This window comes from Podarcis liolepis, assembly GCF_965112155.1.
Source record: "Podarcis liolepis genome assembly, chromosome: 5".
NCBI lineage: Eukaryota > Metazoa > Chordata > Lepidosauria > Squamata > Lacertidae > Podarcis > Podarcis liolepis.
Window position 1 is genome coordinate 17,439,064 of NC_139556.1, and position 104,259 is coordinate 17,543,322.

At 42.5% G+C, this 104,259-nt stretch overlaps 1 protein-coding gene and 1 long non-coding RNA gene across 7 annotated transcripts; one reads left to right on the forward strand and one right to left on the reverse strand.

Moving 5' to 3' along the window:
- Positions 1–900: 900 nt before the first annotated feature.
- On the reverse strand, positions 901–103,873 carry NDST2 (N-deacetylase and N-sulfotransferase 2). 6 transcript variants are annotated; one of them, XM_083502504.1, is made up of 17 exons: positions 103,559–103,869; positions 91,789–91,847; positions 84,654–84,733; positions 55,841–56,032; positions 25,869–27,285; positions 17,058–17,145; positions 16,329–16,483; positions 15,819–16,004; positions 14,587–14,715; positions 9,504–9,686; positions 8,777–8,873; positions 7,359–7,482; positions 6,390–6,564; positions 6,041–6,211; positions 4,383–4,492; positions 2,515–2,617; positions 901–2,415 (listed from the first exon to the last, which is right to left on the reverse strand). In XM_083502504.1, exons 5-17 carry the CDS (start codon positions 26,859–26,861, stop codon positions 2,290–2,292), a joined length of 2,640 nt encoding a protein of 879 aa, XP_083358630.1. In that variant the 5' UTR covers positions 26,862–27,285; positions 55,841–56,032; positions 84,654–84,733; positions 91,789–91,847; positions 103,559–103,869; the 3' UTR covers positions 901–2,289. The 6 variants fall into 6 exon arrangements, with proteins under 6 accessions (XP_083358630.1, XP_083358629.1, XP_083358631.1 ...); XM_083502503.1 differs by lacking the exon at positions 91,789–91,847 and having other exon boundaries at positions 103,559–103,838; XM_083502505.1 differs by lacking the exons at positions 91,789–91,847; positions 103,559–103,869 and adding an exon at positions 102,580–102,825.
- LOC310706741 lies at positions 97,144–99,642 on the forward strand. The gene is made up of 2 exons (XR_014526135.1): positions 97,144–97,443; positions 97,807–99,642. It is a non-coding gene; the product is annotated as an uncharacterized lncRNA (long non-coding RNA).
- Positions 103,874–104,259: the final 386 nt, after the last annotated feature.

Genomic DNA, 104,259 nt, shown 5'->3' on the forward strand with positions numbered 1-104,259 from the left:
CAAGGGCATGCATAAAAGATTTCAGCTTTTCCTCTTTTGTTTGAGCACATTATTCATGATGGGTTATTAATATGTCATAGTCTCAACTGTTTTTTGGTGGCCCCTACTGTCTATTAGATTAAGTCCCTTATTTTGCTTCCTTCTATGAAATGCTGTGTTTCTTTGTGATTATAGACTGGACCCTTTTTGGAATTGTGCAGCCTTTCTCAGTAGTACTGCTCTAAGTACAAGTGCAGCGACACTTCTCGGTTTGTGCAGTTTAACTTTTTTCCAGTTACAAATGAGCATATGTGTATGTTATCGGCGGCTAGCATATGCTCTCAATTAATAGATATAAACTTTGGAGATATAACTTGATGTCGGTATCAACATCTTGCCATTGTAACGACTGTTTTCTGAGGAAACTCGTTATCTGAACTTGGTGTGTTCAAACCCTCACAATCCTAATTAGCTGTCTTGAGAGAAGTGATATCTAACTGCCACAGAAGGTGGCTTTAATCAGGGCTTTTTTTTCAGCCAGAACCTCTCACGTGGGCGCCATTGCCATTCTAAGAGGAGGAGGGAAATGATGTTGGTGAGTTCCGCTTTTATTCATTTGCAGAAGCTCAGTTTGAAGTGTCAGAATAGCCCCTTCCATTTAGGGAAAGAGAAAATTGAGCTAGTTGAAGTAGCAGGGGGTGCAGAGCAGGTTATGTGGCCACCTATTGTGTGAAAAGCCTAGTATGTTTTTTTGGCACATGCACAGAAGAGGTAAAATAGCCATGGGCCCCTTTTAGCCATTGTGGGGGTCCAGGGCGATCTCTGCCATGTAGTGTTGAAGCAGCTGCTTTGTTTCCTTGTACGTTCATAGCTGGCTGTTGGGGAGGTGTGTGGTACAACCGGACACTAGTCACAGAGAAATAAAGTAAGTACATTTATTGACTCCAAATGCTACGTCTAACCTTTATTTAGACATTGTGCTCAGCTGCAAGAGCCAAGAATTTATCCTTATCATTCAATGTGAATGACATACATGAATCCAGTGCAGGAAGCACAGCACTTGCTTCTCTCTTCAGCCACAGGGTTTTAGGTTTGTTGGTTCCATTTTTGATAGCACAACATTTCCCTCTGCATGGTGACACATTGGATGAAATATTATATAATCCATATTATATATTTACAAACAATGGTAAACTGACAAGTAAAAATACACAATAACTAAGGCTCCATGTATAAGCTTGGCTGAAATCACGTTCCCCCTCTTGGAGTGGGCACGCTGAGTTACCCGAGGGCTCTTCCTGCCCCAGTCAGCTGCTATATATATATCCCTCAGTGAGCCTGGCACTTGTTGCGAGCAGCTGCTGGACCACTCTACATAAGGCATGTTAGGAGGGATGGGCAGGACTGCTGTAGCTCTCCACTCACATAGTGGTTGTAATGAGGAAATGCTGAGATTAAAGAGTTGGCTGGAGACCCACGACCTGCAGAATTTGAGGCAAAATGAGTGATTTGAACTGACAACACAGATTTGTAGTCCATCTCATTCAGCCTTGTTAAGATGAAAACGGATAGCCTATTTGAGATTGCTGAATCCCCTTTTCCACCCCAGCTGAAAGTTAAGACTGTTCTGATTAGTTACAAGTGAACACTGTTTCTTTATAGTTTATGAATGAATGTGGCACCATCTTACCCCCCCCCCCTTTTTACCTGACACGAGGGGGGAAATAGTAATCTCTCTCCCATGAGAACTTAATGCAAGTTTCTGCTGCCTTGTTGACCATTTCCCTGCCCTCCTTCCCTTTCCACTAGAATAGGGTTAATGAAATAACTAAGGCTGCAGTCAGATAAATGAAACTTGCTGTCCATTATTAGCAACATCACCCTAACAACCACATAAGGTACAATATTAAGACATTCACTTGCTAGCATCCTGAGTGTTTTGGACATAAATAGGGAATGTCCCAGTAGCCTACACAGTCTGCATGCTTTTGTTTTTCTGTGGAGTCTACTCTGGGCTTTCTGGCACAGGGGAATTATAGCACAGAAGCATTCCTGTGTCAGCCACCCTAAATTTTTTAGATAGAGGGCCATGACCGCACAGTGTGGCTTGTGCCATTTTGTTCTCTGGGTATCTCTCCAATGTAACAAACCATCAATAGGTGAAAGTGCATGGTCTATAATCAGGCTAGCACACTTCCTGCTCCTGCCTCCAGTTTCCTTTCATAGAGAAGAGATGGCAGCAGTGTGTGTTTTCCCCCAGTGGCTCCCACATCCAGATGTTGGGCAGCACTGACGCCAGCACCCTGGACTTCAGCTCCAGCTAGAATTTTGCAGCTCCTCTCGGAGCCACGTAGGAAGAGGCTGTCCAAACTTGTTCATCAACTTGGATAGTTCAATGTTGTGCTCGCGATAGAAGTCTGCCAGGAACATGCGGGACTGCAACAGTTCCAAAGGGAGAGCAGAGTTAATGAAGGACCGCTCACAACCATCCCTCCCAATTTACATTACTGAGATGAATCCCACTTGGCTACTCACTGAGGAATCCATGTCTGGATATTTTCTTCCTTTACTTTTCCCCAGGCACTTGGTCTTCCCTCCTTCCAGAACTTGACACCAAAATCCTTTTGCTTCATCAAACCTGGAAAAGGATGCCTGCTTTATATACCTGCACACACGGGTTCTGAGCTGGAGCAATCTGAAGGGCTAGGCTAATGGCTTTCCAATATTTTACTTGCTTTCTAGAGGAAAGGGGCTGAAAGCAGTTTCCACAAAAAAGTAAAACAAAGATTAATTTTTATTTGTTGTAATGCCTTTTTCACAAGTGCATGAGCACTCATGTTTCAAAATTTGTCAGAATAGTTTGGTGATCTGGTGCAGACCTAATGCTGGCTCCTTCCAAAAGCATAGGTTCCAAATTGGTAGCCACACTTGATGTGTACCACACTGGTACAACGTTCCTCTTCCCTGGTATTTACCATGGTTTTGTTACAAATGCACCAATGCAAACCAGATTCCCTCAGAACTAGTTTGCAAATGCATTTCTATCCATGGCTTAACAGTTACTGGGTTACAAAAAGTAGCATGATTTGCATTAGTATATGGTGCAGGTTTATAATTGCAGAATCCTAATAATATTCATATGTGAACTGTGGCAAGAGGCCAAGTTAAAGTGTTGTCTTGAACTTTATAGGGGGTCTGATTTATCACCGACATACAGCCAAATCCAACTCTGGTGGCAGGGAGAGGTCAATATCTATGGCTCGGAGCTTTAGGGCTTTGGTGGGTATTTACAGTGCAATCTAAGGCTGTGTGTATGGTGGCAGAGAATACAAATGCCTTATCCAGAGCCCTACTAGACTTGAGCCAGCAGCAGGCAGGCAAGCAAGGGCAAAGGAACATTTTTATTCTGCGTCCTTTCTTTCAGCTTTAAAAATTTTTAGCATGGAAAACATTGGGAGGGAAAAATTTACTCATGCTCAGGAACATGACTAAATACCTCTCTGGTTTGGGAGCCTATTGTGGGACAGGAGGACTTTCAAATCCAAGATGCTTCCTGGGGCAAACCCTTTTTGGCCCTACTGATATCGGAGGAGTTGGCGAGGGAAACCCTGGCATTAGGTCTCTGTCTCTGGTGTCAGAAGGGTAGATTCCCAGGGACTACACTAAGGCTGGGCAATGCCAGGTTTTCAACACTGCAGTGTATCACCAGCCAAACATTGCGATCTGTCGATACGCCACAATGTTGAAATGGAGGAAGGAACACGCTGCATTAGGCCCAGCCAGAGTAAAACTGCCACCACTCTCACTGAGGCGGTTTCACCCTGGTACCTCGGATGACGCAATTTGTTCCCACCTCCCACCTCACAGCCCAAAGCCTCTCTGGCTTGTGAGCAACACATCGGGGCTTGCTCAAGCCAGAGGCTTTCTTTAAACTATTCTGCTGAAGACAGCACGGCCGCCCATGCCTCAGCGGAGCAGTTTAAAGAAGCTGAGGGAGGAACAAGCTGTATTGGCTTGTTGATGCAGCTTGCTCCTCCCTCTGCGGCATGAGGGGCAGAGCGCGATAGCAGCAAATCATGGGTGGGTGAAAACTGCCGCTACTCTTGAGCCCCGCTGGCAGCAGAGAGAGGCTCAGGAGCAGCGTTGGTTTTACCTGCGATATACCGCTTGGTGAAGCTGCCATCGTGCTCTGCCCCTCATACCAGTCCTGGGTGATGCACAGTGGTCTTCAAGGTGGCATACAAGAACGTACAACTCGTAAAGCAAAAATACAGCAGCAGTAAATGGAAATGGAAACACTGCCAGCAGTCCAGATCATAGAGAAGGAAGCTGCTGAAGAAGTATGGGGCCTCAAAACATTTACAATGTATTTACACAAGCAAAAGCAGGCATGCAATCCTTACTTGAGTGCTTGGGTATAGTTGAACAGTGGTGTAACCCCCAGAAACCTTTGGATGTTCTCCATGACAGATGCGGGGCTTTGTCTGAGTTCCTGCCCATCCACAACCAGAACCTGAATTGAAGGAGAAACAATGAAGGTTTCAGAATAAATCTAATCATGTTAAGGCTCCCCACCCCTATCTCAGTTACCTAAGTCACATCCAATTACCAGACAATTCTCCTGCTCTTTTTCTATTCCTGGAAGGGGTGGCATAAGTGAGTGGAATTTCTTTAACATACATTTACTACGATTGCAGCAATCAACATATACCGTATTTTTCGCTCTATAGGACGCACGTTTCCCCCTCCAAAAATGAAGGGGAAATGTGTGTGCGTCCTATGGAGCGAATGCAGGATCCTCGGCTTCGCCGCAAGGCGCCTGACCTGGAAGCCGGAGTCCCTTCTGTTCCTTCTCCCGCTTCGCAGCGACGCGCCTTTCCAGCGAAGCCGGAGGAGGAACAGAAGGGTCTGTGAAGGGTCTGCGAAGGAGAGGCGCTGCGCAGAGGGAGAAGGCGCAGCGCCCCTTGAGCGGCGCGCCTGTCCAGCGAAGCACGAGGAGGAACAGAAGGGTCTCCTCCTGTTCCTTCTCCAGCTTAGCTTGAAGGGGCGCTGCGCAGTTCTCCCTCTCTGCGCAGCGCCCCTTCAGCGACGCGCCTGTCCTGGCTTCTGCTTTAGCCCTGCGCAGCCTCTTCGGGCGGGGGGGCCATCATCCCGCTGCCCTGAAGAGGCTTGGCGCGGTTATCCCAGACGCCAGAACAGCCACACGGTATCCCAGAAGCCAAATCCCTCTTGCTGTTCTGGCTTCTGGGGTTCAGAATAAGTTTTTCTTGTTTTCCGCCTCCCAAAACTAGGTGCGCCCTATGGTCCGGTGCGCCCTATGGAGTGAAAAATACGGTAGATCTTGCATTTTCAGGAATTTGCCTGAAGTCATGAGGGTTAAAAGTGTGTAGCTGATAGAGGTGAATGTGCAAGCCCTGCCCGGCCTTCATGCATTGAATGCAAAGGTCAAAATGAGGCCTTTACACACTTTCCACTGAAATTGCTTTACAAGCCTCCATGGGCTCAGAAATGCTAAAGGCAGGGTCCCCAGTGCTGTGGAGTCTTCCAAGCATGTTCAGTGGAACTTACTTAACACCCACCTTTTAAACCTTCACAAGTGATACACAAATACCTGAGGGGAGCCAGTGTACTGGGGAATACTGCATGCAGAGTTTGTGTATGTGCTCCCGCTTCACTACAGACTTTTAGCCCATATAAATTCAGGCAAGTACCTGGAGCATCCTTGGTGGCTAACATAGAAAGCCAAAAGGCACAGTAGATTGTTTTAGTTTCCTTCCACTATGAATTCTAATGCCTGAAGTTCTACCTTGTAAGTTTTAAACAACTGAGTTGACTCAAATATGCTTTTTATTAAAATCCTGTAATCTCATTTTTGTGAGACCAACACAGCTACAAGATCCAGGTTTACCTGTTGTGCAGGTGAATGCTAAGAAGATACTCATTAAGAGTGAACAAAAGCAAACATATAAAGGTTTATCAAAAGCATATAAAAGTTCCCCTTCAAAATACCACCTGCATTGCACAACAATGGGATTATAAACACACCCAAAGGCTGCTGTACCTGTCCAGAAGGATAATACATCAACCACCTCTCCAGATGAGTGGAATACAATCCAGGATTCAGACAGCGGTTCTGCAGGTTGTGCAACTCCTGAGGGGCTTGGGGCCCAGCAGAAATGATCTGGTAGAAAGTGTAGTTGAGTGCCACAGGGTCGTTGTGAGCACGCTGGTGCTACAAGCAGGTAACCGGTGGGGGGGGGGGAGAGAAGAGACGAGTGAATTAGCAGTGCACTGCTCTTTTTAGTGTACAAGGCAGCATACTACATGCACCATCACATCCCGATGGCCCCACCAGCTGGGTCCTGCACATACTCCTGCTGTGATGCCAGGAGGAGTTCTTAAGGAATTACCTGATACCAGGAGTATGCTCTGTCAGCTGGGTTGATCAGGATGGCAATGATTTTGGCTCGCGGAAGGAGAGCGGCACTCCGCCTGGGTACTACTTCGGTGTCAAAGTAATTGGCACTTTTCTCAAACATGAAATCTGTGCTGGCATTGGAGGGGATGGGAAAGAACTCCATGTACCTGTCATGTGAAGAAAACCGGGAGAGCATGAGAACAAGGCATGCGTAATAATGGTGATGGGCGTGACACAATGGGAACATAGGGGAGAGGCTAGTAGCTCCTAGCATTTTGCCCTGCCACAGGGGAACATGAAGGAAATGATAGTTTCAGACACGAATGAAAGAGAATGAAGACAAGGACAGTATTCTGCTAACACAACTCGCACTCTCAACCCCAGTCCCAGTGATTGGTAGTGTTGCATGGGCATCAGTCTCAATATGACACACGTACGGCATATATCACAGTCGCAGGAGCAAGTTAAGAGGATGAATTCCCTCTGCCCTCCTGCATGCAGTAATCTTATGTAGTTGTTATGTCAATCAGAATAATCAAGTCCTGAACCATCATGGTAGACTCAAACTGAGGCTGAAGCCAGGGTCCGCCTCATGACCAGACAAGCACTGCCCATTATGTTGAAGGCCGTGGCAACTACAGTTTGATTTAACAAAGGCAGCTGTAAGACCAGCCAAATAGGCCACTGTTCACCAATGTTACCATACCATTTACTTCAAATCTGTATTTAAAGGTTGTCTGAACTCAAAAATTAATGCAGGTTAACATACACAACATTAGGAGGCAAAGCAAACCATGCCAACGGCAACTAAGTTGACTGAAACCTGCACAAATCATGATTTTTAATCCCACTGAAAGGTTTCTGATGGTCAGAATGCCTAATCCGACTGAATCAAAATCCCACTGAAGTATGTGGGACAGAGTAAAGGCAAATCAGTGAGCACACGAGTCAGCACACTTACCAGTCAATTCCTTTGTGATAGTTGAGTCCATTAAAGAACTGGATCTCTTCATAGGTGGAGGGGCTTGGAAAGTTGCTGGTAACAGCTGGGTGCATGGATAGGAAGAAATGCACAGCTGTCGTACCTGAAACAAGACAGTGGAAACAAAACTTGTGAGGGATTTGTCTGGGAGCAAAAAGGTCTGAAACATAAGCTGGTACTAGCACGACTGCTACCAACAGCTCTTCATGATACACAGAATTGTTTGCCCTGGGCTAAAGCTGTTGCTCATATTGCTCAACCTGGTAAGGAAAGCCCCAAATATAACCACTACCCTCAGCCACTCTGGCAATTCCCATTTGAGTAGGCAGGGAGCGAGCTTTGCTTCTTTCTGAAGCCAATTGCAATATAATTGATTAAAGTGGAAAGATCTGAAGCGTATGAAGCCACAAACTAGGCCCCAAATGCAAGACCTGTGCTCCTTCATGCTCCCTCCCTTATAGTAGCTTTTAACTGTCTGTCCTTGTTTCTATCTTTTTAAGTAAAGTATGATATAAAAGGTAAAGGGATCCCTGACCATTAGGTCCAGTCGTGACCGACTCTGGGGTTGTGGCGCTCATCTCGCTTTATTAGCCGAGGGAGCCGGCGTACAGCTTCCGGGTCATGTGGCCAGCATGACTAAGCCACTTCTGGCGAACCAGAGCAGCACATGGAAACGCCGTTCACATTCCCGCCGGAGCAGTACCTATTTATCTACTTGCACTTTGACGTGCTTTCGAACTGCTAGGTTGGCAGGAAAAGTATGATATAATCATCTTTTAATTACTAGTTTTTATCCCTTACCAGTTTTAAGTCTTATGTGTTCACTTCGTCCATATGTTTTATCTTATGCTGGTCTGTGACCAAAATAAAGTTTGATACTGAAACATTATCATGCAGCTCAGTTGCATAGGTCAGTAAGAACATCCTTTAAAACCGGACACAATCAAGCCTGTAGAGGGCACCACTATGCCTTTCCTACACTCAAAGGCGTACTCATTTTTGTTCTACATCTTATCTCAGGTCGCCAGTTCTGGAATTTAATATTAATTGGGTGGAACAGGCAACCCTGAGAAATTCAAGATGACAATTTGGGCAATTGACAACTTGGAATTGCTTCCCCACCACCACCTGACATTTCCCAGAAGATCTAAATCAGCTCCCCGCTAAGTTTTAAGGCAGTGACAGAGAACCTGCGTCTCTCGAACTGCTGTTGAACTACAACTCCCATCATGCCTGACTACTGGCTATGCTGCCCAGGACTCATGGGAATTAGAGTCTAAGAACACCTGGAAGACCACAGGTTCCCCCATCATGTTCCAACACAAAAAGAAAAAGACCACGTCACACATATATTAACAGGGCAAAAAAAGACCACGGCGGCCAGTGGATTGTATTACCAGTTTTCTGAGGACCGACGATGAGAAACTTGGGAAGCCGGTCACATGTCTTCTCTTTGGACCAGATGTCTTTATGCCGCTTGTCATCACAAGGGTTCTACATCAATTAAAAAATCATGCATGAGATAATGTGGGGAATAATTACATCAGGCCTGATAAAAGTGCATTCGTGTTTACCCCAGGCACAATCACTCTGGTCTACAGCACATTAAGAGCTTGGCTGGCATATGTCGTAGAGCATATGCTGGCATCAGTGCTCTATTCTGGATGAAATGATGGTCATTTGTTGGCCAAAGGTATTGTGGCAGTCTCCTGAAGGAGTTAATTGGGCAGGAGCATCAGCAAGCCAACAAAGACATGGCCGAGGAAAGAGGGAAAATAAAATCACAACTGCAAGGAGGATTCTAGTCAATCTGTTGAACTATTTAACAGTGCATTTTCACCATAACTGGGGAGGCCTGGAAGTTTAAAAAACTAAAATTCTGACAAAGGTATCCGATTCTGTTCAAAAAACCATACAGCATTTTAGATCCCAGAACCACCACTAGTTCATGCTTTGTGTATTCCCCACTTAAGGTCTTAAGACCCAATAGGAGAAATACAGACTTCTCTCTTCTGTAGCAACCACTCTGCTCAGAAGCCCTTTATTTATATTAAACTTGTATTAAAGCTCTGAGAAAAACTTCAGCTGCAGGCTGGTTGAAGGGAAATTGTCCTGGAATCGCACCTGCCACAGAGGGTTCTTTTCCTGCGAAAATATTTCAAAATACTTTTTCGCCAGCTGGATGGGCGGCAGAGTCTGAAGACGGAGATTGGTCCAGCACTGCACAAATTTGACGAGGCTTTCGAAAGTGTAGAGCCCAAGACGATCGTTTCCATAATTGGACAAGTGGGTCATGAAGATGCTGATCTACAAACAAAGGAGGAAATGGGGGCATTTGTTAGTGTCGAAATATTGATCTCACTTGGAAAATTCTACCTGCTTTCCACTCTTGTTCTGCAGGGGCAGCATTGGCCAATGAGCATCTTACATACTCTCAGCAGTTGCTCTCGGGTGCAAAATGAAAACAACCCATTGCTCCAAATCCATAGTTCCAATGTTGACACTATTCAGGTCCCTTGGGCAGGTTTTCTGGATACTCACCTGTAGCTTGGTTCTTCAATTATTATTATTCATTTGATTCACTTATAACCTGCCTCTCTATAAAAATAAATAAATGAATGCCCAGGTGGCCAACTACAATAAAATCCACAATACAATAATGATGCAATCTATCCAGATGGATTAAAAAGTTTCATTTGAAATCGCTGTCTCCAAAGAGTTGCATTCAGTTGGGCAGCGCTACAAAGCGTCCGCATTTAAAGATTGCATGCAATCTGGGTTCTTGCTTTCCTCAGGAATCCTGCAAATGTCCTTTTACATGCAACACAGTATCACTTCCCAGGGACAATTAATGGTTCAGCAAGCTCCCACAATGGACAAACCAGGTGGGTCTAAACTCAAAGAAGCCTGTCTGAGGACATGACTATTCTTACATTGCTATAAAGGCAGGGACTTTGCTGCAGCCGACATTGGCTCCCACAAAGTCCCTGGGTGCCACCAAACTTAGGGGGTGGGTTGCTCTTTTGAGGCTTGAGACATCTGTTTTGTCATCATTCTTTTTTATTTTTAGCCAGATTGGATTCCAAAAATGACTTTAGTGATACCAGGTGCTCATGATCAGACTCAGTCTCTGCAAACTAATGTGGCTCCTAAGCAGATATGCGGTCGAATGAAGACAAAAGAACCTTCCTTTTAAACACACAACCTCTCACCTGGCCAAAGAAACCAGGTGTCTGCAACAATCTGTGCCTAAGTGACAGTCACCAGATAACAACACCTGTTAACTCTTTAATTAAGAAGTCTGGTGCGGGAAGAACAGATACCTCATCTGTAACGCTTCCCAGAGAAGCTGGCCCCTAGTTAAAAGAACATTTAACAAGTGAGGAAATTGGATAGGGGAGAGGAAGGAGAATTAACAAGGTCATGTATTCAGTTTGATTACAGAGTGACTGATTTTCTGGCAGGCAGGCCTTGTCTGGCATTAACCAGATCAAGTACATCATCATTAGAAGGAGAACCCCAATACGTCCTTCCCCCTGGTCTCCAGTTTTCCCGTCAAATGTGACCATCTTAATACAGAATTCCAAACAAGTTTTGGGAACTAGCAGCAGTAGCCTTCCTGCACTTGGAGGAGGCTGGTGTGACTGTGGGGCATGGTCTGCTGCCAGATGCTTCCTTTCCAGCTCTGACCTTTCAGGGCTGGGGTGATTTTGACACCCAAGAGCACACAGCGCATCAAGAGGCTGACCTGGAGGCTCCATGCAAACCATCAAAAGAAGAGCACCCAACTCGCAATGGCAGTATTTCCATCCAAGTGCTAAATTGCTGACAATTAGCTTCCAGGAGAGAAAGGATTACTAAAACATTATGAGGCTGGAGGGGGAATGCACCAGCTTCTCACGGAGGGGCCTCAGGGATTCTAGTAGCTCTGGCTAAATGCCTTACACCTAGAGGGAGAGATCTCCCAAGTTTGTTGCTTTATCACGTTCACCAACACGTTTGGGAGAGGAGTTGATTTTCTAAATCTCTGGGCTCGGGACAGAAGATTGGTCTTCACATTAACACCGCTGCCTCTCAGAAGTGAGCCTGAGTGATTTCAAGATCTGGATTACTCTAGGCCAGGGAATGGGGAAACTTGGTGGCCTTTGAATTGACTACAACTCACATGAGCCCCAGGCAGCATGTTCAATGGTCAAGGATGACGGAACCTATAATCCAACACCTGAAACGGTTTTAAAGGACTCCCTAGGGTGACCAATCCACAACCACTGGTCTTGGGGCCTCTTGGCAATGCTGTATTTTTATTCACGCACAAACTGCTGAGCTCATTAGCACCTAGTGCCATATGGGGGAAAAAATATGGGCCCAGATTCAATGATCTCTGATCGCCAGCAAGAGCTGTTGCATTAGCGTAAGGGCAAGAATAATGGTTGCACAACATGAAATCTCAACACTATAGTTGTGCTAGCAGAAGTTTGTTGGGCGACCAGTTGTGCAACATGGAGTATTGTATCTGTTGTGCCACCAGCTACAAGAACTATGCTGGCTCTGTGCCCTTCTCTTGTGCATGTCATCGCTAAGGGACTTTAAATTCAGTGTAAGTTAAATTCCCCTCTTCTTGTCTCTAACCCTAGCTACATAATCATGCACCATTCCACAGAGACAGGAATTTTGGATGAAGAAGCTTTGGCAAACAACTTAGGCTCCTTGGAATCGGAGCCATTCAGCTGAATTGCAGCCGCTATCCAGACTAGCCTTGTTAACTACTTTTGAATGGTGTTTGGCATATAAGCAGTATATTAATTAATTAAATAATAACGACAAATCATTCTTTCTCTCTTAATATATAGAGTTTGAACCAAGCTTGTTTCGACTGTCTAAAAGCCACGATGTAACTACTGTGGTCCCACCAGTGCTCCCGTTCCATACCTTCCCAAACTAGTGACTTAGAGTGGCAACTGTTGTCTACCTATCATCTGACAACGACACCCGACAACCATTCAGACTAATTACCAACAGGCAAGTCTGATCTTATTCCCCAAGATTCTGCCCCCACCTCATCTAAGCAGCCACGACTATTCCTTATAACTGAACTCAATTATTTCCCCTGGAGATGTTAAAAAACCCAAGTGTGAAAGGGTAGCAATCAGAAATTAAAACAGCGAGCTGAAAATACAATACGCTTGGTGCAGAAGGAACTGGAGGGGTCAAGTGGGAGGTGTGCAACTCTATAGCTTCAGGGAAATGCAAGCAAAGATATGCAGTGACTGCCTTTTCTGGGAGCAGAAAGCTGCATTCATTTGCTGACATCATGGTTTGCTGGCTAGTCAGGCGATCAAACATCCTGTGTTTATACTGCAGAGTTAAACATACATACGCACACACACTCCAACTCTTGCACTTCTGCATATACTCACAGGGATTCAAACATCTGTTATGGATCAGTGAGGAGAGGCTGTTTGGCGCTCTTTATTTTAGGTGGGACATCTTTATCAGTTAAAGAGGAAGGAGTGAGAGTTTAAAGTCAACTGGCAAGCAAAGCAATTGGTTCACGGACCAGATTGATGATGAAAGGAGAGAGCAAACCAAGGCCGACAACTAGGGAGTAGGATGACTTGAGGAGACACAGGACATGCTTTTCGGTATTTGGTGAAAAGTAAATTGCTCACTGACTTGTTTTTACAGAAACATCAGGCTGGGAGGAGGTATTGGAGACTAATACATTCTGTCCTCTTGCCGAGTGTAGTTAGCTGGGAACATCAGCAATCCTCTTTCAGCGATGACATTATAGAATCATAAAATTGTGTGGTTGGATGGGACCGTGAGAGTCATCTAGTCTAACCTACTGCAACGCAGGAATCTCATCTAAAACATCCTGCCAAGCCACAGAGTGCTCAGCACTCTGGAAAAATTGAATCAGAAAGTTTTCTTTAAAATGTTCTGGGAAGTTTTCTACATTGATCGGGATCTGATACAGCAAGTTTATTTCACCCCCCCCCCAAATGTACCCTGTGTTAATTTTACATGCTGTAAAGTATTTGAGATGAAACATTCATCTAGAAAAGAATCAATATGAAAACCACAATGTGGTTTGAGTGTTATATTTAAACAAATACAAAGCTTAACTTAGAAATAATCGTTATTGGAATATTTGCCACTATTCTAAGACATGTCAATTTGATACCCAATTTGAACTTCCCTGACATTTGAGTGGGAGATAAAAGCACTGAAAACTGCTAGTATGCTAATTTCAGCATACCCAAAGAGCCGTGCATTAGAATAAAGATCTTTCCCATATATGTATGCAGTGCCCACATCTGAAATACGAAAGGAGGGAAAGTGTGGGATAACCAACATGCTTAAGTCTAATTAATGCATAATGAATGGATACAATTGCAGTTGACATGGGGAAGTATCCAGTTCATGCACCAGAGGTGGTTTTAGGGTAGCATGACTGGCACTGAGCTGCAGGGGGCACCACAACCACGATGGAGAACAGAGCGCGACAGGCAGAGGGTGCCAAATTTTAGCGCTGCACAGGGCGCTGCTGAAATTTGAGACACCCAAGTCTGCCACTCAGTCACTGCATGGGGGGCATGGAGGAATCATGCCTGCTGGCCTCATCTCTAATCTCTAGGCACCTGCTGCGCCCTCCCTGCCTTCACCATTAACCCCTGTGCACATAGAGCAGAAGGTTCAGACCAGTTTCTCGCAGACAGATCTAAAGACTGAACACTTGGAGGGCAGGGACAAAACAAGCGACTGCAACCCTGTTTCCCCTCCAGGCTTTGAGTCTATGAATGTAGGCTGCCCCTGAGAAGAAGGTTTATCCCTAGGAAGAACCTCTGTCCTCCCTGAAGCATTTTCAGGAGGTTCCTGGGTGGCAAAACTGTTCGGCCATTTTTTCTCACAAATGCTTCCCTTCACTTTTTTGCCCAACTTTTGCCAAATAAACAGGCCTCATCAGTTTTCTTTTTCTGTGCTCTTAAGAAAAAAATAAAAACCTGACCACCACTGACGTAGGGTAGAAAAAAACAAAATTCATTGTTGGCGAGACAGCCTGGTGAGAATTAGGCCTCAGGACTGCTGCCTGTGTTTAGCATCTGTGCAGACTGTATTTCCAACTACTTTCCCCCATCCTTCACCACATAAAGCACACAGGTAATCACAAACACTGTCCCCCCCCCCCCAATGCTGCAGTACTTACAGGGTTCAGGAGCACTGTCAGAAAGAGTTCACCACCGCGAATGCTTTTGTCCAGTTCCTTGGAGCCACCAGGATACTCATTATAAAATATGGTGTGAGTGAAAAGACCACAAGTCTGTCGAGGCAACACCTGGGAGAGCCAGAGGGAGAGGGAAAATTAGCGATGGCCATGGATTATCCCTGTGAATTTTAACATGCAGCCAACAGTGGGAACGTGCAGCCAAAGGTGAAGGCAATTCTACTGGGGTTAGATGGTGTCAACATCATATTTGCTTTTCTGCTACTATTCCTAACTGCCATTTTCAGTCCCACTCCAAAAAGAAAGAAAGAAAAAACATACCACTTGGTGTTCTGCGGCTACTCAGCATATTTAGTCCTCGTGAGGCTGTTCTGAGGTTTCCTTCCCCACAAGAAATTTTCCTAAACCTTTTCTTGCATTTCCGCAAACCTCGTGGTTCTCCTAAGCATGCTGAAAGCACCATCCATGCACAAGAGGCAACTCTTTTGGCTACGTGAGGACTGGCGCTCAAGGGAACTGAGTTCTTTATTAATATATAATGTAAAGTTAAAGGGGGGAATCAATCCAGCCTCTTCTGCTCAGCTGCCCAATAGTGACACAACTGTTGGAGCAGTTACATGGCTCCACTTGGAAGTTCTTCTGTCTCGAATCCTACATACTGGGAATTCTACACTGGTCTGAGTGATTGCTACAAAGAAGTGACTGATTTTTGAAGGGCAAGTCTATCAGTGGCTACTAACCACAGTGGCTATGTTCTGTCTCCATTGTTGGAGGCAGTGGCGTAGCGTGGGTTGTCAGCACCCGGGGCAAGGCAAGTAATTTGCGCCCCCTAACCCATGGATTTGCGCCCCCTAACCCTAACCCCCAGATGTTGCGCCTGGTGCGGCCGGCCCCCCCTGCACCCCCCACGCTATGCCACTGGTTGGAGGCAATATGCCTCAGGATTCCAGCTGATGAGGATCACAAGTGGAGAGTACTGTTGTATTGATGCCCTGCTTGCAAGCCTCCTAGAGGCATCGTTGGTCACTGTGAGAACAGGACTCTGGAGTGCATGGACCTTGGCAAAATCCAGCGGGACTCTTTCTTGTGCTCCCTTTGCTTTTGTGTTTGAGAGTTTCAGGGAAGATGAGCATTCAAAATGCAGGGGTGAGTACCCAATAAACTAGTGGCCATGTTTCTCCTCCAGATAATCAATAGGGGCTTCATTGTCTCACCATGATTCCATTATGGATGAAGCCCCGCCGGTACCGGGCAGGCCGAAGGTGCGGATATTCCTCTGTGCTGGTCACCTGGATGCCCCAGACAGCTTTCCATGCCTCATAGAGCTGTGCATGGACAGGGTAAACTCCTGAGTGGTGGGGGGCTACTGCATAGCCCAGGTCTGTGGGGATCCCATGCTCCTGGAAGAAGAACACAAATGGTAAGAACCCTCTATTCCCTGTACTGCTAGCAGTTTGCTGAATGGAAGGAAGGCAGAAATCTCAAAACGAAAAGTAAGTGAGTTAGTAAATCGGAACTTGGGTCCGGAGTATATGGCATAACACATTTATACTAGGTTTGTAAACAGTCAATTGCCTGTGAAGAGTAAAACATTGCCTCTAGGCAACAAGGCATGGATAAAATGAAAGGAAACTTGGCAGAATATTGTTGAGATGGCAATTTTTGGATCAGCGGGGTCAAACTTCTCACGGACTGGAACATCCCCAGTTGAATTTGCTCCTTACCAAAGCAAACTGCTTGTTGAGTTTCATTTGCTCGGCTAGCACAGTGACGTTGTGAAAGAGATGTGGCTGCATGTGACTCCACATGTGCGGGAACCACCAGAACTCCTTCCTATGCTTTAGCAGCATGTCGTCCCCTTCATCTTCCTCATCAGTACCTAGAAAGAAGGGGGAAGGAAGGAAACAAGGAAGGGGTGCTCAACTGTCAGTCATCACAGACACTAAACGGCCAAACCAGAGAGGACAACATTTCATTTGCATGAATGGCTTTTAAAAGGAAACAGCAGGCGCCATGTTCCCATCCACACCAGGGACCTGCTGTGGCATAGCTGGGGGGCATTAACCCTTTGCCCCACACTGTGGTGCTGATCCAAATGAGCCCCCTGCTTCTTAACCTGCTATCTTCCCTGGCATAAAAAGCTCCCCCATTCTCTCCATTGTACTGATAGCACCCAAGAGCTGTCACAACACCACTTGGATCCAGTAGTTCCCCAAATCAAAGAATTCAAATAGGCCCCTACCTTTGTAGAGGTTACATGTCCCTGTAAGCCAAAACCCTGCCAGATATTTATCTATCCTGGACAAAAAAACTGCAGTGAGGCCCAGACGGTTAACAAACCTTCTTTTATCTGATACCAGGATCCTGATCAGACTTTACACAACTGCTGAGTGTGTGGATGGCATCTCACTAATAAATGTACAATACAGGTGAAAAGCACAAAGGCAGCTTACCAGTGTGGTAGAATTTCCCAGAAAATCCCAGGTTGAAAGTAAAATGGGGAACCAAAGTCCTCAACTTGTTCTGAGTGTTCAGTAGAGCCTGAAAAATAAGAAAAGGGGGGGGGGGGAGAGAGAGAAGGAGACAGAAACTTCAAAACAGATTCTTAATCAGATTTTTCAACAAGAAGGGCACTTCCATACAAAGCCTACATGTTGGCAGCAATGCACAAGCAGCCCCAAACATTGGTTTCTTAAAGGCTGAGCCTTGTCTTTGGCAAGCGTGTCCAGGAGAGCACAGCACCCACCACACACCAGCCCTGTCCCTGGCCTTGCTCTCGGGTTCTCTGTTTTTGAGGAGAAGCTAGTGCATAGCTTTCTTCAGATATGGCAAACCCTAAGCTAGATCAACTCATCCACAAAATGTTTAGGTTGGCCAGCTGGACCATAGGCTTCCGCCTCAGTTTTTCAAATGTTGTCTAGGGAACCAGAGTTGAATGTGATGATTAACCTGCTATTGTTATTTACATAGTAACTCATGATTGTCTACCTTTAATCTTCTGCAAAGTCAAAAATAAAGCAGTGGCCAATTTAACTACCAAAGCATATCATCTATGCCTTCTTTATGGCTTTATCATGCAAGTAAAAGTCCCATCTTTCAATAGAGATATGCACCTGTTGCCCATTAATCACTATTTTAATTGTGATTGTCAATTGTCAAAAAATTCCATACAATTCAGAAGTGGTTAACATTGTAAAATTTGGATTGTGGTCATATATGCATCAAATATATTTTCTGTAGCTAAGAAACAGTGCCACAGTTTGCTTTTTATCACGTTCTTCCCCAACACTTTTCCTTACGTAATGTGTTTTTTACTTGGTTATTACTGAGATTCATAAGTCACTCTGGGAGCCTTTTTTGGTAGAAAAGTGGGATTAAAATGAAATGAAACAAATAAGCTGATGGAGCAATTGCCTTCTTCCAGTTGGTTGCTATGCACATTTTGGCAGCTTTAAGTACCCTCACAATAATTTTACACACAGAGTTATTAACCAAGTATTATTTCAGGAGTTAGTCATATTCGACAGCCAGTCATATTCATTTATCATGTTCAGAAGATTAGCCTAAAGAAGGCTGTATTACTGGACAGTCCCTGCCTCCCTGGATATTATTATTATTATTTCATAAAAGTTATACATTGCTTGATTGCAAACAACAACAGCCCTCAAAGTGGTTTACAAACAATAAAGCAGTAAAATCAAGAAGAATTGCAGCCCTACTTTAAAACATGCACAAGTTAAAATACTAAAACATATCAAAATTACTTCTAATAAAATTATTTTTAAGGAACTGGGTAGGCTTGTCTAAACAGGAATGTTTTTAGCAGGCTCTAAAAAGAATACAGTGAATCTGCTATATTCCCTGCATAAGGCACTGCAATATATCTTGAAATACTGGCACCTGAGAGCAGGAGCATTGCACTGTCCATCACACAAATTGGCACATGCTAAATTACATTTATAGTTGCCTCTGGGTAAAATACCAACAACATAGTGAGTAGCTGAGATTTAGATTCATTTATTTGTATAAACAGACCACACTATAAGACAAAGGTTTAACAGTATGAAAGCAACACAAGAACTGTACTTTTCAAAATTAAATAGTTTCTTGAAAACGCCGGGGCGGGGGGAAAAATCTGGGGCCTCTTCCTTTGAAGAGGAAGAACAAGATACCCCTGAATGTATATGAGGAATTTTATGAATAAGACCAAAGCCAAGCGGATTCAGACTGAGCTCTAACAGAAACGACTGCTCCCTGAAATAGTGTTCGTCACATTCTGCTACTTGGAGGAGGGTCATGCTGGAGATATGGGTTCGCCCAGATAATGCCTATGCTTGGGAGATTTACCTTCCTCCATAACACGCACAGACATTTCCCCTTACTTTCTAGGAGGAAAAAAGTGAGTGCTATTGTGCAAAAAATATGGTAAACTTCCCCACAGCCCTCACCACCACTTGAATAAATAACAACAACAACAACAACAACAACAACAACAACAACAACAACAATTGTATACCGCCCTTCATATAAAGAGCTGAGGGCAGTTCACAACAGAAAAATAACAAAATTAGAATGCTTGGACCATTTACAAGGTTTTCTAGTATGTCTAAGCTATAATCCCCTCATAATGATATCTGATAATTGTTTTATTTTATATTTACAAAATTTACAAGTTGATAATGCAGAACATTGCCAACAAAGGTCCATATAGTAAAAGCTATGATTTTCCCAGTAGTGATGTATGGAAGTGAAAGCTGGACCATAAAGAAGGCTGATCGCTGAAGAATAGATGCTTTTGAATTATGGTGCTGGAGGAGACTCTTGAGAGTCCCATGGACTGCAAGAAGATCAAACCTATCCATTCTTAAGGAAATCAGCCCTGAGTGCTCACTGGAAGGACAGATCCTGAAGGCTGAGGCTCCAATACTTTGGCCACCTCATGAGAAGAGAAGACAAGACTCCCTGGAAAAGACCCTGATGTTGGGAAAGATGGAGGGCACAAGGAGAAGGGGACGATAGAGGACAAGATGGTGGGACAGTGTTCTTGAAGCTACGAACATAGGTTTGACTAAACTGCGGGAGGCAGTGAAAGCCAGAAGTGCCTGGCGTGCTCCGGTCCAGGGGTCACGAAGAGTCGGACATGACTAAATGACTAAACAACAACAACAACAATGCAGAACATGGACATGGCTTAAGAGAAACTTACTTTTATTGACTTAAATAATTTTGTACTGCTCTTCAGCCAAAATGAAAAAGAAGTACAGCAACCTTTTGTCATTTCTTGGAAGACTGTTAAGCCATCTAGTCTAATCAAGAGTTCTGGAGAACTTGAGAGCTTGTGCAGTATTGTGCAATATGTTGGTTGGCCTACTAAATGTATTGCCATAACAACAGATTGCCGAACAACACATTTTTATATTACGTAATCTTGAAAATTTAAACTTGTTCCTTTTAAAGGGTACTTTACATTTACCTGATATCCTTTTTACTGAGTGAATGCTAGTCTAGCTTCCCTCTTGGATCCTAGTTGCCCTGCTCTCGACAAGCTCCACTTCATCAAAAGTCCTCCTCTTTGGATATGTAGCCTGAACATGCAAGGGCAAAAAGTGTGTTGGGGGCCTGGGTTGAATGTGCCACTACCTTAATGTCCACCCCACCCCACAACACACTGGTCCTGCCCCCTCCACTCCTAGACTTCACACACTTAGTACAAAGTTCAGATGTTTGGCGGAATGCCCTCTTGCAATTTTAAGTTGTGAGTTATCAGGTTTCCCAGTTGTGTGGAGGCTTCTAAGAATGTTTAGCTGAACATGCTGAGAAGCTTCTTTCAGACTTTCATGCTCAAGTGGGAAGACTGGGAGAAGAGGGGTTGAGGCTGGCATACTCAGGGATGTTGTAGAGTGAGACTGCCCCCCCTTTTGTCCTTGTCTACAATCATTCCATGAACCAGCTGAATGAAGCCTGCAGACCACAGTTTGAGGACCATTGTCTTATCCTGCACAATGTGCTTTCTTCTTAATTTCATGTGATTCTGAGGAGATAGAGACCACACATTTCTCCCCTATATAATGCCACATACATTCACACATTCCTCATGCAAGTAAAGAATCTATTATAGTTATTTAATACAGGGCAAGTTTATAGTCTCCAGTATTTTGATAGAAGAAAAACTGCCCTTACCAAAATCTGGATGAAAATGCCAGGTGTGCCACTTGTAGGGCTAAGCAAAGATGGCAAGTGTGTAGACAAATAAAGGTGCAAGCGCAGGCCTTGCTGGAAGTGACACCATCTCATTTCTAAGGGTGTTTCTTGGTGATCTGCAACTATAGTAGTTGCAAACCTGCCTGTTTCCACACCAGGACAAATAGAACAAAATTTTGAAGCCTATCTTCTGCCCTAAAAGAAATGTTCCTGTTCAGGGTTTCAGTCAGCCATTCCCTCCAAGCAAGATATTTCACTCGCCTCCCACCCACCAGTATTCCTTTTACTTTTCTAATTTGTTGTTTTCAAGTCTGTTGCTACAGAGCATGCTCCGTCCTGTTTGGGCTGTTTTTTGGGGTGGGTGGGTGTGGATTACCCCAACATGGTTTTATTCTTTCTTTTTTTGTACTAAGCAATTGATTCTCAGCGGCCCCATTTTGGCTACAGTCCTGTCAGCACCGGCCACCTGAGTTCACCATTATTGAGCAGTCTCCAATCGCTAGGAAAGTTTGGTGTGAAGATGAGTGAGAAAGAGATGATGCTAAGAGGCTTACCCTTTTGTGCACTGAGGGAGATTTAAAGCCTTGCTTTGGGTTACTATGACAACATATCTGCCAGCTGATAAATCCTAAACAACCCTGTTCCTTGTGGCAGCTGCAACTGTATTGTTGGCAGCTAGTACCAACTAGCCCCCATTCTGATGTTTTCATCCTGGTGTTTTTAATGATTCCCCAAACCATAAGCACCCTCTGTAGGCTCAGTGTTGACCTAAAAAAAAATCAGTTGTAATCTTAAAGTACCAAGAAGATTCACAATGCATAATCATTAACAAAGACAGAAAAGGAAGTGGGAAATATTCATATGTATACAATCTTCTATCTGTAGGCCATTCCACCTCTTCTCCAACATTCTACAATACTGAACACAAGTTTGCACCTATTAACATTTTATTTTTCCCATTATACCTTTCCCAAAACTGAAGTTTTCCTGGTCCTTTTAACCACTCCAGTGTTGTAACTCCCTCACAAAATATCTGAATTGTACAAGATATATCAACAGTAGCATAAACATAGTGCCATGTGCTTTCTGCAGCCAGATTACTTAAATATCGTTGCTTACTACATTCTCTTACAAAACAACTTTGCCTATGAAAAGATTAAAAATGCAAGCCACTTTGTTTCTCATATATATATAAATATTTTGAATGAGTATTATGTTCCTTCCAGTTCAAGTGTGTTTGGAGGGGGGGAACCCTTATGCCCTCTTAATAGTCACATCTTCTCAGCTCATCATTAGGTCTGGTTGAATTGTTTCTTTTAACTACCTATAAAAATAGGAATAAATTTGACCAGGACATAATATCCAGTGCTTCCTGTTATGTACTGAAGTTCTCACCCTGGGCCAGCAGGGGGATACTGTATATAGTTATGCAAATGAAGGATCGAAAGTGACGTTCAGTGATTGGATAGTTTTAGAAAGTTGCAACAGTTACACTGTTCTGGAGCTCTATATAAGCAGGCTGACTGAGCTTTTCAGTTCAGTTCTGTTCTGGCCTCTGAAATAAACAAGAGCTGTTTGAAGAATCGCTGTGTCGTCTGATATGTTCGCCCACAACTTAACACTTCCTGCTCTTACAGTAAAGGAGGAAGGATTACTGAGCAGACAGGTTCCTACTGCTATTCAACTTTGATGTGAACACGAGAAGGGGAAAATACTAGTCCTCACACCACTTTCGGCACTGCTTGCATAGTCAGCTACAAAGCCAAAGGTCCTGTCGTTACATGGCTGCTCATCAAATATTGGCCTGCCTTGTGCCTGAGAAATTGCATGTTACTGCATTATTCTGTGCACTCACAGGACAGAACACTTTGTCATTATTTGTGGGCATTATTTTATAAAAGTGCAGGATAATTATCCAAGCCACTGCTTGTTATACCATTCTCAATCAGCCATGCAAACACATACATGTGCAATGTCACATGCTAGAAAAATCTAGACTGGATGATTTATGTATTAGCACACACATAGTACAAAGATCTACAAACCACTTGGTGAAAAAGCTCTGCAAACAGTGCACAATGACAACTGTAGATAAAAACATAGTTAAAATCCAGAAACCAATTAAAAGACAAATAAGTTTGTGGCTTTTAAGGAAAAAGTGCATGATTCGTTGGCTATGCAGCTGCATTGACACATGCATTATTCCACATGATGTGTAAAACATGCATTTTCTAGAAACAGAATTTGGTAGCGACAGCAAATCTTGGAAACGTATTATTTCCCTTAAAAGACAGGCAACTTTCAATTTGGGAGGCAGGGTTCTTTGTGGCAGAGATGACCATTTGCTACTTGAAAGTTCCCCAGGCGCTGCTCAGGAAGAGCTCCAGTGGCAGGATCTCACTCAGAACAAGCCCAGTTCCTCCCATGTTCCATACATCTGTCATCTTGCAGCTTCCTAAGCCACAATAATCCTTCCCCAATTACTGACTAAGAGAGCCTTAAAAAGAGATTGCAAAATTCTGCAAAACTAATTCATAGAAGCAAATTAAGCATGCATGCTAAGTCTTTTTACATGGTTTGCACTGCTGATTTAAGCTGCTGTCCAATATGCAACACTACAGAAAGATGCTTTTCCCAAAACAATTTTCATCACCAAGACACAATCTGAATCCTTTTAGGAGACAAGGCAGCAGGATCTATCATATTTAAACTTGATTAGGCACTTGGTTAGACTAACCTGAATCCCTTTTATATAACTTGTCAGGAAAACACACCAGCTATTTTTTCACTGGGAAATTCCCCTCCACTTCCTTCTCCCTCTGAGAACTCAATAACAAACCCATGAAATTATTTCTTGCTTTTTTTAAAAAAATGAAAACTCATTAACCTTTCCAGCTCTGCACCCACAGAGCCTCTTTTAAATGGATAAATCTGAGCTTTATCTGCTTTGCCTGAAATTCTGTTTCACTGATCTCAGATTATTGCTCCATTTCACTCTACTAAACCTCCCAACAAAATATATTTTAGAATGATCTGGTCTGAGGTTGTGTTTGTTTGTTTTTTGCAGTCACTTGAGAAACCTTATATCTTCCTTCTGGGGCAAATAGAGGGCTGAAGATGTCTGATATAATTGCATCTGTGAAGCTCTGGGTCTGGTCCCTGGCTGGGAATCCAATCCAATCTCAGCTAGTTTGCAGAATGGAAGCCATATAAATACAGCACAAAATAAATAAAATGAGTAATGCAAGGAGGGTGAGCAATTTCCAGAAATAAACAGAGGTGCTGCTCTCTCGGCTTTGGGAAGGATTGCCCTGGTGATTTGGGTTTAAGTTCTACTGATAAACACAGGATTATAGATAGGATTTTCAGAGTCTGAAGTATGGTTCTAGAGTCATGCACTGACCACTCTCACAAAGGGACAAGTTATTATGAATTTCTGCCTTTCTTACAGTGTTCCTCTTAGGCCTGCTTCACACAATCATTTTTCCCTACACAGAGATTTAGATTAGGTTAGGTTATCTGTAGTCTCCACCAATCCCTTTGGCAGGAGCTATGTTAAGTCTTTCTCACTGCTTCCACCTTCCCTAGCACCTGGGGTGAACAGAAACTGACCCCTGCCCTCACCCAAATCCTCAGGGGAGTGCATGTATATATCTGAGATCTGGCAATCAAATATGTGTTGCCCTTGTATATGGGGTTGGCCTAGTTGCACATCAAGTTAAACCATAGTTAATCACAAGCAATGATTTACTGTATTTTTTGCACCATAACACTCACTTTTTTCCTCCTAGAAAGTAAGGGGAAATGTCTGTGCGTGTTATGGAGGAAATGCCTATGGGTGGCATGCCTACGGATTTTCCTCCTCTAAAAACTATGTGCGTGTTATGGTCGGGTGCGTGTTATAGAGCGAAAAATACGGTAATATGAACACAGTCTGCTACTGAACGCTGCTCAAAATTCTCACTCTACTACTCACCTACTCTGCTGCTGGGAAGCAAGCCAGAGTTTGGTGTGTCATGTGAATCTGGCTTGGCTGTTTGTTACCCCTGAGCAAATCATGAGTGGTAAGCAAAGCACAAACCCTTGTTACTGCTTGTTGAAGATCACAATATGCCAGACTTTAGCTTGTCCTCCCCCAAGGGCATGGCAGCAGGAGTGGGAGAGGAGCACAGCAAGAACTTCTCTGCAGAATGCTTCACACTTACATAAAACCATAGTTTGTTTTTAACTACAGCTTAATGTGATGTGCAAACCAGGCCACAGTCTCTGTTTTGGAAAAATTATATCCACGAAGAAGAGGTCCTAGTGTAAGGTCATCAGGGCCAATTGAGACAAAGGGGAACACAAAAGCTGCAGACCAGGATTCCTAATACTTTATAAATGCTTTTTCAAGGAAAGGTGTCAGTACAACTACACTCACACCTGCAAACTGGACACTTCCATACCATTCCACCAACTATACTGAAGAGAGCTGGCAGTAACTGTTTTACAGGACCCTCAAGTTGAGAGTTGTTGTGCAAGCAGATATAAAGCAGAAGCCATGTGGTCCAGCATCTCTGGCATCAGCCCTCATATTATGCTGGAAGAGGCTCAAACTGAGCCTCTGTTTCTGTCACCACCCATCATACTGAGAAATAGGAGAGCTTCTCTTAGCCCAATTCTGTACATGGAATTAAGTCCTACTGGGTTCAATGAAACTTAGCCCCTAGCAAGTCTGCTATGGATTTCAGAAGGTCTGAAGCCCAGGCATGAAGCAGTGGCTTAAGTCGTGTGTGTGTGTGTGTGTGTGTGTGTGAGAGAGAGAGAGAGAGAGAGAGAGAGAGAGAGAGCGCATGCAGAAAAAAACAAGGTTTACATTCTTGCCATCTCTTAGGACCCAACCAAATGTGGAGCTCAAGCCACGATGGTTACCACAAAAGGAAGTTGCTTGGCCTTTTTCCACACTGTAACGGCTAGTAGATCTTAACCCCTATTTATATTTCATGACAGTATGTGTTCCCCCGCCCCTAATCCAGACCACTGGCTGCCATCGGCATGAAAATGCAGAAAATGCCCAACTTTACCTCTACATCCGACACCTTCATGCGTGTGCCCTCTTTGCCCACAAAGATATCATCGATGTCCACAAGGATGTAGCGATCAAGGGTCAGACATAGACGCTTGCCAGTCAGGTAAGCAATAGCGTCAACAAAGATCAGCTTGTGAAGCCAGAAGTTGAGGTTATTACCAAAAAGGACCCTCTGGATGCCATCATGTAGACCAAGGTCCTGCACCACGGTAGCATGCAGAGCTCTGTGGGTGGTCAGATGCGGGATTGACTCTGAAGACTTGGTGCTGGCCATCAACACAGGTTCGTAGGTGGTGTGATTTGACTGGAACACTGTCCAGTCATCACCGGGCAGGGGGCCTGGCTCCACTTCATTAGCCTGAGTTACGTACAGGAGCGGGGCACTGGGATTGATGTGATAGTCTCGCAACCCTAGATTGGAATGTAGGAAAAGGGGAAAGCCCTTGAGTTGAGCACTGAGCAAGCTGTTCTCATTGGCTTTGAAGAAGCCAATGATCCCCACTCCATATTCCACACAGTATTTGTCCAAGAGGTCCCTGTTCCAGGTATCCAGGTTCACATATTTAAGGATATTCTCATAGATAATAAGAGCATAGCGGCCATGGTCTTTGTCTGTCAGAGTGGGCATGTCTCCCTTTCCAGGGGCAATCTCTGTCCTGTATTTAAACCGGCTAGATTCCAAGATAGCCACAATCTCCTGACCCAGTTGGGAATAGATGCTTTCCACAAAGACGAGCACCACAGGGTCTGTGCGTGAGTTGTCCACTGATTTCATAAGCCTCCAGCTTGCCTGGGGTTGAATAAGAGCCCTGTGCTGGTTGCTACAATCGCTGAAGGGCAACGGAGGGGGTTCCTTTATTTTGGGGCTGTTGGTGACGTAGTAAGCCAGGAAGCACATGGAAATCAGGCTGAAAGCAATGAGCAGCAGGATCAATCTGTGGAGCTCCAGCTGTCGCACATGCCTCACTACTTTCCACAGATGAATCATGGTGAGGTGCGTGGCTTATCCCTTCCTCAAGCTTGGCACCAACCAAGCTGCCTTCGGTGTCTCCAACGCCACCACCGGAAGAGCCAGTGGCAGCTCACAGAGAAGAAATGTGGGCTGCAGAGAGGGATAAAGCTTAAGCAAGCAGCTACAGGACTAGATGCCCAGTGATCTGCCATTTATCTCAAGTGACCATGGCCTTCAAGTCCCATTGCTCCTCTGAGTGCTGCTGCTGCTGCCCTCCTCCTTCACTTCTCCACTTGCTCAGAAGAGTCCTAGGAAGGAGGTGGGTCATGTGCAGTTCTGAATTCCTTGGCTTCAGATGCAAATGTCAGGCATCAGGGGTAGGGAAAGCATTCCACAAACTGAAAAGTTGCCTCAGCTGGCTGACTTGCCCGTCACATGGTAGTCACCGTTGACTGGCAACCTGCAATCAAGAAAGAAATTACATGTTAAGGGCAGGCGAACTAATGGGCTTTGGGACAGTGTGCTTGCAGATTAGAATCACATCATTTTCTTCTGATATACAGTGGTACCTCAGTTTACATACGCTTCAGGTTACAGACACTTCAGGTTACAGACTCCGCTAACCCAGAAATAGTGCTTCAGGTTAAGAACTTTGCTTCAGGATAAGAACAGAAATCGTGCTCCGGCAGTGCGATGGCAGCAGGAGGCCCCATTAGCTAAAGTGGTGCTTCAGGTTAAGAACAGTTTCAGGTTAAGAACAGACCTCCGGAACGAATTAAATACTTAACCCGAGGTACCAAGTGGGATGGGAACCTTGTGGCCTTCAAGATGCTATTGAAATCCAACTCCCATCAGCCCTATACAGCATGGTCAATAGGTCAATGATAGGGGTTGTTGTTCTCCAACAACAACTGGAGGACCACAGACTCCCCATTCCTGCCTGTAACAAAATGTTGCATGCGCGGGCACACCAGTTCAGGGTTCCAGCCAGCCTAGCATATGCTTTTCAGGGGATTTCATTCCATTTCTCCCTCTTTTCCTCTCTCCCTCTCCCATGACATTCTGTGACCACTGAGCATTCTCAGTTCAGACTTAGCTGTTTTGGGTCCTCATCCCTGTTAAGGTTCTCCTTCTTGAAGTTTCTTTTATCCCTTTCTTATTTCTGGTGATGATATTCCCTTCATGTGTCTCAGAAGCCTCATTTTGGGTACATAGCCATCATAACTTAGGATATGAAAAGTAAAGTGTCCTTGGCTCATAGCTCATCTCTACCACGAATCTGCAAGATTCAGCAGGTCAGTTATTGGCTTTTAATCTGGTATTACATTTACAGGGCTATGTGATGAGTCAGGCAAGAAAACAAATTAAAAGACCCTTGTCCCAGAGAAGAATTGGATTTCCCAAGCTGATATTTAATTATTGCATCTTTAGAATGCAACTCTCTCATTCATGTTACCAACATGCAAATATTCACTTCCCAAGTCTGCCACTATGAGTAGAGAAAAAAGAACCTATGGAATTTCACCACTCACTCAGCACTTTGCAATATTCAGCATTGAAGGAGAAGTGCCAAGTTTGCATAGATTTTTCATTCTGAAAAAGCAGGATTTGATTAATCCCACCTGGGCACAGGTAAATGGGTCTGGGGGGGGGGAACCCAGGATAAACCCTTATTACTAGATTAATTTCCCCCTGAAATTATTAAAGTATGCATTGGTAGGAAAGGGTCTCTGTTGGAAAATAGTAGACACAAGGGAAAAGAATAGGAATACAAATAATAAATTTACGTCCATACTTCTTAAAACTGCCCAGTGATTATGGTGCCAAATTTAATATCCCAATTCACAAGGATATAAAGCACACAAAATGCTAGGTGAGATGAAAGGAACCCTAATAGGGTGGGCTCAGGAACACAGGAACATAATATTTCAAGTGGCTACAGGCAGAAAAAGTGACTTCAAACAAACAACATAGTGCTGTTCTGGAGACCGGAGACCGGCCCTTATCAAGAATAAATCCTTTTGCTCTCACATCAGGGTGCAGCATAACCATTTTAAACAGAGCTGTAAACAGATTAGAAAGAGGAACCCTCCCAGCAACCAGAAACCCTCCCAGCAACCAGGTTGGGAAGCTTTTCCTAAGGGAAGAGAGGTGTTTTTCAGGCCATCTACATACATAAATGACTAGTGTTACATAGAAATTTAATAAATAAGTGGTGTTTTGGTTTGCTACCATGTTATGTATTTTTTTGTTTTTATATTGTAACCACCCTGTGATCCTCAGATGAAGGACGATATAGAAACAACAACAACCAGTATGGGTAGATAGGCAAGCATCTAAACATTTTATAGGCAAGTCAATTCTGTAGACTTACTTGCAAAGCTGATTTTGTTTTATTTTTTTAAGGAGAGGGACTCTTATTACCTCATTTAGATATCGGTGTCTCGGTTATGTGTAATGGAACTTTCCCTCCACAATGAACAAATGCAGCAAGACACCCAGTCACTGCTTGGGATCAGAGGGCAGATGTTCTAGATCAGGGGTTGTCAACCTGGTCCCTACCGCCCACTAGTGGGCGTTTCAGGATTCTAGGTGGGCGGTAGGGGGTTCTACGGCACAAGCTAAACCCTCCTTCCATCAAGCACTGGTGGGTGGTAAGGAAATTTTACCATCTAGAAAGATGCATTAGTGGGCGGTAGGTATAAAAAGGTTGACTACCCCTGTTCTAGATAAATATAAGCCCAAGCATTTATTCTTTTAGAAATTAAAATATAGCTGCCGTGCATGGCATTTATCTCACCTTAAAAAAACCACTAAAAATAAGGGTCTTGTACTTGACCAACAGAGAACAAATCTTCAACTATAACGACAATAATACACAATTTTTTCACAGAAAATAGTCTAAACCAGTTCTATAATAAACTCCACCACCTCATCATTCTCTTCAGCTTTGAGAGCGTATGTCCCACTGACAATAATTTAACTCTGAGTTCAGTCTCACAGGGATGAGTCTTTGTAAAAAATAAAAATAGGAGCCAGAAGGCAGCATGGTGTGTGAGCAACAACGTAATTGCAAAGTCTTTGGACCAAAGCTATCAAAGAAATTATGTGAAGCTGAACTGCACTAAATACTACACAAGACACAGGGTGCTCACGGGAACAAACTGTGTCTCTTTGCAACTTTCCTCTCAGCAGCAGTCCAGGAGGTGGCAAATTTTATCATCACCCTAATTTTTCTAGTGCTGAATGTTGTGTCTGGTTTACAAAGAGCGGCACTGACACCACCTGCTAGTATCTGAATGCAAGGGCTCCCGCACGGCCCTTCGTCCCTTTCCGCAGCATGCAGGGTTGGAGTGCCCAAACAATGGCTGAGTGGCATGCAGAAGCAAAGGTCCCTGTGGCACACCGGCGAGAGCCAGGAGAGTGCGCAGAACAAATGCACCATTTGAAGTCTCTGCAAAGCTCTTAACAAGCCTCTGTTTGTTACAAGCATGCAAGCATGAGCACACACACAAATTAAAGGCCTATATCAGATTGCTGCTCAAGAATCTGTCAGCTCTGATCTCTTTAACAAGGCCTCAGTGCCAGAGGGTATGCCAGCTGGCACAAGGTGCATGAAAAGAGTTTTGGAACTGTGTCAGCATGGGCCCGGGGATGGTTGGGGAGGGAAGCACAATGACATAGTGCAGGAGAGCACGGTGCCCAGCAACAATCTATATACCTATACTGCCAAACCCAGACAAGTTTCCCCTGCAAAGGATTACAGAACAGACAGCAAGCAGCTTGCTCGCAAAACAAAAGAAGTGACATTGCTCCATCTCACATGATTAAATCTACAGATGACCAGATACAGCATTTCATGTTGTCCATGGAGAAAATTGGCATCTCCGAGCAGTAGGGTGGCCAGAACGGCTTGAGCTCCAGTGGTACAGAGCAGGAAGTCTGAATGAGAGAGGCAGGGACTGCAAATTGAGAAGGCGGAGTGTGGTGTTATGGCCAGAGTTTTTGGAAGTGGGTTCTCCCTCTTCAGCCATGAACCTCTCCGAGTGGCCTTGAGCGATTCATTACTGCAAGTCTGTGTTGGCTGTCCTGAGCCACTTCAAGAAAAGGCAGGGAGAAAATGTAACAAGGAAGCAATACTATCAGGTATGCTCCTGCCAACCTAGCAGTTCGAAAGCACGTCAAAGTGCAAGTAGATCAATATGTACCGCTCCAGCGGGAAGGTAAACGGCGTTTCCGTGCGCTGCTCTGGTTCGCCAGAAGCGGCTTAGTCATGCTGGTCACATGTCCTGGAAGCTGTACGCCGGCTCCCTTGGCCAATAAAGCGAGATGAGCGCCGCAACCCCAGAGTCGGCCACGACTGGACCTAATGGTCAGGGATCCCTTTAACTTTACTATCAGGTATGATCAGTAATCTCTGTTGTGTTGAGACTACAGCTTCTGCCAGAACAGCCCCCCCCCCCGATATACTGCTGTGTTTATAAATGCTTTAACTATCGTACTGGGCAGTCATGGAAAAGGCACTTCAATGCACTGTTTAAGCAGCCTCCTGCACTTCTATATTCAAAAGCTGGTGGCCTCCCAGAAGCAAAAAAGGACTTCCAGAGCTTGGAAAGTGAGACTCCTGCAGAACTTCTTGTCCCTTTCCGCAGCAAGCAAGAATGGAATTGGGTAAAACAGGCACCAATGTATGCAAAAATGCTTAATGTACATAATTTAACCAGGCAGCAGTATCTGACACTGTGAGGGAAGCAAAGGAACTGTTTTTATGGCAGCCAGGGCAGGTTTAAGCTATATATTTATTCCTCTGACTCCTTTTTAGTAACACATCATTAAGCACTGCCCCCATAAAAACAAAGACTTCTTTGAAATCTTTGCAGCAACTCAGCTTCCTCCTCCTCTCTGGCTGTGTCATTATTAGAATTTACAATATGGGTGGCAATGGAGATAATTTATGGCCATGAAAATTCATAAGCTGCCTTTATTTGTAAAATGAACTCTAGGCAACTTGGGAACAAAATAGAAAACAAAGTCAAGAGAGCATTGCCATTACAAAGCCACAATATAAGGAAGCGGTAACAAAACCAAACAAGAGGTAACCAAAACAAACCCTTAGTAACAACTTCAATCAATACCAAAAGCCTTATAGAAGAGCATGACTTCTCTTGAGTCAATTTACTCCAGATTAGGTACAATTAAAAAGCAGAAGAGAAGGAATAGAAATGTAGCCCTTAGTTGATATGAAGGAGCTGACACGTCCCCACTCTCAACTACTGGTAGCAGTAATAGTAGTAGTAGTAGTAATTATTAACCCAGATGGAACCCAATCAGGCCTGAGCCTATGTCAAGCACAACATATCAACAATAACGTCTTGCTGCTGAAAAAGGTCCAGAGGGATTCTAGGGAGAATATCTTTGTCTGAAGGGGAGGCTTTTTGCATACATTCTGCATGGTGGGAAAGTTTCCAGTTGGCTGGCAGCCCTGAAAAGGGGAGCTATAAAATGAGAAGGGGCGAGAGAAGCATTACTTTTCTGTAGACAGATGAACACCTCCACTCAATTTGCAGTGGCATACTGTAAAAGTATACCCCCTACTAGGCCTGAAGAAAGCACTGTCGTCTGAAACTCAGCCTACATTCATTTTATTTGGGCAGCAAACATTGTATCATGCTGGGATATTTGGGGGAAAGAACCGAGAGAAGTAGCTAGTGTCATGTCTTCCAAGGCGGCTTGGAAAACTTTCAGTGTTGGTTTGGATCTTGACAGGTGTGTATTCTCCGGGAGGATCATTCTGAAGTCTAAAGATAGCATGGAAGTTCTGCTCCTTTCCAGTATTATATGTAGTGTTTGCAATAAATCAATAGATTCAACATTCTGTCTGTAACCTGGTACAAATACAATATCCCTAGTTGCCTTACCAAGGTGAAGAAACAGAAGCAGGTTACACATTCGTGTGCTCCCCCCCCATCCTCTTTTCTGCAGAAATTTACCCCTCCCTTCCATTGTTTGCTTCAGTCATGATGTCGCTTTATATCTATATCAGTGTTGCTGTTTACATTGGTTTACACTGTAAAAAGGTAAAGGACCCCTGACAGTTAAGTCCAGTCGCGAAAGATTCTGGGGTTGCGGCGGTCATCTAGCTTTACTGGCCGAGGGAGCCGACGTTTGTCTGCAGACAGTTTTTCCCTGTCATGTGGCTAGCATGACTAAGCCGCTTCTGGAGAAACCAGAGCAGCGCATGGAAACGCTGTTTACCTTCCCGCCGGAGTGGTACCTATTTATCTACTTGCACTTTGACGTGCTTTCGAACTGCTAGGTTGGCAGGAGCAGGGACCGAGCAACGGGAGCTCACCCCCTTGCGGGGATTCGAACTGCCGACCTTCCGATCGGCAAGCCCTAGGCTCGGTGGTTTAGATCACAGCACCACCCCCATTCCCATCACTGTAAACCATGGCCAACTCAAATCAAATGCCTTAGTTCTGGTTATGGGTAGTGGTGGAAACCTAACAAGTGTGAAAGCCATGGTCACAATTGATGCAGACTAGACACCACACTGCGGTTCCTTCCCAGTGCAAAGGGTGACTAGCAGAAACAAATCTTACGTCTACATAGGACTTTTGTGTGGTTACACAAGTAAAAAGCTCTACTACCCTTCAAAGGCACGCGGTGGAATACAAAAATAGCACAGTGGTACCTCGGTTTAAGAACAGCCCGGTTTAAGAACGATTCGGTTTACAAACTCCGCAAAACCAGAAATAGTGTCCCGGTTGAGAACTTTACCTCAGTCTAAGAGCAGAATCCGAATGGTGGAAGGGCGGCGGGAAGCCTCATTAGGGAAAGTGCGCCCTGGTTTAAGAACAGCTTTGGTTTAAGCACAGACTTCCGGAACAGATTAAGTTTGTAAACCAAGGTACCACTGCAGGTGTTTGCATTGTGACAGCAGAAGAAAAAAATCCCAACGTTCTGAATCTTCGAAAGCTCTATAAAAGACGAGTCTACTATATCCATCTACATATAGAATTACGTAGACAAACTTAACATTTAAGGCCCATTGGATTATATATATAACACATTCTGATTGGAGTTACTCACCGTCTGCCTAATAAACCACAGACAGAATTAGTAAAGTCTGAGATTTGTATGCTTCCTTCTTTCAGTCACATATGGAAAAACATCAATGGTTGTTTCCTTTTAGAAACCGTATGCTTCAGCATTCAGCAATTTCAGAGTCCACCTTAACTGACTGGAAGCAGCACAAGTAGGCAGAGTGCCAAGTGCAGACGTTAGACTGAGAAAAGAGACTTCATGTCCTGACAATCAAAGTGCACAGAAAGGTCACTGCTCTAATTCGAGTGATGCAACACAGCTCTTCAAGGTCTAGTCATCCACAGGGGTAGGGACCTAAATGAACTAGGCATCTGCTTCAGACATAAGAACTTGAATGATCCAAGAGGACTCTTCGGCACACGTTGCTATGCAAGGCTTTCGCTTCAGATATATGGATGCCTCTTAAGAGACACTATTATGGATATGAAGTGGGTTGGTGGAATTCTATACCGCATTGAAAATCAAAAACTTGTATTCAAAAGATCAGATTTAAATTGATAGAGCAGGGGCTGCAACAAAAGGTTGAAGCATGGAATGTTCCTATTCAGGATTCCAGCCATTTCCTTCCATTCTGCCCCCTGTTCCTGCTATCAGCCAGCATTCCACAGTCACTGAGCATGCTCAGTCCTCATTTGGCTGCTTTGGATATTTCTTCCTCATTAGCATTCATGTTCTAAAGGTTGCTTCTCCCAAGCCTGCTGACACCTCCCTCATCAGGAAGAAGGTGCCATTTTGGCACTCATTTCTCAACCTCAGAAACAGAGATCATTATGATTAAATTTGGTAAAGCCCTAATCAAACCCTTTTTTTGAGCAAAATTTTTTAGAACAAAACTAAAACCATACAAAATAGACAATCATAGCAAAGACTCATTTATCTGGCAGAGAAAGTCTGTCGGAACAAATTGTCAAGTGCAGATTGTGGGGACCTATCTCAACAGGAATGCTATTTCACAGAACAGGGGCAGTCATGCTGAAAGCCCTGTTCCATAATCTTTGGAACTTGCAGAAGAAACTTTCCCAAAGACTACAGCAACAAGTAATCCGACCCTGGGCTTTACATCCTGAACGTGGTCCAGTAGCATATTGACAACCAGTGTGAATCCTTAAAGCAGGCTGTTGTATGTTGACAGTAGTTTGCCTCCACAAGCAACCTAGCTTCTACTTTCTGCACCAGCTGCAGCCTCTCCAAGGGCAGTCCCACGCAGAGCCCATTGCAGTTATCGAGCCGTGAGGTTACCAATGCATGCTGATACGGAAGGGGGGGGGCATGTCTTCTTCACCTTCTTCTTCACTACAATATATCCATTTATTTCCAATTGTCAATGTCAAAAGGGACTAAAATCTATAAAATTCATAGAAAATCAACGTGCCAATTTGCTCAATTTCTCTAGGACCCCATGACACCTCCCCTGTCCTCCATAATCCCTCAAGCAAGGTGTCAAGACCCTAATCCGGTCAAATCGCTCTGCCAAGCCCTTCCTCCGGGCGATGCCAGGTGACAGACTATGCATACATGGACCATTGTCTTCTCAGGATGTGCTTATCTGCGCATATCTCCAGCTCTCTGCATATTCCCCCCTCCCTCCTCCATATCTCCAGCTCTGCATATTCCCCCCTCCCTCCTCCATATGTTAATCCGGTGTAACCCAACCTCTTCCTAATGTATTTGTGATGTAATCTGTGTAACCCAACCTCTTCTTAATGTATTCATGATGTAACTGGGATGTATTTTGCACTGTATTCTGGGACATGGAGGGAAGTTTCAAAAGTTCATGTCACCCCTTTCTCGGGGTTCAATCTCGTCTTGAACCTGTTGCGCAATAAACTTGGATCTTCTGCAGTTTGCTCCTGTCTGGCTGAGCTCATTTTCTTCTGCAGGGACCCACGGACCTAGTCCGACGAGCTGGGTGGCAGAGTAGCCCCGCACCCAGATTTTAGCCGTAACAACGCACAACTGTGGTCAAGCTATACCAATACAGGAATAGCTGTTTTACTAACCAAAGTGAACATGAGCAGTCATAATTCCTGAATTACTTCCAGGTAAACATTCCTATGCAGCATCCACAGGCTGCCCCAAGGGAGTCAATCACATGCTTAAGGAGAAACGTGCCAGTAATTAAAATATGTGCTCTGGTAGAGGGACATAACAGCAAAAGGAGCTAGAAGCTATTATCAGATTTGTCCCTTTCCTGAATAGGGGTAAAGTGAAGCAAGAAATAGCTGGTAAGTTGTATTCGCAAGGGAGACAAGGAAGGAGATTTTTATTGCTATTTATTTACCGGCTGTGTTTGCATATCACACCAAACCATAGCTAATGTTTAACTATGGTTTAATGCAAATGTGTGACCTGCTTCACTCCCTCCCCACTTCTGGCCAAGTTGCACTGGGAGCATCAAACCACAAGCTTTAGCTTGCAACATCTGAACCTGAACATCTTCCCCACACAAACCACAAGTGGTTAACAAACCTTGGATATTGCTTCTGGTTCGTTTGTATGGGGGGGGGGGGCAGAACAAGCAGAAGTCCAAGTTTGGTCAACATGACCAAACAAAGCTTGTGGCTTTTTCATCCTGTTGCAGACAGGAATGGGGGAGGAATAAAGCAGTCTGTGCTACCAAGCTACGTGTTCGCATTAAACATTAACCATGGTTTGATATGAGGTGTGAGCAGAACCACCTTTTCAGCCACAGCAGCTCCCCAGAGATGTGCAATGAACACAAATTTCAGCATGTCACAAACAAACCAATAAAACATACCCGTTGAAACTGTAAAGAGTAGTAATAGGTGTGTGTGATGCTGCATCTGCCCCGACAGATAGTTCATCAATTGCCTTGCCCCTCTGTCTCTCCACTGCCCTGAACTGCCTTTAGCTGCTCCACAGTTCCTTTAAAAATGCCATAACAGCCGAAAGAAGTGGCAGCTTGAGCTGTGGAGGTAACTGTGGCTGCCCCTTAAAGTAAAGGTAAAGGGGCCCCTGACCATTAGGTCCAGTCGTGACCGACTCTGGGGTTGTGGTGCTCATCTCACTTTACTGGCCGAGGGAGCAGGCGTACAGCTTCCGGGTCATGTGGCCAGAATGACTAAGCCGCTTCTGGCGAACCAGAACAGCGCACGGAAACGCTGTTTACCTTCCCGCCAGAGTGGTACCTATTTATCTACTTGCACTTTGAGGTGCTTTCGAACTGCTAGGTTGGCAGGAGCTGGGACCGAGCAATGGGAGCTCACCCCATTGCGGGGATTTGAACCGCCAACCTTCTGATCAGCAAGTCCTAGGCTCTGTGGTTTAACCCACAGTGCCACCCGCGTCCCTGCTCCTTAGAGCCTCTCAATTTAAAGGCTGCATTTGTTGAGGCTCAAGAAGCAAGTGTCCTGGGAGAGGCCTTTCCTAGGAGGCAACAGAATTATCTGAAATGCATGCAACAGGATTCCAGCGGAGTTTAAAAGGTCTGAAGGAGAAGGCCAACGCATATTCTCCTCAGACAGCTGGCTAGTGAAGCCATAGAGCCATTGTACCTGAATGAGAACTTCCAAAATGAAACAAACTTGCCGTTCTGGCAGGTATACTTCGTTCAGGCAAATAAAGAATTTGAGCACTTGAAATGTGTCTACTGTGTAGTATTAACTTCTGTAGGTGCAATGGACTTGGGTATGAGGGGAGAGAGAGATTAAGAAATGAGAATTGGCAGCATAATGGAAGATCAGGGGGTGCATATGGTACTAAAACCTTCTTCCTCCTCTAACAGAGACAAATGCCTTTGCTGTTATCAATCTTCCCAATAGCAAGAGGTTCTGTTAGTTGCGAGCCAGACCTGAAAATTGTGTCTCTCTTTCCCAGGGCCGGTTCAGCTCCTCTGCTCCTTTCTCTTCACCACTTCTACTTCTCCTAACCATTTCTCACTGAAGGCAGCAGGTGTGGCAGGAGAGATATTAGCTTTACAAGTAGACAAGCACCTCTCAGGAAGGCCCCTTTTTTACCTTCAGTGGATGTCTGAGAGTTGAGCGTTTTGTAATGGGAAACAAAGGATCGTCAGATACCCACCCCAGGCCCTGAATTTGTTAGGAGAGCTCTGGGGAGTGGTCCAGAAGCAAAGTAATACAACGATAAGCACAGCATCTGAAGGAAGAAGCAGCCAAGCACATTCACTTGTGTGCAAAATTGCTTTATTCCCCCTCCCCCAGGGTTTAATAACCAAAAATGCCCCCATCCAGCATTATATATAGGAATGTTCTTGTACTACTTCCAGCATTTCAGTCTTTATTCAACCTTCCAACCCAGCCTGACTGGCATGACAGCATCATTTTAAAGATACCTCTTCAATGCTGGAATGCGTCTCGGCTCCAGCTCTTCACCTGAGAGCACCTGTCAAGTCCTGAAAGAATGTATGCCTTTCATCTTCAGACTCCAGCCACAGTGCAAAGGAAGAGACATTCCTCAATATTATGAGAAGGCATGCATATCCCCTGACTTCACTTTTCTCAACTGCACTGTGCTATCAGTTTGACAAATTGATCTGTAATTTAATACTGAAGAAACCTTCCAATGCAATGTTTCAATTTCAGTTCCTTCTCCACTGGACGGGGGGGGGGGGCATATTATGAATAACTTTCCTGCATAACTTTGTAAGGGTAGTGCTGTGACCCATGTTTCACTTGTTCTTAAAGAACACTACAGTGGTACCTCGGGCTAAGAACTTAATTCGTTCTAGAGGTCCGTTTTTAACCTGAAACAGTTCTTAACCTGAGGTACCACTTTAGCTAATGGGGCCTCCCACTGCCGCCGTGCCACCAGAGCACAATTTCTGTTCTCATGATGAAGTAAATTTCTTAACCCAAGGTACTATTTCTGGGTTAGCGGAATCTGTAACCTGAAGCATCTGTAACCTGAATCGTCTGTAACCCGAGGTACCACTGTATAGAACATGGGTAGGCAAACTAAGGCCCGGGGGCCGGATCCGGCCCAAATACCTTATAAATCTGGCCTGCGCACAGTCCGGGAATCAGAGTGTTTTGACATGAGTAGAATGTGTGCTTTTATTTAAAATGCATCTCTGGGTTATTTGGGGGGCATAGGAATTCCCCCCCCCAAAAAAAAAATTGGTTCGCCCCCCCAAGGTCTGAGGGACAGTGGACCGGCCCCCTGCTGAAAACGTTTGCTGACCCCTGCTATAGAATCAACCTCATCCTTACATACCCATATTCAGAAATTGTGTTCTTGTATTTGCAGCGATAGAGAATCCTGAGCTCTGATATGGTAAAATCTAGAAGGGGAGCTTCTGGAATTCTATCATTAATGAGAGCAAGTCCTATTCAACAGAGTCCTTCACTAACCTACTTGTAAACAGAGACAATGAGGCTGTGACAGCAGCTGAAAAAGAAATAGGTTGAACACTACGTATCGCATGGCTGCTTGCATGGAACCCAAACCCAAATAATTCTGTTTTGAATTGATTTATATTAAAGCTGGTGATTTTTAAAGCTATGACTCCTGGGTCCTAAAACATGCTCTGCTATTCCAGTCACTTTTTTGCAATGACACTTCTTGCTCAGATTATTGGTAACAATGTAGGGATTAGCAGGAGCCAGTATGGATTTGCAAAAATAAACCCTGCTGGCCTAATTCTTATCTCTCCCTCTCTCTTTGTCATCAGTTTACTTTCTTAATGGATTATGGGAATTCTGTGGACATAATTTATCTTTATTATGCATTCGACAAAGTCCCCCATAACATTTTGGTTAGCAAACAGGTCAAAAATGTGATAAGGATTTCCTTGGAAACAATTCCTTTTAGAAGATAGCTCTCCCACTACCACTAACTCATCAGGTCAACTGGCCAGTAGAAAGAAAAGGATGAAAATTGGTTCAAGGGGGCTCTGGCTTGAATTCCAGAGCTGCTTTTCTTACTCTCCACAATGGCAACGGGAGCAGAAGCATTGACCTGAGTGCTATCAGCTTTGCAAGGTTCTCAATAATAAGTTCAGTGGCCGAGAGGTCAGTTTTGCTAACAAACTACCGTATTTTTCGCTCTATAATACGCACCAGACCATAACACGCACGTAGTTTTTAGAGGAGAAAAACAAGAAAAAAAATATTCTAAACGAAATAGTGGATATATGATTTTTGTGGTTCATGATGTGGCCACAGTCATGTGATCTGACAGTGAGTTTGGAGTAGCCCAATGCAAAAATCCTGAGGATCCATGTGGATCCATGCTTTGTAACCACGGAGGAGGGAAGGAAGGGGAACCATGGATCCTCTGCTCACGACTGCAGCAGATCCCCCTGCCACCCGCAGGCATTCGCTCCATAACATGCACTGACATTTCCCCTTACTTTCTAGGAGGAAAAAAGTGAGTGTTATGGTGCAAAAAATACGGTACTTCCTACCACTAACAAGATGACAGCTGCAACACAGCACTGTTGCATCACCCTTCCCCTCTATCTCTGACCTTATAAAAGATTTTTTTGAAAAAACAAACAAAACAAAACCAGGCCACTTTCAATTTTATCCAATGCTTGACTGGGTTTGAAGAACGAACGCTTGTATTAGCGATTGGCAAATTGTAGATTCTTGCCAATGTGGAGTGTGGCAACCTTTACAAAATCCTAATTTTTTCATACTTCTTTTATGATTCTATTGGTTTATTTAAATCATGGGGGGGGGCACTGAACACGTGGTAGCAGCTAAGACAATTGACAATCCAGGGGAAGTAGACTCTCAGAAGTCATGGGACAGGTAAATTCCCAAAGCAGATTACAATCTCAGCCTTTCCCATTTTCTTTTAAAGCTCTTTAACAATTTTCAGCAAAATTGAGCTGAAAATGTAAGCATATGCATTCTCCCCACAATGAACTGTAGGAACATGAGCTGGTTTTTACATTGCAGTTGTAAGCCGCCATGAGTATTTTTAAACAAAAAGATGGAGTATTTTTAAGCAGAAAAGTGGGCATAGAACTATTTCAATAAAAGTCTAACCAGAAAATCAAAAGCAACGATAATAAAAACCTTCCAGAGAGCAGATAAGAAGAAACAAAGGATTTATCCACACTTACCTTTCCGACAATTTTTCCAGGCGCTTTAAAGCTCAATGTCCAAATCCCCCCCCCCCATTTTTGCTCAAGCTTTCCCCACAAAAACCCACTCTTTAGAGATCAATTGGAGCAAATGGCAATCCACTTAAAACTTGAATTGACATTGCTCTGATTGAACACTAAATAGCAGGTTTTCGTAGGGAAAGCTCTGGGGCAAAATTAAAAATAATGTATGCTCTGACACAGAGTTTTTAACCGCAGGCCTGTGTCCAGAAAGTGTGTGGCAAAAGCTACGTGCAGACAAGCCCTAAAAGACTCTTGATGGCCTCTGATTTTAGTAAAAAATATCTCTGAAATACACAAAATGGATCTGAAGTGTTCAAAACCAAGAAGGGCTTTTCTTTTGCCAAACAGGCAGATCATCACATTTAAATGTAAAATACCTCAAATACCTCACCTCGCAATTTGGAAACCCAAGCATTTTCTCTATCTTTTGCGCCCATAATGTGGTTTACAATATCTGCTTCTGTCAGCTAAAACAAACCATTTAGGTCCCAAAGGGAAGTGAAGGAAGCACTTGCTAGCTCTACAAGACCAGTGCTTCAAGTGAAATGCCCCTCCTTTCATTCTTTCATTGAGCACATAGTCGCTAAATTGCCCAGCAGTCATTAAATGCCATTGCTGGTTTTTTTCTTTACTCCAAAGTTGTCAATAGTCTATGAAAACACAGTTCCTTAAATCGTATACTGTACAGAGGTATGTGCTTACTCCTCTGCCATCTATTTGAGATGGAGACTGCATGTGTATACAACAACCTACAGCCCCAGTAAAATACAGCAAGGTCTACATAGATTTAAAGGACATGAAGGGAAGGACCCCGTCCTTTGCCCAGAACAACTCTCGAAAGTATTCACATTACTCACTGAAATTCCAGAAACAGTAGGAACTGTGGTGCTGTCCAAAGAGAGGCTGGGCATAGCAGAATTCCACCCTTTGTATCACAACACCTATCTAGCTCACATTTCTCTTCTGACTAAGGATTTGCAGATCCATTCCAGTCCTTATCAAATCCGTTTACACACACCAAACATTTGACCATGGCAAGGCTTTGAACTTCATTCGCTGAGCACCCAAAAAGAATCTGGCAGCAAATCAAAAGCATTTCTTGTTTAGAAGAAACTAAACAAGCGTTCCGCTGATTCACACACAGAACAGAGGAAGCAAATCCTACCTTATCCCTTGCAGAAGAGCACATTGTAGTCGTGCTGCACGGTTTGGGGGAAGGCAACAACCCTGACTTTCCCTTTTGTTTCCATGGCAAGAGAATTAAAAAAAGAACGCTATAACACACTGCCAAGCAGAATGACAACTCAAAAAGCCACATCAATAAGGTAAGGAGGAAGGGAGGGGAGGAGAAGAAAAGGAGGGGGCTAATGGGGGCCACACAGACAGACAACAGCACCTGACACTACACTGTGGTATGCACTGATAAGTTGCCCGGAGAGTTTGGCTTTTTCAAGCTGTCACATGCTCACAGTTGCTTAAAGACATGAAAATGACAAAGTAAGAAGGTTCCCTGGTGGATTTATTCAACAGAAGAAAAGAGGTCCCTTTGCCATGGCTGTATCTCCAGGCAATATCCAGTTCAGTTGAGAGGGGCTCTGAAATCAAGTAAATACCTCTGCTAAGAGATACATTTTTTCAGAGCCTAATAATAATAATAATAATAAAGCCCCAAAGAATCATGGAGATAGGCATTCAAAAAGTAAGAGACATCACCTTGCCAACAAAGGTCCGTATAGTAAAAGCTATGGTTTTCCCAGTAGTGATGTATGGAAGTGAGAGCTGGACCATAAAGAAGGCTGATCGCCGAAGAATTGATGCTTTTGAATTATGGTGCTGGAGGAGACTCTTGAGAGTCCCATGGACTGCAAGAAGATCAAACGTATCCATTCTTAAGGAAATCAGCCCTGAGTGCTCACTGGAAGGACAGATCGTGAAGCTGAGGCTCCAATACTTTGGCTACCTCATGAGAGGAGAAGACTCCCTGGAAAAGACCCTGATGTTGGGGGAAATGGAGGGCACAAGGAGAAGGGGACGACAGAGGATGAGATGGTTGGATGGTGTTCTTGAAGCTACCAGCATGAGTTTGATCAAACTGCGGGAGGCAGTGGAGGACAGAAGTGCCTGGCGTGCTCTGGTCCATGGGGTCACGAAGAGTCGGACATGACTAAACGACTAAACAACAACAATTTCCACTCCAGATATGTTTTGCTTTTAACAGCTAATTATACTTTGTCTTTTGAAGTAATTATGCAAAAGTCGTTCTCCATTACTTAACAAAAAACTATGTAAACAGAACAAAATGGAGAGCCGGGAGAGGAGTGCCATATTAAAATGGAAAATGACAGTTTCAGTGTTGAAACATTAACTGTTCTGATAGAAACACAGCTTGTAAGAAAACAAACAAGAAGACTCAAAAGAACAGCAACCGTATGAATTTACATAACCTGAAATGCTTTTGTGGTTAACCACTAGCAACTATATAAAAGTCAGAATACATAATGAGACAGAGCAAAATGGGAATATTCAGTATAGGTCTGATTATGAGCACCATCGGTAAGAGAACACACATTTTACTAAAGCTCCATACAAGAAACAGGGCTGTATCTAGGACAGTGGTTCCCAACGGGTGCTCCACAGACCCCAAGGGGTCCTCATAACCCACTCAGGGTGTTCATGGCACATACTGGTCAACTGTCCAGGGAATTCCATTGGGGGGGGTATGCTCCCATGTGAGAGCACAGCGCCCAAAAGCTTGAGAGATCATGGCCAGATACAGATCTCATGCGAGATCGTCACACCCCAAAACACATGCGTGGGTCACATGACTTGCACAGGAGCACAGCCTGGAAGACACGCATCCTGGTTTTTTGCACTGGGACATATTGGACAGTATGGTGGCACCATTCATATAACAAAAATTACTATAGAGATATCAACATTTTTGAAAGTAGGGGGGTTCCATGGCTTGGCTTTTGAAAAACAGGGGGTCCACAGTACTTAGCTAATTGGGAACCACTGATTTAGGACATTCTCTCTCTCTCTGACAGACACACCGCTTCTTCTCCTTCCTTATATTTTTGCTCCCTCCAGTTCAATCCAGACAAGTAGGAAAACACTGGTGAGTAATTCTTCTGCCCTGGGAGGAAGCCTTCAGCTTACAGTGTAGGGATACTGTCATATCTAGTGTTGTTTCTGGTGTCCCAAGAGGCTTCTGCTATCAGGAAGTTCCTCTCACCAGCTGTGTTGGATTTGTCAGTTACAGCCCTTCTGAGACAAGGAATAGCTTGGCCACAATCATCCATTCCCTGGTTACACCCAGTTTGGATTAGTGTAACACACTGGAAGCTTCCCAAAGGTATATGATTGGCCACTGCTGGAAGCAGAGTCCTGGGACAGATGGATCTTGGTGTCATAGCTCTGGAGTCCAGCAGTGACCAATACACAGGCTAAGGAGCCAGACTGGGTTCCTGGCTCTGATGCTAGTGTTGAGGGGATCACTGAAGTAGAGGCTGACAGGTAGCAGCCACAGAACTAGATGTCACAGCACCAGGGCCCAGGATACTGCAGCGAGGTTCTTCATGGGCACCTTCCCCTGATGAACTGTGCACCTTCCATACTAACTTGCCAGTCCAACAGGGCAAGGAGTTAACCAGGCAGAGGAAGTGCCTATCTTCAGACCAGAGTGTTGACCCTAGTCCTCTGAAAGGGGGCAGAAAATAGAAGCGATAAGACTGGAAGTAAAAGCTGAAAAGCAGAGATAGATGCTCACCAAGAGCTCTAGCTCCTTCGTGCTACAACAACCGACTTGCCTTCCTCCATGGGCTCCTCTTGCAGAACCAGAACAGAGCACTTGGCCTGATCTAGGGAACTATGCCATTGGGGTTCAATACCTACAAACTGGCTGTTGCCCTTCACCTTCCATGTCTAACAAGAACCAGTAGCATGCTCCAGATCTCCTAAACATGTGTTTAACTAAAGTTCCTGTCTTATGGATAAGGAATCGTACTGGCTGAGGTGACAAATCCTAGAAACAATTCAGCCAAGGATATTCACTTCTCATTCCCTTTCAAATGTGATTTAAGAACACTTAACTTTGATGGCATTGTGCTCATTCTAATGACATTATGAGGACACCAAGTCAGCACTTCTGTAACAATAAGACAGCACAAAACTTCTCTAGATAGATAAACCTTTACCTAGCACCAAATGAAACCCATTTAAACTCCAAAAATGCCAATGCCAAGCTACATGTGCCATCTTCTGTCACATTCTGTCCGTCAATCAATAATGAACCAAGAAGTTTCACTGTGACTATCTCATTATTCTATAATAATTCTGATTTTTAAATCTCTTCTGCAAGAACCAGGTAATCTGACTTAGCAACTTTGCTATACCTATAAGTGATTATCCTTCTAGTTTTATGGAAGACACAAGATCTACCCACCTTGGAAGACTGGCAGATGCAACTAATAGACTATATGGAGATGGCGGAAATGACTGGCAGAATCCGAGACCAGGGAGAAGACTCAGTGGAAGAAGATTGGGGAAAATTTAAAACCTATTTGCAGAAATATTGTAAAATTTCTGAATGTTGATGACATTGAAACGAAATGCTGGGGTTCTAGCAACAAGCTAAAATCTAAGATTAAACCAACAACAGATAAATTAATGGACTATGAATTTGCTGAACCAATTTTTAAAAGGGATACAAGAACGGGGGCCGTGAGGAAGTCAGGAAAATATGAGGATTTAAGATGTAAAATTAAGAAAGAGGGAATTTTTGTGTTTTTCTTATATGTGCTTTTTCTTTTTATTATTAGTTTTTAATGTATGTATTTTTGTATTTTGTATTTTTGTGCTTAATGTTTGTATTGTTGTATTTTGTAGTATGTATTTTGTGTCTTTATTTTCTTTTTGTCTTTGTCTTTGTATTCTTTTCATATTTTGTATTGTTAAAATTTAATAAAAAATTCTAGGTTTTTATTTAACATCCTTCTAGTTTTATTTGGGAAAACATAAGTACATTCTTTGTGCATCTGCTAATATGGGCAATATTTGGCTTCCCTTAAGAAACACAATTCTGAGTGTGCCCTCACCTCGCCTGTGACTCGTCTTTTGAAAAAGAAAGGATTTTCAGTGATATCCCACTTTGCCACTGTTGAAATTGCTCGTCTCACTACAAATGTGCAGATCTGAGATGGCACAATAATTAATACAGGTTCAAAATTACTGGACTAGTATTTTTATTGTGGTGGCATTTCAGATGGTGGTTTTCTAACAAGGATTACTTGACTGGAGGGGATGGAGGTCCTTTTAAAGGAGTTAAAACCTCTTTTCCCAAGAGGGCTAACATTTGCACTAATAATTCCCTGCTTTCCCTGCACCTGACACTTGTCATCTCTTACACAGCAAAGAGGAGACTGTAAGGAAGCAGAGGCAAACATCACTCTCACTCTGTACTTGACAGATGGTATCCGCGAGGGAGAGCTTTGATAAATCATTCATTTCCATGATTACAATAAGGGCTAGAGTATGGATTATTTGATATTTTTAACATCTGTGGAGAAGGCAGCAAAACTTCACCCTTCTGTTTAAGGAGAAACACAGGCTTGCTAAGCCCTATGCCCTCACACCACTTAATCACACACTAAGGAGATCTACTGAGAGCCATGCTACTAAGTTGACTGTCACATCATAAAATCATTCTGTTCTCTTCCGAGGACTGGGAAACCAGGAATATGGCTGCTCAAGGATTGTGTATTTTAAAAGCTATAAGTGTTAATCTGATGAGTTCCTTATCAGTGTTACTGGGCAGATTAGGTATGCAACCTCTGTATAAATGAGGTTGATGCCTTATGAGGAACGGCTAAGGGAGCTGGGCATGTTTAGCCTGGAGAAGAGGAGGTTAAGGGGTGATATGATAGCCATGTTCAAATATATAAAAGGATGTCACATAGAGGAGGGAGAAAGGTTGTTTTCTGCTGCTCCAGAGAAGCGGACACGGAGCAATGGATCCAAACTACAAGAAAGAAGATTCCACCTAAACATTAGGAAGAACTTCCTGACAGTAAGAGCTGTTCGACAGTGGAATTTGCTGCCAAGGAGTGTGGTGGAGTCTCCTTCTTTGGAGGTCTTTAAGCAGAGGCTTGACAACCATATGTCAGGAGTGCTCTGATGGTGTTTCCTGCTTGGCAGGGGGTTGGACTTGATGGCCCTTGTGGTCTCTTCCAACTCTATGATTCTATGATTCTATAAAAGAGCTCTGATTATGGTGTGGGTAGTGGGTGGTTATCAGGAAGGAGTGGACTGCCATGGAACAGTGGAGTTATCTGAACACTTTGAGAAGAGCTCATTTGAGAAGAAGACTTGGAGAATTGCCAGACTTCAGGACTCAAAAAACTTTACGCCAGTGGTTCTCCATTAGCTCAGTACTGCAATCTCCCTGTTTTTCAAAAGCCAAGCCACAGCCCCCCCCTACTTTTGAAAATTATGATATCTCTATGGTAGTTTTTGTTATGTTAGTGGTGTCACAGACCCCCAGGTGGTTTATGTGGACCCCATGGGCTACGCTGACCACGAGTTGGCAACCACTGCTCTAATCTGTTGCAGGACTTTGTGCAAATTGACTTAGAACTTGTGTGCGGATTTTGTTCAGCAAGGGCTCTGAAGTACAGAAACCCCTCTGGGACCAGAGGGAGAAAAGTCTTCGTGCAACCTATATAAAGTGTGTGTTTTGTGTATGCCAAGCAAAACAACTCCACTTAAAGCAACAGTTTCGTGTTGGCGAGCTTGACCACTTTACTGAAGCTTCTGTGGTGCATACACGGAGAGCAATATTTATAGGTTGAAGATAAACACACACCCCCAATAATAAGATACATGGAAGTGCTGAATGGGAAGGTGGAAAGCCAAACAAGTCTGATCCAGAAGTTCAGTAAGGATGGGTCACTAAGTGTGCAGCCATCCTGAAGTAGCTGACTAGCCAGGAAAACTATTCAGCACAGCAATGCACAACTTTTAATCTAACCCCAAAATGCAATAAAAGTATAAATTAATGATAAGATCCTTATTTAAACAGAATCCGCTTCTTAGCAGCAGAGATACCCACAGATCATGTAAGTGAGGAACTATAATACAACAATGTTCATAGATGTGCTTGGTGGCGTTTTTATATGTTAAGACGTTCTGTTTAGATGTACCACTGGCAATTCAATAAACATTTCCACAGTTTAAAATATCCAGGGCAAAACATGGCTTTTCTAAGCTGCACTATGTATTTAAATGAAAACATAACACCGAAGACTACAAATCCCGATATAAAAATTATTTCTTATACATTCCAATAAAAGAGATGGTCAATGATTTGCAATCGGTAAGTAAAAATCTAAAACCCAGGCAGAACATTTACCACCATGAATCAATCAGCATATGCCATACTTAGATGAGAATTGTGGTCCAACAACATCTGGAAGCAGCCACATAGGCTACCACTGATCTAAATCTAGAGGGCTCCATAGTACAGTGGTACCTCGGGTTAAGTACTTAATTCGTTCCGGAGGTCCGTTCTTAACCTGAAACTGTTCTTAACCTGAAGCACCACTTTAGCTAATGGGGCCTCCTGCTGCGCCGCCGGAGCACAATTTCTGTTCTCACCCTGAAGCTAAGTTCTTAACCTGAAGCACTATTTCTGGGTTAGCGGAGTCTGTAACCTGAAGCGTATGTAACCCGAGGTACCACTGTATGCCTTGGTAGAATTACATCAAAGAAAGCAACAAAAATGTCAGACTTTGAATGGCACTGCAAGAGTTCTCATGAAGTGTGGGAAATGAACGTTTAATGCTTTTATTCCGAAGATGAAATGTGTCAACACTGATTTTCTTCTGTGATGTGAAAAAGAATCCATAGTTACTGGCATTTGCTTGTCAGTTTCTCTCAACTCGGTTACAGCAGAACAATTTTCAACAATGAGTGAGTGACAAACCAAAAGGGAAGTTTGGCACTAAACTGGCTTGTTCCAAGGACCTCCAAGGAGTCCCCACTCACCACTGAAAAACAGCTGAGATTTGCCATAGGTAAGGCACAGGATCAGCAGCCTGGGCTGATTAAACTTGCGTAGAACTAACCCATAGCTTTGAGATAACCCAGACATACTTAGAAACAGCAGCAGTGTAAACAGGAACCACTGAATTCTCACCAACAGAAAGCTAAAATGAGCATACAAGCTAAATTCAATACTAATGGCAGATACCTGCCCAGGACCTCCACTGTACAGGCCTGTTTTGACTCTACTGTCATTATCACAAGAGAGGCAAACAATTTCAGGTGTTCTTCAGCTTCTATAAATCTAGCTGCCAAACTGGAGATGAGAAACAGCCACGGTTCTTTCCATTATCTGAAACTCATCTGTTCAAAAGCTCTGCCATCAGTCAGCATTTGTTTACTGTGTGGAGCACCTGATAAGAAACAGATCTGTGGGATTTGTACCTCCTCATACTTTTGAGCATCAATCAGACCTGAATTTCCACTTTGCAGTGATTTGACAGAAACCTGAGTGCAACAGGTGCTTTGTGGTATCTGATTGCACATGCAATTACTCTCTGTGTGGCCCAAAGTCTTTAACCCAATTCCATTATGGTACAAAACGGCCTTTAGAAAAGTACAGGATTCCTAAATATTTAATCCTGATAACAGGCTACAACTGACACCTGACAGAAAAGTATATATAGATGCAAAAGACAACTAGTCCTAGACCTTTTACACTTCTTGTCTACATGATTTAAGCATATAGTTATAAAAAAAAATTGATACCCTACATTTTGCACCCACCAAAGCAGCTTACAATCAGATAATATAAACATATTAGAAACAACAAACATTTTTTAAAGGTCTAAACCTTTTAAAAAGATTCCTTCCCCCAACCCTAAGGATTAATAATAATCATAATAATAATCAGTCCTCAAAGAAACATTGCATCTGCATTCATGCTAAGCATCAGAATGTGTTGTGTTTGAGGTTGGCAATATGGTAACAGTGGTGGCAATATCACATAGGGAGGTGGAATGACACTAAAGTTTTTCCTTTCTCTAATCTTGTACAAAGTTCTGTGCTGTTTCTAAGCTCTTGAGAATTATTAGACTGGGTGTGTTATAACGTATTAAGTAGCATATTAGTGATAGCATATCATAAGCTGCCTCTGACATTATGTGGACATGCCAAAGTAGCGTTGCTGCATCCACCTTAAATGAACCACTGGGTGTATTATCTCCTAGTATTTGTATCCTCCTTCGGACGCACATGTATGCAATCACAATCTGTCAAGCAGACACTCCGTTAAGCCTGTGGTGAGGGTGACAGAAAACCAGCTGTGTTCACTGCTACTTTCCGCAGAGAGAATAATCACATACATAGCAGAGGAGCAATAGGTGTACAACCCAGAAGATTTAAACTATGGCAAAATCTTTTTCAATTATTTTGTAACTAGACATTGATATTAAGCCATGACCTTGATTAAACAAAGTTAATTGAGTAATGTTACATCTATTTTCATGAGGAAGATATTTGTAAGTATTCTAAGAGTCGACTCTTGTAGAATCCTACCCATAGGTTTGGGGGGGAAGAACACTTGGGTGGCTGGTAGTCATTTGCAGTAGGGACAACAGGAGCTACAACACTTTGGGTGCAGCAAATTATGACAGAAAGGGACCTCGGTTTTGCTATATTTTGATACTTGGTACACCGCAGTGAATTGGCATGCTAAAATAAGCATTCTCTAACTTGAATACAGCCATCACTTATGACTCAGCTCTTGCATCCCTGTTTGTCAGACTAGATAGGGCTTTGAGAAACAATGGAAGTGTTGCCTTGTCCAACACTAATTAGAGAAAATCTTCTGTGAGATAGCAGTGCTTTCCTCTATTTCCTTCAAGGGCTGATTGTGTAGGGGCCAAACTAGGTGTACATTTAAATAAAAAGCAGACAGATATGTATACAGCCATACCTCGGGTTAAATACGCTTCGAGTTGAGCAGGTTCGAGTTGCGCTCTGCGGCAACCCGGAAGTAACGGAGCGTGTTACTTCCGGGTTTCGCCACTTGCGCATGCGCAGACGCTCAAAATGACATCACGCGCATGCGCAGAAGCGGCGAACAGCGACACGTGCGCGCGCAGACGTGCCATCGCTAGGTAAGTTTACCTCTAGATGCGAATGGGGCTACGGAACGGATCCCGTTCGTATCTAGAGGTACCACTGTATTGTTTTTTCCTTAGTTAATCACTCTGAAAGTTTTTTTAAAAAACAACAACCACCACCAATCAAGTGGTACATAAATTCTATGAAATAAGTAAGTAAATAAATAAATTTGCTTATTTTCCTCCTGTAGTCCACATGGAGTCTAGTCAACATGTAATCAGGTAACATTCACAGATTTCCTCCCGTAACTGAAAGGGCTAGAAGCTAACACCGGAATCCTGGGAAGTTTAAACTGCTTGCCCAACTCCACACACATCTAAGCCAGGAAGTAACAGAATGCTTATAGCACGCGTGGGAAAGCTTGGCTCGTGAGTAGGTGCAAAAGTCAAGCCAGTCACAAAGAACCTAGAGGATTATGTAGAATTGGCTGGTTATTTTTATCTTCTTTTCACCACTCCTTTAAAAACAGATGAATCAAGCAGAAATAACTTTCTTCAACATTTCCAAGTCACGTTTTTTCTCCATCATAATCAGTATTTGATCTGCACTGTGAAACTACTTAATGCTCTTCATGAAGCCTTTTAACTTTAGACTTAAGCAGGAAGTCAAGCATGTTCTCTCCCTTCAAGGTGCACATTCCATTGTCTTCTGAAGTGGTATAAGAGCGCTGTCCATCACACTCAAGTAACATGTACTAGTGACAGTTTGTCTTAAATATCTTAGTAACGGAGCAAACAGGTTCACAAATACCACAAAACATTATTCTTAAAAATAAAAAAAAATCAGAACTGAGGCATTCCAATCTATAGCCTTAGTTTAGCAAGCACTCTTGTGACTGGAAACGGACAAGCTATGATCCATTGTTCAGCGCGATGGTTGAACTAGGTATGGTGATCTTTTTTAACTCCAAGAAAACCACAATTAGTTTTGGTTTACTTATAGTCGTGTGGTTTATGAGAAACGAACCACAACCCCTGGTTTGGACATAACACCAAGGAACAGATTATGGCTTGTTTCTCCTGTGTACTAGTGGGGAGGAGCTAAGTGGAGTTCTTCAGGGAAGGAGATTCACAACTGAGGGGCCACCACTGAAAATCCTTGCCCGTAATATTCACTAATTGGCTCATCCTTAGTGGTGGGACAAAGAAAAGGGCTTTCAAGGGTGACTGTAGGTTTTGGGCAAGTTCTAAGGGTGCAGATGGTCCTTACATATTAGATACTACATGCCGTATTTTTCGCTCTATAACACGCACCCGACCATAACACGCACGTAGTTTTTAGAGGAGGAAAATCTGTAGGCATGCCACCAGTAGGCATTTCCTCCATAACACGCACAGACATTTCCCCTTACTTTCTAGGAGGAAAAAAGTGAGTGTTATGGTGCAAAAAATACGGTACATAAATCAGGAAACCTGCCACTTTGCAAGAGCCTGATTCAAAACGCAGTCGTGCATATTTGGCATTTGATACAAGACTGCTCTATTTATAAGCCCTCCCAATAGCTTGTTTGTATTATCCTAATCTGAGAAGCCACTGTGATCATTACTAATAAATCTCCGCTAAAACATTCTGCAAATCAATCAATCACTAACTGGACATCTTATTTATTTTAAAATAATATCCATCACCTGCTAACTTCATTGACGCTGGCCCACCATAATTTAATTAGATTATAATGAATTATACATTTATTAATGTGGCCATAACCATCACCTTCTATAACATTTTCCTCCCACCCACAAATGTAGGGCAACATATATGGTGTGTACCCCCACCATCCTCACAACTCCTTTGAGACTAGGCCAGGGGTCAGCAACCCGTGGTTCTGGAGCCGCATGTGGCTCTTTTACACCTTTGCCGTGGCTCCGGGGCGGATACTAGCAAGGGGAGGAGGCGCATTGTGCGCACCAACACTCCCCACTGTGGCGGGTGCTGTACTGGCTGTGACGTCGCATGGGGGCAGTGCGTGCATTAGTCACGCACCATCCCGACGTCACCTTCCCGCCCGCTGTCAGATCGGAGGGCAGCGGCGCGCATGCAATGGTTTTGCGGCTCCCAGTTTTTTTTTTATTCGGAAACGGGTCCAAGTGGCTCTTTTTGTCTTAAAGGTTGCAGACCCCTGGACTAGGCTGAGAGGGTGCCTTGTTCAAGGCCATTCAATGAGCCCAATGGCTGAGCAGCAATCTGAACCTTGCCCAACCTGGTCATAGTCCACACTGAAGCCACCACAACACACTGGCTCTCCAAAGCGCACAGAAGTCAGTTTCAAGATCTAGAAACGTTTCGGTGCGTGACAAATGCTTTCTCCAACTTTCTAAGCAAACACCAGCACCAGAGCTGGCTTTAAAGTCACAAAAGCCCTGTTGTATATTCAGTTTGGCAATCACACACAGAAAGCACAACATACTGACTATGACCTCCAGGTCTTATATTGCCTCCCAACTACAGCGGATAATGGCTCCCAAACAAAGATCTTGTTCAACACTCACTTGCAGCGTAATTTTATACATGTTAACTCAGAGGCAAGTCAATGGCGCTCACTCACTAGCATGAGCGATTAGGATCACAGCCTGAATATGTTTTCTTGGAAAAAGAGAAGTTATTTCAGCCAAGTTAGCACTAACGACAACATTGCAAAAAGGGTCGACCAGTTGTTAGGAAGTGAATAATGCCTTGCATTTCTATAGGTTTATTTCCAGGCATAGAACTGAAAGGGCATCATTAAAGCTCACTTACTTTAGAACAATCCCCATTGAAGTAACTAAGAAATATTTTTGAGTAGACCAGGACTGTCTACTGTACAGGACTGCATAGCAAAAAGTTATTGAATCAACCAACCACTTACAAGCAAGTGATAGCAATATGGACAAGCCTGAAAGTGCCTCCTGATACCAGTTTAAAACAGCAATAGAAAAGCAGCTTGAAGGATTTTTGAACAAGGAAGCAGCAGGGCAGAGATGTGGTGGGTGTTTTGCTTCTTATACTGTTACAGTTTCTTCTATCTGACACCCCCCCAGCTTAAAAATGTGTATTTTGATCCTGTGGTGTGTGTGTTTGGAAGGGAGGGTATGATCTGGACTCTCACCGGGATGCGTGTGCAATGTGCAGTCAATAAATCACAGATAAGGAATGGGTTTAACACCTCTCTAACACTCACAATAAGCTGTTTGCTTATCTTGTTAAAGTCAGGGCTCCATTAAAATAAGTGTAGTTATTCACACTGCAAGCCAATTAAACGCACATTAAAACTGAGTATTTCATAGGGCTGCAACCCAATTAAACAAACTTTAAAACTGATTATTTACCAGATTTTAGTTGGTTAATTTACTGATTATATAATATTTTCTTATTACATCTGTCTCTTTACTGGGGTTCCTCTTAATATTTAGCAAGACAAATGTTTGCTGCATATATTTCTGCTAGATAGATAGATATGACTTTCTCTGGGCTGTGATTTCGCACCTACCCACCTCCAAACCCCAGGTGCACAGTGGAACTCAATATATGATCTTTCACACGTAATTGCAAGCATACATTCAGCTCTTCCCAAAGACCATCTTGGAATAAATTTTCCTTTTTTATGCCCATCCAGGCATCAAAGCAGGAACCAATTAAAAAAACACAAAAAGGTTGTGCCAGCAGCAGTGGAGTGTGCCTTCTTGGCTGGGTTCCCTCTCCCACCAGAAATAGGGATATTAGCACAAGGCCCCAGCATCATTGCAGAGGGCTCTGGGTAATCCATTTCCCAATGGGAAAGGTGCCCAACAGCAGTGGAGAACAACTCTTTTATGCTCATTTTATAAAACAGCACCAGGGAGGTGAAAAATGAGTGTAGCAAAGTCATGCTGTGCTGCTTCCTCCAATAATGCCCCCTACTAAGAAATGGGAGGAACTCTCAGAGGAGAATTCAGAGCACGATTCTCAAGTGTCTATGGAAGCGTGAAAAAGACCTTCCATTTTCTGGAGAGCAAGGGACAGGCAAAGGAAAGAAGAGTCACCAGGGTTTAAAATAAAAGATTGGGTGATATTGGGGCAATGCCCAATTAAACAGATCCAAAATTTTAATGAAACAACATCATTTAATCAATTAAGGTTGAAGCCCTAGTAGGTGACCCCTAAGTCCTCAAAGAAAATTGAGGATGAGACTGGCTTGGGGTTCCTGAGTCCATACATGGTCTATTGCTGTTTTCGCTAGAAGGAAAAAGATTGACTGGTTCCCAATGTGCAACCTATTGTTTAGATGTGGTATATAATTACGGCTCAAGATGAAAAAGTTCAACACAGAACAATTAAATTGTTTCTCAAGCTAGAAAAGGTTTCCTCCACCTTAATCTAAATAAAAGCAAAACCAAGGCAAGTTCATTCTGACTGAATGGCTCCCTTTCCCCAGGTTCCCATATTTTAACAATTTCAAGTAACCATCCAAGGAGCCTGGCAACTGCTATAGATTTTTAACAGCCCCACTCCAAGCAAATCAAGAAAGCTTATGCCCACACAAAGACTGCTGTTGAGGTACCTTGATCAAGCAGAAGCACATGTAATAGAGTTTGCTGGGTGGCCCATACACTCTGTCTTCCAGGACTAGGTCTTTTCAGATCAATAGATATTAGTGAAAGTTGCTTACCTGCAAATGCTGTTCAATAGCACATCTCGCACACAGTAGCTTTGGATGTAAGAAACAAGTTGGTGGTGCTTGTTGGTATTGTCTGATGGAGATCTTGCATAGGAAAGACATGCAGGCCAGTGCAGCCACTACAAAGGTACCAGACTGGAGGTCTTAAGAATGCCTGCTTCTAATCCGTTAGTATTGGGAAACCTAAGTGTCCAAGAACAAGAGGAGACTGTGGTTATTCATCCCTGTTATTCTATGACATATCATTTCAAAATACAGCTTTGAGCTGAAAGCATGCTGTAACCTGATAAGACTTCAGAGGGGCATAGCATACGCTTCACTTTCTCAAAGAGATTGCATGTAATGGAGCCAATTGCAATGCCTCATCCACTAGGAATTACTCCTGCCTAAAGCAGCCATTTTGCAGGGCCCCCTAATGTGATGGGCACTAATTTGGACTATTTCAAAGACATAAAAATCAAGATGTAATACATCTATAATTAGTTAGAAATAATTAATAATAGAGGTAAAGGTACCCATGACTGTAAGGTCCAGTCGCAGACAACTCTGGGGTTGCGGCGCTCATCTCACTATATAGGCCAAGGGAGCCAGTGTTTGTCCGCAGACAGCTTCCGGGTCATGTGGCCAGCATGACTAAGCCACTTCTGGCGAACCAGAGCAGCGCACGGAAATGCCGTTTACCTTCCCGCTGGAGTGGTACCTATTTATCTACTTGCACTTTGATGTGCTTTCGAACCGCTAGCTTGGCAGGAGTTGGGACTGAACAACGGGAGCTCACCCCGTCGCGGGCTTTCGAACCGCCAACCTTCTGATTGGCAAGCCCTAGGCTCTGTGGTTTAGACCACAGCGCTGCCCGCATCTCTAATAATAGAGGTAAGATACAACTAAAAATACAACTCTTGGGTATAATCCGCTAATAACTATTGCTTTGGCATTTTTGAAGAATGAAGCTCAGGAATTGTATATGCCTTCATTCTGTATCTGAAATTGGTTAAAATTTATGCAATCAAATACAAAACAGACACAAAATCACAATGTAGCCATCTAACTGTACAATTTTAGTTGACAACATGCTCAAGGCCTAGGGAAGAATCAGAGTTCCTTACATTCCATAGCACAAGAATAGCACATTAAAAAAACCAAATATTTCCCCTCCCATTCCCTTTTACTGTCCATCTCATTGTTAATGTTTTATTTTCCTCTTTCTATCCTGTTGTATTTCTCTATGTGAAAACCTTCAGAAAAGTTTACAAATAAACTTGCATCTCAAGTTAACCCTTTTCAGGGCTATACTGAAAATAAGAGATTGAAATTACTCTGCATGAACAGTTCAACATGTCTGAACCGGTTACTAAAGCTCTTTTTAATGTCCAAACCAGAACAAAACTGGAGAGTTAAAAAAAATGCTGATGAATCGGAACTGAACCCAAATTTTTAATGGTTCAATTCCCTGGAGAAAATGTGCAGATGTATGTATGGTCTGAAATCCTTCCATTTCCTCTATTACATCATAAATATTTAAATGGTAGAGGAAAAACGATCAACAGAACTTTAGCAGCCAGCTAGGTTGTCCTCAGCCTTCTGAAATATTGCACTGCTGTTGAGTAAATAAGGCTACACAATAGAGTGCCTTAAGTGGTTCCATTAATATGATAAATTTAAAATGGCTCCCCAATAAAACAATCAAAATCTTCTTGCTGCATTCCCATTCCTAAGCTACATTTTTATTTATCTACCCCATTTTTACCCTGCCTCTCTACCTTAACACTGTTGAAGGCAGATTAAAATTTACTAATCCCCTTCAAAAAGATATAGTGAATCACAGTAACTGACACACAGCAGAGCAAAGCAATATAACTACAAGTCTAACAGAAGGGCAAATCGAAACTCGCCTAAACAAAGAGGTCTTTACTTGATAGTAAAATGCAATAGTAAGAGAAAAAGCAAAATGAATCTTTCATGACGGGGAGATCCATAATCCAAAGAAAAGATGTTCCCCCCACCGCCATTTAACTCTACTTCAGCTACTCAAGGGACATAAGGAGGCTTGTCAAACTGACTGTAAGGAACAGGCAGAATTATAACTGGAACAAACTGCCCTTCAACTATCTTGCCCCTAAACTGTTTAAGGCTTTAAAAGGTAATAATGAACATCTTAAATTGCAACCAGAAATGAGCAAAGCTGAGCAAAACATATCCTGCTGTGCCCCACAGGGTTCCACCTTGTACCCCAAGCTATTTTTCAGAAGCTGCTGGGAGAGGTCATCAGGAGATTTGGAGTGACGTGGCACCAATATTATCTAATCTAATCTATCTATTATCTTCAGGTAGGTAGCCGTGTTGGTCTGACAGTCGAAATAAATTTTTAAAAAACAAACAAACCTGGTATCACATTAGAGACCAACTAAGTTTGTTCTGGGTACAAGCCTTCATACAAGCCAGATGCTGAAGAAGAAATTGTGTGCAAGCACACGAAGGCTTGTACCCAGAACAATCTTAGTTGGTCTCTAATGTGCTACCGGGATTTTTTTAAAAAAAATCTAATCTAATCTAGCTATTGTTTACTAGTAAAAAAAAAAAAAAAGCAAGCTTCTAAGTGGTTTACAATTATAAAACCAACTTTAAATTGGTTTTATAATTGTAAACCACTTAGAAGCTTGCTTTTTTTTACTAGTAAACAATAGATAGATTAGATTAGATTTAAAAAAAATAAATCCCGGTAAAGACTATTTAAAGAAATATTGTAAAATTAATGAATGTTAGAAGGATGTTGGATAGAAACTAGGTGGTTTCCAGCTGTAACGCTTTAGGAGATACGAAAAAAAAGGTTTATAAATGGGTAAAAGCTTAATGGTAAGGATTTGCTGAACTAACAAATTGAAGTGGAATACAAAGAAGGGAGGTATGAGGAGGTCCGGGGAAATAAGCGTAAGGAAGATATGTTATGGAAAATTATCTGTTTTTTAAACTGTTTTTATGTTGTATTTTGTATTTTTGTATTTTTCATTTTTCATTTTCACTGTTATACTTTAAAAACTTTAATAAATATCTTTAAAAAAAACACAATTATAAAACCAACTAAGAGGAATATAGCAATACAGGTGGCAACTATTTTGCGCTCATCCAGTTGATGTGCAACTGCTGACCCATGTGTTGTTTTTGGGGGTAGGGGCAGAATGCGTTGATGTGTGAAATGACCTGGAACACCCCCCCACCCGCACAAACAGGAACCTGCCTGCACACAATTAAAATCTACAATAAAACAGCTCCATCAAAACACTGAAATTAAAATGCAACAATTAAAATCTACAATAAGCAAATCCATTAAACCAGCGTAACAATTAGAATAGGTACAGTGGTGCCCCGCAAGACGAATGCCTCGCAAGACGGAAAACTCGCTAGACGAAAGAGTTTTCCGTTTTGGAGGTGCTTCGCAAAACGAATCTCCTATGGGCTTGCTTCACAAGACGAAAATGTCTTGCGAGTTCCTGCGGGTTTTCCCCCCTCCCCCCTTTTTCTAAGCCGCTAAGCCGCTTATTAGCTGATCTGATAAGCCGATAGGCCGCTAAAAGCCGCTAATAGCGCTAATCCGTCAATGGGCTTGCTTCGCAAGACGAAAAAACCGCTAGACGAAGAGAATCACAGAACGGATTCTTTTCCTCTTGCGAGGCACCACTGTAAAACACCAATTGAAACTGGAGGATCAAGTCAGGAGATCAGGGAAATGCTTTTCCAAACACCTGTGTCTTCAAGAGCCAGCAAAGTGCCAGTACTGACAGAGCTCCTTATATTCCAGCAGGGAGAGCATTCCACAGTGTTGCCATGTGCAAAGTGAACCATGTTCCATTTGTTGTTCTTAACTGGACAGTTAAGGGGAAGTGGACAGTGGAGGGGAAGACATTTTTTCTGGACAGTGGAGGGGAAGTGGAGGGGAAGACATTTTTTCCAGGTAACCGTGTCCAGCGTTTTTAGGGTTTTATATGTAAATATCAGGATCTTTAAAGTGGACACAATTTTAACTGTGGCTGTTGTTGTTTTGGTAACATTCTACCCTACCCTGGGACCTCAGGGGGAAGGGCAGGTAAAAAAATACTAAGCAAACAAACAAATAAATACTTGAAACTGGCTCTGGTCACCAGTATTGCAGCCACAAGGCTTTTAAGACTGGGGAGCTTTCTTTGGCATAATTTTCATGCAAGGGAAAATTTCCAATTCTTAATGCTGTTCTTTCAAGCCAAGGAATTTCAGACCAAGGAAAGCTCCCACTGCAAATAATTGGTGCAGGGCCTCCCAATGCTGACCGAGACAGTGACAAGGGGGAAACAGTTGAAGTCCTGCTCCCACTGCCACAATCCCAGTGCAAACCCCCCCCACCTCCCTGTGCTATTTGTTAAACAAAAACGAGTGACAAAAATCACATCTAATTTGGCCCCCAGACTCTCACCTATGATTTATTTGCTAAGCACTTGGAGGATAAAATAGCTTGCATCTGCAATGAATTGGACGCCACTGTGTCTGCAGTACACTCGGTGAATTTGTCCAGAATAAGATGAAGTCATACCTCGTAGTACAGATGACACCTATATCAGACACCTCTTAGCTGACAAAGACCCCGAAATCAACAGGCCTGTGGTGAAGTACTGTTACATTGCAACAAGAATAAGACGAGCGATGACAGCAACGGAGTTCAAATTGTAAACATCGAAGGAACGATAATAAATAGTAATGACATTTGAATTGAATTCTCAAAACCTTAAAAGTCGAAACCTGGTCATAAACATAAGTACCAATTTTGTGATTGGGCCATATCTCCACTGTTATCTGTAGTACAATAGTACTCATATTGCCAATTTTATTTTATTTTATAAATTGCTTGTTGGTCATTGACCGTATTAAAGATATTTGAATTTTGATGCAGTCATATGCGGGTGGATTAAATTCAGTCATTATGGCCCAAGGATGTGGAGAAGGTGCTTGCAAAAGTGCAAGGTGCAGCCTGTTTGTACCACTCATATTCCACCTTATAACAATCTAGTGAGAGAGGGCTAATCAGCTGGGTCCCGAATGGAATTATTGCTTCCCTAGGAGAGGGGATGATCCTGAGCAGGTTGAAGGAGGTGGCCATAATATTAACCCTAGAGACCACCTCCTGGAATCTCAAGAATTGCATTAACTTGCCAGGCGCAAATATTCCCTATTTTGACAAGGCGCTTGAGCGAGTGGTCATGATGTGCATGAGCCAATTTGCTTGGGCATGATGTGCTTGAGTGAACACCAACATGCTGGGACAGTCACTCTGGCAACCTCACGTTTAGACTACTGCAATGCGCTCTATATGGGGCTGCCCTTGAAGACAGTCCAACAAATATGGCACCTAACAAACAATGAATGAAGTTTAGGCTGCTGTGCATTAAAAAGCTTTTTTTTTAAAAAAAATGAGGACAGCTCACATGAAGAGTATTGAAACGGTGTTCAGTTGCTAGTTCAAATGAAGTCTAGGCTCAAGCTAAAAGAAAAGAAAGTGCCGTGCGGACTGATTTTAAGATGCATCTACACAAAGCACGAGCTACATGAGCTGAATCAAAGATGCAGACCTGAGTTTTTATTTAGGGAGGGTGAAACCCCACCCAACACAGGTTGAAGGCCTGGGGTCATAGTGTTTAGATGAAATACATCAAGATAAGCAAATGTATTTTCCTACAAATGTTAGAAACTCTACTTCATTTTGATTGTCTTCTATCACACAGGGAGTACATATGACTGCTGGGGCCTGTTGCACAAGACAGAGCTAAAACAAATACTTTCTACACTGTATTGAGTTTAAAAACTGTTCTGTTCTTTTACAGTTGGTTTTTTGTTTTTGGTCCTCTGGGGAAACTATGTAAAGATTAGGAAGGCTGGACTCAATTTTCAGAAACCCAAAGGGAAGACTCCAGGGACTCTAGGAAACTTCCCTTATTGAGACACACAACTTCTCTGACGGTTGCTGGCCATTTTGCTATGGCCTGAATACACTCACTGTTATGTGACTATTCCTCAGAATATCCAGAATTCAAAGCCTAGAATTTTCACAACAGTACAGTGGTGCCTCGCAAGACGAAAAGAATCCATTCTGTGATTCTCTTCGTCTAGCGGTTTTTTCGTCTTGCGAAGCAAGCCCATTGACAGATTAGCGGATTAGCAGCTTATCGGATCAGCTGATAAGCGGCTTAGAAAAAGGGGGGAAAGGGGGGGGAACCCGCAGGAACTCGCAAGACATTTTTGTCTTGCGATGCAAGCCCATTTGAGATTCGTTTTGCGAAGCACCTCCAAAACGGAAAACCCTTTCGTCTAGCGAGTTTTCCGTCTTGCGAGGTGTTCGTCTTGCGGGGCACCACTGTATGTGGTGCCAATAAATATCTTTTTGGACTCGTGAAACCCTTGTCTGGGTACAGACTGGAGCACATTTTAAAATTATAGTTTCAATGACAGTGCTTTAGAAGTCAAAGAAGATTACTATGAGAAGAGTTTGCAGCAGAATTGGAGACTACAAGGTGATCAGCTTTTAGAAATGGGTGAAACCTCTGTTCTCTGCTTCTCTCTAGTAACCTCACAATTTCACCAGTTAGTGGCAAAATCAGATGCTAGCTAGTTTTAATGATGGCATTTCCCCCTAATGTTGATCATGCTACAATTGTGTGAAGAAATGGCATAGACTGCTGCTTAACAGGTGTTGTGAGTGGGCATCTGTGCCGGGGGGGGGGGGCGGAGAATGAAAATAGATGAGTCATCCCCAATCACTGCTTTAATTATTAAGTACTCCTTGCTTTTTGAAGATGGAAACTCATAGGTGGCAGAGAGACAGAGCGAAGATTCAGTGACCACAGGAAAATAAAAATACCGTATTTTTTGCTCTATAAGATTCACTTTTTCCCTCCTAAAAAGTAAGGGGAAATGTGTGTGCGTCTTATGGAGTGAATGCAGGCTGCGCAGCTATCCCAGAAGCCAGAACAGCAAAAGGGATCGCTGCTTTCGCTGCGCAGCAATCCCTCTTGTTGTTCTGGCTTCTGAGATTCAGAATATTTTTTTTCTTGTTTTCCTCCTCCAAAAACTAGGTGCGTCTTATGGTCTGGTGCGTCTTATAGAGCGAAAAATACGGTATGTTTAACGGAAATTAAAGGCATGGATTTCTGTCAATGAAAAGCAATGCATTGCTCAATACATAAATATTATTTCAATTTGGCACAGCAAATTAGCATTGACCTCACATTTCTAAACCCACAGAAATATATTTGTTCACTCCCCAACGTATCACTGCTTTTCCGTACCCACTTCCCTATCTTTAACAACCATTCAGTCAAGAAGAGTAAAAAGAGCAAGGAGGGCAGCAAGTAAAACTTAAGAAATGACAAGCTCTATGAACCAACTCTTGCCATTTACATAACTTAAGAGCCAATACATTTTTCATTTACTTACTTACTTGCTTACTTACTTTTGTGTGATCAGTGTTGCAAATGACTTGTAAAGGAAGATTTACCAATGCAGGACAGGACAACACTTTTTCTACTATTACAACTATACCAGCTCTTAACTCTCATATCAGAAAGAGTTCAATTGCCCTGTCTATAACATGTGCACCTATGAAAACATTTCCTACAAAGACGCATTTAAGTCTGAACATAATAAGGGAGTCGGTGCTGTTCTGCCCAAAATCATCAAAGTGGAATTGTCAATCAGTGAGCAGGACTAATTTTAATCCAAAATATGTACTCAGTACAAGAAGTTGAATGGATACTTGTTTTAGCTTGAACAATGGATGCACAGACATTTTTGTACTTCATCAAAATCACACCGTTTAACTAACAAGCAGTTCTGCATACAGAAAAGCCTGAAAAGCACCAGAATAAATTGCACAGACCCACACAGGTTGAAACAGTGACCTATATACTTGCCCATCTATAAAGCTATGAGGCAATGACTATCCTCAAAGTTTAAACAAAATGCTGACAGATGTTAGCATACTATCTGGCTACCAAAAAGCATCAGATTCTATAAATGGATGCCTTTTTAATTAACAAGAACAATTCTAGCTACTTTGCCTTACTGCCAGCAGGCTTCATCACCATGTAGTCAAGGCACTGAAACAGCTTTGTAAAAACTGAGTAAGGCAAAAGCAGCGGTGCAGTGGATCTCGCCACCCACAAGAAACTGAACCATTCATTTATTGCACAGCGGTCTTGCAACACAGAGCATTTTTTAACACCCATTCTTCCTCTCCCGCTACTTTTCAGAGATAAAAAACACATTTTCATCAGAGCAGAACCACACTGCCTTAGATGGGGAAGAGTGAATTTACCTTGCTCTCAAAATTAACCACACAGGATTGCACCAGGCCTATGCCTTTTAAACACAGCTCTTCCCTGTTCAAAGTGTGTGTGTGTGTACAGTTTAAAGGGCTAAAGGGGCACATGGGTGAGGAGATACTAAACCCATCTCTCATCCACTTCTCTTAACAGTGGCACTATCAGGGCAGGAGTCCAGGTCTCACTCACCAAAATCAGCACCCTAAAAACACAGCAGGGCTGGCTCACCACACTTTGAAGTAATATGCATTAAAGTCTACAGAGTGGTGACTTTGATACCATTAAGTCCAAAGTCTCAAATTAACCTAAATCTACACTTAGCTTTTACTGCTGCAGCCACCTTCCACCCACCAGCCAATTTCTTCTCCGCCAATCTCACGTCCAATACTGACTGAGGGAAAACACACCTGAATGGAGGGTGTGTAATCACATGGGTCACATGGACAGGAGGAGTGTATGCCTTACTGCCCCTGCTGATTACAATTTAAAGAAATATTAGCATGGTATGGAGTAGATGTTGGAAATTCTAAGAAACTTTACTAATTGGTTCACAGAAGCTCCTCCTATCAGGAGGAAATTTTCTGCTAATCCACACACCTCATTCCATTATTACATTGTTCTACAAAAGGACCACACCTCTGATTCAGCAGAAACTTATTCCTGAGAATTTGAAAATGAACATGCTCCTACAGCAGTGCTGAAGAAACAGAACTTTCCATGAGCTATATTCAACTCACCGGCTTGTAAGAGCAGGTAATTTTCACAAGACCAGCAAAGTTCATGAGAGCAAATTCACACAAGAGAATGTGAAACAAAAGTGAATTTTCAAGGGAGGAAATTTGTGGAAAGTTATTTTCAGAAGCTAATTGCAACAAGCAAATGAACAAAGCAGACCACTCAGTTATCCTTACCTGCAGACAATGTGAATTGTGATGATTGCTTAAATCTGCAGTCAAGGGACAACTCCTTGTATCACACTTCAGTTCACAGGGATTCAGCAGAGCCACTTGCCTAAATGCACCCAAGTGCTCTGTGATATGGCTGGCTGATGAGTTTTAAGAAATGTGATCCAACTACATGGAACTGTCTGCAGAATCTCGGGTTCCTTCCTGCTCAATACTCTTAGACGTTTCTAAAGCTACATCTTTTTTAAAAAATCTAGCTTGATCATTGCTGTGGTGGGGCCCGCTTGCTAGAAAGATCTCCATCCAGAAACAAGGCATGTGACAACAAAGACACAATTCTGAACGGGCCCACTAGCTTGGCTGTGGGGCCATGGGTGCCTGGAGCCACACACATTGTGGGTGCGCAGGTGTCTGATGTCAGCACACTCACCGGCGGGCGTGAATGATGTCACCACAGTGGGATTCTTGATTACTTAACAGCAGTTGAGTCACATAAAGATTAAAAAAAACACTTTCTGCGGCTAAAAATGTTAATTCAGGCATCCCCAACCTGCAGCCCTCCAGATGTTTTGGCCTACAACTCCCATGATCCCTAGCTAACAGGACCAGTGGTCAGGGATGATGGGAATCGTAGTTCAAAACATCTGGAGGGCCAAAGGTTGGGGATGCCTGTGTTAATTGATATTCCTAGCAGTTAATGAATTGGCAATTTCATTTTCCAGCATAGGCAAACCATGACTGGAAAATAGGCCTTGAGTAAATTTTCACATAGGAGTTCCACAGACCACCAATGTTCCAGAAGCTCCATTCAGGTGGTTTGGGGTGTGTATTATAATCTGAATTCAAATAGTGATACAGTAAAATGCAATATAAGAAATACAACCAAAACAAGGTAGCATCTAGCACAGCATATTACCATTTCTACACCAGGAAGAAAACTTAGGAAATGATCTGCCAAGACCCACAGCAATTTTCAAGTTGTCTGTAGGGAGAAAGGTTTGGGAACCACTGTTCTAACACAAAAGCTACCAAGAAGACTTTCACCTCCTCTATTAACCTACTTGCCTTCAAATTGATCATATTCATTATGTTAACAAAAGACAATATAAGCTGGACTTGTCTCTAGCGGCTCTAATCTGTATGTCTTTTGAGGTTTCACACATAAGTGTTTACAAACTGTGGTTGGGTCTGGCAGCCACCCTACAATCCAATCACAGTGCAATATTATGAGTCACTGGTGTCCCTTGCACTTGAGACACTACAACAGACCTCAGAAGGATTTCCCCCTAAAATGTGTCAGGCCCAGAACAAATCTCATTTCTAGCACTTGGATTTCTCTGGCATAACTCCCCATAAGGAAGCTTTATATGTTAGTCTGCAACTGTGAGCACACTTGGCTAGGAGTAAGGCTCATTTATCACAGAGGAATTTAATTCTGCTGGAGAATTGCCCCAAACTGGGCAGATGCTTGCCCAAATTTGGGCAATTCCTCCTTGCTCCATTCTGCAATTTTCAAGATACTGAAACTCCAGAGAGGCTTTTCAGTGCAGGTAGCTACAAGGGGAGGATGGGATGGAAAGGTTTTCCTCTAGGAAGTTCCTTAATTTAACCTCTTAGGATCCAAGTCACTTTCTCTGTACAACACAGTGGTACCTCGGTTTACGAACTTAATCTGTTCCTAGGTCCGTTCTTAAACCAAAACCGTTCTGAAACCAAGGCACACTTTATCTAATGAGGCCCCCCACTGCCGGTGCCCTTCCTACTGTTTGGCTTCCGTTCTTAAACTGAGGTAAAGTTTGCAAACCGGGACACTATTTCCAGTTTTGTGGAAGTTAATAAACCTAATAGTTCGTAAATAGTGCTGTTCTTAAACCAAGGTACCACTATATTCTTTTTCATGGGCTCATAGCTGATGAGAACCACTCTTTACTACAATTTTAACGTCCGCAGTATAAAAAACACGTAAGCACTATAACAAACATGGAAACAGAGGTAGGTGTGAGCAAGGTAATGAACTATTGCCACACAAAATAATAGTATGCCGAAATTCCCTGCTTCATTACAGATACAGAAATTCCAAAATTTGAATGCAGCTATTCTCACCAGAAGTCAAAATCCTGCGATGTTCATTTTACCCCCACTTTCTAAAAAGTAGGGATAGAGATGGTTGTGATCTTAATCAGATGAGCATAATATGAAATTATAAACACATACATGCGGGTAGGCATGACTGATAGATACTTGTATATTTGTTTTCAAAAGCTGAAGGGTGATTAAGCCCAAACTGTACCAGGTACTTGAGAATAACCCTTCATGAAAAGGGTTAATACTTTGTGAACAGCAAGTATATGGATCTCAGGCACAGATTTCTCTAACATATTATTTTTAAAAACCCTAAGTCCCATCAGAATTACAAAGTATTGCAGCATTTCATATACAAATTTGACAATCACGAAGCAGAGGTGTGATCCAAAAGCACTACCCCACACATTTCTAATCGTGGATAGTGGAAGATTACTGGTTGGAAAGCAAGAAAATTCCCATTTGCATTACTTTAACATCTCCCATTCTTCCTGTTTATGCCCTAAGCCTATAAAATATATTTATAAATCAAAAGCCAGCACAGAACAACCAGATTTTAGAAGGAATAAGTCAAGCACCAGTTTTTTGGAACAAGACTAGAGAACAGGATTTCACAGTAAGAAACTTTAAATACCCTGCAGCTGGCCTCTGAAATACAGTCTTCCCAACTGCATCGCATTAAACAGAGGCAGATTTTATGTGGCACCCAAATATGACTCCCTCCCACACTAGGCTGATGCTTCCAGGCTTTTGTGATAAATTGACATCAAACGCTGACTTAGAAGAATGAGGTGTTTACTTTAAAGGGATTAATCCTGCATTTTGTTACACTTCCTATTTGTTTTGATGCAGTGCTGCAAATCTAGGCAATGGCAGGCTGAGCAGCGCCAAGGCAGAGGAGATACAGCATTCTCTGACTTCAAATGAATTACACAGAATTAAAATTCAGCGAAATTAAGTTCAACACAATTACACACACTGTAGCTTGCGACATCAAAAGTAAAAGGCGGCAGGCTATGGCCTCGTAACATAGGCCAAACCAAATCAAAGCACTAAGCTAAACTGACACACGAACACTGGAAAGAGAACTGACAGACAATTATTATACTTTCACGTATCATAAAACAGCCTCCAATGCAAGGGCTAGAAGACACAGCTATATGGTATATCTCTGCCTCTGATCTAACATTTCCTTAAAACTTTCATCTAACCTTGACCCCTTTCCTTTGCCTTTTGATGCAGTCCTCCTTCAAATATGCTCTCAAAAATAGCTTTTATGTCACCAGTGGTTAACAGAGGAGATATGAGTCCTGCTTCTTCAGAATCACCTGACATCGTACAATGTCCCCACTCCTGCCTTAGCAAACCTAGGTTCTAGTATTATTTGAAATTATAGGGAGGACCTGGAAATGTTAAGGGATTGCCCAGCTGCTAATATTCTCTTCTTAGGCAAGAAGCTCTCGAAAAGATGGCAGCAGTTCAACTGTAGACAGGCTTGGAAGAAGCAATTATCTGGGTCCCTCTTCAATCCAATTTCAGGCCCAGATACCCAGCACCAAATTGGCACTAGTCATCTGGCTTGGTGGTCGTTGCTGAAATAAGGATGGATGAGTGCTACTCTATTGATTCTCCTTGGCCTTGTCAGCTTCGACACCAAGGGACATGGTTTCCGCTTGGAGTGGCTCTGTGGATTGTGAGTGGATTCTACTGGCCTGACACATATTGCAGCAGTTCTTTAAGACTTGCAGTGGTTGCCAATGTGCTTCCAAGCCCAAATCGAAGTGCCTGCATTGACAAATAAATCCCTAAATAACTTAGGCCCCAATATCTGAATACCCTTTTATTTATTATTTATGCAATTCACAGCATAAAAATACAAGATAAAAAACAAAGAAAATCCATAATAAAAACAAGAACAAAAACAAACCAATCACCCCATTCTCCTTCTGCACAAGCCATTGGAGGTGAAATGTCTTACATGATTTAATTGTATTGAGCTGTATGTAACCTGCCCTGGGGCTACAAAGTGAAGGGAGAACTAAAAACAAATAAGGAAATAAAATGTGTCCAAGCATCATTTATTTGAAGACAATGTGAGCTCTTCCGCATTTAAAATGAATGTTGAGGGAAGTAAGTAGTTTATATAACTGAGAACACAATACACAAATAAAGTCATATTCAGGGTTGTGCCCTCAGATAACCTCCTTGATGCCAACCAAGGATCCTGCATCTCCAAATATTTTTATTTTTAAAATCAACATTTTTAAAAGCTTTTTTTCTGCCATGGGTGGCACTGGGCACACAGAATTCTTACTTCCTTTCCCCCAGAATGCATCACTTGCCTTTTTGTTTGGTGGTAGTAGTAGTCACCGTGATTATGATGATTTATTAAGTTATATACTGCTTAATGCAAAAATAGACTACTAAACTGATTGGTTGTGTTTAGGGTTGTGTTCTTTGTTCGTTTGAAATGTTATTTGTTGGGAGTGTTTTGCTTATTTTGGGGGAGGCGTTGCCTGCTTACCCCCTGTACTTTAGAAAAGGTTGTAGATGTTTTGCACACTGTTTTAGAGAGTCTCTGAGCATCACCAGTTTTTCTTCTGTGAAATGGTACTTTGTGGTAACCACGACAGTTATATGCCTTTTTTTTCAGAATGGGAATAAAATTACAGGAGGCATTCTGCCTGTCAACCATCCACTTACCCTCAAAAGAAGAGACAGATCTGCATTGGACACAATGAATATGCACATGTGTGTCCTCTTTTGTGAATGGGTTAGAGGGCCCAATTCATACACAATGAACTAGGTCTAGAAAATCCTGCTGGCACCTCTGCTTCTGAGGCACTGCCATGCTGCTAAACTCAGCTAAAGCAGCTCTTAAACATGTGCAGAACACTTAGTATTAACGGGAAAACAAGCCAAACACCCACACTTATTCGAATTCAGAAACAGCTTCATTTTCAGTTCTCATATTCTCCATCTTGTGTTTTAATTATATCCATGTAATTCAGTCCAATGTTTCCAGAGAACGAAAGGTAGATTCCCATCAATGACTCTTGAGATGCAAGAATGAACAGCTTATGATTAACAACAATGGAAATGTTTGGTAAAGGTATTAAATGAATTGTTGTTGTGAAAAAATACAGGTTGCATGGCTAGAATCTTATGCTGAATTAGACACTTCTAGTATACAATCGTCACATTCAAGTACTTTACAGCCAACTACTCAGTGTTTTATTTAAAGAAAACAATTCATATATTTTATTTTAAAAACGTAACAAAAATACAAAAGGGTTCAACAAGTGTATGATTGGAAGATATTAAATGTTAGTCTTAAATTGCAAAGCATGTATTTTCAAAGATATATGGGGAAATAATAAAAGTTTGCCCGCAAAGTAAAGTTCTTTTGACATATAAGCAGCAGAACTTCTGAATATACATCTAAAACTATATGCAGAGTAAAAAGGTAAAGGGACCCCGACCATTAGGTCCAGTCGTGACCGACTCTGGGGTTGCGGCGCTCATCTCGCTTTATTGGCCGAGGGAGCTGGCGTACAGCTCCCGGGTCATGTGGCCAGCATGACTAAGCCACTTCTGGTGAACCAGAGCAATGCACGGAAAGGTTTACATTCCCGCCGGAGCGGTACCTATTTATCTACTTGCACTTTGACGTGCTTTCGAACTGCTAGCTTGGCTGGGGCAGGGACCGAGCAATGGGTGCTCACCCCGTCGCGGGGATTCGAACCGCGACCTTCTGATCGGCAAGTCCTAGGCTCTGTGGTTTAACCCACAGCGCCACCCGCGTACCTTCTATATGCAGAGTAGTAGCTATTAAAAAGGATGCTACAGAGATTTGTAACTTTCAAGATATAGGTTTTCCTATCTAGACTACACAGTACAGTATCTAGGTATGCTGACAGAATACTTTCTGCCTTCAGTGCACCCTTGAATCCCAAGCAAGTTCACTTATCCTCCATTCCTACACCGCCACACTTTTTGCAAAAGAAAAAAAGGGGGGGAAAGTGTACGGTATTCATATTTTAGAAATAGTAGTAAGGTAAAGGTAAAGGTACCCCTGCCCGTACGGGCCAGTCGTGACCGACACTAGGGTTGCGCGCTCATCTTGCTTAAGAGGCTGGGAGCCGGCGCCGTCCGAAGACACTTCCGGGTCACGTGGCCAGCGTGACGAAGCTGCAACTGGCGAGCCAGCACCAGTGCTGCACACGGAAACGCCATTTACCTTCCCGCTATAAAGCACTACCTATTTATCTACTTGCACTTAGGGGTGCTTTTGAACTGCTAGGTGGGCAGGAGCTGGGACCGAACGACAGGAGCTCACCCCGCCGCAGGGATTTGAACCGCTGACCTTACGATCAGCAAGTCCTAGGCACTGAGGTTTTACCCACAGCGCCACCCGCGTCCCTTTAGAAATAGTAGTATCCAGATCCTATTTTCATGTCAAGAACATGTGTGAAACACTTACAAAGCTTTGACACTGCCAAGTACTCTGAAAGTTCACGCTTACAGAAATAATGCAACAGCTAAAATGGTACAAAAACAGTGTGGCGGAAGGAGAGAGAATGTCCCTTCCTGAGTTTGGTACAGTTTACAGTATTGATTTGAAGATGTGAGATCCGTTCCACTAAGAGAGAAGCTGCATGCTTGAAATGCCCAGGATTTGGTAGTGCAAACCCTTAATATTTCCATCTGGCAGCTCTTCTCATTATGAAAGTCTTATGGAAAACTTTGTGGTTGGTATTCAACTAAGGAATTGCACGAGTGGAATAATTACTGCTAGTGCAACAGGGGACCTTCTCTCTCTCTCTCCTCCAGCACTGTTCTGGATGGTTGGGGGAAGAACCCATAACAGAGTTTGGTGTGTCGGAGGGAAAAGAGGGGGGAGTCCTGTTGTGCAATGAGAAATCCTCGTGCTTACAGAACGTTCTCCTTAGGAGTACACTGAATACAACCCTGTGTGGTTTTTTTTCCTTGATGATATGATCAATTCAACCCTAACAGCATATGTTCCTTATGGGAAATCAAGTCAACCTGACCTCTATTTTGCCAACAGCAGTCCCTCCAGCCGGTCTGAACAACATCTGACCAACCAAACTGAATGCAGTTCACCAGCCTTGAATGACACAGGCTCGGTAAACCACCTGATACTGCTGCCTGCCAACAGCTGCAACAGCAGGGAGACTGTCAGCTACCTGGCAGGCTACAGTTGGTGAACTGATGGGGAACTGCATTCAGAAATGTAGGAGAGAGATGGGTGGGGAAAGGAAAATCTGCAAGCTGAAGAATTTCCATCAGAAGGATTCTTATTTTGAATCTCATTTGAAAAATCTATAGAGGGGTAAGGAATGGGTGAACAATTTGTTTTTAATAAATACATTTTTTTAGTGTTCATAACTATTGAAATCATTCTTTGCTTACCCATTCAAAAGCTGCTGGTGAAGAAAAATGAATGGACGTATTTTAAAGAATGTTGTATTAGGACTCAGAAGGGAAGAACTGATTTACGGCAGTGAATACTAACTAACTGGAACAATACACAATCCTAATCCTAGGATGGCATAATTGGAAAGTCCTTGAAAATAATCTGTTCCATCTCCTTGCCCTGGTTTAATTCAGAATGATTTGAATACAGAAATAAAGCTAAACTTAATTTGGGAGGTTAGACTGCAATCATATATACTCACTTTCATGAACCCAGTGGCAGTTACTTCTAAAGAGACATGTATATGATTGTACTGTACATACATGTGTTGAGGACTATTTTATCCTATAGCTATGTTTGAGGCAATTGCTAGGAGCCCCCCATTACTAAAACCACATGGATTGGAATTTCTGAAGCATTTTCCACGTCAAAGCATGGATTGGCTTTTTGCAGAGGGAAGCGAAGCCAGAGGCTACATACAAGTCATACCAGCTGTGGCAATCACAAACGAGGCGGGAATGTGAAAATTCAACTGAGAATGTTGCTTTCCATAAGAGAAGCTCCCCTAACATAATTTTTAGGTACCTATACCTGCACATATGTGGGACCTGCAGGAAAATATTGCATTATATCCTCACCTGCTAGCAGCTTTCCTATTCAGGGCTGTTTTCAGCCAGCCATGCACTCCCCCCAGGATACTCAATTCCCCCTACTATTTAATTTTTCAGAGTGATGCCAAATTTGAAAATCAGATTTTATTTATTTATTTTTAAAGTGAGATTCTCAGGGTCCAGAATTCTATACCAAATAATGCACTTCAGCCATGGACATTTGTGGTTTACTTACACTTGATTAAATGTGTGTTATTAGAAGACAGGAAGCCTTCATATTTAATTGAATTAAATGCTGTCATTGTTGCTATGTAGGGAAGGAGGAAGAGTCTTCTCACCTCCATACTTGATCTTCATTGACAGAAGCAGGACTGAAAATAATAACAGTAATAGAGGAGTCTGTAAGAGAAGGGCTGGAGCATGTGGGAAAGGGGTTATTTCCCCAAACACTCCTTGCTGTGAAAAGGATGACTGTTCGGCTTTTTTCTTTTCTTTTCAACCCCCCCCCCCAACAAATCCTACATAGGTGAGTCAAAGATTATAGCCTGCATTCAAACAAGAGTACAACTAATTCTGCACATTCACAGCAAAGTTTTGGACCTGCGTTTCTTGACACAGCCCCCAGGCTGCATTGCAAATCTCTTTAAAAAGCGAGCAGTTTTGAAACGTGTGAAATATTGTGTATGTGCATATGCCTTCTGTTCAAAATTCTTGGAAATGCCCAAAATAGTGTGTGTGTGTGTGTGTATCACACACACACACACACACACACACACACACACAAACACAGTCCAATATCCACTTTTTTCAAATTAATTTACAGCAAAAGTATGTTCAATACAAGGAGCAAAGCAGACTGTAAATTAGGAAGTATACGCTATCTTGAATAAAGTATATGCTTATTTCTGTTGCTGAATATATAGTATATAATGTTTATAATATAATGATAAAGGTAAACAAATGTTTCCTTTCCACAATAACAGAGATTGTGCTTCGATTCATGGAAACACTGACTACTGGAATGGGACGCTCTTCAACTCAAGTCTACCACAGTGAATAACAATGCCAGTCAACACACAACATGAGACAGGGATATTGACTGGGGAAACTATATGGAAAGGGAAAGCAGAGCAGTTTATGAATGCAGTTTGCAACTTCATTAATACATTCCATGAACAAGAATTATTTGTGAGATTAAATGGTAAATTTTAAGTAAAAACAAGGAAGGATGAATCTCTTGGTTTTTTGTTGCAGTAGACAAATACATTCTGGATATTGTTCCAATGGCACTAAATTTTAAACCAGTGAGCGAGAGCTATTTTTGCAGATTAGTAGGTAATGGAAAATGTTTAAATCTGGGTGACTTTAACAGAAGGAAGCATCCAGATATTAAAAAAAGAATCAGAGCCAAAATGGGGATATTAAAGCAGCATCTGTACATTGCAATAAAAAGGTAAGCTTAGAATCAGAAAGACAAAAGTATGCTTGCTTTAAAATATCCCTATATCAGAAACAAGTGAACTTAAAGAAAGAGCCAACAAATAAAATGAGATGGGAAATGGAGAAACAGCTTCTCCAGACAGAAGTGACTGCACATACAGAGCTAAGCTGGTGGTGACTGAAGATTTTTCAGTCAGTTCAATATCTGACTAGCATGAAGTCATAATCCTTTCGAAAGGATAATTCACATTGGGTATATGGGGAGAATCCCTCTGGAACTCCAAATATGCTCTGTTTGTTCAGATCACACACCCACACAATTTTAAAAATCCCCCGATTCCCAAGAGGTAGATGCATTACTGAATTAACAACACTGGAAGCATGACAGAAAACATTCTTGCTTCCCCCAGCAGGAAGTCAACAATGCAACATTCAAGCAAAACTTGCAAGCTCAGTGAGAATCAAAACTCTGAGGAACTAATGAAAAAGTCTTGGTGGTGATATAGCACCTATCATTCCTTAGTACAGGAAAAATATGAATTTATATTGACTTGAAATAAAAATCCTTGCACACTTCACGTCTGGGATGGAACAGTAGAGGCAGATACTAACAAACGTGATCTAAGTAGATAATGAATATCAACTACGTACCTTTCCAAAGATTTTCCCTTGAGATCTTAGCTGGAATGAAAACTCAGTATGGTTTCAATTTTTGACCTATGGCTATGCTCAAAAGCACCACAAAGTTAACAACACACTACTGAGCTTTATATTGGTTTCCATTCGATCACAAGTTGATAACAGAGCTACACAAACCGATCAGAAATTCATGTTGGGGGTGAAAGATTGCTATATGCTCCTACTAAGACCCTAAGCCACACAGCAGGAAGAGCAAGTTAAAGTTCCCTGATACGAGTATTTCAAACACCACATAATTAATATCATGTAAAGGGCTTGGAACTAAGACATATGCTGTTTAACGACAGATGCACTAATACGGCTTCATCAGTGCTGTAGGGTAAGAAAGCAGAGCCAATTCACAAGAAATTAAACGTACTCATGACATTTGGATAAAGAATTGCTTACCTTTTCCTTTAACTGTCCTAGGTAGTATCATCTCCAGAGACAGAGGTACAACAAATGCAGGAAGGTATTGCTTTCTCTGCGTGTTCTGGAAAATGTGGATGGGCAGTGGAAGGAGCAAATAGGCAAGTGAGCATTCATGCTTCAGCCAGCCAGCTTGCAGATGAAGCTTTGCAGCTAAGTCCCCAAGACCTTCTCACGGCTGCTGATCTCATCCACGAAACTGAAAGAGCATCTCAGCAGGACACTGCCAGCTTCCCTTTCAGAGCGCTCTCACTGACAACCATTCTCTGGCAAGTGAAATGTCAAGAACCAGGCAGGGGCGGTGTTTGGAAAAGGAGGGAGGTGGAGGGATAAGAGATTCTCACCATCCATCAACCTCAAAACCTATTCAGCAAACTGCTTGAATGGAGCCGGCATTTCATTCTCCATGGTAACTGGAGATGGAAGGAAGATGGGAAGAACGCAAAAAGAGGCACGTTGAGCTGGTCTGGGGGAAAGAGGCATTAAGAAAAGGATGGGAGCATTCCAAAACCCCAGCCCATGCCTTCAGCTTACAAGGAAGGAAAAATAAAAGGTCTCTTTCAGCTTCCACCTCTTTCTTCCGGGTGGCAGAATTTCCTGGGATTCAGGCAAAAGCACTTTCCCCTCGGGGTGCAGAAAACAAAGTAATTTCCTGCTCTAAGTACTGCTAATGGAAAGCAAGCTGTCCCATTTGCCATTGAAGGAGCAACTGCTATCAACTGCTTCATGCTCTCTTGAGGATCGGCATACAGAAATGTATGTATTTCATAAGCCATACCTTCATCCAAGAGTTTGAGCAGTATACACATAAAATTTGACACCTGCAATACTATAGTAGTGTATGATCTGTGATAGCTCAGTTGGAAGAGCATAAAACTATGGGCGTCTTAGTCAGGGTCGTGAGCCTCACATTGCACAACCGATTCCTGCACTGCAAGGGGCTGGATTAGATAATCCTCGTAGTTCCTTCCAACTCTATGATTCTATGATTCTAAGATAAAACCTTAAATGAAAACAGAATAAAACTGAGAGGAATAAAAGTATTCAGCCAGCTAAAAATACAGTAATTTAAAATGCTTTGGCAAATAAAAAACATTGACTCGGGCACTGAAATCCTTTACTATTAAAAGGATTAAAGAATTCTTTATAATACTCAGCTTTCAGTAACAGCAGGGTAATATCTTTGCTAGCTTCAACTAAATTTTGTCCATTTTCAGCAAAGTTACTCATTCTGCCATGACAGCCAACAGGCATAAACCAAATTCATCTTACAATGAAAGAGCTACAGGTGTCCCTCTGCCTGAAAATCAGGTTGCACATTCATTTCCTCTTGAACTTGGCTCAACGTTATCTGATGCAATGAGCTCTCAAAAACCAGAAAACTTAACTGAAGGAAAAGCAGGCACTAAATACTGAAAAGCCAGACTTCACCTGACCCACATTAAAAAGAACCACATGCAATTTAGTTTATAGTAACATTTTGATCCCTGGCCATCCTCCTCTTGTACATTAAAAGTTGAACAGTCACTATACAAATACTTATTTCACCCAGATTGTGCCCAAATTAACACCCTAACCCTACAAAGCTACTGAGTTTCTTAAGAGATAAGATTAATGCACAATAACCATACTGAGGAAATAAAAATACAATGAATTCAGGCTGCAGCAGCCAATAGCACACTCTATTCAGAACTTCTGTCAGAGTCCTTTCCCTCTCAGCATCTCAAAAGTTCCCTTTCTGTAGCCCAAACTCCTTTATATTGGGACTCCGAATCAGTTTTACTCATTCTAGAGGTATTGCACCATGGCTCTGTATAGCCTTGTCCACACAATGAGATTTTTGTAAAAACAGAGTTCAATAAAGCAATGCAAATGATTCTCTTTCAAAATTTCCTAATGGTTTTTAAAAATTATTATTGTTGTTGTTGTTGTTGTTGTTGTTATTCAGGTCATGGTTATCAGACAACCCTAAACATTTACCAAACATAGAGAATCACATTAATAACTGGTTATGGTACAACACAGAATATGGATTTTGAAATTAAAGCAGGTACTCACTGAGTAATTCTATTCCGTATTTGCAAGTCTAAGCAATTTAAAACTTAAAAACACTGTGCAGTCGCATTACTACACAAACTGTTTTCGTATTCTACAGGTTTGAACGGAACATTACATTTCTTCTCTTCTCCATCCCTGACCTTCCTACATTGACCAAGGAGGTCTGAAGGACAGTAAGTACATTTGGCTGCTTACACCCTCCCTTCAAACCTTCCCACTTAACATGTGGTGGTCAGGGGCCAGGGCCAAATACAGTGGTACCTCAGGTTACATACGCTTCAGGTTACAGACGCTTCAGGTTACAGACTCCGCTCACCCAGAAATAGTACCTTGGGTTAAGAACTTTGCTTCAGGATGAGAACAGAAATCGTGCTCCGGTGGCGCGGCGGAAGCAGGAGACCCCATTAGCTAAAGTGGTGCTTCAGGTGAAGAACAGTTTCAGGTAAGGAACAGACCTCTGGAACGAATTAAGTACTTAACCCGAGCTACCACTGTATACAAGTTAAGCATGCCTGAATAGGCCTTGTGTTGCTCTCAACCAGAGCCAGGGCTTTTTCGGCTGTGGCTCCGATCTGGTGGAACGCTCTGTCACAAGAGACTAGGGCCCTGCGGGACGACATCTTTCCTCAGGGCCTGCAAGACAGAGCTGTTCCACCAGGCCTTTGGCAAAGGCGCAGTCTGACCCCCTCCTCTGGTAATTCTTCACAGAACTCTAGCCCAATGGTTGCCATCAATTTGATTTGAACTGGTTTTATAATGAATTGATTTTACAATGTTGTATTATTTTACTGTTGTTAGCCGCTCTGAGACCGGCTTCGGCTGGGGAGGGCGGGATATAAATAAAATTTTATTATTATTATTATTATCTTGGGACCAGTAATGCAGATATGAAACGCTGGTCAACCTAAAACATGTAAACAGCTAAAATTAAACCTCATAAAATTGATATTTTGGGAGCCAGGGAAGGGAAGGGAAGACTAAGAAAAAGCTGGATGCCTAAACAGTATGCTAATAAAAGCACTGGCTCACGCTGATCTAGAGAAGCACCTTGAGCACAAAAAATTAATCAGACTTTTCTTCAAATAATTTATATCTAATCAATTCACTGAATGCACACTGTGACGGAATTTATTCTATCATTTCGAACACCACCTTATTTTTTAAAAGAGGGATTTAATATATAATGAAACTGCAGGGAATGAGATTTATAATTCCATCCCACCCTCACTATTCAGCCTCCACTCTCAGGACTCAGATGAAATGGAAGAATGCGCAACGGCCATGTCACTTGAATACAGCCCCCAAGGCAAGCAGTCTGTTACCATAATCATCCATTTAAGCTTCCACTGGATACTGCCTCTTCTGCACATTCCATCTGATGTGAGTAGATCACATGGGTCTTTTGTTATATGCACCACTAACTTGTTACAAAAATCTTTTCAGGGAAGGGAACACGTTCTTTTAAAAAGGGCACTTAAAAAGCAACATGGAGGTTGCGGGGAAAATATTTTATGATCCAAGTCTTCATGGCGATCTTATATGCAAGCCCAAGGAGGGAGACTATTTTTCTGCCGGTTGATACAAATCGAACCCTCTCTTTGTTTTGGAAAGGCGACACGGAAACATCCCATAGTTTCACGTTGTTCACAACGAAGGAGAGGAAGAAGTCTGAATAGCAAAAGGCTCTCATGTCTTGTTCAACATAGCACTCAGGCACTCGTGTGTACAGTGGTGCCCCGCAAGACGAATGCCTCGCAAGACGGAAAACTCGCTAGACGAAAGAGTTTTCCGTTTTGGAGGTGCTTCGCAAAACAAATTTCCTATGGGCTTGCTTCGCAAGACGACAATGTCTTGCGAGTTCCTGCTGGTTTCCCCCCCCCCTTTTCTAAGCTACTAAGCCGCTTATCAGCTGATCCGATCAGCAGATAAGCCGCTAAAAGCCGCTAATAGCGCTAATCCGCTAATCCGTCAATGGGCTTGCTTCGCAAGACGAAAAAACCGCTAGACGAAGAGAATCACAGAACGGATTCTTTTCGTCTTGCGAGGCACCACTGTATAGGAATGCCAGACCACATAACCTTTACGAGTAATTAACAGAGGAGCTTAAAAACCAGAACCTTTAACTCACACTACATAAGCAGAGACTGTTAACATCGTAAGATATAAAAATCCCTGCAATACCAACCTCAGATGGCTGTGTTAAATGACCCCAACAAGTTTCCTACATCCTTATATGTAGGAATCCCCCCCCCCCAGGTGTAAAGAAGTGTTGAGGTTTTGAAAATAAAACAGTAAAATAAAATAAAAATCAAAGGAAAATACACACAGAGAGAGTATTTTAAAACTGCTTGGCAAGAATTTGTGAATGCTGATGATAATTAAGCCAGCAGAGAAAAAACAAAGGTTCTACAGGATATTCATATTTACTATGTGTCACTATGTTCAATGGTATTTATGTCCCAGTAAGCATGTGCAGAACTACATACAGCTTAACAAATCAATTCTAGTAGTAGATAGGTAGCCGTGTTGGTCTGCCATAGTCAAAATAAAAAATTCCTTCCAGTAGCACCTTAAAGACCAACTAAGTTAGTTCTTGGTATGAGCTTTCGTGTGCATGCACACTTAAGAAGTGTGCATGCACACGAAAGCTCATACCAAGAACTAACTTAGTTGGTCTTTAAGGTGCTACTGGAAGGAATTTTTTAAATCAATTCTACTCATGTTTATTCTGAAGTATGTCCCACTGAACTCGACAAGACTTATTCTCAAGTAAGCATGTGCTAGATTGTGGGCCACAATAATACAGAGATCAAGGCATGGTTTTATCATTCTAGAATATCTCACAAAGGAAACCACAAGATGAAACGAATAAATCTGTCCACATGATTATGTGCAGGGTGGAAGAAATAACTGTTTTCTCCTTCCTTTGTCAAATGGTTTGAGAGGTGATATATTAGATGTACTGACCAGTTTGAGTTTCCAAGATTAATAAGACAAATACTGGTGAGAAGTGTGGGTAGATACCATAAGATAGTGAGTTAAAAGCCATATCTGCTCTGCTTTCAGGCTGATGTGGCATACAAGCAAAAGAAAATGAAAAAAATATATCAAACTAGAAATTAGGATATATATAAAAGCTGACAGAACTTTTAGTCATCTGATTTCAGAATTCAGGCCTTTTGCATATTACAATACAACAGATCTGGGTTTGATAGAGTATAAGCATACCAGAAATGTGTGGTATATTTATGATAAACGTATGGTACCTGTATGATACATGTTTGTCGCAGTTCACTCTCTTGAGGGTATACCTAAGAAATGTCATGTGTGATAAGTCCCTCAGTTTGAGGTGTTTGTGATTCTAGCAACAAAATCCATGATAAATTCTAAACACATTTTTCTTCTAGCTGCAATATCCATGCCCTGTAGCCACCCTATGATAACTTGTTCACATGTCTTTGTCCCTCATACAGCAAATATCCAAATTGCCAACATATTCCTAACTTCCTTTCCTTCAACAGTCAATGTCCTTAGCAAAATCTATAAGTCAAAACTGTATGCTAATTCAATACTAAATTTGTCCAGCTTGCACAATTTTCCAGTTGCGTAACTCCTAATTTAGAAGGCGCTTGCTATATGTTGCACACAGTTATGCGTAACAAAAGCTACGTCTTCCGATGAAACTGGGAGGAAGCAATTTGGAGCAGAGAAATGGAATGGAAGAAGCAGTGGTTTGTCTTTGTGTTCCACCTGTGTTTGATCAAAAAGCCAAAAAAAAAAAAAATCGGAAAGGAATAAGAATGCAAAACAATAAGTATGCCAAAAAGGGAGCAAACGCATACAAATGAGGAATGAATACCACAAAAAGATGGTACTACTTTCAGTTGCTGATGGGTTACCCCACTGTGCTAGAAACACATGTAAAGAAATGATAGTTCACAATAACTTTGCACCCTCCAAACCAACTATAGTTCCTAGACTCCAGAAAGTCTTAAAGGGAGCTAACTACTGTATGCTTGCTCCAGTTGGTAGATTTATTCTACATTTAAAATCTTTGACATTTGAAACACCAAAGGAGTTGAGTGCTGAAGAACCAAGGGTTTTTAGTAAATGCTCTAACTTGGCATCTGTATAAGGGAAGCATACATTAGCGTGTTGATATAATGAATTTTGCTGCTTGATAAGGAATCAAAACACCAATATGGGATGAATAAGCTTTTTTCAAAATGCAGTGGTGCCCCGCAAGACGAATGCCTCGCAAGACGGAAAACTCGCTAGACGAAAGAGTTTTCCATTTTGGAGGTGCTTCGCAAAACGAATCTCCTATGGGCTTGCTTCGCAAGATGACAATGTCTTGCGAGTTCCTGCTGGGTTTTTTCCCCTCCCCCCTTTTTCTAAGCCGCTAAGCCGCTTATCAGTTGATCCGATCAGCAGATAAGCCGCTAAAAGCCGCTAATAGCGCTAATCCGCTAATCCGTCAATGGGCTTGCTTCGCAAGACGAAAAAACCGCTAGACGAAGAGAATCACAGAACGGATTCTTTTCGTCTTGCGAGGCACCACTGTGGTTGCAAATTGGGATGGATTGGGGAATGACTGGATAATTCATATTGGCTTTGTTCACACAGCATGGCAAGCCAGACTGTTATCTCCCACAACCTCTTGCTTTACCGTCTTTCCCTGCTTTTTTGCCCACTGTTTTCCACAGCACTTTGAAAGGGGCTTTGCAGGCACCAGCAAGAGTGGCGGTGTCTACACCCTTTCAGGCCCAGCCCCAATCTTATCTACCCCACACCTAACACTATATGATTTTGGTGTAGAGCAGGTAGGTATGGTTTGGCTTTGCAGGAGAAAAGGAGAGGCTGGTGGGCCTAATTAGACATGTAACCAAGAGGTCCCCCACTGCTGCTTTAAGTCATGGTTCAAAGGTGAACTCCACAGAGTGCTGGAGCACACTGCTAAAATTTCAGCTGTTTCACTTCTCTGCCATGCTGCCAGAAGCTAAGCCATAGTTTGGCTTAGCATTACATCTAAACCTGGGCTTGCAGTATGCGTCCTCCAAACAAACCTAAGAACAAACCATCACTTTTCAACGGTAATGGAAAAAATTCAACCATTTTATGTCATCTAAACAGATTTACATGGACAGTGTTGGCCATATGGCTTTAGCTTAGATTTAGAAGTTAAAAGCAGGATACATAGAACAACCCTAACATACCAGCTTCATACATAAAACAAGTAACCTCTGCAAAACAATTTTTGGGTATGATTGTCACAAGACTGATAAAGAATATCACATCTATTTGGAGCCTCATGGGTAGGTTTTGATTTCCCGCGATAAAACGCTGCAAGATATTTGTTCTTCAGTTACTGTTTTACATGTCCCATGATACGATAACTAGAAAAGATAGCCATATCAAACTGACCTGTGTTTTATTCTTGCTACAAAAGGGGGAAATGGTGGTTTGCTGCCGAATCCCCCCACCCTTCCAGCTAGGCTTCATCCAGGCATGGTATTTACTGCATAAGTTTTACTGATTATAATGACAGCATTTCTGTCATGATTTCTAACGTTCCTTTCGCACAGCAGTACCTATATACCACCATGTCGCACTAAGTTTCAGTCACAGCAGTACATACTGCAGTGTAAAAAGGAGGTTAGAAATCACTGTCTCCACTCAATAGTTGTTGAGCAGAGGGGCCAATCCTAAAGGAAAGCTGCTTTTGGAGCATCACTCCAATCCCCTAGATTGATCCTAGAGCTGAGCTATTATATACTAAGTTCTGAACTATTTACTTGAGCTCCTATATTCTGTGAGGCTTCAAGGCTATGATGTACCACAGCTGTAGAGACAGAAACAGAACTTTAGAGCAGGAGACTCTTAACCTCAGGGTTGTGATTTTGAGCCCCATGTTGTGTGAAAGATTCCTAAATTGCAGAGGGTTGGACTAGACCCCACCCCCTTATTAGGGTTTTCTCTTATCAGACATCATACACAAACTATGGTTTGCAAACTTATTCAAAACTATCACTTTCGGTTTTCTCAACTCGTGCTTTGTCAATCCAGACATCATACTCAGCCATGTGGTAAGCATCCTTAACCATGGTGTGGCATGATGCCTGAACTGAGCTAATGAGATTTGATAATTAAGATCAAAATGTGTTGCGCTAAGATATACGAATATAATTTTTAAAGGTTTTCCTCCATGTTAGCTTGTGTTCTGTTATGTCCCATATTCCCCTTCAGTTTTCATCCCAGTTCTTACAGTTCGAACAGGCTTTTATGGAAATCATTGCTCAAAAGCCAATTGCATACGACGGTAACATAAAAGGCACCCTCAGTTTGCAATCTCACAACTAGATCTCTTCAATTTGCAAAAGCACATTACTGTCACACCATCACATTGGAATGGTCAATTGCCCCAACTGTTAATGCTTTGTTTCCAAGTGCTTATTAGTATGTGTTAAACACATGGTGTATGCCACTCTAGCAGCAACCATATTAACACTGAAATGTTGCAGTTTTTATACAATTTCAGGATAAGGCAACTTCACTCCCTGAAGCGGAAGCGCACTTCTCCATGATACCAGCTGAAAAGCCCGTACCTTTCAGATCCTCTCTTCTCCATGCTTCTGGAAAATGACTAAAAATATTGTAGTGCTTTGGCAGATCACACTTAACATTCTATGAGCTGATAGTTCATATTCCAGTGGGCAAAATCTAATCTGCACTCTGAGGTAACTGATATTGGCAGGTCTAACATTCCCCAACTCAATGGAATGTAAATATATTTCAAACATACGGACTTTGAGCACTCACCTTCCAACAACCCCTTTGGTTAGCAGCCAGAACAAAACTCGTAAGCCGATTTGTAAGAAGAACAAAGTCACTCCTTTCAGCTAAAAGAGGGAAGAAAGGACAACTTGGATTAGATAGTTACAGAGCAGGAAAATTAGAGCCTAGATAGGTGTTTCCTTTCACAGAGATTCAAGGTTGAAATTACAGAACTTACAGTGCAATCCAAACCCAAGTAAAACCAGTAAAACAGAGTGGATTTTGGTTTTAATGGTCGAGGCAGGGCCACACAAGCATAAGTCCCTCAACCTATCTGGGGTAGGGCTCAGTGGACAGAACTTATGCCAACACAAATCCACCCCCAAGGGGTGTTCCATGAGTTAGGTAGACATAGGACCAGGCAAGGAGAGACTTACACCTGTTCCCAACCCTTTTCATTCTGCTCACATGACCTAAGCAGCCTGGTGGAACTTAGATGGCAAAAAGGGTGTTGCAAGTCAATTTTCTCCTGAATGAAGTTTGGAATAGGGAAGCAATGCTGGCTTTCTATAATTAGGAGTGCTCTGCCAGAGCACTATCTTGACAACACAGTGGAGTGCAGTGTCCTGTAGGCTGCCAGTCCATCTCTGAAGTAAATGGTGTATGGTTTGGGGCACAGGCTCCTGAAGGAGCACCTTCTCCTATAATGGCCCGTGCACTGAGATAATAGTCAGAGCACTTCTCCAGATGCTACAATCTTCTAAGAATGAATGGGGAGAGACTGAGAAAAGGGCCTTTGGGGGTATGGCCTTCCATCTCTGGATCACTCTCCCTGGTGAGGCTCATCTGGTGCCAGCTCTCATGTTTTCAGCAGCAGATAAAGACCTTTGTGTTTCCCCCCAGAGCTTTTAAAAATTGATTTTACCACGCTCCTGCGATGATGGTCTAAAAAAGTATTAGTTCTTTTTAAAGCCCGCTGTGTTTCAAGAAGCCCCTTCTCAGGGACACTGTGTTCTATGTTCTAAACAGTAGTCTATATCAACATCATACACAATACAATTAATACTTTGGAGGATGAACAAACTGAATCCAGGGGGACATGTACAGAAATTAACAGGAAAGACCTCTTCTCTCCACATGAATCAACCCAGATCCTGCAATCATCATATACTGTACTGAGAAGCCATTATGTGTTTTGGGGCTCTATTAAAAGGATAAAGAGCAAAGGGGACAAGCAGGATTCTTAATTTCCCCTGCTCGATTTTATAAAGCAGAGGTGACCCCCAAAAGCTCTGACTGATCTTAGAGGAGCTATAGAGGGCTAGGATTACATTTAGAGCACTTACTCCTCATACACTCTTCTCTAGTAAAATTTCTAAAAGTCAAGGCCATTCAAGACAACTGACCACCCTCAAGCCATACCAGGATGGTAGGATCAAAGGGAACACTGCCTTTTAAATCAATGGAAGTGTAAACTTTATATTTTACAACTATACTTATTTACTGTAGACAGTTGCTTTAGACCACTTAAGATATTAAGAGCTGTGAATGAAGACAGAACACATGGACGCTCAGAGAATTCAGTAACACAAATTACCTTAAACAAGTATATTACAGATTTACAAAACCAAACCTGAAACAGTAGTTTAAATATTAAGTGCACAAGGATAAAGCCTTTATCTTCCAACCAGCTTCACAAATAAAGATTTGGCATGCTACCTCAGAAATTCTTCAGTTTTTGAGTTCCTATTCCACTGAAGTGTTTCTCAAAAATCCCATACATAATTATGATTTATATAGCACAAAATGCATGCCAAACACTTTACAAAAGATCAACAGATCTCTGCCAGAAGCCACTTAAAATAATTTTTATTTAATAATCCATGTAAAAAGATTTTACAACTTCTTGGAAAACTGCTGAAGGGAACTGGAAAGACTCACCAATGAGTCAATCCCTTATGGAAATTATGCTTCTTGTTCCAGTGCACTAACTCATGTATGTCTACTCAGAAGTCAATCTCAATGACTTCAACAAGACTTACAAGTGAGTATGTATAGGATTACTGCCTGAGAGATCTGAAGGATGGGGAAATATACCGGTGGAAGCCTGATTTAAAACAAGAAAACCTACCCAATAGAACGGAGGTTAACGCTCAAGCATTCTTCTGAAACAAAGAAGCTTAGGGTAAAGTTTCAAAACGAGCAAATGATTCCTTATAAGAAACAAAAGCAATTTCAAGAAGGGCCGATGAGTTTATCCGAAGGAGTTAAATGTGGCACACAAACGTATCACCATTATATAAAAATGCAAAGAAAGAATATGATCAAATGCTTACAACTTACAGGGGAGGAAATATGGGGCGGGGGGGGATTATCAAGGTTTCCACACGCATCATTTGATAGATGGCACAGAATCTTGAAAAACATATCAGGTTTTCCAAAGTAATAAAAATAAAATGAAGAAATTTTTTTTAGGTTGTACAGACATTTTTACCCAGAGGGAGGGGTTTTCTGCCTTTGAGACTCCCTCAAATTATTCTCCTGCTTCCTCTCCCCTGCCCCATACTCTGGCTCCTGGTCTCCCCATTGACTCCCCTCTTCCACCAACCCCAGCATCTGTTTCACAGAACCTCACCGATTGCTGGCCCCTTCCCCTGACTCATCCTCCTGTTCCCCTGCCTCCTCTGCCTCTCCCCCCCGCCCCCGACTCCTGCCTGCCCCTGACAAAATGCATAAGGCAAAAAGCATAGGCTTTTACAAACTGCGGAACACTTAATGCCCAGAAATGATCTTCATGGATGCTGAAACTTACATCCTGATGAATTAGATATACGCTTTGAGGTGATTCATGTCATTAGCTACATTGATGGAACAGATATTTCTAGGATGTGGGGACGTTTCATACAATGAAAGCACTGTGTATCATATCCTTGTGGGTAATAGCTTTTGACATGAGGGAGGTTTTCTTGGGGGGGGGGGAGAGAGACAAAGATGTGTATTAAACCATTTCATCCTGGCATATGGGTTATTATTCCTTTTATAAAACATGGTTTCACATTGCTGCATTATGCTTTACTATATTATCTATTGTTTATTAAGTTTCCCCTGGGCCATAAAAAGTATCATTATGATGTATTTTCTTGTGGACACATACAAGATCATGTCTCTTACTTCTTACACACATAATCATTTTCAGAAGCGTTTGCTCGAATTATTAAATCTTGCTGGAAGATAATGGAATCAAGCTACAGCAAATTTCCTAAAAGTTATTATCACGTGTGTTGTAATTAAACAGTCTGATTCACAATGCCTTAAAATAAAGTAAAAATGGTGCTTGCGATCCACATTTTATCCTTTGTAAACCGCTTAGAGGTTTCGTTTACAACTAAGTGGTATGAAACTATTGTTAAGTAAACAGTTTTTGCAATCCACTTTTTTATGGGGGCACAATAGCAGTACATTAAATTAATTTTATAATGAATGATTTTAGAGTGTTGTTTGTGCTGTACTTTTGTACTGTTTTATTGTTGTTAGCCGCCCTGAGCCCGGCTTCGGCTGGGGAGGGCGGGATATAAATAAAATTTATTATTATTATTATTATTATTGTTGTTGTTGTTGGCGGGATATAAATAAAATTTATTATTATTGTTATTGTTGTTGTTGTTGTTGTTGTTATTATTATTACATGCTTTGTAGCCAATAAAAATTCATTTCCAATTAAGAGTTCACAGAATAAAATTGGTCAAATAAATAATGAGTTAATGAAATGTCTTCTTTTGTGATGGTGACCATCATGTTATTACTAGTAAGATCCACACACAAAAATGACATGATGGATATTATACAATTATATAAGTTTGTGAATTGAATTAAACTCTGTGTACACTGATAACTAATTTTGCTATTAAATGGTTCATTTACCCTGAGTGGTGCAAAACCTTCGAGGATAAGACCCTACTTTGTCAGATGTGTGAAGTGGTTTCCTGAATAGGTATATATACATCCTGACAACAAAGGAAAGAAGAAATTATTTCCCTCCCATCCCCTTGCCAAAGGTCAGAAAGTCAAGCAATTTAAGAGAGTCAGGGGCAGACACATCACAGTACTATGCATACCACAAGGGAACACAAAACCCAATCAGCATGGATATGACCGTTGCCAAATAGCAGCCACTGGAGCTGAATTATTTCCAGAGTAGTAGTGATAAGTTTGTTGTTGCAAAAAATATTTAAGTCTTAGGGGACATTTAAGTCTGTTATGGCATAAGCTTTCATGTCCCACTGTCCACCTTTTGGATACACTTATTTGATTATGTTTATAAACCTCATCATATAAATCCCAGATCTTACAATGAACTAGTTAAACCTGAAACCATCATTCAAATCAGTGTTCGAAACTCCTATTGTTCTAGGCACATTTTGCGAAAGGGAATTTCACTGGTGCAGGCAGTTTCTGAGCTCTGGGCGCAGTAGTACACCTAAAATTTCAGATTAAAACTGCACAGTGGAAGGAAAGGAGGACCTTTTTCTGACTCCTCACTTCCAACTACTTTCTGAAGCCTAGATAAGAGACCCTCTTCAGAATATTACAGGGTGGGCAGGGGAAGGACTAGACCATGTGAAAAATGAACATAATATTTTATTTCAGTAGACAGAAATGGGTTTTTTTTAGGTCCCGAGACATTGGCATATTTATATGTCAATGTTAACACCCTGAAGCAAATAGATAACCAGATTCTTTGCGACCCGTGTTACAGAGTCCGACCTAGTTGTGCGACTCAATGCTCTGACAGTCACACTCATGCATGAAGTGTTATCCTAAATTGGCAGGTATATAGAAGGAGAGGAAGAAAATGTAAGCAGTGAGGTCAGAGGGAAGTAAAACGCAAAAAGTACAGACTGTGATAACTACATTAAATCTTAAACGTCTGCAAAATAATTAGAGTCAGTGCCAAGAATCAGATGCCAGGAATCATGAGCTAAGAGTCAGACACAGTGGAGACTCTTGTTGCCTAGGCAAAGTTCCAGCCTTACATATGGAAGCCTTCATGGTTCTCCCAGGTAGGAGGAGACAGCGGCTGGCCTAGTTGGGCACAGTTGCTTAACAGCCTAGAAACAACCATGGAATATCTGGTCCAAGGCCTGCAATGCATGTGCCTTTATGAATTATTACATGACCCACATTCACACGTCAGTAGTCTTCAAAAATAGAAACCACAGCCTGAGCATGGCAATCCAAGTCAATTTTGTACATATAATCAAATGGATCGATATTTGTGCTCATCACAAAAAATGAAGGAGCCCACTGTTTTTGTGAAACTTAGAAATGAAATAAAGTATTGTAACTTGCTAACAATATTAGATAAGGGTTCTATAAATAATAATTCAGTGAACAATTCTCTTTGCCTTTTATCAAGGTTAGCTTGGGGTAACAAATGGAATTAAAATTTCTTTATGAAAGGAACACCCATTATTTGAAACACCAGATCACATGGAGAAAGTACTCCCTGAATTCCACAGCAAACAAGGTAAAAATCATGGAAAGTCCAAAGCAGTAACTTTTCTGGTAGCAAAATTCCTGAAGTTTTAGCAGATGGTCAGCAAGGTAATTTTTACTGTGCTGCTAGGTTTGCCACCAACTGTTGCAAGAGCTAGGGGGCAATCTCCCCTTACGGGGCCCTTAATGAAATAAAAAAGTTAAATTTCCACCTACCATGGTCAAACTATAGGCAATCTGCTGACTATAAATGATCAACAAATTCAGTGGCACGCCAGTTTAGGCTACTAGAATACAATGAATCCAAGATTTAGGTGAACAGTTTGCAAGCAAAGCAAGAAAGTTCCAAGATCCAGGCAAGAAAGTTCCAAGATCCAGGCAAGAAAGTTCCAAGATCCAGACATGCAAGGGTTCAGGAGACAGAGTAACCCAGAGCCAACCCAAATCAACCTGGGAGGCAAAAACAGCAGCCCAACCCAATTAAACCTTTGGAGAGACATCTAGAATCATCTGTTACAGAACCTGCCTGATTTTTCACAGCAGCCAGTTGGTCAACAATCAACACATTTGTTCACACCTGTTGATCACTGACCAACTGGCTGCTGTGAAAAATCAGGCAGGTTCCATAACAGATGAATATAGAAATAATTTCCCTGCCACCTGAATATAGCTCCAGAGAGAAAGGCATCACATAGTGGCTGGCAGGCTGCAGACTCACAGGGCGCTGAAGGTTAAAGTGACCCCACAATACCATGTTGAAATGGTTTCGTCCTTCTTCATGTTTACAGATAACGTAGCCTCCAGCCTGCCCCACCCTGCCCCCAATTTCTGTGAAATAGGGAGCACAGAAGGTGAAATGGCAAGGGTGTGCATAGCAGAAGGGAGATTAGAAAAGCCTGCTGCACAATAATTTGTCTATTTTCTGCAGACAAATTACACATTCTCCTTAATATCACTAGAAATGGTACTGGGGTCAACAGAAACCCACAAGCTTACCAAACCCCTTTATAAATCTGAATTATTTACGTATTTTCCCCCAGTTAGGTTGGAAACACTCCCACGCCCATAAGAGTGACCATTTTGCACAATACTTACTAACTGGCTGTTGGGTCACTGTGACTTCAACTGCATCTGTATGTTTACAAGTTACCTGCATGTTCACCTTAGCAAGTTGCCAGACACAGGCTGTGTCTACATTCAGGTCTACAAGGGTCACCGTTTCTGTGTGCACTTTTGCACTTTCAATATTATGCCTCCATAATCTATCTTGATATTTCCTATATCCATACTAGCGTGTGGGATTTGATGAGATTCATTTGTGCTGTCTGCTGCCCTCTCCCATCAAGATGTTCTGGAAATCTGAGGACTGTTAAGTGTATGTGTGCAGGTATCTGCTTAGCTGTGTGAGCAACTTTAAAACATTTTGGAGGTTTTGTTTTATTTTATTTTCCAAAGTAGCAGATTTGTATGAAAAAGTAGGATAATAAATATATGTGTTCCAAAACCAGGTGCCCACAAATAATCCGGTATCTGTTTACCTTTTCAGGCACGCCCACAGAGAGAGAGAGAGAGATCAAATTTGCACGAAAGGTCAGAAAAAAAATAATTATTTTAAAATGTGTGTGTTGCACCAAGCCAAGGAGCCTGAGGTCCCTTGTGGGCTTACATGGAGGTATCTGCTTACCTGTGCCAGAACACTTTTCTTATTTATTTCTGAAATACAGGTTTTCTGATACACTAGATCTGCATAAAAGAACAGTAAAAAATAATAATTGTGTGTGTCACTCCAAGCCAGGCAAGGATTTGGCATGAGGCTACAGCTTCCTTTCCCTCCTGTATCTTCTAGGGCAAATTTTATTTTTAATTTTAATACAGCTGTTTTGTGCAAGAACCCTTTTGCACAAATCAGCTGTTTTAAATATAAAAATACCGCAAATGTGCCTTCAGCAACAACCAGTGGAAAGGGGAAGGCTGCATCCTTCCCTTTGGGCTGATGGAAAGAAAATGGAAGTAGTGGGTGTAGCAACAGACAGCAGCTAGCAGAATGTCACCACACATGTGGAAAAAGAAATCCAGACCACACAATGTGCTTCAGGGCATCCGCAATTGGGCAAAATGCAATTTTATATGGATTTTCTTCAGATTCTTACCAAATCAGGGAAATCTGAATTTGGAAGAGGGCGGGTATGGGCTGCCAACTGGATGAGGAAGATGTTGTGTGGACACCACACACACACAACGCACAAGCGGCTTCAAATCCACAGTGTGGATGAGCTCTTAATGGCAACTATCTGACAAAGACCTTCAACCTGACCCCTTTCCTCTGTTAACAGAAATATTTGCATAGTGCATTATTTTTATTTCTTTAGGTAATTTATATATTGCTTCAAGCTTCAAAGAAATCTCTAAGCAGTTTATAATATTGTAAAATATTACCAGTAATTCACAACACATGATAATTGCACATACCGTATTTTTCGCTCTATAACACGCACCCAACCATAACACGCACGTAGTTTTTAGAGGAGGAAAATCGGTAGGCATGCCACCCGTAGGCATTCCTCCATAACACGCACAGGCATTTCCCCTTACTTTTTAGGAGGAAAAAAGTGAGTGTTATGGTGCAAAAAATACGGTATATAATTGTTAAGTTGTAAGGGACCACAAAGGTCATTCATTCATTTACAATACCGCCCTATACCCAAAGGTCTCAGGGCAGTTCATATAAAATATCAAAAACATAAAATCAAAACAAAACCAACAACCCAATTAAAAAAACCCCAAAGAGCCAGCATTTTAAAAAAAGGTATAGGGTGTAGATCAAGTCAGGCAAAGGCCTGGTTGAAAAGGAACGTTTTTGCCTGGCGCCTAAAGGTGTATAGTGAAGGCATGAAGCAAACTTCCCGTTCCAGAGAAGAGGAGCCACTGCAGAGAAGGACCGTTCTCGTGTTGCCACCCTCCTGACCTCTCGTGGAGGAGGCACACAAAGGAGGGCCTCAGAAGATGTTCTCAGGGTCCAGGTAGGTTCATTTGCATGATATAATTGACCCCACTGTTTTTTAAACGCATACACTATTTGTTTTAAAAACATGATCAGTTACATCACACTCACCATACCTGCTGGTGTATGTTCACAGTGAGATTGTTGACTGATTATTTTTGTGCAACTATATTGTTTTATTGGAAATGGGAAGTTCTCAATGAAAGCATGATTTATACATTTTTAACATGTAATTGCATGATAACTTCTGCCAGCTATTTTATTTGTATGGCTTCCTTAGGGTGCATTTAGTTTAAAGACTGGACTGATACAATCAATTATTCTATCAATGGAGGGCTAAATCAACCTGGCAATTTCAATTTATGTACACATTCTGGAATTGCTGGACATTAGCTTCAAAAGCACCAGGGTTTCAGATCAATGAAAATTACTAGCAGAGTCTGGAGTTGTTCAATAAAAAGTTGTTGCTGTTTTTTAAAGGTAATTCTTTTATATCGAGATTATGAAGTCAAACTTATTTATGGAAAGTGCTTTTTATAATTTTAAGATGACTAACCTATTACTCCAGAAATAGCTTTCAATCCACAAAACAGGTTCAATGGGTAACTAGCAATATTTTATGAGACAATATTTTTTCAGCTGCGTGAAAACTATGGCTAATACTAGTTCTTCAGCTGGTCCTTGGCATTCGTTCCTTAGCCTCACTACACTCAGAAACCTAACAAAAATATTTCCTAATCTGCTCTACACTTTTTTTTCTATCTTAAACATACATAACCTTAAGGGAAAAAGTAAATCAAAGAATATTCCCTTCAACCCCAAAAGACCACTTGAATGCATAGAAGTGGCAATTGTGGCACCAGGAATCACGAGGGGAGGGCAGAGCAGTCTGCTTCCTGCCACCCACAGCATTCAAATGCCCTGGCCAGTTTACTACACACTTTCAAACCCAGTGCATGTAAGGGTAGATGTACCAGAAATACTATAAGGGAAACTGTAAGAGCACACATTATAATTAAGCCTATGAACACATTATACCTATATTATGCACAGCTATGTGGGAGCAAAGCACTCTCTTTGAATTCACACAATTACTGAGTGGGTACACACAATCCTAGTTTTATTTTCCAGGTACTACAGCATTAGGCAACACAAATAAGTACGTAGGTGGACCACATTTAGGTTCTGCTGATATTTTCACCTGCAATTCAGATCTTTTTCCTATTGAAGAAAGAACAGCTGCACTGGAAATATGCAGGCACATTTGGGAATGGAGCCAAATTCAACACAAAGATGTCACAATGTTTGCAGTAGATTAGCAGTTAATATACACAAGGTGATCTGTGCAGAAATATTGAACAGGAACAATGTAGCAAGGCAACAAATATGGTTTTAGGACTAACCAAGACAGAGAGCATGCTCCTTTTAATGCCATCAATCCACCATGTCTTTAATTTTTTAGCGCCCCAATGCAAACTTTTATTAGCTATTTCCATCTTATGAGAAATGCAAGGTAGTTTATAGAAGAGGCAAGAGGAAATTCTTCTTAAGATGGTACTTGCCATCTGCAGTTTTTACAAGTACTTGTACTCAAAATAATAGGCTTTTAAAACGATTTATCAGGAGCACCATTCAGCTGATTAAAAGCCATTTTTTTAAAAAAAATAATCAATTAAGCATTGGAGCCCTAACAACAATTTCTTTCAATATAATCAAGAGAGAAGTCTAATTATTTGATAACATGCTGCTATGGAATTGAAGAACTACCGGTACCTTTATATCACAAGCCACAAACAATGCAAGAATAAGGTATCCAACTAAAATACGTAGAGATCATCAGGTCAAACAAAGAGCACTTTCTGAACAGCCCTGCTAATGAGGATAATTTCATGCCGTGTCCCAATATGAGACAATTAAGACAAGAGTTAACATGCTACACTAAACCGTCTCACATTCCTGAATGAGAAGGAATGAGCCACAATGAGCCTTGAGCTCGTGAGCTCCCCCCGGGTCCTTTCTCACAGCTGAGGAAATAAAGTTTTAATTTAAAACAAGCCAATTTCAATCCATGGCTTCTGAGGCTGGCTGGCTTTAAACTAACCATAGTTTGTGTTGCCCATAGTTCACAGTTTGGATCACACAGGAAACTGTGGCTAACTAAAAGCAAAAGCTTTCAATTACCTCCTCCCAGCTTTTGTGGGATTATGTGACCCGGAGGCTCGCTGTAGCTACTTCCTGACATGTGTGCACCAATCTTGCACAGTCTACAAACACGCAAGCTAGTATATAGCTACTGACTGTCTATCAGAATATAATATGGCTTTTTCTTTTCTTTTTTTTGCAGTCAGCATTTGTTATAAAGTGAAATCTAGGACTGTATGGGAAGAATGAGATGTGCCCATAGACAACAAATTAGCCTCCACTTTTGCAGTAACTAAGAACAGCAACCCAAATCTCATCAGAAGAGAGCAATTCTGTATGGCACAATTAGAAACACATTCAAAGAAGCTGTTCCAGAAGGCATTAACGTACCATGTGTATTAATAAGATGTATATTTCTCAGACCCAGCCTACTTTTGTGATTGTAATATGTTTTAACTGTTTTTAATGTTTCAGTTGAAATCATTGTGACTTTAGCGTAAAGAACAGGCTATATAAATCATCATCATCACAGTGCTATTCCATTTTTTGAGATTTAGATGTTTACATTGGAATTTGACAAAAATGGCAAAGAACATTTTCTGACCATGATTCTTTAAAGAAAAAAAGCACAAATCAAAATGGATAGACGTATGACCCAATTAAATAAACCTTGGTTCTATCTGATTATACATTACTAAAGCAATAGTTTTTAAGCAGGAAGGTCAGCTAGTTCCATAAAGTCCATCATCTTCACCTGCCATTCTTCCACAGTTGGTAGTTCTTGCGTTTTCCACTTCTTGGCTAGTAAGATCTGAGCGGCAGTTGTGGCATACAAAAATAATTTAACATCCTTCTTGGGCAATTCCAAACCTGTTATTCCAAAAAGAAAGGCCTCTGGTTTCTTTATAAATGTATATTTCATCATTTTTTTCAATTCATTATAAATCTTTTCCCAGAAGTCTTTCACCTTGGGGCAGGTCCACCACATGACAATACAGGGTTCTCAACACATGGTCCCACACCCAGTTTGAAACCATACTGGACCCTGCTTAGCTTTGAAAATGTGCCATCAATTATTTTTAATTTTGGCACCACTAGGAGGCTGTGCTAAGAGTGAAATATGTTAATTAGTAATAAAATCTATTAATATTTAATCAATTAAACCATTGATTTAAAAATGGGTTAGAATCAAGACACAAGATTTACCCACTCTGGAAGAATGACAGATGAAGGTGATAGAGTACATGGAATTGGCAGAAATGACTGGCAGAATCCGAGACCAGGGAGAAGAGGCGGTGGAAGAAGAATGGAAAAAATTTAAAGACTATCTACAGAAATACTGTAAAATTAATGAATGTTAAAGGGATGTTGGCTTGAAAACAAGTGGTGTTAGTTAAAAGATTAATAAGAATATGTAAATATGGATGACAATGGTGGAAAAATATATATTTATTATAGGTTAAGATGTTGAATAAGGATAAATGATAGAGGGTAAGGATTTGCTGAACTAAATATCTGAACTGGAATACAAAAAGGGAGGTGTGAGGAGGTCAAGAAACTAGTGAATGAAGTATAAGATATGAAAATACTAATCTTTTTTCTGTTTTTTTTGGGGGGGGGTCTTCTTTTTTCTTCTATTCTGTTAACTGTTCTTTATTGTGTACCTTTATGTGTTTTGTTTTGTATTTTCTCATTTTTGTAGTTTTTTTGGTTTTTGTATTCTATGTTTAAATTTTGAAGCTTTTGATTGTTTATGAAACTTTAATAAATATTATATAAAAAATGGGTTGGAATCAATTTAATATAACCTATTACCCTAATTAAAAGAGGAGAGGCAACAATCCTGAGCAGCCAACCTTCCGGGGGGGGGGGGGGACGGACCCCAGACACCCCCCCACATATACACAAATACATGCATACACCCATACACAGCACACACAAACATATACACCCACATGCACACACTCACTTAGCTGCGCAGGATCCCCAACAAAGCACCCCTCCCTCTTTTCACTGCTGCTGAACTATTTTCCAGTCTGCCTGGCATCAGGGTTAGAGAAGATCCACTGGGACAAGGGGTTAACTTTCCCCCTCTCATAATCCTTCTCTTAGTTGAGCAGGATGCAGCTGAACAGTGCCAAAGAATGTGCTGCCCATCTTGGAACCACTGCTTCATGGTATTCCAAGTGCCTTGAGGTAAAGGGTAAAGGCACCCCTGACCATTAGGTCCAGTCGTGACCGACTCTGGGGTTGCGGCGCTCATCTCGCTTTACTGGCCGAGGGAGCCGGGGTACAGCTTCCGGGTCATGTGGCCAGCATGACAAAACCGCTTCTGGCGAACCAGAGCAGCACACGGAAACGCCGTTTACCTTCCCGCCGGAGCGGTACCTATTTATCTACTTGCACTTTGACATGCTTTCGAACTGCTAGGTTGGCAAGAGCAGGGACCAAACAATGGGAGCTCACCCTGTCACGGGGATTCAAACCCCCAACCTTCTGATCAGCAAGTCCTAGGTTCTGTGGTTTAACCCACAGCGCCACCCGCGTCCTTGCCTTGAGGTAGTGGCTCCCAAATAAGGAGGGTTACCTTGCTCCTTGCCTTTTTCAGTCAGGGTGGGTGGGAGCAAGGAAAAGTTTGGGGAGTTGCTGCTTCAAGGCTCCCCACACCTTGAGGCCAGTTCCAGCTTTCCTTGCCTTTACCTGCAGTACTAGTGGCAACACGCCTCTGAATACCAATCGCTGGCGATCGGGACGAGGAGAGTGCGAGAATGCTTGTATTCTGCACTGGGGTTTCCCACTAAATGCTGAAGTACGGTATGCTTTGGTCTAATTCAGCAGGATTCTTCTTATGCTCTTGCAGGAAAGGCAAGGGATAAGGAAAGCCTTTGAGAACTGCTGCTTTGAGCAGTAGCTAAAGGACAAGTTGGGCATCGTACTGCAATTTTAACTAAAAGCAGTCACAGTGGCTCTGAATTAGATCAGTACAGAGGTGCTGGGGGGAGATGGATTTAATCTTTCTCCCATGCCATTTCCCTAAATTCCCACCCACCTCCAGCTGCAGTCCCCAAAAGACCCTCCAGGTACCTTCTGAGTGAAGTGGCCAGACACACTTCTGATCGAAACACGTTTCAGTGCACGGGCACAGCCACAAAGAAGACACTAATCTGTGGTTTTGCAGACTTCCCACGGCAAAAGAAAAATGCCTTCCCTACAGATTTAAGGGAATGAGGTGCTCTCAATTGGGTGGTAGGCTCTAGATCTTTAAGAGATTTAAAGATACTGTAATCATGAGTACATTGAATTGGGGCTGGAAGCAGGGCCGGGCCCATCCATGAGACAAAGTGAGCCGGCAGCCTCAGGTGGCAGGACCCACAGGGGCAGCAGATCTGGCCTTTACAGAGGCCTCTTGGCAAATAGGAGGTGCTGCTATTCTCCTTTCACTGTTGTTCCCTCTTTAGATCTTTATTCGCATCTGGTTCCTGATGTAGAACTTTCACTTATATCATCTTTCCTGACTTGGGGAGGGGGCGCAAATTTTTGTGGCTCACCTCAGGTGCCAAAATGTCTTGGGATAGCCTTTAATGGAAGCATATATTATAGATAGTCATTGCAGTTGGGTCACGAGAGAAGTCTTGATGTTCCTTGAGGCAGGTCTGAACTTGCTGAAAGGTAGCATTCTGCACTAGGTGCAGCCTCCAAACATTATTCAATGGCACCCCCGTGTGCAACTGACATTACAGGAGTCAATATGTGGTGTTAACCAAAGAAGGTATGGCTGGGATCAGGTCCCTGTTAGAAAGAAATGACAGCTCAGGATACCATGGACAATTCAGGAGAAAAGTGTGGCACAGGAAACCCTTCTATGCAACTTCAAGGAAAGTATAACCTTGCCCAGGCAAGCGAAAAACTACAAACCTCTAGAGCTACACTGTCCTACCAACATAACCTGTTTTCTCCCAATTAGGCTTCAATTTCATCCCTCACTGATTCCGTATCATCTTCTAGCATTCATTCCAAGACCAACTATACATCCAGAATTTAACAAGAGTGAAAAAATGCAAGTGGGTGTCGTCTACATGATGTCCCTAGATGTTCACCAACAAAATAGAAATATGAAGAAGTGAAGAGCAGTACTCTCTATCTAAAACCAGAATGACATTCACACGAACATTTTCAAGTACTTCTGAATAGCATTTCAATTTCCACTTGTTTCCCTGAATCCCCACCCGCATCTGCTCTGAAGGGTCCACCAAGTATCTGGAGTGTATCTGAGGGGCACAGTGAGAGCTGAAGGAGGAACCTTTTTTTTTGTCTGTTCCACTGATGGACAGAAACAGAATTTCACCCTTTCATTTTTATTCTGGAGCAGACTTGACACAAACCATTTTTTAAAAATGTGACCTTTAAAGCCATGACCTTTCACCACTGTATCTTGCAGAGATGCTTGCAGTTATAGCATGCGGCTTCTAGAAGCTATACTATACTACTCAGCATGGCCTCAACTAATGCAAGGCTAGGAGACAAGCAGATCTCGCTCCTGTTATTGCAGACAAAAGAGAAGTATAATTAAATAAGAAAGGTTGACAGTGGGGAAATAGGCAACTGATTGACTTACATGCCAACCCTAGAATCAAGTTCTTTGTTTTATTTCTTATATATCCTTCTGTGAAGAATTTACAGCTGCCATGAACCATATCCTAACAAAAGGGGATGGGGAGGGCACATCCATACAAATATTCAAATGGAAAGAAAGTTGTAGTTGAAATGTGTAATATCACTATCCAAGCATTTGCTCTGAATTCCTTCAAGTCTCCCTGTTATGACACATGCTTAGGCAATGCGGTAACCAAACAATTTTAAATAAATATAAATTCAAATCAATAGCACTTCCATCTAAGCTACAATTTTGAGGTTCTTTCCTACAACGAGAGACTACATTTAAAATGTAGAACTAAAAGCAACATAGAAAAGCAATAAAAAGCACCTGATGAAAGGAAACAGCAGCAAATCAGAGCTCATTAGTTGCTGAAAACATAGGCTGGTAAAAATATACCAGCAAAACTCAAAAGCGGCAAGGGAGAGATGAGACAAATATTAGATATACACATACTTTTTTGGGGGGAAATGAATCCCCAGAGACAAATTATCCCAGTCCTCCAGGAGGGTGGAGAAGAGAACAAACTTTAGCTCATTAGTTCACAACTTGGTAACATTTTCTTTTAGAATCTATTCTGGTTTTGCTGGTTATTCTAGTTTAGCTCCCTATCCCAAGTCCTGGGGCAAGCTAGAAGTTCAAATAATAATCAAGTACCATTGCCTTATCCCAAGCCTAATGACACCCAACACATTCCTTTGGAACCACAACTCCCAAGATTGTACTAATGGGGCATTTAAAAAAAAAAAACCTCAAGGAGAACAGAAGATGGAAAGCACTCTTTCATCTTCCCTGTGAAAAAACTTAAAGAACATGTGCCTATCTCCACAAATGGCTGGGCCAGAAGAGATGGAAAACTCACTCAAAGTCTCATGAAATCACAGCAAGCCATTATTATGCTTACTCTGTGGCAGTGATGAAGGTGGAAAAGCACTTGTTCTCTGCTACCATTGTGTCCTCAAAGTGCTGGGGGGGGGGGGGGGGAGCGTACAGAACATGCTGTATGTTCCTTACCTGGTTTGCTACTTCTCCCACAACCAACCCTCCTCTTACACAGAACAACTGCAATTGGGGCTCTTCCTGCTCTCCCCTGCAAGCCAAGACCAACACAGCTGCCAGTCAGAGCAGCAGGGGCAGGCTCTTTCGTGCCAGCAGTGTAAAGCTGGTGTTCTCAGGCAAGAAGAAAAAGATAGGGAGACCGACAGCGAGCAAAGCAGGACAGAGTAAACAGTTCACTTGTGGTTACAACAGCTGAATCCAGTCCAATAAGCCGCTACACACACACACACACACACAACAGTTGTAGCTGTATAGGTCTGGAAATTATTATCATAACTGAACTCCATCAGCTGCACTGGCTTTTGGGCCATTTGTGGGCTCAGTTCAAACTGCTGTGTTGATCTTTAAACCCCTTTACAGCTTGGGACCAGGGTACGTGAAGGATGATCTATCTCCACATGTGGTTGTCCATCTTCAATGGAGGCAGTACTCCAGGTTCCCACCTCATCTGAGGAGATGGGTAGCTACCAGGGATAGGGTCTTCTTGTGGAAACAACCTGGATGCTGTCCACGCTTACTTCAATGTAATTTTTGCACCAGCCAAAGATCCCCCCCTCCAACCCTTTAATTTAATCAAGTTTTATCTCAGATTGTGCTACTACTTTACAGATGTTGATGCTTCTAGGGGTGTGTTTAATGTTTTTATTCTGCTTTTGATTTCTGTGTTGTAATCCCCCTTGGGAATTATTTTAAATGTGAAGTAGGAATTCTTATATTAAGTACAGCTGCATTGCAAATCCACTAACCCCATTAGAATTCAATAGGACTTCTGAGTAGACGTGGTTAGGATTGCATTGTAAGAAAGTAAAATGTCTAATCTAAAACATTTACGAAAATATCAAACAATCTTATATAGAGTCAGGCCACTGGTTAGTCTAGGCCCGGCCTGTACAGCACACTCAAACTGGCAGCAACCCTTTAAAGTCTTTACAAGGCCTATTGCAAGACATCCTTTCTAAGCATGTGTCCCACCAGTGAGCACTATCTCCTCTCTTGCTCTCTCTCTACGATCTCTCATCTCATACATGTTTCTTTTTCTCACTAAACTCACGCACCCACTGAAACCCAATCAGATTCCCTACACACCTGATTGCTGTTTTCTCTTAGTTCTCTTACCTGGTGCTCAACACACCTAAAATATTTGAGGGAGTGCCTCTCTTTATATGTGCATGTCCAATAACTGGCCATCCTCCAGTGGGTCCAGCGCTGCTGGAAAAAACAGCACGGGGTATAGTGCAGCGAAGCCATCCTGCTTGCCTGGATTCTCAGTGCCAGATTTAGGGCAGTGCGGGAGGTTCTCTTGCACAGTAGCTGAGCCAAGGGGGTGCATAACAACAACCACAACAACAGTGGTACATTGAGTTACAAATGCCTCAGGTTACAAACTTCGCTAACCTGGAAGAGTTACCTCGAGTTGAGAACTCTGCCCCAGGATGAGAATGAGAATTGTGTGCCGACGGCGCAGCGGCAGTAAGAGGCACCCATTAGCGAAAGAACGCCTCTAGTTCAGTTTCAGGTTAAGAACGGACCTCCGGAACAAATTAAGTTCGTAACTAGAGGTACCACTGTAATAAACCCAGTGCTTTTCCCCCCCCAGAAAAAGAGGTGCCAGAACTCACCTTGTTCTCTGATAATGGCAATGGCGCCCACCTGAGAGGTGCCGGAACTGAGTTCCGGTGACTTCCGGCTGAAAAAAATCCCCGAATAAACCTATACAGGTACTGATACAGGTACCTACTGAACGTTTAAGATATTTGGAGGGTGGGCAATTTTGTCCTCGCTCCAGGAGCCATATTACCCAAATATGGGTATTCCTCCTCACAACAAGCCTGTGAAAGGACACTTTTATCTGACTGCAGCATATCCAATGAACCTCAACTGGGATTTGCTTCTGTTATATTCCCCCCCCCCCTTTTAGAGGGGGTGAGGGTTCTGTACTCCAACCTGTTGTGGGTTATTGTGGGTACAGTATTATTTATTTCCCCCTCTCTTTCTATCGGATTCGTTTGTAACCGAGAATCAATTAAACCCTCTCTCTATGTACAGTATATATAGAAGGTGTCCCTTTGCTCAAGATACAAAGCCCTAAGCAGCTTGAGACCAAGACGACTAAAAAGATAACCTATTGATCTGTTCCAATTCCCCAGTGCTGTCCATAGACTTGGGCTGCAGCCCAACGAGTCTGGCTACGGATATATCTATAGCAATAAATAATAATTATTATTAATAATAAAACAAGCCTGCGAGGTAGCTTAGGCTGAGCCACCGAGGTTCCCCACAAGGTCACCCCGTCAGCTTCGGGGCTGAGCAGGGGATTTGAACGGGGCTCTCTCTCCCGACATTGGAAGCCGATACGCCACGCCGACCCGAGAGGGGACACGGGGGCAGAAACACGGGAGCAGGGGAAGAACGTGAGAAGCACCAACCCGGGCGCCCGGCGAAACTATCCCGGTTCCGTCTACCCTCACACCGAGCCGGTGGTGCTCCTTCCCTTCTCGCGGCCTCCTCGGCAACCCACGCTCGCTCGGCTCCCCCTCAGAGCTTAAGACAAATCCCGGCTGGTATTATTTGCGCCGGCCCCGCCGCCGCTCCCCTCACCTGCGGCGGAGAAGACGACGACACCGGGCGGCAGCAGCAGCAGCAGCTGGAGCCGCCGGAACTGCCCGCTCGCCGGCCTCGCTAGGTTCGGCCCACGGGCCGGGCCGCTTCGGGCCGCTGCTCGGGTCCCTCAGGCCGCGCGCCGAGACCGCGGCTGCCGCTGCGCTCCGCCGCCATCTTCCACTCGGGCGGGTGGGAGGGAACAAGGCAGGCCAGGCCGCGGAGGAGGAGGAGACGGCGGAGACCCCCGCCCGCTCGCCCGCCTCCCCGGTCCCGCCTCCGCTCGGAAGCCGCCGCGGAGGGGAGAGGAATCCCCGGCCGGCGGCCTGGCGGCTCAAGCGGGAAGCCTGCGGAGGGAGATAGCGTCTCCTCACCCTCCACAGAGCCTCGTCAGGAATAGTAATTATTTTTTTTAGAAAAGGGAGTTGTGAAAAGGCATCGACTCCCCCCCCCCAGCTTTTTTCTTTCTTTTTGGGAGGTATTACTATCAAGGTACTATTTTATATTTTAAAAAAACTACACACGCACATATATGTAGTTGACATCTGGGATAGCTCAGTCGGTAGAGCGCTTGACTCTGACATCGGAGGGTTTTGTGGGTTCGAGCCCCAGGTTCAGTAAAAGATTCCTTGCTGTTGCCAAGGGGTTTAGACTTCAGATACGACCCTCCAACTTTTAGCACTGCTATGCTATGATCTGGG

Bases quoted from the DNA above. Each gene is read 5' to 3' on its own strand.
- NDST2 (XM_083502506.1), bottom strand. From the start codon at position 26,861: ATGATTCATCTGTGGAAAGTAGTGAGGCATGTGCGACAGCTGGAGCTC. The intron at 7,483-8,776 runs GTAATACAATCC...GTCTTGTTTCAG, and splicing joins CGTCGGTCCTCAGAAAACTG to GTACGACAGCTGTGCATTTC. The intron at 4,493-6,040 runs GTACAGCAGCCT...CCTTCAATTCAG, and splicing joins TGTATTATCCTTCTGGACAG to GTTCTGGTTGTGGATGGGCA.